This window comes from Gymnoscopelus microlampas (assembly GCF_963454915.1).
Source record: "Gymnoscopelus microlampas genome assembly, chromosome: 21".
NCBI classification, from domain to species: Eukaryota; Metazoa; Chordata; class Actinopteri; order Myctophiformes; family Myctophidae; genus Gymnoscopelus; species Gymnoscopelus microlampas.
The window spans coordinates 37,766,859-37,911,037 of record NC_139958.1 but is presented as its reverse complement, the minus strand read 5'-3'; the positions used below and the strand labels follow the sequence as shown (position 1 = coordinate 37,911,037).

The following is a 144,179-nucleotide window of genomic DNA, read 5'->3' as shown; positions in this document are numbered from 1 at the left end:
AACTTTTGTTTCGGTAAAATAAATTTTACCGAAACGAAAATTACCAATCAACTCTAAATTGTCTGAAACGTACTCCTAACAGGTTTTTGGGGGGACGATTTTGGCCTCCACAATTAGTGATTTTTTCGGATTTAACTTTCGTTTCGGTGGTGGTGGTTTTAACTTGTTTTTCTAGAAGTTAGTCTGCAAAGGGAAGCATCACTAAGGATATCAGTCAATTTATCCGTTGCCCCAAGTTACCGGGGACACTTGACTCGAGTGGGAATCGAACCCACTCAAGTCAAGTCAAGTCATGTTATTGGACAGACGCTCTAGCAGTTGAGCTAAGCTGTTGGCTGAGAGTTACAGGTTTCCTGGTGGTTTTAACTTGTTTTTCTAGAAGTTAGTCTGCAAAGGGAAGCATCACAGTAAAGACACCAGTGGGATTTGAACTCATGGCCTCTGGATCATGAATACTGCGTCTCAACCCATTGAGCTAACTGTTGGCCAAGAAATACAGCCTTCCTGGTGCTTTGACTTGAACAACAAACAAGACAAATACATTTATTTTTTCACCATTGTGTCACTACCGAAACGAAAGTTTGTCACTACCGAAACGAAAGTTAAATCCGAAAAAATCACTAAGTGTGGAGGCCAAAATCTTTAACTTTGATTTCGAAAATTACCAATCAACTCTAAATTGCCTGCAACGTACTCCTAACAGGTTTTTGGGGGGACGATTTTGGCCTCCACACTTAGTGATTTCTTTCGCATTTATTTCGTTTCGGTAAAATGAATTTTACCGAAACGAAAATTACCAATCAACTCTAAATTGCCTGAAACATACTCCTAACAGGTTTTTGGGGGGGACGATTTTGGCCTCCACACTTAGTGATTTTTTCGGATTTAACTTTCGTTTCGGTAGTGACAAACTTTCGTTTCGGTAGTGACACAATGGTGAAAAAAATAATTTACTAAGTCCAGAGCTCGATGAATGTTAGGGACCAAAAAAAGTCACTACAAAGTAGCCTACTACCAATCAACTCTAAATTGCCTGAAACGTACTCCTAACAGGTTTTTGGGGGGACGATTTTGGCCTCCACACTTAGTGATTTTTTCGGATTTAACTTTCGTTTCGGTAAAATAAATTTTACCGAAACGAAAATTACCAATCAACTCTAAATTGCCTGAAACGTACTCCTAACAGGTTTTTGGGGGGACGATTTTGGCCTCCACACTTAGTGATTTTTTCGGATTTAACTTTCGTTTCGGTAAAATAGATTTTACCGAAACGAAAATTACCAATCAACTCTAAATTGCCTGAAACGTACTCCTAACAGGTTTTTGGGGGGACGATTTTGGCCTCCACACTTAGTGATTTTTTTCGGATTTAACTTTCGTTTCGGTAAAATAAATTTACCAATCAACTCTAAATTGCCTGAAACGTACTCCTAACAGGTTTTTGGGGGGACGATTTTGGCCTCCACACTTAGTGATTTTTTCGGATTTAACTTTCTTCTTGAGGTCTTGAGGTGACACAGGTGCGTAGAAATCTCCAGTACTGTGGGGTTTTTCCTGCCTGGATCTTTCCTTCGTCTCACCAGCCGCTGAGGCTGTGCGCTGCACATGTGACCCCTCTTCTCCACACTTGGTCCTGGCTAGATGTATTTTGCCTTTTGTGTTCCTGCAGATCTTCTCGCTTGCACTCGCAGTGACACTTTACTTCCAATTCCTCCCCAGTTGATGTTTAGGTGAGCCGTCTCGCTAGTTGTGGTTAATTACTGGCTATAAACCATTAAGTTTGTATTGTTGAGTCTCTCATACTCCCCCCCTCACGGGAGACTCTGGGGGTATCTGTATTAATGTCTATAGCTTGAGTTGGTGCCCTCTCGCGAGTGCTGTGCATGAGGTTGCTATCCTCATACACCCACGCCAGGCTCTTCCTGGTGGTCATCTGTCTCTCCAGCGTCACCGACCTTCCTCGGTATCCATCCAGACTTTCCTGGACGTCACTGGTTGCCCAGAGTTCTATGATTATAATTACATCTAATGATGCTTCTCCTCCATTCACGTTTGGTGAATGTAGCCTTGGCCAGGAAAATTTGATGTCTTCAGGCGGGGACCATCGATCATCAGGTGTTTCGACCCTTGAACCGCTACACCCTCCTGATGGCAGGGTCGACAGTGGTGGCCAAGTCACTGCCCATCTCCTCCTCCTGGCCAAGGCTAAACTCCTCCCTCTGGCTCCGTAAACTATTGTTTTTTTTAACCAACAAGAGGCTAGAGGTATTGGGTGGGTCCCTCCTGAGGTCTTGAGGTGACACAGGTGCGTAGAAATCTCCAGTACTGTGGGGTTTTCCTGCCTGGATCTTTCCTTCGTCTCACCAGCCGCTGAGGCTGTGCGCTGCACATGTGACCCCTCTTCTCCACACTTGGTCCTGGCTAGATGTATTTTGCCTTTTGTGTTCCTGCAGATCTTCTCGCTTGCACTCGCAAATAACAATGTTATGAGTGAATATGTTTGCTTTATGTTAGAAATATAATGAAAAATGATCAATAAAATATAGTAATTCATTATTGAAGCAATAACAATAGGTCTCATCTTCCATATACATTTATTTGGAAGGACAAACAATATTTGCAATTAATATTGAAATTAAATATTTTGTAACTGAAACACTTGACTAAAACATTTACAAGTCACTTGAGCATGCATCAATATTTTCACAGATTTGGCTTTTCGAACAATGCTTTAGACACTACTGGGCTTCTTTGGACATGCCTCTGAGTGACTTTCTCAGGTGGATGGATTAAGATGATGACCGTGTCCATGGTGCACAGTACCATATATTGTCCTCCATTCGCAGCTGTAAAAGAAGCGTGGATGGATTGTGGATAGTACAAATAAGTTGATGAATGCTCAGTGTACCTTTGTTAGTGGGCAGCTCTTTTAGAAGGATTGCGCTTATTCTGCATATCTGTTCCTCTTCGTAGATGAGCTTGACTTTAAGAGGTAGGAGTGTGTTATAAAGGGCTTTAGCTGTGGGCTTGTCGGACTCGTACCCCTAGCTACTTGTGATTCTGCAGTTAGCTTCATGGTGGCATAAGCAGGCCCTTTTCTGTGACCAGCTTCCAGGTACCTAACTCCAATTTACAGCAATGAATCCCATCTGGAAGGTTCTTTCCTTGATATTGAATGGTCGGCCCATCACTGATGAAGACGTTTTTGGGTGTTTGGATTGTTGTCCATCAGGAACTAAATAATTGGTTGAAGTTGAACACAAATGGCAGGATGGTCATTGTGAGTGTACCATATGTCGTGTACACAGACACACATATGTGGTGTACACAGACAACACTTCTAGCCCACATCTTTGTATCACAGCTTTTGTGACACTGATCTCCTCTACTTCTCATAGTAGAGAAGATCGAATGCTCATGCATTCCTTTTTCATAGTCCTCAGTCTTCATGAGCCACAGGTACCACCATGTGACTCCAGTCCCTGATGTACTTGAGGTGTGTTGGAGTGACTCCCTATACATGAGACGTTAGCCTGTGTGTCACAGCGTAGGTCTTCTGCAACTTTGCTCAAGTTAATAACTACTGTCTGATCACCTTCGGTGCTAGGTCGCGTGGAAGCCCAACAAAACTTCTCCATCTCCTTTGCCTGTCTCCCTCTGCCCCACTTTTTGTCTCCGCCAGGAGACATTGTTTTCACTTTCCACATGTCAAGCTAACATTGGTCAAGCCTCACGTGACACGTGACAATACGGTGAAATAGTGTGATCTGATTGGCTAGTGACGTATAGCGGCCTATAAATACATGTGTCACTTACCTCACTTTGAAAGAGTCTTAGCCTCTTTCAAAGTGAGGTAAGACAGGAATAATCACGAAATGGCTGAGAAATGGCGGATACTGTAACAATTGGATAGGACACTTACACAGACAGGACAGATAGGACACTTACATAGACAGGACGGATAGGACACTTATACAGACACTTATACAGACAGGACGGATAGGACACTTATACAGACAGGACGGATAGGACAGTTATACAGACAGGACGGATAGGACAGTTATACAGACGGATAGGACACTTGTGTCATGTTACTATGACACAGTAACATGTTCTATTTTTTGTAAGAATTAGAACATAAGAAGTAGAACATTCCCAACATTCCCAAGTCTGCTGGCGGAGACTTGTGCTCCGAGGAGCACTTTTTCTAGTTACATTTTGTTTTGGCATTTAGGTGTCTCTCCCTGCAAAACCACATGATGAAATAGAATGTAGCCTACATGTCCTACTAAAAAGTAATTTGGCATTCTAAATACCGTAGTATGTTAGTATGTGATTTTGGATGCAGTGCTAGCGACCTGTCTGAAATCGCATACTAACATACTATTTAGCATGCCAAATTACTTTTTAGTAGGCCCTATAGCCGAAGTGAAACCCTACTGATTAGTATATACTAAATAGTAGGCTGATAATAGCATGTGTACTATGATAGTATGTGGTTTTGGATGCAATACAGCTTGTTTTTGCATGTTTTTTTAGGAGGGCAAGCTAAATCGTCAGGCCCTGTCACACCAAAATATTCCATAAACAAATGAAATAGTTGTAAATTGTTGTCTTCTATATCATATATTATATCAATCACTCATAATACAGTTGTTGGTGGGCATTTTGAACAATGGCTGCCATGGGTACCATATGAAAATTCATGATGCCTTCATATCACATTTAGGGGGGGAATGCCTTTGGCTGTACCAAATTAACCAAATTTCACGCTTTTATCACAAAATGCACAATCGTTTTGGTTATCTGCCCCATCAGAATATAGAGCTTTGACTTTTTCACAAACAAATATGACTTACCCTACCTTTAAAAATGGGTGCGTTAGATTAACGAGTGCCACTGGTCAATGCTTGCATTCACACACCTAAATCTACACCCATTATTATTTGTATTAGCTGCAGCTGCATTGCTTACATAACAGTGTATTAAGGTCAGCCTTATGTTTTTTAAATCTGAACTAGAAAACTGCAAATCAGCCTTTCTCATTCTTTGAAAAATATCACCAATAATGGCACGCGCAAAATATGGACACCAGGTTGAAACTAATGTTTTAATCTAGTTCTGATTAGTCCCATGAAAACACAGTGAACGGAAGAACGTTTTGTGAAGTTTTATTAAGAAAACAAACCATTGTACATGATAAAAACCAAGCACTACTGATGGAATAAATAAGTCAAACCAAACCATAAATCTGTACAAGATCAATCTAAAGTGAAACGACATGGTCCCAAGAAAAAAACAACATACACGTTTTCATATCTCACAGATCGTTTTACACACAATTATGAGCAAACTATAAGCAATCGGCTCGATCAGGTGAGACCCACAACATAAGTGAGATTTATTTTAAACTGAGTGTACATAATAATGCTGTTTGTAACGGTTAATGTCAATACATAGCATTTTAAGTACCAGCGCTGCTGGACTGGGAATGAGGTATATGCTAATCCATCCTCTAAACTGAGACAATTCTTTTTTTATTTCATTTTCTCTCCATCCATGATGACTGCTTATTTGCTAAAAATCAAAAAACCTTTTGATCAAGTAATTCTGTGTCAAAAAATATTCCCATATAGCCCCACTGTATGAAGTCATTGGTTCACAAGAATTTAATTGATTTCATGCCTTAATTACAACTAAATATTCATTTTTGCAACTATATATATTACAGGTTTGAGGTTTTACACTGGATGTCATAGCTCTGAATTCTTCCTCTTAAATTCAAGTAAAATCGCATATTGATGTCAATGAAAAGGCTTTACAAAACCAACAACTTGATGCCACAAGTATGGATTCAGCCAATAAACAGCACCTTGAAGGAGGATTCTAACCAATGCTTGTGGTAAAAGACTGGACCCTCTACAGTGAGCTACAGGAAATGCATGTGTAGTTCAAAGGTATGTAGTGATGCACAGAACATTTTCCAGAAATGACAACCCATCATCCTGGACCAAGCAGGAAACTAGTACCTGCACTAGTCTATCTCAACTTTAGACCTGAACACAACCTATACAAAGAATCCAAGTGTCAACTAAAGCAGAAAAAGATCAGTAACCAAGGTATAGAGTAAACTGCTGAAATTCTCAATTTGACTTCTGGTTGATACTTGGTTGCACAACGTGTCTGGCAACAACGACAAAATTGGCAGATCTACAAGCTCACGGTGCGCTGTGGCCTTGTAGATTAGCTACTTTCTAAATCAGGCTTAAAAATCGTACACATTTAATTTGTCGGAGACAAATGTTACATGTGGGTAGTGTTTGAACTCAAGTCTCTAATTGTTACAGCCAATATTAAACTGATACGGTTATAGCTGGAAATAAATATCGAATAACTTCAATTAGTGACACTTGTAAGGCAAACAAGACATGGCACCAAAAGAAATGTCAATTAGGAACTATTTGACCTAAAAAAACGTATGTTTACCGGTAATCATTGCAACACAAGGCACACCTTCAGGACCTATTGTACCAAATGCTTGTTTTCACTAATTATGGAACAGTTGGAACTTAACCAGTGCCATTGTCTTCTTCCTCTACCTATGAGAACTAACTAATCAAAAACAACCGAATGAAGAACTTTAAAATGGATAGAGAAAAGAAAAAGACACATCCACTACAGCAGCAAATCTATCTGTGATCGATTGTGATTATACCATAACAGTGCATTGACCCTCCTGAGAAAAAAACCCTAAACATTTCCTAAATTAAATGTATAACATTAGTCTAACAGGAGGCAAATTGGGAAGAGTGAAGTGATGTGGTCTATGACGGGTCGAGGTTTCCTATAGTCCAGTGGTTCTCAAACTTTTTTTATTTAATCAAGGACCCCCATAACTCTGAGAGTGTACAAAACTGTTCCGTTTGTACACTCTCAGAGTTAATGACATGTAAGGGGGTCTATTTGGAACCCCTTGAGGGTCCCTGGACCCTCTTTGAGAACCACTGGTAAAAGTCACTGATCTAGGACCAAGTTAGCCTCTTTTGTATCCTGAGCTAATTTAACCATTAGGATAAAAAAAACTTTTCAAACGGGTTCTCAGACCAGAGTCTAGGACCAAACCTCACCCTTTTAAATCGCACCGACGTTGGACGTCGGCGCGAAAAAAAATCCCCAGTGTTAATTCTTTTTCTTTCTTTTTTTTTTTTGTCACAGATGCAGGTCAGTGTATCTCTTCTGGGCTGGAACTGGGCTGGGTTTAGCAGCACTAACTCCTGGTCCTGGAGGCCGATTTTGCAGCCCGGGTTTCAGAGCTTCTCTTGGCATTTAGTGAAAAGTGTTGGGAGAGCTGCGTGAGAGGAGGAGGAGGGGGTCAATGAATAGAGGTAATATCCATTCTCCCTCTGTGGGCCGAGGAGGAGTGTTAGGGAACGGGGTGGGGTAATCGGGGAGGGTTCAGAGGTTAGAAAGGGGGCTAGAGAGACGTCCGTTCTCCCTTTTGGTATTAACCACTTAAACCCTAAGTACTTAGTTGACCGGGGTCCCACAGGGCTCTATACTAGGTCCGCTAGTATTTCCCTCTACACCAAATATCGTTGTTGAAAATAGACGCGTGTACAAGCTCACAACCTCGTCGCGAGCTTGTAAAATCGGCTATTTTTGCCCGAACGTTCGCCCCCAGAATGGGGGACGCTAGGGTTCATGTGGTTAACAGCAGGTATTGGAAACTACGGAGTAAGGAAGAGAGGGGAGGAGAGCCGGCACGGTGTCCATTGTCCCCAAATGATCTAGGGTCAATGGAGGGAGGTACGGGAGGTTGAAGGAGACAAAATGACCCAGCACAGAGCATTTAATTCTCCTCAAAGTCCTGAGATGAGGACTCCAGTTTGCTTTTCTTGCTGGGTGGGGTCTCTTCCTCCAGATCCTGACAGAGAAAACACAAACATAAAGATCACAATCGTCACTTTTGTACAAGAACGCATGTTAACGGCATACATGCAAATGTGAGGCTCAAGCCCATTAGATGTCGTAGCATATCGTCGCAGTCGGGTGGAAACCTTGCATGTCAAAAACCTTTTCAGGAAATGGGAAAAAAAAGGAACCCGATTGTGTTCTAATGGATCCAATGTAGTTATTAGTTAGTCACAAACTCTTGTTAATACTTTATCTGTAAAATATTTAAAAAAAACACAGACACACTTAACCACTTTCAAAATGTTCAAAAGTAGCTAAATTGTAGATCTACAAGCTCACAACATATTACATTGTGACGTGATGTGAGCTTGTAGAGCGGATATTTTTGCTACTTTTGCACAATGCTGTCGTACAATGAAGTAGGGCATTAATTTAAAGAAGAAAAACTAAAACATAAAAAAAATGTAATATGGATACAAGGTTTCTGACAATGCAAGATAAAAAAAAGGTCTAACTGCCTGCAATTATGCAAATTGCATGAAATCCATCATGGCAGGATTTGGTGGTAAATGTGCCCAATTTGTGAGCTTGGGGGTTAGTTAGGCAAGTGACCTACGAATGTGGATACCAAGCAGCGAGTTATGATATTGCACTAAACCTGTACACCCTGTTTTTACCTGAGCATGAAGTGGAAATTCCTGAAAAGTAGTTTCAGGGGTTTTCTGGTGACACATAAGAAGTTTCTTTAAAATAAACACCTCTGCGTGTGCGTGCGTGTGTGGGGATATCCGTGGTGAGCACCTCTACCATGCATAGCACCATGCCCATTTCCAGGGTGCAGCTGTCTGTCTGTCTGTCAGTCAGTCGTATCTAGTATACTATGTATTCATGCGTCAAACCCCTGGTACCACAGAATTAACAAGTGGTCTGATCTCATTATAATGTCATTGTAGAGGAATAAAGACACTTTGTTGAGATCTACAATGCGTTGACATATGATATTTGCACTATTTTTGCATGACACCGTTGTGTATTTTTTGTATAAAATAGGGCTTAAATGGTTAATTGATAATAATAAAAAAGCTAAAGAAATGTTATATATATATATATATATATATATATATATATATATATATATATATATATATATATATATATATATATATATATATATATATATATATATATATATATATATATATATATATATATATATATAAATAAAAGAAAAGTGTTTCTTGGTTAATCGAAAAAGTAATGGATAGTTGCAGCCCTACTGACCAGTGAATGCTTGTCTCACCCTCTGTCCATCTAGGATGGAGGTTTACATAGAACCCAGGGATTTTCTCTTGCGCAAGTTTGACTGGTAAATGCCAATGATGGAATCACCTATGACGTCACAACTTACTCTAAAATGGCGTGCGAGTGTGCATAGACATGTGGCACTTTATGAATGACAGGAAAGTGTCTATTCCACTGAACAAGAATCAGAGCGTAGTAAGGAAGCATGCATGTGTGGCACCGCGCATCAATTCTATGAATTTCGGTGATTTAAAAGGAAATTCTCCACGACCACAGTTTTCACACCTCTCTCTCTCTCGCGCTCTCTCTCTTTCGCTCTCTCAGGGTACAGTATAAGTAGTAGTGACAGACTTCACTAAACTCAATCACACTTCCCTTCAGGAACAATTAAAGGCACACAGTACAGAGACAGACAGACTAACTGAACTTAAAGCAACCACCAGAGCCTGTGGAGTTGAACCTGTGACAGTACAGCGGACCGTTGAAATGGCATCAGTTGTAATGCGTGTGTTGTGTCTCAGTGTGTGTCTGTCGGTCGGTCTGGGCAGTATGAATAACCAGCAAGGCGGGATGAACAATGCTCTGAAAAAACTCTTTCAGCACTATGTAAGTACTATTACTGCATTGTTACTACTTCTGCCACTACAACTATTACTACTACCAGTAGTAATGTAGTACCGTTATTACTACTACTAGTAGTACTGTTATTACAACTATTGTGACTACTACAATAACAAGACTAGGGTTGTAGCAGTATAGGTACTACTACTACTGCTACTGCTGCTGAGACATTGTTGGCCAAAACATAATTGTGTGCTTAAGTCATAGCCTATGGGAATTTAATTCATAAATCAATCTTTCCCCAGTGACCATTTTTGGCTAGACTTTTCCAATCAATCCGCGTTTTAAAATGCAGTAAATCGCAACAAGAACATAACTTTAACAAACAATAACCACCCAATGATATTTAATGTGTTGGATTCTAAAGCAAGTTTCAGTTTAAATAGTCCTTACATACTGTACTAAAAATTAATGGAACCCTAGGGCTTCCTAAGAAATAGAACATGTGTCACTACACGCTTTGGAAAGTGATCAGCAGTAAAGTCAAATATACAGCGAGTCATAGTTAATGGACTAAACCATGCCAGACCACCAGTATGGTCCTTTAATTTTAACCCTAACAACCTAACTCTTAATGACCTTAACCATCACCACTATATGACTGAACTTAAACCTAACCTTAACTAGCTCTGATTTGAACGCTTCAATCCTAGCCTAAAATAACCTCTTGGAAATGAGGCTGTGTAATATGTCCTCACTTAGCGTAATGGTCCTCATCTTACTATCCTTGTGAGGACATTTGATTCTCACAATTAAGATAGCAATACGAGCAGGCGCGCACGCACACAGAGCTACCAAATTAATTGTATGTTTGTTTTTGTTGACTTTGCAGAAAGCTAACAAACAGGGAATTACTGGATCTCCTGTGTTCTCCATTGACTTCCTACGAGACAGCAACATAGAGGTACACACGCGCACGCACACACACACAATCCACAAACATTCTCCAAAGATGGATGGGTGTATCAGGGATAGTGATTAGAAGCTAGGAACGGGCGATATGAAAAAAATAATATTTAGAATTACAATTCTATAACATTCTATTTTTTTAAGTATTAAGTATAAAACTGGCATTAAGGGATTATAAACCAAGAAGAGACAAACACTTATGTCATATCACAATATATCTATTTACTATATATCTTTCTCTCCCACAGAATAGTGAAAAAAAGGTCCTAATGGTCGGTTTTTTGGAGGTATATGAGAAGATGATTGGTCAGATGTTGGACCAGAGTCTTGGAGGCCAGGATCAGACCAGGGACTCGCCTGAAGGCTCTGGCCAGGAAGGAGAGGCTGAGATCAGGCAGAACCTGGTCTATGTGCTGGGAGAAGTCAAAGATCTGCTGAAATATAGATATCAGGACTCCAGTCTGTTAAAGAAACAGATGCTGAATCTACAGAATATAAAGGTACACATATGGCACGCACACACACACACACCACACACCACACACACACACACACACACACACACACACACACACACACACACACACACACACACACACACACACACACACACACACTAACTGTCTCTCTCTCTTTCAGACTAACAGTACATTGGTCCAGAAGAAGGCACTATCTGAGTTTCCCTGGCTGTATCAACAGGCCACCAAACTGAGCAGAGACGCAGAAGACAAGCCTTGAGCTAGAGGAACAAGATTACTAAAACTCTAATTACATTTATTCACAAATACTTCTCATTTACATACAGTATTAATTGAATTATAATATTTCTGTTGGTGTGTACTGTGTAAGGATTTATTTGTGAATTTGAATTTGTACTATTTATTAAATATATTTATTAATTCTCACAAAAACAAAGTATTTTCTTTTGTGCCAGCAGGCCAGAGTGTTTTGGCCTGCTGGCAGCGTGCACATGACATAGAGGCTTAATATCGGTGCAGTTTGTGATATTAGGAGCGGACACACACACACACACACACACACACACACACACACACACACACACACACACACACACACACACACACACACACACACACACACACACACACACACACACACACACACACACACACACACACACACACACACACACACACACACACAGTGAAAACAATAATCTGCAGCCTCGCAGAGATAATCAATCACTCTGTGCTAGTCGATGTGCAGACAGTTTAGTGAAGAATGACATGCAGATATCATCAGCTCCCTTTGGAGACTTGCCAACTCATGTCATCCTTTTCTACCAAGTCAAGACCAGGTCTGGTTTTCTCGAGGTGAAACAATGCCCCGGCTCACATAGGTCACCATGTGACAGGCAGACAGTCTGACAAGGTGGATAATCATGATTTTACCCTTTCTCACGTCACACAGTGTGACATGTAATGAATGTATAAGAGGGCCAAAACTGTGCAGTCTGCAGGCCAGAGACCTTCACTCTACACAGAAAGAATGCTATCACACACTTGCTAGATGCAGCTTCTTGAGCCCACTTTCTACTTATACAGCAACAATAGTTACATAGGCTACAGTTTGTGAATCCAAATGTATTATTATTACATGTACAGGTTATATTAGCAGCTGTTAGCACCCCCATCTGGCCAACAGTGGTAATTTTTCGGGAAGCTAATGCACATGGATATCTATAATTTTGCCAGGTGGCATGATGCCATCTCATGGCAGAAGAAGGAGAATAATAATAAATAATATAATAAATAATAATTATAAACAGTAGGGTTATAGCCATACCAGATTAACAGAAATGTGGTCTGGAGTGCAAAAACTGAACTTGCTGAGGGCTGTGCAGATATTAAAAGGGTTAGGGTCCAAGTATAGTTGTAACTCAGGTCCGTTTGACTAAGAATAGAGGGTTTAACCCATTAAGGCCGGGAACGCACCCGTGTCATTTTTTTTTTTTTGGGCTATTCAAAAATAGCAGATCTACAAGCTCATAGCACGGCACCGAGTGCCGTGCTATGAGCTTATAGATCTGCCATTTTTGAAAAATCGTGAAAATGTGTGCCAATCTTTGAATGTATATTTTTCAAAGCGAACATTTGTAACTGTCAAATGTCTCAACAAATGTCTTCATTTTTCTGAAAAACTATTGTTGCTATATCAGCGGTGCTCAAACTTTTTATTATCAAGGACCCCCAAAATTATACATTTTTGGCCGCCGATACCCATCAAAATATGTTGTTCCGGGGAAACCCAAGAAGCAAAGATTTGAGTTAAAAATGTTGTTTCCCAAAAATATAATGTATTCAACACAAATGTTCAAGATTTTTCAATAATAGCAGATCTACAAGCTCGTAGCGCGGCACTCTGTGCTGCGCTACGAGCTTGTAGATCTGCTATTTTTGAATACCCCAAAGTATAAAATAATGGTTATAGCTAAAAATCTAAAATGACAAAGTATGCGTTCCCAGTCTTAATGGGTGGTTAAAGTAAGAAGCACCAAAAATAAATGTGTGGAGTTTCCCATACCTGAGTGGCTTTGCTCTCTGAAGGAGAGTCCTTCTCCCCTGAGGACTGGCTGTCTCTCTTGGCACTTGGTGCTCTTTCTGAGGTCTCTGAGGCTGCTGGGGTGCTCTTACCTGAGGAAGACAACATATGACACGCACCCACATGAATCAACAGCACCACATGCACACTTACTTGTACATTAGTTTAGAGCTAAATTAACCTAACCTGTAGAAGCAGACCATTTTAAAAAGGTGGCTTTTATCAAAAAATGTGAATTAAAAGAATTGTGTAATTCTTTTTTTTTTAATAAAAAAATGTGATATTCTTTGTGAAAATGTGAAAGTATATACATGACTTGTAGTCAGTGGGCTACATATGCAATAACAATGGTATGGTTCTTTAAATAGTTTATATGTTGACAGTATACAGTATGTTGTGGTGTTTATACTGTAAACATTGAATATGGGACTGCAGATTGACTCATACCGCAAATTGAATTGCAATATTGGTCTGAGAAATTGTTAGGTAGTTTTCCCAAATCATTGCTCAAGTGCTATCCTGACACTATAATAACCAAAGTTACAAAACAGTGTATTTGATACTTTGGGCGGCTCTGTTATAACTGAAAGTCTGAAACACTACCAGGAACAACCATATATCAGAACTAACTCTATGTTAATAAACATTTATAAGAGATCAGTCCTGTCTAACTGAAGTAATACACAGAGCAAATAAGGTATATTATCAGAAATATCTAACGACTGAGACAACAGGATAGAAAGATGAAAGGATGGCAGTTACAGCCCCTAGGGGGCAACAGCATCACAGCTGCAGCCTTGTCTTCCCCTTGTGTGTTTGTAACTGCAAAGAACAAGTCGTCTCTTTCACCCTCAGTGTGTTGTTCATAGGTCGTAAGTAATACAGCAGCATTTTGATAGAATAAGAAAATAAATAATAATTAAGCTCCTCACGTAATTTCCCAGGTACAACAACACCTATAGCTAGGTGTCTTACACCTAGCTATAGGTGTGTGTGTGTGTATGTGTATGTGTATGTGTATGTGTGTGTGTGTGTGTGTGTGTGTGTGTGTGTGTGTGTGTGTGTGTGTGTGTGTCTCTCTGACCCCTCTTGCTGTCAGGACTCTGGTCGTTCTTGGCTTCAGTGTTGTCACGGTGAGAGACGGCGGCGGGCTCGGGGGTGGGGCTGGTGCTACAGCTATTTTCTTGCTTCACCGGGGACGAGTCAGCGATGGAACTCTGATTGCTGCATTCGTCTAGAATGGACACAGGACAGGTGCACCATATTAGTCACTGATCACCAAATAAGAGTGATTCTCAAACATTGTCATGTAAAGGACGAGTACCCCCCTGTACAAGCTGGATTAAGCAATGTGTATATTATGTAGATATCTTTGTTTTGCCTATCCTCGACATGTTTCTGTTTTTTTTTTCCTTTCTCTCCTTGCTTTCCCTGAAGTCCGCCCTCTTCCTTTTATTTTTCTCTTCCTGAAAACAACAAGAACAATGGACCTTGCACAAACATTTATTTCACCCACTTCTTTACACCTGTAAACCTGTGATGTGATGATTCCACATTGTTCAAAAGGTTTAACTATAACTTGATAGTTCAATTCTCAGTTACAGTCCCGTAAAGTTCTATTTGGTTCTTTAATTATTTAGCTGGTGTCACCCTGGAACCCCCTCAAGGACCCACGTTGAGAACCAGCGCTTCTAGATCAAGTTCTAGTGTGATTACACTCACCGTGCATGTCCATCATCCCAGGAGAAGAGCTATTCTCTGGAGTGGTCACCTCAGAGCCATACTTCTCATCCTTACCCTTCTTCTTATTCTTGTTCTTCTAAAAACAAATAAGGAATAATAATAATTAAGTTATGCATGTGTGGATAATGAGTAAGTAAAAATGTAACTTTTGAGCGCAAAAGGTTATGAGGATAAAATTAAATAGCAATGTAAGTAGCAATTACGAGGGCCAAGCACTGAACAGAGATTTGCGGAAATTCAGATATTGAAAGGAAGTTCAATAAACATGAATAGACACTATTCTAAATGGTGTCAACTCAAAAGTGGACACTATAGTTTGTAGTTATTCAACACAATAAAAGACATCTTATGTTCCAAGTCTCAGTTTGTGTAGATGTAGTACATGTGTTCCTCTTAATGTGCACATAAAAAACATTTGAATCATGTGCATCTCGGGATCCACATGGGAACGGAATGGCTCCAATGTGGATCCTGTGATGTCAGTCATCTATGACTTATCTATGACATACGACTCCAAATGTGGGCAAGGTTTCAGCCTGATAAAAGCTGTGTTGACTTCATTATCAAATTTGAATATTCATCTATGACATATGACTCCACATTTGGGCAGGGTTTCATCTCGATCAAATCTTTGTTGAGTTTTACTGTTGACTAAATTATTACATTTTAATATTTTCTTTTACATGAAGTATAAAATAATATCTGGCCTACTGGTAGGGTGCACATGAAATTTGGCACCGAGCGGTCAAGTGGTTTGCAAGGTTAGCTCCACACACACAGACAGACAAGACCATCTTAGACAGCTACTGTAGACTGCTACAGAGCCACACCATAAAAGAGAGAAAGGAACCATAGCAGGTTTGGCAAAAAAAAAAGAAAAAGAAGATATTATCCCTAATAAATGTCAATGTTAAATTGAAATAATTAACTAAATACCCCATGTCCCAAAGTGTATTTCTCCAACATTTAGAATGGCAGAAATTGATAATGGTGAATAATATGGGTTATATTGTTAAAGCCAAAGCACTTCTATTTAGAATGAATGTAACTGTGCCACTTGTGCCATTTAGCATGGAGTGCAGAATGCTTTGGACTATATGAACACCATACCAGACTTGTTGTGGCAATCATGGGATCGCACATCGGGTTGTGTAGGCATTGTTCAACATACAGTATGCATATCACGTCCAGATAACTGATCATTAATTTAGCTGTCTGAAAGCCTTTTCAGTTGCACAGGGAAGCCATACTGTCGTCTTTTAATATTCACATAACTGTGAAGTGATATTATACATTTAGAATTGCTGAAATCTTCAGTTTGGTTAACACCAAAGTTACTGAAGTTGATGCCTATGAGTAAAGATCCTACAGCACTGATTACCCAGTTATTATTCCTTGACCATCTTTAGAGCATTTACAGCAGGTAGGTAGAATATACTTTGGCCAAGGCAGCCTATGGCCAGTTGGCCACCTAATTCTTTGGAAATTAATTGTTTAATTTGTGACAATTACGACAATTTCTCAATGTAAAGCGTCCTCGGGTCTCTTGAAAGGCGCTAATTAAATGTAAGCTATTATTATTATTATTATTATTAACCACTTGAACCCCAGCATGCCTATTCTGGGACATTCACCATAAATAGCTGATCTACAAGCTCAAATCGTGTTGCAACGTGCCGCATTTTCAGATTGTAAAAACTAGAACGAGATTTGGTGTTGACGAAGAAAGAAAACAGTCCAAGACAAGTACGTTTCACTAAGACTAGAGGGTTTAAGTGGATAAAAAGGCCATTGGGTGCTCTGCTTGATGAATGCCCTCCCAGATCCTTACCCTGACCAACACCAAAAACCTATGCCTAAAACTAAACTAAACGAAACCTTATATCTAAACTCAAACCATCATATTGCCCAAACACAACCATATGAACCTTATTATATACCTAATCTTAACCATCTCTAACCTAATGTCTAAAGACAACAACTGTACACGAGCAAATACTGTGTGATTCAAAGAACCTAATCCAGTACGGCAGATTTTTTTTTGTTGCGACCATAAAAACACTAAAGTAATAGCCTAATAATAATTTTAAATAACAATGCTTCAGTGCCACTCTAATGTCAGTGATTCAGGCCTTATGTGCCTTCCAAATGCTTATGACAGCAGTGGGAACTGGGCGAAAATGCTTTTACTTGGTAAAAGAGGAGACATAGTTATAATACAATTATGAATGCAGCCAGAACAAGAGCACATGACACATTCATCTTTTCATATATTCATCAGCACAATGGTTCAGCTAAACTTGAGCCTTGCTTCAGCATGCTCAAACTTCACTTCGCTTTGTCCCTTTTCAGCATGTATAGACGCCATCTCATGTGGAAAATATATGTACATATTGTATATATGCGAAAAAACATGAGTGTTTGTTGTATGGTAAGGAAGGGTTTAACTCACATCATCGGATTTGGGTTCTGTCACTGGGACCCACTTGTAGATCCGAAGAGACGTATCTCCGACTGTCACCCATTTCTTCTCCCTATTTAGCAAAGGACACAAAAGTGACATGAGACTCTGTATAATATAAAGACATTATCGTGGACACGAAACATCTTTAAATGAAGCGGTTATAATTTAATCAAAGCTAAACAAAACCATGTTGCCCTGGCAAGTAGCAGCAGACATCACATAAATATGTTAAATCCTTGCAAGCAATTAAAAAAGAGAAATCAAGTAGCCAAATGCATACACTGCCTTTAACTAACAAACATTATTAGATGCCAGTTAGCTTGTAAGTTAACTTTTTATCTATACCAAGTTATTACAGAAATACAAACCAAAAATATCTTGTAGCAACGTTATTATATTAATTTTGATCTAGGAATACATTACTGTCTGAATTACCAAATTATTATTCATGCTTGCACAATTATCAAATTATTATTCATGCCTTGCACTGCATTTAACTTACAAACATGATTAGATGCCAGTTAGCTTGTTATTACAGAAATACAAGCCAAAATCTAAGTTGTAGAAAAGTTATATTAATTTGGATCTAAGCCCTCTATTAACGAACACAACACATCCAAAAGCAAGTAGATTTTTTGTATTACAAGTCTTATTACAACTCGGGGGAGGGGTCATTTTATGTCAATAGATCTTTATACTGATCCTTATACTGACCTTATACTAGGTGTTTTCACCATGTTACTACCTGTAGCCTACTTCACCATGTTACCATCAGTAGCCTACTTCACCATGTTACCACCAGTAGGCCTACAGAACTGAGATACAATAAATCACTAATCCCATACATGTGCAGACTTAAATTATAATGGATTTTAGATTCGTGTCTTAGGTTATTAGATTTTTAGATAGGCAATTGCATTTTTTTGTTTTATATTGTAATCAGCAAAATAATCCAGTGTTTTAATGGCAAGTGTCTTTTTAAACATCTGTGATCATGCTGAAAGCTGAATAAACATTTTTATTTTGCCTATGGCAAAATAAAAGTAGCCTACTTCACCATGTTCCCATCAGTAGCCTTACTTCCCTTCTCTCCCAACCCCCACCGTGCAGACAGCAGGCAGCATTCATTCTCTCTGGCCGCCCTTCAGTGCGACTCAAAGCGCTTCATTTAAAACTCCACACACACTAAACTAAATAATGGTTCCCAAACTTTTTAGCTCGAGACCCAAAAAGAGAAGTTTTCTGTCTCCCCGGGACCCAAACTAGTGAAAATAGCCGATCTACAAGCGCACAACGTGTCGCGACGAGACACGTTGTGAGCTTGTGGATCTGCTATTTTCACCACTTCTTTAATAAAAGTTGTTTTATTTATAATTTTGAAAAAGATATATAGATTTTTATTTTTTGTATTTAATTTCTGAAAATGTGTGAATTTCTGGTGATTTAAAAAAAATATATTTTGAAATGACAATCAAAAACAAAATGTAGGAAACAAAAAACAAAGGCATGTTTACTCGTGACCCATAAAAATTGGTCCGCGACCCACGAATGGGTCCCGACCCGGTGTTTGGGAAACGGTGCACTAAAACTACTCCTGACTCAAGAAGAGCGGCCGTCGACTCGTCATAATAATATTGTCTCCCGGGGCGACGACATGGACGGTTTTTAGTGTCGTCCCGAGCGTCGCCTCGCCTCCCCCGGTGTCGCAGGGAACACAAACAAGGCGAGGGAGAGAAAGGAATAATGGCTTCATGTGACTGGCTGCAACGACATGGCTTCTTCTTTCTCTGTTGGGTTCAGCCCTCCTCCTCCCTTGTGGTGGAGGGAGGGAGGGAGGGAGGAGGGGGAGAAAGAAATTCGATAAAAAAAAATCCAATCGCTATCGAATAAGTCAATCGAATAAAAGTCGCGCAAGTGCGCCCCGGTCGGTGCACCTGAAGAAGTTGCATCTACCAAAAAAAAAGCGCCGTTGAAAATGTCTTTATGGGTTCTTCTCTCGTTCCCTCTCTCTCCTCCCCCAACAAGCCTTTTCTCGTGTGTTAGGTAACGAACGAAGGCTGTGGGGCTTTTTTTTTTTAAATTTCCTTTCTTTTCCCTTTTCTTACCATTTTCGTACTTTCTCGATGGCGGCCATAACCCGCTTGATGTCATCTTTCGCCCTGCTCCGGGTCTCCGCTCGGACCGACCTGCCCGACATTGCAGCGGGTGCTTGGTGGTGGTGGTTAGAGATATTTTTTTAAAGGCTCAGCGACGCGGCCGGCAGTTTCAGTTCTCACCAGACAGACACAATGCAAACACACGGGGGCCCGCGTTGCCAGATGTCGCGAGAGAAATAAGCAGCCACGTCTAGGAAAACAAGCCCAAAAGCAGCGACTACTATAGCCACATGAGCACCGGATATTTGAAAATAGTAGATTTACGAGCTTGTAGATCTCCTATTTTCAACAACAGCAACAAATATTGAAAAAAGTGAAACATTTTGAATATTCTTTGAACATTTTAACAACACCAATCTGGTACAGGGGGGGGTCACAAAATACTTTTAGATGGGGGTCCGTGGACAAATACATATTAATTTGGGGGGTCCTTCACATGAAAATGTTTGAGAACCACTGGTTTAAATAACATTACACAGCAAGCCCAAAATAAGCAACACTCAACTACCAATATTTACTAATAAGCAACTTTACAGAAAAATAAGCCCAAGGTCGCTTATAATGAGCAGACATGGCAACACTGCACGGTGGCCCCCAACGCGCGTGCGCCGACTTTTGCACTTCGTCCGTACGACGGTAGGCTTCTGTGGGTCGAATTCGCTTTGCGACGAACTTTGCGTATCCGGTCTGCTGCTGGGGGGCGGATACGGAAACGGCGCCTGCCGTGTATGGGGAATTGTACCGGATACAGTAGGCGGGCTCCACTCTAGACCGGCTCGAGCTGGTTAATTCGGAATGGAAACATCCAGGCTTTCCACGGGTGCTACTGAACGCCTGGTGACGAGAGGTTTACGTACGGCGGTGTCGCGCGCCCGGGGAGAAATAAAGCAGATTCACAGGCTCACCACGGGTCGCATCCGCGACGCGTGGTGAGCTTGTAGATCTGCTATTCCTTTCCAACACCGACGTACGAGTGAAGTGTAAAACCCGGAGCTACTAAAAGGGCCCTGCAGCTGTACTAGTGGCAGAGACAGACGTCCTGTTTCTCCCTGCTGTGTGTGTGTGTGATCACAGAACAAAGGCTGCTTGCCTGCAAAGGCCCCTATTATGTGTGTGACCACTAGTGTAGTCATCCACCAAGTCAAACTTTTGATTCTTTGTGGTATTATTCGAGGCTGTTATCGTTGTTGTTATGTATTAATTATTAGCTCTGTGCTTTATAGGCACTGCTACACATATTCTTCGGAGTGTGGGAACAGGTGAAGGCTACTAAAATATCAGATAGGCCACTCAACTAAGTAGGCTACTAACAATGGAGCTCTAGAGAGGGACAAAAGCTTGAGAATAGATAATTCAAAGAATCCCATAATCATGTCAGTAGTTAATATAATGCAAAATTATTGGCATCAGTAAAAATAGGAAAAAGAAACACAAATGAGTGAGAGAGAGAGAGAGAGAGAGAGAGAGAGAGAGAGAGAGAGAGAGAGAGAGAGAGAGATATTTTGGTTTGGTTTACACACACAGACAGGGCTTGAATATGATATGTTTGCAAACAAAATCTTCAGGGTATCCAAGTTGAAATACTAGTGTATACAGTTTCAGGGAAGGGGGATTTGTTTACAAAATACATCATAATAAGAGACCAAGACTTTGAATAGTAGCCAAATATGTTTGTCAATAAAATTCACAGTTTAGTCTCATACATATCTCATTTCCCAAAACCCTTTTCAGATTTAGTAAAGCATTTTGTAGTATTTTGGAAGTTTGGACATGAAGTAACAGGTTTGTCAGAAGAATGATTATAGAACAATATGTATGTCCTTGTACTGCAGGTCAACAGCACAAATGACTGAACTTGAGATTTGATGAACAGAAAAAGAAGCTACCTGACTTGGCCGAGACCTGTGCTCTGAGGAGCACTTTTTCTAGTTTTAGTTCAGTTACTTTGGCAACTGGACTTAATATGAAATGTGGGAGATTTGTCTTGTGCCTTGACCTTGGACTTCAGCAACAGCCCTGGTTGTATGTAATACATCTCTTAATGACTTTTGTTATGTTCAATGCGTCTCCCTTCTTAGAAACTAATTATTGAAAAGTTTCATAATTAAACATTGTACTCAATTAAACAGACAGTATGACAATGCAGTAAAGGTAACATGGACATGTACATTTTACTGTGAAATTATGTTTTTTAGTGGTATGGAAAAAACTGTTCTGGTCTGATTATCATTCAACCTGTGGCTTCACTAGAGTTTGTACTTTTGTATGTAGAGGCTATATATAACGTGTGGCAGCTCAGCAGTGATGGAAGAAGTCTTTTTACTCAGGTAAAAGTAGCAATACCACAGTGAATACTCTGGCACAAGTACCCGTCCTACATTCCAAATTATACTTGAGTAAAATTACAAAAGTATTGGCATCAGAATGTACTTAAAGTACCAAAGTAAAAGTACTCATTATTATTATAATAAATTATAGATCTACAAGCTTGTGATGCGATGCGTTGTGAGCTTGTAGATCGGCTGTTTTCGAATAGCCAAAGTATAAAATAGGTCTTAAGGCACTGAATGACCTAAAACCACCTTTTTCAAAAAAAGGATTTCCCAAAGTATACATCTTTTATACATATACCAATACATGGTTAATAACACTAATTATGCTAATTGCTCAACACTAAACTCTTAGCAACAAAGTTGAATATCATACACTATGCCTATAGATTACATTTCAATAATAAAAGTAAATAAAAAAACAACATTTCTGGGTCCCACACATTTCCTGTAGTCTATCTTTGTAATACAGAGGTATGGTCACATATACCCCCTAAAAAAAAGCTCAACGCTAACAGCTGGTCAGCAGGTGGTTTCATGAATGTATGTATATAGACAATATTTTGGACCAAAACAAAAACAACGAGAACGAAAACAATTGTCTCCTGGCGGAGACAACTAAATACCACATTTCACACCCCACCTCAGCGGCTGCTGAACTGGTGCTGACTATGGTGCTGACTTTGGTGCTGACTAGGGTGCTGACTATGGTGCTGACTAAGGTGCTGACTATGGTGCTGCCTATGGTGCTGACTCTATGGTGCTGACTATGGTAGGCCTACAGACTATGGTGCTGACTATGGTACTGCATATGGTGCTGAACAGGGTACTGACTATGGTGCTGAATATGGTACTGCATATGGTGCTGAACAAGGTAATGACTATGGTACTGACTATGGTGCTGACTAGGGTACTGAATGTGGTGCTGACTATGGTGCGAGGTGTTGTGAACTTATCTGTGGAACCGAGTCAAACTAAATGTAATGCCTAAACTCCTAGAATTCCAAGTGCTTCAAATTTGATTATTTTGGGGGGTCACAGTCTGAAAAGTTTGAGAACCCTTATATGCCAAACCGGGTCCCGAAATGAAAACGTTTGAGAACCAGTATACAACATCGCAGCCCTTGCTGCTGACATAATGGAGGTAAGACTACGTTGTTAGAATTTGTTAAGCAGTGTTCTCTTTAGAAGGAACATTACGAAAAAAATCAACTCAGCCAGAAATGACTTACTGTATATTCGACTCACTGTATATTTGACGTTACTACTACTGATCAGTTTCCAAAGCATGACGTGGTTAGAAAGAAGCGGTTGGGTTCATTTTAGCACAGTATGCAAATCTATTTAAAATCAAACATGCTTGAAATAGGTGTAACACACTAAATATTATTGCATGGTTATTGTCTGTCCATGCTTTGTCTGTTATTGCATAAGCATATGGGATGATTTGAAAAGTCTAGCTAAAAATATAGTCAATGGGGAAAAGATTGATTTATGAATTCAATTCAAATGGAATATGACTTATAAAGGCTTATTAATTGCTCAATTATGTTTTGGCCAACACTGACTCAGCAGCAGTGTAACCTACATCATGAAAATGATACAAGAGAACAAAGTAAAAGAGCAGCATAATAACCATAAGAGATACAACTATAACATAAGATCAGTGAATAATATAACATGATATAGTGTAAAACAAAATACCACAGAAACAGAGATATAAAATAAACACAGATAAACTCAATAAAAACGCTAAGACTGTCAACAAGACTAAGAAAGGGGCTTAACATGGCTTTAAAGGTGATTTAAAGCGGCACTATGTAATATGTTTTAATGCATACAATTTCATTGTGTCCAATCTATACGATAGAGTATGTTAATACAATATAACTTATATAATTGGGGTGGTTGTATGTCTCCCTGCTCTTCTATTGAGACATTTATATCGTGTCAAAGGTCATGAGAGAGAGAGAGAGAGAGTGTGTAGTGTGTGTGTGTGTGTGTGTGTGTGTGTGTGTGTGTGTGTGTGTGTGTGTGTGTGTGTGTGTGTGTGTGTGTGTGTGTGTAAACTGTGGTTGTAAAGTTCTTTAAATTCACCAATTTCACATGAAGTGATATAACACACCCATACCAACCAACCAACCAACCCCACACACACACACACACACACACACACACACACACACACACACACACACACACACACACACACACACACACACACACACACACACACACACACACACACACACACACACACACACACACACGCAGGTGTTTACTTTAAACGTTCTTCCTGTGTGTTAACCAGAGAAACCCTGAAACTACTTCTCACAGCTATTGACACTTTAATGTTCAGATTAAATAAAAGATAACAGGGCATCGTCTGTTTGTAGTCTATGTTGCACAAAATCATACCTTGCTTTCATCCATGTTGTCAGATTAAGACAGGACTAAAGACCTTTCTATTTAGGAAGCTGTTTTCATGTTAAATTGTGTCGCGACTGTCGGCAATATCCTTCTGTGCCTGACACAATTGTTTGTGCCTTTTGTGATTGATTTCATGCTTTTGACTATGTAGCACTCTGAGATTCCTTGTGAATGAAAATTGCAATACAAATAAAATAATAATATTATTATGTAAGTGGGGGTCCAAGGACAAAATGTTGGGAACCACTGGTCTAGCAGTGTCTATCTGTGGCTCCAAATTAGTGCTCTGGTCCCAAATACACACACACACACACACACACACACACACACACACACACACACACACACACACACACACACACACACACACACACACACACACACACACACACACACACACACACACACACACACACACACACACACACACACACACACACACACACACACACACACACACACACACACACACACGGCCATATAAAGATCTCTTGATTCAACTGTCAACAACCAAATTTACAATATGTTTAATAACGTCAATCTAATGTTTTTATTATTTTGTTTTATTATAATATGTTTAGTGATAATATATAGTGTGTTACATTACCTATTTCAAGCATGTGAAATAGATTTGCATACTGTACTAAAATGAATGGAACCCAACCGCTTCTTTCCAACCACCTCATGCTTTGGAAACTGATCAGCAGTAATGTCAAATAGACATAGTCATAGTTAATAAACTAAACGCCAGACCACCAATGTGGCCCTTCAATTTTGACCATAACCACAACATATAACTCTAATTATAACTATATTTAATTCAGTCATACATTTTTAACATTAAGATTGAATTTCCTTTAGGATCTTCAACCATCAACACTATATTTTATTTTACTATAAAAGAAAAGAAAAGATCTTTCTCTGGTCCGTGACACTGTGTGCACATCTATCAGGACATTTCTGATCCATATTTACAAAGACGAGTGTCAATGATAAACATGTGCTTAAGAACAAGAGGATATTCAAATATACATTTACAGGTACAATTATTGAAGGATGAACTCTCTAAGTGATTTGAACAGTACATGTCATCTGCATTGACCCCTATAAAATCACAACAGCTGTTAATGGTTTACATAATGTGTCTTGAATTCTTGATATTGACTCATTAAAGTGAACAGTGCACGTTGCTAGAGGTCTGGGTATGTTGTCTTTACTACTATAGAACACACTAATACTCTAGTCTTTATCTCAGTGAGTTTCTGGAACCTGTAGGACCGTATAGACCTTTGTTAATACCCAGGGGAAAATTCAGTTTCAGCTTCACCCAGCTGATGGTTGCTCAGATGGTCACGATGAGTGCTCGGGGGGAGTTAAGTGTCTTGCTCAGGACACTTCTACACACAGATATGCATGGGAGACGGGAAGCGAACCGGTGACCTAAAGAATGCCAGATGGCCTATACACACACTCAGTTACGGCCGCCCCACAAGCAATGAGGGCGATTTGTACGTTGACGATGGTGCTGCAGTCCGAAAATACAAGCTAAAAAAAGCACAGATTTGCAAGCTTACAGCATGGTGCGATGCATCACGTTGTGAGCTTGTAGATCAACTATTTTCAAATGTGCGATGCCGTCATGCAATGTATTATGAATGAATCATTATGCTACATCTATGAATGCCCATAATTAACCCCACATTACGGAGAATAAATTACATAATTCTACTTAATTACAATTGTGGCATCACAAGAGGACAAGTGGTACACACAAAATGGCTGCCATGGCAACAACTACAACTCCCAGAGGGCCTCAACACACAGGCAGGTGTAGGTGCTTGAGGCAGAGATGGGACACTACATGAGAGATGGAACAAACAATGCAAGGTGGACAGAGGGCTGACGGCTGGACGGAGCTGGACCCAAGGACTGAAAGTGGACAAGACTGACAAGTCTGTTTATGTTACTGACCATGATACTGACCATGATGCTGACCATGATATTGACACATGATACTGACAATGATGGTTAGCTAATTTAGATGGCATTCCAGTCAGCTGTAAATAGCGGTGCTTCTTACCTTTTCAAAATTTCAGAACCCACAGTTTGATATTCATTAGGCCATGGACCTCCATTTGATATGACTCTAAGATAACTCTGAGAACATTTATACACTCTCAGAGTTATAGACCTGCAAGGGTCGTTTTGATTCCTAACTATCAATCATTTGAGCCTGGGGACCCCCTGGGATCCTCTCAAGGACCCCTGGGGGTCCCCAGCCCTATGTTGAGAACCAGTGGTATATACAACATCGCAGCCCTGCTGCCGACATAATATAATGGTGATAAAAAGCGATTTTGGTAATACTTTTTATATGAGTCTCAAAATATAAGTCTGAGTCAAATATGACCCCTAGATTTGTGGCCTGGCTCTTATTAATATCAATTGAGTTTCAGAATTCTGAAACTCATTGAGCAGTCATTCTCAGAGGGCTTGTCCGGCGACGACGTAGAGAGAGAATCAGAGTCTGAATCATCTCGATCAAGATGGCTGGAGGGCTCGTCTGGGGATGGCTCGTCTGGGGATGGCTCGTCTGGGGATGGCTCGTCTGGGGATGGCTCGTCTGGGGATGACATACTGCAGACGCTAATGGAGGGCTCGTCTGGGGATGACGTACTGCAGACTCTGATGGAGGGCTGGTCTGGGGATGTTGAACTGGAGACACTGATGGAGGGCTCGTCTGGGGGTGATGTACTGGAGACACCGATGGAGGGCTCGTCTGGGGGTGATGTACTGGAGACACCGATGGAGGGCTCGTCTGGGGGTGATGTACTGGAGACACCGATGGAGGGCTCGTCTGGGGGTGATGTACTGGAGACACTGATGGAGGGCTCTTCTGGGGGTGATGTACTGGAGACACAATCATCTCGATCTTGAACATCTCGAACCATGAACGTGGCTTGTTGATACAGCCAGGGAAACTCACGTAGAGCCTTTTTCTGGATTAGTGTATCTTTAGTCTGTAAGAGAGAGACACAGTTGGTCTGTCTGTCTGTCTGTCTGTCTGTGAGTCAGTGTGTCAGTCAGTCAGTCAGTCACTGTGTGTGTGTGTGTGTGTGTGTGTGTGTGTGTGTGCGTGCGTGCGTGCGTGCGTGCGTGCGTGCGTGCGTGCGTGCGTGCGTGCGTGCGTGCGTACCTTTATATTCTGTAGATTCAGCATATCTTTCTTTAACATACTGTAGTCCTGGTATCCATATTTCAGCAGATCTCTGACACCTCCCAGCACATAGACCAGGTTCTGCCTGATCTCAGCCTCTCCTTCCTGGGCAGAGCCGTCAGGCGAGTCTCTGGTCTTATCCTGGCCTCCAAGACTCTGGTCCAACATCTGACCAATCATCTTCTCATATACCTTCAGAATGCAGGCCAGTAGGATCTTTTTTTCACAAATCTGACAGAGAAAGATATACAGTATAGTAAATGTGTGTGTGTGTGTGTGTGCGTGCGTGCGTGCGTGCGTGCGTGCGTGCGTGCGTGCGTGCGTGCGTGCGTGCGTGCGTGCGTGTGTCTGGGTTTGTGTGGGTTTGTTATGTGTGTGTACCTCTATTTCGCTGTCACGTAGGACCTGTGTTGAGAACACAGGTACAGACATCATATACAGTTTGTTTGAAACTTTCTGCAAAGTAGACAAACACAAAGATGATACAGTTTGTAGTTGTGTGAGTGAGTGTCGTATATGATCAGTGATAAGGTCGCAGGCCTGCCTTGGAAGAGAGTCTTGAGTCAGAGTTGAAGATACTTTGTAAGTCTTTATTTGCAAGACAGCGATTACAGCAAGGTGTCTGTCCTTGGATCGAATGACACAGAGCACACAAAATCACATCAATCAATACAATTTATACTCTTCAGTCAAGAGATCATCCCTAACTTTCCAACTCCTCCCCTAGTTCTCATTTGACCACTCACATTCAACCAAGCTGGAGGCTGGACAACCCAAACTCAGCACTCCCAGTCAGTGGTTGAACCAATTTGCATTTACAGAAAATAACCTTAACAGGGATAAACATTAAACCATATTTCCACATGAAACTTTGTAAACCATCTTACTCAACTTGTTGTTAGCTTTTGAATGAATCCAAGAACCTGTATACGTTAGTGATTGTAGACTTTGGTTCGATGAACTTCATTGACAGACTGGCAACTTCTCAAGAAAGGAACTAGGATAATTGATATGATAATGAACTCAGAGATAACAATGATCTGATCAGAAGGGTTCTCCCCCCCCCCCCTATTTTTACTGTTCTACTGTAAACACTCAACTTTGAATAACAGGTGAAGAAGGCCCAGGGTGCCCTTCCAAACAATGGATCAAAAGGTTTCTACGGTGGCAAAGAATGAAAGGCCAACAGATCTACAGAAACATATGGGAGCATAGCACTTGAATGTCTTCGCAAAACAAACTTGGTAACTTTATACTAACATCAGTGATCCAAAACACAATACTTGATAGGGGAGATATGGTTCAAATATTCCACATGAGTGAGTGAGTGAGTGAGTGAGTGAGTGAGTGAGTGAGCGAGCGTGCGTGTATGTAGTATGTATGTACTGTATGTGTGCGTGCTTGTATTGCTATCTTTATGAGAATTAAAATAACTAGACCATACCCGGTCGGCGCAGCACATCAGTGGGGGGATATGCGCACATGATCTGGCAACCCGGGAGGCAGTTCGTCCCATAGCTGGGCAGCCCCGTAACCATGGCGACAGTGTTTGACACAAAAACGCTAATAAGAAGCTGAGATTTGATGAAATTGAAAAACGGGCTTCACAGTTGCGTTCAGATGGTAATGGTCAATGGCTGTGTGCAAAATCAGAGCAATTGGTCCAGCCAGTGAGGAGAACCGGGTATCTTCACTCACGTACCACTACAGAGGTTACTAGAATTATAGTAGGATTATAGTAGGATGTCCTCAACTCATTTAACCCTCATTATGCTAGGGTGGGATGGCTCAGGGTAGAGGACAGAGTACAGCAACTTGCAATGGGCCTGGTCTACAAGATACACTACAGCACAAAGACACGCACCTGTCAAACTACTTAAAAAACGTAAAAGACGCTCACAAGCACAACACCAGAGGGAGCTCCACAAATCTCGTTCAACCCAGATTCTGCTCAAATAAGGGGTTAAATTCATTCTATTGCTATGCCACCAAAATGTGGAATGCCCTACCTACCGTTGTAAAACAAAAGTGTTACTCCTTACTCTCCTCCAAAACCGCTCTAAAAGAGCACTTACAGGTGGCTGCAATTCGTAACTGGCCCCTGTAAAATGTCTAAGCTTATCACTAGAAATGCCCCCACCCCAAACTGTTTACTATACATATATTTATTTTTGATTACTACTCGTTTATATTATGGTTTCGCATATTATTGTGTATTATTGTTTGTCTTTAAATGTTTTGATTAATTAATACACAGGACTCCAATGGAAACATGCCATAGTGCTTTCTTGGGTTTATCCTTTTAGAGTCCTTTTGTATGGAACTACCTCTGTGCTTTTTTTTGCAAACTGTTGGTAAAGTATTCAATTAATCAATAGTAAGATGAGGAACATTTCATGAGGAACAAGTATAGGTACTGTAGTACAGTCAATGGTTATGCTAAAAGGACAACACAAAAAGACCCAGGGGGCTTGTTCCCATTGTGGTCCATTGTTCTCAATTCATCAGTAATTCATATAATACATACAATACAATAAAACATATCGGAATAAAACTCAGTAGAGTTTATATGGTCGTATATTTACAGAGAAAGGAGGGATCGGGCGGGGGTAAAGGATTCTACTCAAGGTTTTCAAGAAGTTGAATAAATAAACAGCTTACATTTTGGGAAAGTGAAAAACAGGTGCCTTGGTTGGCCTTGGTTGTGTGCATATGCTGATGGTCAATGCACGTGTGCAAGTTAAGATCAATTGCTCAAGCCACTGAGGTGAACCATGCGGAACAGACAGGTTATGAGTGACTGACTGACTGACAGAGGTTTCATTATTATGTAGTAGGATAGGATAGGATAGGATATCATGCACAATAACTCCTGCTATGTTCATGCACCTTATGCCTAACCCTATGTACATGCTGTACCGGATGGATGTTTGATTATTCGCTATATTTTTTTCTCGGTTACCTCCCCTCTTCTTTATGAAAATAACAAAAGCGATGGAGCTTGCAAAAAAATAATTTCACCTCCTTTTTTTCTTTCTTCTTTTATTTACATCTGTAAAGCTGTGATAATAAAGCTGATTATAATAAATAGGGAGCCCATTTTCAACATCTCGCCTAGTGCCCCACAGACCCATCTGCTCTGCGTAGAAGTAGCAACATTAATAATATTAGTAGTAATAGTTAGTAGTAGCACTGTATCAGTAGTAATAGATTGTATCGTACTGCTACTGTAGTAATAGTACTTACATTCTGAGAAAAAAGGTTTTTCAGAGCTCTGTTCATCTGGTTTGGAGAGTGGCGGATTGTGGCTGCTTGTGAGCCGGCTTGTTGATACAGCCAGGGAAACTCACGTAGCGCCCTGATCTGGATCTGTGTATCATTAGTCTGAAAGAGAGAGAGAGACAGTTAGTCTGTCCGTTTGTCAATGTGTGTCTTCCTGTGACTGTCAGTGTGTCTGTCTGTCTGTCTGTCTATCTGTACATGTGTCTGTCCATTTCTCTGTCTGTCAGTGTGTATGTCAGTCTCTGAGTCTGTCTGTCTGTCTGTCTGTGTGTGTGCGTGCGTGCGTGTGTGCGTGTGTCAGTCTGTCGGTGCCACAGTTTAATCTTTTTCTCCTTTGTACATATAGAGGGTATGCGCATGCCTAAAGTGAATTGCACATCGAGTGGCAAAGCGAGTGGCAAAGCAACATGCAAAGTGAGTTTAACATTGTTTAATGTTGTTTAATGCAATCAGATATGACCTTTCTGTTTGGATGCATGGGCTGTCAAGGCCAGAAAGTATTTTTTTGACACTAAGTAGGCATTCCTGCATAACTTCCGGGTTTGATGATGATGTCACACGCATACCCTCTATACGGAACATTTAGGGAGAAGTCGAGCCCAGAATGACGTAGTTCCGGTCGCCATCTTGTTTGGTCACGTCCAGCCCACAACAACATTGACAGTTACTAGTTACTTTGTAGATTTGAATTATTATAAACAAAACATACATTAACCACTTCAGCCCTATTTAAACTTTGGCTATTTGAAAATAGCCAATCTACAAACTCACAAGTTGCTGTAGATCTGCTATTTTCAAAAGATTTTAAAACATTTTATACATATGATACCTTGTGAAATGGGAAATTCTACATAATGAGTATTTTTACTTTTGGTACTTTAAGTATATTTTGATGCCAATACCTTTGTACTTACTCAAGTAAATTTTGATTACCGGACTTTTACTTGTAACAGTGTGTTTCTACATTGCAGTATTGATACTTTTACTTAAGTAAAACATTTTCCACCACGAACAGTCAAACTCCGGTCTGATCAACACAACAGATTATATATTTTGATTGTGCTGTCATGCTCATTTTAGCGCAGGTAGAGAGCTTATATGTGTTTGGGAATGTTGTTGAAGGTTATGTTATTTTGTCAGCTGACACCCAAGCCATGCAACAATTATTTGATATCTCCGACATCTGATCCCAGTAATTTTGCTTCCAAGTTGGAATTGTGTAAATTTTAACGCCAACGTCTGAACACTTGCATCTGACAACGCAGCACCATCGTACCATCGCTAAATTAGAGCGACAGACAAGTTAGAGATATAAGAGAGATGGAAGATAATGCACACTGTCAAACACTCCACTGGTCACGGGTACCATTGCTGCTTGCTAGACAAGAGGCATAGGACTACAGGCTGATGTTGCAGCGCGTCAATCTAGTCACCCCCCAAGATGGCATCGAAAGTAGGCAGAGTTAACAGCGAATCTTAACTCTGACGTCACTACGCCCGTTCCTTATAGTGTTTTTGTAATTGTTGATGACATGTATTATTGTGTTAATTTGTTATGCTACAGTATGTTGATGAATTGAATACATAGGAGATAGGACCACAAAGACTGTAATGTCTGACTCTACCACATGCTGTTTACATTTCTGACTAATAAAGTATTCAATCAATCAAAAGTGTGTCTGTCTACCTTTATAGTCTGTAGATCCGCTATCTGTTTCTTTAACAGACTGGAGTCATGGTATTTACATTTCAGAAGATCTCTGACTTCTCCCAGCACAAAGACCAGGCCCTCCTTGGTCTCTCCCTTACTCTGGTTCAACATCTGGCCAATCATTTTCTCATATACCTCCAAAATGCTGGCCATTAGGACCTGTTTTACACAAACCTGACAGAGAAAGACATACAGTATAGTAAATACAATATGTGACGTGTGTGTGTGTGTGTGTGTGTGTGTGTGTGTGTGTGTGTGTGTGTGTGTGTGTGTGTGTGTGTGTGTGTGTGTGTGTGTGTGTGTGTGTGTGTGTGTACCTCTATATCTGTCTCTTTGAGGAGGTCAGTTGAGAACACAGTACCTGCAGACATTCTGGCTTTGTTTGAAAGTTTCTGCGAAGTCAACAAACACAAGCATGATACAGTTTGTAACTGTGTGTGTGTGTGTGAATGTGTGTGCGCGCGGCACGTGTGCGTGTGTGTGTGTGTGTGTGTGTGTGTGTGTGTGTGTGTGTGTGTGTGTGTGTGTGTGTGTGTGTGTGTGCAGTGCTATCTTTGTGAGAATCAAATGTCCTCACAAGGATAGAACATTGCATAAATTGAGGACATTTTGGTTAGGATTGAAGGATAAAGGTTAATGTTAGGGTTAAGCTTGGAGATATAGTAAAATAAAATATAGTGCTGATGGTTGAAGATCCTGTAAAAGAAATTCTATGATTTGTTTGTAAACACATTATATTAAAAACTAAATAGCTGAATATACTAGTTATAATTATAGTTAGATTGTGGTTATGGTCAAAATTAAAGGTCCACATTGGTGGTCTGGTGTTTAGTTTATTAACTATGACTAATATATGACTAGTATATTTGACGTTACTACTGATCAGTTAACAAAGCATGACGTGGTTAGAAAGAAGCGGTTGGGTTCCATTCATTTTAGTACAGTATGCAAATCTATTTCAAATCAAAGATGCTTGAAATAGGTAATGTAACTAAATATTATTGCATGGTTATTGTCTATGTTGCATATTGTATAAGCACGGGAGGATTTGAAAGGTCCAGCTGAAAATATAGTCACTGGGGGAAATGATTGATTAGATTTATGAATTAAATTCAAATGGAATATGACTTATGAAGGCTTATTAACTGCACAATTGTGTTTCCAACATAGCAGCAGTATAGCCTACATCATGACAATGATAATTAATATATTTTTAGAAAAATATATTAATTATAAAACATAATATAAAACTAAATACCACAGAAACAGATAAACTCAATGAAAACGCTAAAACTGGCAAGAAGACTAAGAAAAGGACTTAACATGGATTTAAAGGTGATTTAAACTTTTTTTTAAATACAATTTAATTGTGTCCAATCTATATGGTAGAGTATGTTAATACAATATTACTTGTACAATTGGGGTGTTTGTATATTGTCTCCCTGCTCTTTTATTAAGGCATTTAGATTGTGTCAAAGCCAAGGTCATGTCTCACCTAGACACAAGATCTGACACAAAGTTTGACCTGATGGGTCAAGATTTAATTTATCCCCCGAGCAAGCAGGCATGCTCTATTAGCTCAATGGTAAAAATCTCAGCGCTAGCGCAGGGAACCGCTTTCAAATCCGGGGTAGAAGAGAAAGGTTACATAGTGCAGCTTTAAAAGATAACACTGATTTGGCAAGCCTTAGATCCTCAGCGTTCTAAAACCTAGAAGCCCAGACTGCAAAGGCCCGGTCAACCCGAGTAATAGTACTTACATACTGCGAAAAGAGGCTTTTCAGAGTTTTGCTCAACTTGGGTGCATCTTGCATACTGCCCAGTCTGATTGACAGACACACACTGAGACACAACACACACATTACAGCTGATGCCATTCCAACACTCCACTGTACTGTCACAGGTTCAACTCCACAGGTTCTGGTGGTTGCTTTAAGTCCAGTTAGTCTGTCTGTCTTGTATATCTTTAAATGTTCTTAAAGGGACGTTTGTTTAAGCTTAGTGAAGTCTGATACTACTTATACTGTACCCTGAGAGAGAGAGAGAGAGAGAGAGAGAGAGAGAGAGAGAGAGAGAGAGAGAGAGAGAGAGAGAGAGAGAGAGAGAGAGAGTGTTTGTGTGTGCGTGAGTGAGAAAACTGTGGTTGTGAAGTTCTTTAAATTCACAGAACGGATTTAACACACCGATACCCACCGGCCACTAACCTGTACGTGCAGAAGTGTTTATTTTAAAGGTTCTTCCTGTGTGTTAACCAGAGAAACCCTGAAACTACTTCTCAGGAAATAACAGATTAAATAAAAGATAACAGAGAGGACGTGCACTGCATAGCTCCACAGGCGCGACGCCTCGTCTGTTTGGAAGTATTTAGTTCCAGGGACCCCAAGAAGCAAAGATTTGAGTTAAAAATGTAAAAAAAAATATATTCAAACATTTGCACACATTTTCTAGATTTTTCAAAAATAGCAGATCTACAAGCTCATAGCGCGGCATGAAGTGATAGCCCACTGATAGCCCAGCATTAACGGGTTAATGCTGTGGTCGCACACACGCACAGTCTCACACACACACACACACACACACACACACACGATTTAACTGTCAGCAACACAATTTACAATATGTTTAATAACGGCAATCTAATATTTCATTTTATTATAATATGTTTTGTGATAATATCTAACAACTGCAACATTATTTAATAACTACATATTTGAACAATCAGCGTTTAGTTTGCTCCAGTGACTGGTGTAGGTCTTGCAAATGGAACCAAATGGACCCGTGAGGAGGTACACTGTCACAAGGGTCCATTTGGTTCATAACCATCAATCATTTAGCTGGGGACCCCTTGGAACCCACTCAAGGGCCCCTGGTCCAATACCACTTTGATAAATAGTGGTATATACAGCATCACAGCCGTTGCTGCTGACAAAATGGAGGTAAGACTCCATTGTTTGAATTAGTTAAACCGTGTTCTCTTGTATATTAGAAGGAACATATGATAAAAAAACAGACATCAATTATGTAAGTGTTTCATAGCATTTGTATTGAACTATTAGGAGTATAACAAACAGTACATAGAAAACGGACATTATACAATACTTCAACATCTGTAAAGGGTTTGCAACACTTACTGTTAAAATGTTAAACCATTCATAGTTAGTGCCTGAAAGCGTAAAGATAGAAAACAACTGTGCTAATTATAGACACATCAAAGTAGAAATTACACAATGTGTAATATCTATACATGTGTGTTTGTCCATGGAGTGGATTATTATACATTGTAAATAGGGCAGAAAATAAAATACCATATACAGAAAAGATCTTTCTCTGGTCCATGACACCGTGTGCACATCTATCAGGACATTTCTGATCCATATTTACAAAGACGAGTGCCAACGATACGTTTTTATACGTTGTTAAATTGTAAGATTCAATGTGATCTAAACATGTGCTTAAGAACAAGAGGATGATTCAAATACACATCGCTATACAGGTACACTTATTGAAGGATGAACTCTATAAGTGATTTGAACAGTACATGTCATCTGCATTGACCCTTATAAAATCACAACAGCTGTTAATGGTTTATATAATTTATGTGTCTTGAATTCTTGATATTGACTCTTTAAAGTGAACAGTGCACGTTGCTAGAGGTCTGGGTATGTTCTATAGTCTTTACTACTACAGAAAACACTAATACTCTATAGTCTTTATCTCAGTGAGTTTCTGGAACCTTTGTTAATCCCCAGGGGCAAATTCCGTTTCAGCTTCACCCAGCTGTGGGCTGCTCAGATGGTCACGATGAGTGCTCGGGGGGAGCTGTTAGGGGTGAAGTGTCTTGCTCAGGGACACTTCGGCACATAGGCATTGGGCGGGAGCCTTAATTCATTTGAACCCTGGATTTTGTTCTCACACTAGCCTGCTCTAGATGCCTCTCATGAAATAACACAATCTAAATCAAATCCTCTGTAACAATTGGATTTGTAGTGTATGTGTAATCAGTAGGAAGAGTGCTATGATTACACAAGAATACAGCATTATGACTTAATGAGGATTGTTCTGCAGCTGTTGACTGTGTAGTGATTGAGACACTTGTCTCTGAAGCACACACGCTCTCGTTGACCTAAATTATTTGCACCCTGCTAGATGGAACCTCTCTCCTCTGCCTGTTATTTTTAGCGGCTGTAGCCGAGTGGGTAGAGAAGCCAATCTGGTAATCAGAAGGTCACTGGTTCGACCCTCGACTCGCCAATGAAGCGCCCCGAGCAAAGACACTTAACCCCTACGACAGCTCCCTGCTGAGCCATCTGAGCATCCATCTGCTAGGCTACATGCAGAAAAGTAATGTCCCCACCCCCCGGAGACGACACTCCCTTCCCTTCCTTTCAAAAGTCCATCTCAGTAAAAACGTAAGTAGAAAAAAACGAAACATGCTTCCTAATGCATAACGTACTGACGCCGCAATGTCAGCGCCAAATGTTCAAATGGAATTGTTTGTGCTTACATTGAGTCACTGGACCACTGTAATTACATCAAGTAATAGATTATTCATTAAGGACTATAGAATACTACTACATACTTAAAACTGCAATCTGTCACTTTTATGTGAGATATCCAACGTCTTTCAAGTTTCTACCTCTCATCCAAGAGGCAATCCCCACTTGGCCACGGGGAGATATTGTGCATGTGAGCTTCAGGCAGTACTATTTGTCAACCAGTAGGTGGCCTACCACACACCAGGGCAGTGATGGAAGTACTACTCACATTTTGTACTTAAGTAAAAGTAACAATACCCTATTGTATAAATAGTCTGTTACAAGTACAAGTTTGGAATTAAAAATGTACTTGAGTAAAAGTACAAATGTATTGGCATCAAAATGTACTTAAAGTACCAAAAGTAAAAGTACTCATCATTATGTAAAAGGTTCTATTTCACAAGTTTTCAAATGTATAAAAATCCTTTGAAAATAGCCAAAGTATATATAGGGCTGAAGAGGTTAATGTATGTTTTGTAATAATAATTCAAATCTACAAAGTAACTAGAGTTTTCAAATAATTGTAGTGGAGCAACAAGTACAATATTTGCCTCTGAGATGTAGTGGCGTAGAGGCAAAATTATTGAAAATTGTAAATACTTTAGTAAAGTATACCTCAAAATTGTACTTAGAGTACAGTATTTGAGTACAGTAAATGTACTATCCACCACTGCTCCAGGGTCTAAATGCCGTAGGGAGACCACCTCCAACCACTGGGTGGAAACCTTATATATGTCCAAAACCGTTGCTTGTTTGTCATTTTAAAAACGTTTTAAAAACAGTGGAAATATATTTTCACTACTTTTGTGCGACACTCTTAAATGTTAAAGTAGGGCATTATATTACGAAACAATACATATAAAGTTTAAATTATGGAGATAAAAGGTTTCTGAACGACAGCAATGATGTATAAGACGCAATCCATAACTTTCATGTCCTACCCGAGCGCCAAAATGTCTACTGCTTAGCTATAAGACAGAAAGCCTGTTTGGGAGGGCAAGATATTACATTTTGAGTTTCATGCAATACCTCCTGTCAACCAGTAGTGGCCCTACTGGACCACAGGATCTAAGTGTCTCAATAAAAGTTTGTCATATTGTATTAACATGCTCTACAATACAATTGCGTTCCACACACACAAAGTTATGGATTGCAGCTTTAACATATGCTTCCATACAGGTTGGTTAAAATGTCATTTAGCATTAAAATAAGTTCCAAATTGCGGCTTTAAAATAGCTTTCCATGGGTTAATAGCTAAGTTAATACACTGAAAAAGGCCACCGTTGTTGCCCGATTACATTTGAAAATGGCAGTCATATTCTAGGATTAGATTTTAGCCTCAAAGACAATGGAATGTGAGAAGGATGACAGGAAGCTAGTAGCAAGGCAGAGGCAGTCTATCGCTACAACGTTCCTTTCATTTGTTCCTGTGCATCCTCGACTTATTTCCCTGTTTTTTTTCTTCTAATATCAACACATAAAACACAATAGGAACTGAGGTCAAACGTCAGCCCACTGCGGCATTTTAAAAACACGATACAATGCAAAAAGATCACACGTTAAAAAACGAAAGCCCGAATTATACTTTGTTGCGCGCTAGAGCCGCGCGCCCAAAATAGCCCCAGATCAGCTCGTAGATCGGCTATTTTTTGACACCGCCGCACGACATTATAAATTAAGCATAAAACGGCAAGTGCAGAGGATGTGTCGCTTATTTCTTCCACACATTAATATTGCACTACAGCAGCATATTTGGATAAGCATTATGCATTGTACTCGGATCATTTTAGCTTATGTTAAAAGTTTAAGTCTTTTTGTGGAGTGAAGAATTCAAAACACCTCGCAACAGTTATATACTATATATATATATATATATAAATACAAGATAAAAAAATATATATGGAAAAATCTGTTGTTTGGCTCTGCAGGACCTAATGTCAGAATTATAATTAGGAGGAGAAGAAAAAAGGAATGGGTTAAAAGAGGAAAAGAGATGTTATTAACCACTTGAACCCCAGCACTCCTATTCTGGGCGGAACATTTGCCAAAAATAGCCGATCCGCAAGTTCAAAACACGTCGCTTTGCGACGCGTTAAAGCGACGTGTTTTGAACTTGCGGATCGGCTATTTTTGGCAAAGAGATTTGGTGTGGACGGAAAAAATTGAACAGTTGTAACTGAAGTCTGTTTTTCTAAGACTAGAGGGTTTAAGTGGTTAAGGGTTAGAGATAGTTAAATCACTGTTTAAGGGTAGGTAGGGGATAGTGGGTTAAATCGCTATTTAAGGGTAAGGGATAGTGGGTTAAATCAGTATTTAAGGGTAGGGGATAGCAGGTTAAAAGCTCTAGAAGGTTTGATCATCGTTGCACGTCTCCGTGGCGTGTCCGAAGGCCTCGCAGATGTCGCAGTAGGGCCTCTCGTCCGCCGCGTTGCCGTGGTGAGTGGAGTGCGGGACGGAGTCGGGGCTCTGGGCCTGGGTGGGACAGTCCTCGGTGTCGTGGAGGTCGAAGCAGTCACAGATGTCACAGAACAGACGCGGCGGAGCCTTCTTCTCTCGCTTCGACGCTCCTTCCTCCAGACTAGAGGAGAGGAGAGGAGAGAGATGGGTTTAGTGGGAATGAAAGAGCACAGCTTCAAAGCATACCTAGTAGGCTGTATGCACAGCAGCCATATTGGAAAGAAATTGTTCCATTTAGCGTAGCACAGTGGTTCTCAAACCTTTTAATTTCAAGGACCCACATAACTCTGAGAGTGTTCAAATGGAACCAAATTGACCCTTATGAGTCCATTTGGTTCCATTTATACACTCTTAGAGTTACACACCTGTAAGGGGCCATTTGGAACCCCTCAAGGAACCTTGAGGGTACCTGGAACACACTTTGGCAAATTACAAATTATTTTTAAAATATATATATTTTTTAAAACAGCCTTTCTACATGCTAATTAAGCCTCCATTTGGACCTTTCGGTGGTCCTCGAACCTGACGTTGAGAAACAATGTAATAAGGGACTACAAGGGGACTTAGGGGAGGGGCGTGGCTCAGGGGTAGAGTGGCTGGATGGGAAATCGCGAGGTTCCCAGTTCGATCCCGGGCTCCCCCAGAGTTAGTGTCGAAGTGTCCTTGAGCAAGACGCTGAACCCCTAGTTGCTCCTGATGAGCAGGTTGGTGCCTTGCATGGTTTCCTCCTCCATCGGTGTGTGAATGTGTGTGTGAATGGGTGAATGTAAATGCACAATCTATGTAAAGCGCTTTGGATAAAAGCGCTATATAAATGCACCATTTACTTAGGAATTTGCCCTTCACTAAGTCCCGCCCCTGTTAGTAACAGTTGCTACGCCTGTCAATCTTTCGCCCACCATGACAGACACTGGCATGTCAGTCACTTTCAACCATTTCAGTGAGAGAGATTTCAGAGGAACATCTGCGAGTCACGGACGTCACTGAGTGTGTGTGTGTGTGTGTGTGTGTGTGTGTGTGTGTGTGTGTGTGTGTGTGTGTGTGTGTGCGCGCGCGTGCGTGTGTGTGCGTGTGTGTGTGTGCTGCTTGCATGCTTGTCTCTCCACAGTCATGGTTTTCAGTGGCAATGTGACAGGAACAAAGTGAGGTAGGCGGAGATTGTTGTTTGGTTTTAACATGTACACACTGCAGTGTGTGTTCTGTTGTGTTGTGTTTGTGTGCCAAGCCTTGTGGGACTGCGCTCCTCTTTTGGATGATTTGGTTATTGATTGTTCTCTGACTGGAGCCAGCCAGCAGCATCCCTCTCCTTTTGTGTTTTTGGGCATCGGAAAAAAAACAAAAAATATAGGACACCCTCCTCTAAACTTTGAGGGGATCTGTTGTCAGACTTCCCTATGCCACATACGCACCGGCGCATTGTGAGATTGTAGAAGAAGAAATATATGAAATTATTCGCCAATTATTTGCCAGGTTGAAAGTGGTTTAAACGTGTGTATGTGTGTGCACATCTTACCCATCTGTGCCGTCATTGCCGTTGAACTCAGCGAGAGCCATCTTCTTCAGCTTGACCTTGAGTTCCTCGTTCTTCCGCTGGAGGTCCACGATCACACTGTTCAGGAAGTTGATCTGAGACAACCACACAGACACAATCAGACCCTGTTATGGAGGTTTAAATGACACAGCTGAGGATGCAGTGGCTTAAATTATAGAGAGGAACACAGAATATATTCAAGTGCGACATTGAGCAACGTACTGTATTTATGGAACACATTTTTATTGTCTATTCACAGCTTGACCATACAGTATTTCGTTGCTGTCGGGCAGAAACCTATTATCTCCATATTTTAACTTTTTGTGTGTTTTCGTAAATTAGTGCTTTTCTTGATCTACAGTGTCACACAAGTATCAAAAGTAGCAGATCCACAAGCTCAAAACTTGTAGATCTGCTACTTGTACTATTTTTTTATTTGAATCCTGAAAAGTAACAGTTTTGGACATATTAGGTTTCCATATCGACAGAGACGATATTGTACATAAACATAGACATCAACAAAGCTTTTTACGTCGTGGCTCTGGAGTCTGCAGAGTCTGTGTATCCGTGTGTATGTCTGTCTGTTACTGCATCCTGAGCTAATCTCGCAAACCACTGGACTCATCAGTGCCAAATTTCTTGTGCGCACTGCCACAATGGAAGCTCTGACCAGGCTGAAATCCTGCCTTAATTTGGAGGCAAACATCATGATCATCTGTCACAGTCGCCTGACATCACAGGCTGGCCATATGAAGTCCAATATCGACAAGCTGCTCCCATGTGGTTCCCAACATGATTAAAAAATGTTTTGATAATTTTCTTTATTCAGAGGACAACAAGGCAGAAAAAGGCAGCCAGGACACATGACACAGAACACAATAAAAGTATCAAACGATCAGTGAACCTCAGAAGTCGTGAATTTGAAGGAGACTTGTGTCATATTCATACCTGTCCCTCAGCAAACTCCTTTTCTTCTCTCAGCTGATCCAGAGCTGCATCACCTGGATAGAAACACACACTGACACTCAGTGCCTTTACATGCACTTCAGTAAACCTCCTTATTCTGCACATTTGTAGTGCTACTCCGATGTTAAGTCCAGTAGTGTTAAAAGCCTCTGGCCTTTCCTATTACTACAGTTCAATTTAATGATGTATTATTTACATGAAATATATCATCAGGTATTCTCTATGTTTTTGGATTATCCATTCACCGTCAAGACTTCACAGGGGAGTAATTGAAAGAAAAAGTCATTTTGTGGGTGATTTAGTCAAGAAGCTGTTTTCCCCATGTATGTCTATGGAAGCAGGATGACTCACTCGCTGAAATCACAACCAATTTCCACACGGTTTGATTTGTTATAAATGTCAGACATATATTTATGTTATGATATAAGACACTCTTATATCATAACATAAATGGTATTTGGGCTTTCATACAAAAACACCTTATTTTCCATATATAGTGTACATATAATGGTTAAATAAAACAGAAAAAAAGTGTAAATATGCATGCATAGAATAATTAATATGCAGAATAGTACAGATACAGAATAGAAGAATAGACAATTCATCAATGTGGATGGCCACATCGGTATCTTTATAGTTAACATTGTTGGTGTGCAAAGCCATTTATTCCTGAAATAGTGAATGAAGCGCCAGGATAAGCAAACTTGCATTTATGAATGGAATCCTGACCTGCCGGTGTTTTTGGCATGGTCTCAGGATTCAAGCAGTGTTTGTGTGGCCACATATGGAGGAGGGCTATGTATACATCAACGTGTACACGTGATGCAGAAGTCTTCCGCGAGGAGACATGAAACTCTGTGGAGCCTACACTTTATGTACACTCGGTGAAAGCCGCTCCAAGTGGCTTGGAGAGCCCACTTGGCTCCGCCACTCGGCTCCTCCAAAAAGCAAATGACAAATTGGGACAAAACTATTTCCGGGTTAAGCTGGAGGACAGGAGTGTGAGTGAGCGAGTGAGCAGAGATTTGGGGTATTGTAATTTGGCTTAAGGGGAGGTGTGAGGAAGGACGGTAGCTCACCTGAGGACGGAACTCCACTGTCTCCTCCTTCTGAGGCCTGTCTACCCATAAGCCTTTGCTCCAGACTGTGGACACGGATCTGCAGCTGGGCCTTGTCGCGCTCCAGGGTTTCCACGGCCGTCTGCAGGGTCTTGGCCATGGCGTTCTCACCCCGCAGCACTGCGATCTGCGCGAAACGGTTAGCCTTCTCAGCATGAATCATGAAACAAGACTGTTTGACTTGTTGCTCCTGAGAGATCGCATGACTGAATTAACCGCATTAACCCTGGCTATTTTGGGAACATTTCCAAAAGGTTACAAAAGATATAGTTTCCTCAAATGTTTAACGAATATTGTTTTAAATAGCAAAAATTGTCCATGTACAAGCACACAAAACGTCGCATTGCGAAGCTTGCGAAGTAGATCGGCTATTATTGCCATTTGTCATACGAAGAAGAATATACAGTAAGGCGGGTAACTTCTACAATGCACAATGCAAGCATTTAGTACAGCTGTGTGTGTGTGTGTGTGTGTGTGTGTGTGTGTGTGTGTGTGTGTGTGTGTGTGTGTGTGTGTGTGTGTGTGTGTGTGTGTGTGTGTGTGTGTGTGTGTGTGTGTGTGTACCTCATTCCTGAGAGTATCCAGTTCCTGGTCCTTCTCTGATATTAAGGCTCCAGTGGATTCTGTTTTCTGGTTAGAAATGGTTTCCCTGTAAAAATGTGTTAGAGACATAATCGTCAATATAAGCAGTGTGCTGTGAGTGTGTGTCTACTGTATGTGAGGATGAGACACTGAAATTGACAGAGAGAGAGGAGAGAGGAGAGAGGAGAGAGGAGAGAGGAGAGAGGAGAGAGAGAGAGAGAGAGAGAGAGAGAGAGAGAGAGAGAGAGAGAGAGAGAGAGAGAGAGAGAGAGAGAACTAGCAACAGTTTGAAAGCATTCTGTAAAGCAGTGGTTCTCAAAGTGGGTTCCGGGGCCACCCAGGGGTCCTTGAAGGGGTTCCAGGGGGTCCCCCAGCTAGATTAGTTAATACAGCATCACAATCAGTTTAGCCACTTAAACCCCTATTTTATTTACTTCGACAGATCTACAAGCTCACAGATCTACAAGCTCACAACGCGTTGCGATGCGACACGTTGTGAGCTTGTCGATCTGCTATTTTTGAAAAATATTGAACAAATGTGAATTTTCTTTAACACAAATCTTCTCTTCTGGGGGTCCCTGGCACCAAATGTTTTCAGATGGGGGTCTTCAACACTGAGATCCACTGCTGTAGCCTAAAGCCCAATGCATACAACACCAGAACAGGCAAAGTTTGTTCAGTTTGGCAGGCTACACACTCTTACCTGTCTATCATGTCTAGCTGTTGACTCTTGCGCTCTCCGTGGTTCTAAGACACACAAACATAGAGGCAGTTACAGCTGTCTGTCTCACACTCAAGTTCAGTCAAAGTACCAAGCCTACTGTAATCCTTATAATAAACATCCATTTATTTATATCTACATAGCTGTTTCTATCATGCTGATTGGTTATGACAAAACCTTTGTCACTTCTTTCAGCAGCATTACATTATATAGCAGAATGTGACAGTTGTTTGTGTTGTCCTGGTTTCTGCTGAATAAATGAATAATTATTATTATTTATCCATTTATAAGTACAAAAGTACCCAAGGGTCCATTTATACACTCTCAGAGTTAAATAAATGTTTCTGTGTACTGCCTTGTATCACAATTTCATTAATGATATGTTTAATGATAAGTCGTGGATTATCTGAAAAGAACATTTGTGCAATTCTACCTGAAGTGTCGGTGTTACCATGTCAAAAGGGTGATGTGTTTAAATGCTTTACACTGTAATATATAAATCTGTACTTGACAGCTGCACAGAGTGGTAACATTATGTGAAGCTCACCATTGAGTGACAATATTTTTTTTCATCATAACCAATCGGCATGATGGAAACAACATCAAATAATTGATTCTTGGCCAACAAACCAAGATCTAGAAGAGGCTAGGAGGATTTTAAGCTCAATGTAATATTTGTGTGTGAACTTATTCTGTACCTCCTCGAGGTGCTGAAACTTCTGGGAAGCCAGTTTTAGCTCCTCACTGGGAAAAGAGAGTGAGAGGATTAGTGGCATTAACACTGCAGTACGTTCAATGTTCACACATCATGATGAAATGTTTTTGCGCCTATCCGTCTGTCCATCCGTGTGTCTGTAAACAACTAATCTCTGGTACCAAGGAAGAACCTCTCTGCCCCAAACCTTTCAAATCGGTTTCATGGTCGCGCTATAACAGGCTGCTTCACGTTTTGGCCTATAACTCTTGAACCGTAGGTCGTTACAATTCAAGTATTCCTTGGATCATGACACAACTTCCCATATAGGCACATTTGTTTTTGAAAATGGCAGATGGCAGTTTTATTTAGTTGTATTTATATCAGCTCAGTGGTTTTGTGGTTAGAGTGTCCACCCTGAGACTGGGAAGTCTGGGTTCAGTCCCTGCATCCAGAGAGACTATTTGGAATGTACTGTATATGTTAGGGTTAGGCCCTTTGAAAGAACACCACTCAGGTGCTATTGTGTTAACAGTATTGACATGTGTTGCTTCTGTATGTAGAGGAAGGCGGGCTGTTAAGAACCCATAAATGTTTACATTGTGGTGGAAAACATAAGGCAGAATCGGTACAGTATCCAGGGTCAGAGACTTAAGGAGGGGAAGTTGAACAGGATTAGATGAAAAAAAAAAGGAGGTGCCCTGTGCTGAAGCAGTAAAGAGATTGGAGGGGAACAATGAAAGTGTGGCAGTACAGCAGGAACCACAAGAGGAAAAAGATAATATAGCTGAAATATCTGCATGGACAAAAAAAACTATTTCTAGCATTCATTGCAAGGGGCATTAATTGTGCTCTTGAAATACAAGGGATGTCTGAAAGAATCACGATGGTGCTGGATGCAGCCAGAAGGTTATTGAAGGTTGTTGTTGAAACAAAATGCAGTTCACAACTATGTGGCTCAGCTTATAATTGTTCATTGATGCTGCATGCCAAGAGAGTACAGTGGTACTTTCTCAATGTAACTCTTTTACTGCTGCAGGATGCTGGCTGTACAGTATGCATCTGATGAACGTGAACGCGCTCACACACACACACACACACACACACACACACACACACACACACACACACACACACTTCTAAACTCTTTTCCTAATTGTAAATCTATATATTCTGAGGGCCACGAAAATAATCCCCAGTGATGACAAAATTGCGGTTAAAAAAAGGGGAAAAAAACCCCAAGGAAAATAACTACTGTAGCACGTGCAGTACACCTCCTTTGTTTCTGCACAGAATGTAATCTATGAAATAAAGAGACAATAAACGTGTTTTAATCTATTCAAGTTATTTAGACATTTAAGACAAGTTGTTGCTGAGATATTTCTGGTTTCGGGAGGAAATCATTCCAGTTGCGTTTCGTTACGGGCAAGATTATGATGGCTGTGGAGGTCAAACTGCGTGGAGCTCTGAAGCTATGTGACAAATGGTCTTGTCAGAGCCCCATCTGGCTGGATGCAGTGGCCTCCAGTATAATCACATTCACCATGCTTCTGGCACAGCATTCTCACCAGCAGTTTGCAAAATAAGGAAAGTCAAGAGGCTGGTTAACCCCTTTCAAACTGGTGTCCCTACTTTGGGCATGTAGGTATTTACTAAACCATTTTCCAAAAATGTCAAATTCTTCCCTAATTTTCAGAAATGAGTGCAAATAGCAGATCGGCAAGCTCGCAATGAGCTTGTAGAACGGCTATTTTCGCAATTTGTCAGACAACGAAGTGTAGGGTTTCATTATCAAGAACACATGAACCCTAGCATCCCTATTCGGGGCATGTCATAATAGGCAAACTATTCGGCGAAAACAGCAGATCTACAAGATAGCAGGTATTTTTGGCGAAGAGATTTGGTGTAGAGGGGGGTAAAAAGGAGGGGAACCAAAAATAGACCCCTGGGGTACGCCGGCCAAAAATGTATATATATTTTAATATCTTAAGTAGTATCTTATGTTCTGCTTTATACTGAAAACTATTGTCCTTTATTTGAAAACAAGAGCATAGTAGAAACGTTGAAGAAGATGACAGTGAAAACACAGTGATTTGGGGCGTTAAGCATGCTGGATTATAAATCTTGGTAAATGGATTAAAAGAAAATGCACAAAATGGCTAATCCCATATCTAATGAGGATGGAAGCACAGAGAGCTAACAGCACAGCAGTGTTTACAGCTGTTCTCTCAGATGTAGAAAGCCTACACTCAGCACATGGCGCGCGCACACACGCGCACACACACACACACACACACGTTTGTATGACTATACTTGTGAGGACATTAAGAGTGGTTTTATGAATGCCATTTTTACAATTTTGTGCAATTTTTGCAATGTTTTACGGTATGCCTAAAGCCAAAGAATAGCCAATCTACAAGATCACAACGTGTAACTGAGGCATATCTCTAACTCTAACCTCTAAACCTAACCTCTAAATGCCTAATGCTAACCTGAATCTTTTTCTAATTGTGAACCTACCTCCCCTAACTCCCAAAATGATCCTCACAATGTCTATTTCTCAAATTCTACTATACTTGTGGGGACGTTTGTTCCTCGCAAGTATGGTAACACACACACACACACGCACACACACGCACACACTCACGCATGCGCGCACACACACGCAGTGAGGTCACAATGAGAGGAGTGGCAGTGTCGGAGCCAGGCGGTTCTATGAAAAGCTGAGGCATTACATAAGCTTCCCGGGAGGCTGAGGAAAGACGCGCCTCAGAAAAGAAGAAGAACACATTGTCAGACAGAAGGAGGAAAAATAGAACCAAGCTGTGACTCTACAGCCCCGTTAACCTCTTTCAACCCGGTGTCCCTATTTATAGGCATAGTCCAAAAAAATGTACAAAAAAAAACAGTGAAAATAACTGATCTTCAAGGTGACACGTTGTGAGTTTGTAGATTAGCTATTTTCAGTGTGCGACACCAGCTCACAACAAAGTATACACATAGGCCAGTGGTTCTCAAAGTGGGGTCTGGGGACCCCCAGGAGTCCTTGAGGGGGTTCCATGGGGTCGGCGCTTCTTCTTTTCTTTTTCTTGGCTTGTATTGCTGTACACGACCCTACTTTCTTTCCTTACTCTTTACCTGTAACTCTTAATTGCTGTGCTGGGTGACTGATCAATAAAAGGTATCTATCTATCTATCTGTCCCATAGGACCACAATGGAAACAAGTCCCCCGGACTTTGTTTTTATCCTTTTAGCCTTAATGTCTTAATGTGTTTTTCAAAGAGAGGTATGAAATGTTTACTACTAAAATCGTTGCTGTTGGAATCGTTGCTGTAAAATCTTATGTGCCAAACTTTTCGGAATTCAAATAAATCGCATTGTAGTTCAGCTATTTCTGCTACTTTCGTGTGACACTGTAGTTTGACGATGTAGGTCATTCATTTCCCAAAAATCATAAAAAGTGAAAATGCTGCCCGGCAGCAACAATATGTTGATGTTCTGTCTGTGTATCGTAAACACCAGCTTACATGATGGCACGTCAGGTCAAACCGAGTTTGACCTTACGAAGAGCTTTGGCTCGAAACGTCGTTGAATGAATTACACTGGAGCATATGAGTGTGCAGGTTTTCTTCTTTTTCTTCCACCATAATAAGGCACCTGGGTAGTTTCTGCCAGCCATCTGACAGATCAAACATTAATGAGCAAGACGTAGCTCGTGAAGAATGAATCCGTTGCTATGATAAATGTTATGGCAACCAGTGAGCTAATAAGCAATGAATGTTTATTGCTTTTTTTGGTTTTGCTCTTAATTACGTATACAACGTAATAATATCACATCCTCACAGGTATTTAGTTTTTTTGTACTATATTAAACATATGGTCGCTGTCGGGCAGAAACCAGTTATCTCCAGTTTTCTGCTTTTTTTTAATTTTTTTATAAATCAGTGCGAACACACGTCTGTGAGTGGGTTTTACAAATATTGAATGATGAGTATGAAGCGCTTCTGACTAAACCTCCTAACTCCATTGGATCCTCTGACTGTCGGTCAAACCACCTAACTCCAACTTTGGAGATATTTGTTTTTTCCATCATTGATTAGAATGACGTGATCTCCACATTAATGGTCAAAAACCTCCTAAGACATGTTCCCTGGTGTGGCTATTCTCATGGCAGACCCCTGAATAGTGTTTGTGCCAAGTTTGGTGCGGATCGGAGCAACGGTGCGCCTCACAAGTCCAGATGTTACGTTTGTGGCGTCCACCGCCAGTTCACCGTCGGTCCGCCCGCCCACCCTCAAGGCAATTTTAATACAGGAATAACTTTGTAAACAATTGAACACACTATTGAAGAAAGCAATATTACCAACCAGTCTGTTTTCACAGAATTAAAGCCAGAAAAGATCATTTGTCCAACACTCACATCCCTCACATTATGTCTCACTAATTCAAAACACAAAAACAAGAACAAAACCAACACTTTTTGTCATTATAACTTAAATATTGGTGACTGTAACTTACATTTCCTTGCAGAGAATTCCAATGCGCTGGTTTTCTGAACGGTTGTGTTCTTGAGAGAGACTGAGCTCCTCCTGGTATTTGGAGTTCTGTTGCTTCAGAACGTCAAGCTGCAGAAGTACACAGATGAAAGATACATCACAAAATGTTACAAACAAATAAAAACAAAACAAGAGAATTTCCTGGAGGATAAACATATCTCTTCACACGGCATTAACCTGAACCATCACTGTATTTGGACTCATGTAGATGGATTGATATCCCTTACATTAACACACTGTAGTTTATAATCTATTTGTTTACCGCCCTAATATGCTGTTACAAAATATCTCATTTTTAATAATAATGATTTTGTCCTTTAATCACCACAAATAATCAATATCATATTGCCATCTTAAGCACTTGAACCCTAGCATCTCATTTCTGGGGGGAACATTTGCTAAAAATAGCTAATATCTACAAGCTCACAACGCATTGTTTCGGCATAAGAACAACAACAATAATAACATAAGAATACTGTCAACTATGGGTTTAACCACTTAAATCTCAGCATCTGAATTCTGGGGAAAACATTTTAGATTTGAGCTAAAAAGCATTATTTTACACTTTGGGCTATTCAAAAATAGCAGATATACAAGCTCATAGAGCTTGTAGATCTGCAATTGAATTGAAAAATTGTGAAAATGTGTGCAAATCTTTGAATATATATATATTTTAAAGCGAACATTTTTAACTCAAATCTTTGCTTCTGGTGGGGGGGTCCCTGGAACAAAATATTTTGATGGGGGTCCGCGGACAAATACATATAATTTCGGTGGTCCATGACATGAAAAAGATTGAGCACCACTGATATAGAAACGTATGTTTTTCAGAATACTGTTGAGATTTAGGAGACATGTAGAATCGGCCTCAGGTCTTAATGGGTTAATGACATTTAATGTAGAGCGAAAACGGAAAAGAGAGCCCTGAGGGACTCCGGTCAACCATATAGGGTTTAATTAACAATTTTCCAAACAGATTCTGGAACAGCAGTGCAGAAAATTCATCGTGAGATGTGTATTCAATCTACCTCTCCACTTTTACACTCTGAGAGTTAAAGCTAGGGTAAGTGATTTTCCTTGTGTTAGGTTATGTTTGTTCAGTAACTGGAGTCACCCTGTCTCTCCAACTCTTTAGTAAACAGAAATTTGATTTCCAGGTCGGGATACCAATCTTATATTTAGATACAGGATAAACAAGTGAATTTGGAAGTGATGACACAAAGAAATTAGCAGACAAAATTGGAACTGGAAGTTACACTATAAAATTGAAGCTGATAAATGGGTACTCTCTCCTGATCAGATGACATCCCATGTATTTAGCCCAGTGTACAGAGGAATAACGTGGTTAATATTGCAAGCAGCTGAGTCATAAAAGTCTTCACGTGTCATGGCGCTCTCTTCTCAAACGCAAACGACGGATACCACCGTTTTATGGCTGTTAGAATTCTTGTTGTCATATCTTCTGACTGTTCTAACTGCCGACTGTTTCATAGACACATGAAGATCTATGATCTCACCAGCTCTAACATAGAGCCAACCAGGAACAATAATTAATTTCAAATCATCGCCTTCTTTGTAGCTGGTAAGGGGTTAAAAAAAAATCCACATGCACCACAATCCAAATTAGAGTTGAATTTGCATTGTTCATTAACTAACACAGCATTAAGGGAGTTATGCATTGTTTCTAGGAGTCCTTCTCCGTGTTCAGTTGCATTGTCAGACTGGTCTGGGTAAATCTCCAACTAACATCTATACATAGGGGTTTATATGTTTCACTCATGCAAACCTAGTTAACTTTACATTCCACTGTCAGCAACAATAAGCTTTGTATTCATAGTGGGTCCTTAACATGTAAATTGAATCAACTTACACAGCATCCTATGTGTGGAAAGGACAGTCATCTATGTCACATGAACATACTAAACATCAAGTTGACCTACATACATGATCATTAAACTAGAGTTTGCAATAAAACATTAACATACATGCACAATGATGGATGGAGTGTTTCTGCTGTTTTTGTATGGCTATTTTTGGTCAAGGTTACAGTCTATAACACCTCAGCCAAAAGTAGTCTATGCAGCCCCACACACATTTTATTGGGAAAATCATTACATGATAAAAATATCCCAATCTACAGTGACATGTTGTGAGCTTGTAGATCGTCTATTTCCTTTTACGGCGAGCGACACAGTTGTAAATAAGGATGCCACCAGTGACATTCGGTGACATTGTTTGTGTTTAGGACACCGGGATGAGCCCCGTGTGGATGACAGACACATGCTACAGAGCTTAATCCCTGGCTAATAGCAACATCCACAGAAACAAATGGATTAACATATCAGCCATCATTTCACAAATCAACAATACAACCAGATTAGATTCTAAAATACAACCAGAATAGATTCTAATAAAAAGAAAGCCCAACACTAACTACCTCTCTGTATTTACATATTTGTCTCCAAAGAATCAGAATGACTTTATTTGTCAATTTCCCTATGTACCCCCACATACATAAAGAGTATGAAATACCATTCCCCCTCAGCCACTTGCAGTGCAACATAGAACAACAAACCATCTAAAAAAAAGACAAAATCTAAATCACAACATAGACAAACATTTAAGAAACCCAATATGTATGACGTGCAATTCACCTGAGAGTTACTAGCACAGTACATATACGTGTACATAAAGTGCCATGGTGCATTCCTCTGTGAAGAAAGTTACATCCATGTCTGTCATAAACCTCTTTTAATTTGATTATAATTAAATGGGTTTCCCGACAAGCTGAAGCCAGTATAGAAACAACATTTAATTGTACCTGGTGCTGAGGTGAGAATCCCTGACGTCCATCCTATCCTACAGACTCTGCTCCCCAACCTCAACAAACTGTTCTCCACGTTTTTTTTTTGTCATCAATCACTGCACCGAAAAACACTCAGTGTGCTGTTGTTCCTACCCCCCCTTACCACTGTTCCTCTATCTTTAATAACGCACACGCAAAGTGACTAACGCAAGCATGGCATCAATAAACCATCAGCCCTCATCATCCCCAGTCATGCACGGCGCCCGAGAGAGAGAGACGGAGGGAGCGAGAGAGAGAGAGACCATGTTTGCCTGTGAGCGCTCTCTCCCCCATTGCATTAAAGAGGCAACGCTCTTTTATTATGTAAGTCCCCCACCCCCGATAAGCTCCTCCTACACTCCCCCCCCCACCTCCTGCAGCTGTGTGTGTGACATATGCACACACTCGCACGTGCCCCCACACAAACGTGCATCGCCGTTCATTCACTATCGCTCACCACCATAACAGAGACACAAATTGAACCTGCCATGTGCCATCTCTATCCCAAACAAACACTAGATTTAACCACTTGATATCTATTTTTTTTAATGCTAAAATAGCAGATCTACAAGCTCAGAACTCCACACTGTGACACACTTGTAGATATGCCATTTTTTAAAATATATTTCACAGTTTTGAAAAATGACTCATGATTTTCACTTATAATGGCATGCCCCAAAAGAAGGACGCTAGTTTGAAAGCGGTTTCAAGACATTATTTAACTGGCTGTCATTCATATCATCATCTCTGTACTACAACATTGACTGCGTTTACATGGACTGGAATATTCCATTAATATTCAGAATTATAGTTCAATCAGAATATGAATGCCTCATGTAAATACATTAGTTGGACGAGAATATTCCCATCAGGTCTGATAGGAAGGAATTCTCATTCTGGTTGAGAGGGTTGGTTTAAACCTTTTGATATTCAGATCAACAGGAAAATATCAGCATGTAAACAATAGTTTCTCAAATGTTGGTTGGTCTCTGATTGGAAAATTTACAGAAAAAAAAAAAAAACAGTCTGAACCACTTTGTGCAAGTCAAAAGTTATATTCCAATTAAATACTGGAGGTATGTAAATGACGATTACTTATTTAGTGTCCATCCATGTCCATCCACGTAAACAGTTAAGTTGGAATCTCTGATCAATGAATGAATACACATTTCCCATGTAAGGCATTGCTTATTGTGTGGTATTTATAATAAATAGACAATGCCACAAAATAGCCCAGGAGAGTTGAATGTCCACACTCAAAGCAATGTTCTGCCCAGCCAGGCATCTCTCTCTCTCACACACACACACACACACACACACACACACGCACAAGCACACACACTCTACAGTTCACTCTTGTCATGTACATGATTACATCACAGCCTACGGCTAAATGGATACAGAAAGGGCACAGACATAAGAGCATCGCTGCACATACAGCATGTGCTACTACATATCCTTGCTGTCGGGTGGAAACCTTGTATGTCCAAACCGTTCCTTTTTTATTTATACACAAATAGTGAAAAAAAGAAGATGGGAAGCGTTGTGAGCTTGTAAATCGCCTATATTCACTACTGTTGTATGACACTAATGTATAATGAAGGAGGGCAAATGTATGGGGAAAAGAAAAAGAAAAAAAAGTTGAAATATGGAGATACAAGGTTTCTGCCTGACAGCAACGTCATCCTTGTGAGGGAAGACATTTAGCCCTGCTAGCCGCGGGGCTCTAAGGAGGGCAGTGTTGATCCGTTGGACACTTTGGTCGCAAACAAGATATCGTCTCTGTCGGGTGGAAACCATGTCCAAACCCGTTATTTTCAGTAAATGGAAAAAGGAACCTGTGTTTCAATGTAGTTATTATGTAGCCACAAGCTCTTGTTAATACTTTTCATTGGTTAAATATTTATAAAACCCACACTTTAACTTAAAACAAAAATAGCGGATCTACAAGCTTCATGCACACCCAGAGGATGACCCCTACTGATGTTTGATAACCCCATGGCCTTTCCTCTAACGTCACCCTGTAGGATCTTAGCGATACCGTATGTCATCATTACATCAATTCCATTACAGCTGTCATCAAACCGTGTTTGAGTTCAGCCTTAACGTTTACGTTAAGGCTGCTTATGTAATAAGCAAGTCATCTGCAGTATTAACTGGATCAGCTCCCCTTCTAAAAGAAGCTCATAATGTTAATTAACATTTAATATTCTTTCTCCACATGAACTAACTTGACATGAGCAGGCTGATTCGTCTTAAGTTTAAGTTGACAAGCTAATGCATCTGAAGGGTTCAGTGCTAGCATGCAAAACTATATTTCTCACCCATATTGAGCTACCACACTTATACTGTAGAAGCTGAATGTTAGTTGAATTATTTGAAAGGAATTATGAGTTAGTTAGTTTAATTGAATGGCCACTAATTGAGCTCCAGCCATATTCAGAGGAACTTCTCTTTTCTTTCTGGCAGTAGGTTCATGTTTTGAATACAAATCAAACTGTCTGACAGAAGGAAACTGTCATGACAGGAGTACACTGTGCAAATAAATAAGCCATGTGAGACTGTCAAACCACGATGATGGAATGGAATAATGAAAAAGTAATACCAAACACATGTATTAACAAACAGCCTGAAACGCATAGTGCGTGTCCCACCCAGTTTTTCGCTCTGTGTGTGTGTGTGTGTGTGTGTGTGTGTGTGTGTGTGTGTGTGTGTCCATAATACATAGTATGTACTGTAAAAGTCTTGTCTGTATGTGTGTCTCCATCCAATCTCTCATCAATTTGCATGGCTGTCATGAGACTGACCATCTGGATCACACACAGCCACCGTGGGGAGGGGGCGCACGTGTGTGTGTGTGTGTGTGTGGGGGGGGGTTAGGGTCCTGAGAGGATTTGGAGGACAGAGAGAGATGCAAATAGATGGCATTCCGCCGATGCACACCATACAGAGATGGCTCATCAGATAGCAGTCACGATCCACAAGTTCACAACGCGATGATGCGACGCAGCAGCGGTTCTCAACCTTTTCTGGATCAGGGCCCACCCACCTGGCCACTCAACACGGCAGCCGAACGGCTGCCGTGTTGAGTGGTCAGGTGGGTGAGCGAGCCCTGACCGCGTGCATTTTCAGAGCATCTTATGATCAATCAATCGGTTGTGTTCCCGGCTTGGATCAATGGGACTAACGTAGTGGACTTTACCCAGTGAGCCATAGTCGGCTATTAGACCTCTGTCTAAAATAGGGTTATAATATATAGACGTCTATATTATAGACGTCATTTCAACGGCTATAATATAGACGGTCTATAAATAGACACTTACAAAACAGCTAATCAACGTCTAGGCTAAGCCTAGACGTCTAAAAAACGTTCACTGTTACCAATTATAACCCTATTTTAGCCTAGCCCTTAGACGTATTTTAGTCTAATAGCCCGAAAAATGCTCAGTGGGTAAGTTCGTATTTAGCAGCATCCATAATGAAAACATTTCAAGCTTTTATAGCAAAAATACCATGACTTTTTTTTTTACATTATTTCCTTTCAATATTAATGTTATATTATTATTAAAATCTTAGTGTTTTGTCAATTATTTGGGGGCCCACTTGCAAGATCCTCACGGCCCGCCAGTGGGCCCCGGCCCACAGGTTGAAAACCACTGATGCAACGCAATGTGAGCTTGTATAGCTCTTCCAAAATATATAAACCAGGCTTAACCCATTTAGACCTGAGGCCGATTCTACAAAAGTCTTCTAAAACAGTTTTCTAAAAAAACATATATTGTTTTATCAGTGGTGCTCAAAACTTTTTTCATGTCAAGGACCCCCAAAATGATATGTATTTGGCCACGGACCCCCGGCAAAGATTTGAGTTGAAAATGTATATAATAAATATATTTTCAAAGATGTGCACAAATAATAAAAAATGTCTGAAATAGTCAGAAATAGCCGATCTACAAGCTCATAGCGTGGCACGAAGTGACGTGCTATGAGCTTGTATATCTGCTATTTTTGAATAGCCAAAGTATAATATAACGGTTAAAGTTGTTAAAAATCTAAAATGGGTTTTAATGGGTTTGTTCCGTCTGAAAAAACGGAACACATTTGGGGGTAGAGCTTGGAAAAAGGTGAAGTTAAGAGTAAAAGTGAAACATAAGATAAGAAGAAATGAAAGCGGGAAGAAGAAGAGAATGAGAAAGGACAACAGCCCACAGCCATTCACGCCAGACTGACTCAGTATGACATACTCAGTCAGCGTGATAAAATAAAACACATAGTAGCCTGGGAGGTTAACCTTATGCATAGGCATACAAATGTGCAGGCACATAAATGCAACCATGCGCATAATAAACTGTACTGTACAGCCATAATATTTACATAACTCTCACAGGGCTGAAATATTCAAAGCAATAAACCGTAAACCAACATGGCCATAAAAAATGGGAAAGAACCAGAGAGTTAAACCATTTGTTACCACCGCGCTCTGACTCCTCTGGTGCGATATCCTAGACCAATATCATATTACAAAAGAGATGGGTCGTACCCAGAATGGCAAGGGTGAGTTAACTTTTGTATTGTTATTTCTAGTTTGTCCTTTGTAGCCTAAAGACATGGAGAAGAAATAACAATAGAGAAGTTTACTCACTTTTTCTATAGGCTCTATTCACAGCAGCCATATTATGAAGACATTCACAGGTGTTACCAATGATATTAATGAAGGCTCTGTTCCATTCTGGTCAATCAGAGTCAGGGTGCTGATATTGTGTGCATGTTGGCTCACTGGAAACACTCTGCTACACCAGTGGGTCTAAAGTTGGGGTCCAGGGACCCTCATGGGCTTCCAAATGGCCCCTTATGGGTGTGACTCTCAGAGTTATGGGGGTCGTGGAAACCATTGTTCTAGACTAAATGGAACAGAGCCTTCATTAGTATCATTGGTAACACCTGTGAAGGAAGTGATAATATGGCTGCTGTGCATAGAGCCTATTCCAACGAACCAGAGAGACCTTATGAAGTGTAACATTCATGCCTAGGTATATTCCTGGAAATAAGCACATTACATGAAGAGGAATTCAGCTCAACATCAATCCTCTTCCTTACCTGACTCTCCAGTGTGTTCTTGTCATCGGTCAGTCTCTGTGACGTCTCAGTAGCCTGAGGAACCATGAAAACATCTCAAAGTGAACATTGCACATTCAGAACTCTTTGACCAATCTCAACCAAATATTTCAACAGTTATTTTCACAGAACATCCTGTGGGTCATTAAGAGGGCCCTTGATTTGTTTGTCATTTCAAGACCGAATTGATGTGGTCGTGGAAAGTTATACAATGACTTTTGTTTCGTTTTTAGTGTTAACATGAACAACAATGAAGAAATGAAGAGTGTGTGGCTTTTGTATGTTTGGATGTCTAATAACAGTGCAATCTAGTGATCTGTGTTATATCTGTGTTGTACCTACATCCTGTTTTGTTAAATACATTGTTGTCTCCAGAGTTCAAAACATTTAATAGCTATCTAAGTGGAACAGATTTGGATTTTAGGTATTTGATTGGGATCACGTTGATATATCAGATCAGCAAATCAAATCTTCAAAATTACCAGAGCAAAATGTACTATACAATTCAAACACATGTTTCAATATAAATAAAATGGTATAGTTTGTAAAATGAAATAAGACATCATTCGTAGCCTTTATTATACGATTTATTTTTGTCACATTTGCAGTGGTATCTTGCCTGCCTCTCAGAACAGAATTCAACTAAATAATGAGTTTGTGATCATAAAATCATCTCAACAAACATTCTGTCAATAAAAAATATAATGTTGATTAATAAAATAATATCTTTAACAAAATAAGCACAAGTCCTTCATCTGTGATCAACCTTCAAAGGGAATTATGGACATAGTATCTTGCATTTCAGGACCACTCAAATGTTATGCAAATGCAGCGGAGCCTATTAGATTAATTATATTTTATCATAATTCTATTATGATTTACCAAGTGTTACATTATGTACTTGAAAAATAAAATTAAGGATTATTATTTGAGTACAATCCAAACAAGTAGGCCTATTCAATTAATCAATCAATCCATCCATCAATTATATCCTTACAAAATGCCTCTAAATTGTCTGTGTTCCTTACTGTATGTTGTTCTTCATATCCACTAGGTGGAGATAGCTAGTATTAAAGCACTGATATTCAACATCTGGTAATGGGGTGATCCTATTCTGAATCGTTTTGAAATACCGGGACGACATTTAGATTGTCTGATCCTGGATGACAAAATATTGGATTTTAAAATCTGATCGGATTAGACAGATGAAAAGTTTGGAACTCTTGGGCCCTGATGGGACTTCTAAATCATTGTTGTCGGGCAGAAACCTTGTATCTCCATATTTCAACTTTTTATGTTTTTGGGGTAAATGAATGTCCTATTTCATCATACAAGAGTGTTGCACAAAAGTAAATAGACAGGTAAAACCTACTTGTTTTAATTGGTCTTGGATCTCTTTCTCTCTACACTGGCTCTCTGTGCTCTGCGTTTGGTCGTCTTTAATCGCCTGCTCCATCCTCTTCTCCAGCTCTGACAGAACGTAAAATGGGATGAATCCATGAATGAATAAATTCATATTGCACTCAGTGGCATAGAAAAAACATCTAATCATCTAATCCACTGTTTCCCAAACACTGGGTCGGGACCCATGTTTGGGTTGCGGACCAATTGTTATGGGTCGCAGGTTTCCTTTCCTACATACATTTTTATTACTATTTCAAAAGATTAAAAAAAAAGTTTAAACTAGAAAAAGTCACAACTTTTCATCAATTAAAAACAATTTCAACAAGTTTCAAAAGTATTTCATAAATACAATTAAAAAAATCTAATAATTTCCATAAATAAATAAATTAAAAAAGGGTAAGAAGTAATTAAATTGTAGATCCACAAAGGTGTAGTAGATCTGCAATTTTCACTAGTTTGGGTCCCGGGCAAATCATTTCTCTAAATGGGTCTTGAGCTAAAACGTTTGGGAACCACTGATCTAATCAATGTCTATAAGTTATCACCAGACGACCACATTACCCAGGCATGCAAACAGCCCCGAGGTGAAAAAGGTGACAACATGTTGTTTTCTTTCGGGTCAGGTGTCGCACAATTCCCTATTTGGGTTCAAAAAGGTGACTGTAGCTGAAAAGTGACACTTTTGCATGCCTGATTACCTGCCGTGACCGTCGCTGATCTTCGGTTCTCCTCCTCGGCCGTGTCAAGCTTCTGTCTCTGAAAGCATGAAACAGCTGCTTGAACACCAGCTACACACGTCCTACATAGTAAGTAACCTTCTGTCTCCTTCACTTAGCCGGGAAAGCAAGAACTACATCTACAGCGCTGTACAGCCATAGATAATAAACAAGTGAAAATCACTGCCTCTCTCAACTGGGTCAGTGTCAAGAATTCAAGACTAGACATTTTCATATAATATGAAAAAGGGAATTGCCGAGAAGGTCTAAATGATCCAACTTTTAAGCACATAAGCCCTATTTTATTGGCCTGGAATCCAGACTGACTCGCTACGTTCAGAGTTGTTTCTTTTTTTTTCACTTTGTTTCTCAGTCTGGGAGCCTGATTTCCGAATGTCAACTGTTATGTAGGCATATCATTGCTGATTGGTTAGTGCACAACGAATCCCAGTAGGGAAGTGACTTGAATTTTACATTGGATTGCTCTGGTTCCGCCCCGCCCACAGACCAATCAGAATCCTCAGCGTCTGGGTGTCTGAAACCGCTCCTTTCACATAATAGGAAGACGGAGAAAAAAAAATCCACTGTCTGGAATCCAGGATTTTATACTGCAGTCATAGCTGATCTGCAGGCTTGTAGATCTGCTATTTACACTGTTTTTGACAGTGAAAATAGCCCCAAAAGGCCCAAAATAGGGTTGTTGTCAGGTTGAATGTGGTTAAGCACTGCAGTAGTGCCCCTATACTGTAGATAAGACAGCTCATCAGATCAAACACTTTATACAACTGCAAATCAATAACTTATGGTGTCTTGTGATAGTTGCAAATCGATTACTCACTCCTGTGTGTGTGTGTGTGTGTGTGTGTGTGTGTGTGTGTGTGTGTGTGTGTGTGTGTGTGTGTGTGTGTGTGTGTGTGCGCACGCACGCGCGTGTGTGTTTAAATTACTATACTTGTGAGGTCCAAAAGTCCCGAAATAGACAGTGTGAGGAAACGTTTCCATGTCTTCACAAGAAAATTGGTTGTTTAATGGTTAATAAAGATATTTGAGTTAGGCTCACAATTAGGAAAAGATTCAGGTTGATTTAATTGGTTAAATGTAGAGGTTAGGTTTGGATTCTGCCTGATTTATACCTACAGTAGTTGTGTGCCGCTATGTCGTGCACCGAAAATTGCAGATCTACAAGCTTGTAGATCACTAAAAATGGCATATATAAAATCCTTGTGTGTGTGTGTGTGTGTCTCACCAGATCAGTTAGTTGCAGTTCCAGAGAACTCTTGTGTTGTAGTAGACTGCAGCTCTTTCCGTTTGCTCTGTGTGTGTGTGCGTGTGCGTGTGCGTGTGCGTGTGCGTGTGTCTGACTGTGTGTGTGTGTGTGTGTGTGTGTGTGTGTGTGTGTGTGTGTGTGTGTGTGTGTGTGTGTGTGTGTGTGTGTGTGTGTGTGTGTGTGTGTGTGTGTGTGTGTGTGTGTGTGTGTGTGTGTGTGTGTGTGTGTGTGTGTGTGTGTGTGTGTGTGTGTGTGTGTGTGTGTGTGTGCGTGCGCGCGTGCGTGCGTGTGCATGCATGCGCAGTGGCAGACTTAGTGATGGAGGCCCTAGGCCTAGTATTAGGTCCCTGGCTGTGGCTTATCCAGGGCATAAGGGAGGGGGGGTAGATTTTGTTATTTAAGTCAGTGGTTCTTAAAGTGGGGTCCGGGGACACCCAGGGGACCTGAAGGGGGTTCCAGGGGTCCCCAGCTAAATTAGTTAATATATAATCAAAATCAGTTAAACCACTTTAACCCATATACTGTACATCAGCTATGTGAAAATAGCTGATCTACAAGATCACGACGCATTGTGAGCTTGTAGATCAGCTATTTTTCCCAAAATCTTGGAATCTTTTTTGAAACATTTTAACAAAACTAATCTTGTATGGGGGTCCCTGGCACAAAATATTTTCAGATGGGGGGCCACAGCCAAATACATTGATATAAAAAAAAGGTCTGGGAACCACTGACTTAAGTCAATGAATAAAGAGTAGATTGTGGCGGTGGCACTGCCAGCATGGATGCTTGGTTCTGTGACAGGAAATGCTGATGCTGATCACCACCATTGGTGTCGTCGTGGTCATCATCAACAAAAACTACTAGTAGTAATAACACTAATACAAGCATCTGCGCTAGTTGGCGCTACTAGGTTAATGGGTTAATGTTAGCGCCACTACTACTACAAGCACTAACGTCTGTAGAAGGCAGCACAACGCTGGTTGTTGTTGTTGTTGCTGTAACAAACCATAACATCAGGTGCGGCAGCGTAATTGAAAGGAAACTTAGTTAGTTTGGAAGTTTATTTATGAGCAAATTATTTGTACTCCTAGTGCACCACTTTCAAAGTGTCTTTTCTACAGTGCGCTCCCTCTTTAGTTCCTGGAATGTGACGTTGTGGTGCTCTTGGTGCATTTGAACGCGTGATTTTTGAGGGGAATTTGGAATGAACAACTCTTTATTTATATTCTAAAAATTATAATTTGGGGAAATCTCATGAGCCTAACCTTGCCTAGTGGTAAGTCCTCCCCTGTGCGTGTGTGCATGTTGTGTTGTGTTGTGTTGTGTTGTGTCTCACCAGATCAGTTAGTTGTGCTTCCAGAGAACTCTTGTCTTGTTGTACAGACTGCAGCTCTTTCTGTTTGCTCTCCAGATCCACACTCAGCTCGCTAATCTGCAGGAAGGTACAAACACATTCAGGGTTGAAACTAGCAATTATTTTATTAGCCAATATTATAGCCATTACTTTTATCAAATCGAAAAGCGAAAGTTTCTTTTTTTAATATCAATGAATCGATTAAACACTATTTTATACTTAAAAATTATGAAAATGGCAGATCTGCGAGCTGCAGATCACCAATTTAATATTTTTTATTATTTCTGGATATTTTTGGAAACTTTTCACATATAATGACATGCCCAAAATTGGGATCGATTATTTTAGCGATTATTTGATCAAATTATCGATCATGTTTTTACAATCGATTAAACTGATTAGTTTGTTTAACTGTTGCAATCCTAAAACACATTCACACATCACTTTCTTAACCAGTTCTTCACGTGGTCTAATTATAATAATATCTGGAATTTATATAGTACTCAAAGACGCTTAACATGCGTGTGGGGGCCAGGGGAGAGGACCAAAAAAAAGAGAAGAACTTTATCAGGTAAAACTCAGATAAGCAAAAGATAAGAAGTTTAGCCTGACAAAAGTGTCTGACTCAACTACAGTATGAGAAAATTAAAAGGTACAAAAGTTTATAGAGAAGCGGACTGAGAACTTTGTATATTTGAGACTTCTATTTGCTTGACAACATTTTCCTGTGGGAACCTACTCTGCTTCCTTTTCTGGGGACACTCGGAATAAGTGTCGCGTAACATAATTGAGTGTTGAAGACATTCGAGTTGTATTGTATTATAATGTACTGTACCATCCAAGCTGACCTGTATGTTCATGTGAACAAGAATTATAAAAAATATAGCATAAAATAAAATAAGGTACAAAATGTCTGCCATCACCAACCCTTTTCTCCTGAGACGTGGCCTGGCTCTTGAGGCTGCTGAGCTGCTGCTGGGACAGAGACATGGCGTCCTCCGTCCGCTGGGACGCCCGGAGCCTCAGCTGCATGTCGGCCGCCTCCCTCTCCAGCTCCATGATCCTGGAGCGCTCCGACACCGTGGCCACCTGCGGCGGGACGGGGGCAAGACCACCATGAACGGCAAGGTGGAGGAGGGACATCCCATGAGGGGAGGCACAGAGAGCAACGTACTGTACTGTACGACAGAGCTGGGTCAAAATAACCACTTTATCACCGCAAAACTATTCTAAATTATACACAACATGTGTTTAACACGTTGTGAGCTTGCATATATAGGCTAGTTTTTATTTATCTTTTATTTTCTCCTATAATGACAACATGCCCAACATTGGGATGCCAGGGTTAAAGAGGTTAATAGCCGTGCTTTATCCTAAAAAATAGCAGATCTACAATCGTCGCATTGCGACACATTGTGAGCTTGTAGATCGCCTATTTTCGGCATGCGACACTGTGATAAATCAGCCTTTAAGGACCTTGCATGGTGTAAATTATATATTTTGTTAAAATAAGTGTTAAATAACTGTATATTCTGATGGTAATCGTTGCTATAGTATAGAGTGTTTGTTCAGTAACAGGGGTCTCCTGTTACTGAACAACACTACTGTATATATTATGGCAATGCTTATTGATTACTATCAGAATGTAGAGATTTAACTTTTTAACAAAAGAAATGTACATCTTTCTTTGGTGGCCTCGTTCAAGCAGTCCTCTCCAATGGATGAAGCAAAATTGCGTTACTAAAAATGTGGCTTGCTATATAGTATGTGAATCTCTCTTCCCAATAGATGGATTGATTTACTCCCACACTGGAATAAAGCTCCTTGTTCAAATTGTTTATCGGATCAATTTGGCCGATATCCAATTACCGATTATTTGCATGGTCGAATCAACCGGTTTGCAGAAGGGATTACCATACACCTATAATACAGTAACTGTATGCAGATATATACTTTAATAAAACAGTGCATTCTTATTACCTAATTAGTAAGGCCTACTGATGCACAAATTAGTTTAAACAAATTTGTTAATGATTTTGAAAGCTTGTAGAAAACACGGATTGAATCTGCAGCCTTCATCATCACATACGGCCTTTTCAGCTTCACATTCAAACATGAATATTATAAAATACAATATCATCGATATATTATTTTGAAAATGATTTGATACCAATATTGCATTTTTAACCTTCTGGTGTCTGGCATTTTGTTTTAAATTACTATCCTTTTTCGTCAGGGCTGGTATGGCCGACTTTAAGGGATTAAAGTCGGCCAAAAATCAGTGCATCCCTATCAACAACATTTCGATCCTTACAGAACTTTACCATTACCTAGTACTAAGAAGATCTGTAAGGATCGAAACCTTGTTGTTCCAATACGCAGTTTGAACGAGGAGCTTTATTCCAGTATACATGGACTCTATTCATTTCCTCACGTTCTACTTTATTTGTCCTGCACACTTTGTTTCTTATAAAAACTGAATAAAATGGAGGAGCAGGGTGCAAATCGCACTCTCTGTCTCAAACTTGCACACACTGTCCAAATATAGCGAAGCGGAAACCCCCTTAAGTATTGTACACGTGATGGCCTAAATGTAAAAATACCCCCCCGCCCCAGGGGTCCTTGAGAGGGTCCACGGGGGTCCCCAGCTAAATGATTACTACAGTAGTACTCAGACCCTCTAGACTTAAGTAAGCTGGACTTGACCAAATCTACACCAAATCTCGTTGCCCATAAATAGCTGATCTACAAGCTTACAACGTGTCACAGCATGACGCGTTGTGAGCTTGTAGATCTACTATTATTTGGCTCATGTTAATATGGACGCTGGGATTCAAGTGGTTCTAAGCCTACAGTGTTATCATCATCCTGACAGACAGTGCTTCTGTGGCTCTGGGGAAGGCGGGGTTCAGATATTCAGTATTACCCTAGTGTCCTCTAAGTCCCTCTGGAGTTTGTCTGCTTTGGTCTTTTCAAAGAGCAGGCTCTGCTCAAGCTCCTTTATTGTGCCATGCTCCAGTTTGATCTGCGTCTGTTAGTAAAAGAGAGCAAGAAATAGAGAACAGCAGAAGAACACACATACACACACACACACACCGAGGCCACAGTGACATGCTAGCTTTGTGCCACACTCAGAAAGAGGACAACAAAACATCATTGACCGTTAATCCACGTGACGCACATTTTTGTGTTACGTCATGAGTCCGATTTGTACAGAAATAGCCGATCTACAAGCTACGAGCAACTCAGAGTATAACTTGAAAGGTGTATTTCACTTTCAAACATGTTTGGGGTCATTTTATCATCTACTCTGGCTTTTGTGTGCACCCCAGACAGTTTTTAAATTGCTTTATTCAGTATTTATATTTGATATTAATTTTATCAGACACGCCCCTTCCTATACAACCCATTGTAATTTGTGATACAATGGTTGTTAGACTCATTGAAAACACACAGCCTTGGTTCTGGTAACTGATATTGTCCTTCTTTTTTCAATTAAGTTTTTCATTTATTTTATTTTGAAGGGGGCGTGTCTGAAATTGATATCAAATATCTAAATACTGAATCAAGCAACTTAAAAACTGTCTGGAGTGCACACAAAAGACAGAGTAGACGTTAAAATGACCCCAAACATGTTTGGACATGAAATATCCCTTTAAGCAACACGTAAGAGCAAAATGCCCGCCATGTGAATATGGTCAATGAAAGGGAGAAGATGAGGAAGTAAGGAAACAGACAAATGCATGTATATACAGTATGTATGTAATGCACTGTATGTTTGTATGTATATCAGTGTCACTGTTATCCGGGAAGAATGGAATAGGGATGAGTATTAAACCCAAGATCAAGCCCAATCCAAACCAAACTCATTCTAAAGTTATTCACCTTAGTCTTTTAATGCAGATGTTGTTGCTGCTGTTGTTTTTTCCCGTTTCAGCTTCACCCAGCTGATGGCTGCTCAAATGGTTATGATGGAGCCCTTGGGAGGGCCCCAAAAATATACTGTATGTTGGTAACTTGTTCAAATGTTATGTTATTTAGATGCATGTTGTTTAGACAGATGCTATAGGGTCTGATGTTTACCTGGTATTCTAGTTTCTTTGAAGCACTAAATAGTTTTCTTTGCGCTCTACTTACGGGACTATTTACTATTTTGTTGACTGACTAGGGTTCATGTCATTTACTCAGATATCACACTCTGGATAAGAGCGTCTGCTAAATCCCTAAATTGTTAAACTGTCAATTATCTTCTACTCCAATGTCAGAAGGGATAACCAGAGATGGATGATACAACATCAGTATTTCCAAAGGGTGACAAGGACACAGACAACACACACAGGAGGATGAGATAAAAAAGCATCAAAACACTCGAGGCGGTGTAGTGGTTCTAATGAGGAAATGCGAGGGGACAACCAGATGGCCTGAGAATGAATGACAGTGCCGTTGAGAGTTGCCTAATTTATACCCCATCGTGAGACGCTGCCCCATGCCGAAAATAGACGATCTACAAGCTCGCAAGTGGACTAATAGATCGGCTATTTTCGGCGCACGACACAGTTGTACAACAAAGTATAAATCGGGCTTGAGGACAGCTTCATAAACACCATACATACAGCAATCGCAGGGGATAGTAAAAGCTTGACCAGCATACAGTATTTCGATAAAGCCTTAGGTCTTGGAAATGAGTTAAGTTAAAACACAAAAGGTCATCATTATCATTATTTATGATAAGATATAATCAGTGTTCCACGATTATGGACAGCAGCAGGAGCCAGTTAACTTAATCCATTCAGACCGGGAACGCATCTGTGGGTCATTTTTAGATTTCTTTGGCTATTCAAAAATAACAGATCTACAAGCTCATAAGCTTGTAGATCTGCTATTTTTGAAAAATCTAACATTTTTAACTCATGTTACAACTTCTGGGGGGTCCCTTGAAAAGAAATATTTTGAGTACCTTGAAAAAGAATATTTTGAGATGGGGGTCCACGGCCAAATACATATTATTGGGGGGTCCTTGACATGAAAAGGTTTGAGAGCCACTGATAACAGCAACATAGGTTTTTTTCAAAAAACTGTTAGAAGAAGATTTGTAGAATCCCCAGAAGCAAAGATTTGAGTTAGAAATGTTCACTTTGAATATATATTTAAAGATTTTCACACAATTTCCACGATCCCCCCCCCCCCAAAATAGCAGATCTACAAGCTCATAGCGCGGCACTCGGTGCCGCGCTATGAGCTTGTATATCTGCTATTTTTGAATAGCCAAAGAAATCTTAAAATGCCACAGATTCTTTCCCGGTCTAAATGGGTTAACATTTCAAAGCAGCCTGCAGAAGGAGAGAGAGAGACGGTTAGCAGGGAGCCGACGTGACGTCAAGTCACTACTCTTTTAGACGAAGAGAGAAACCAGCGGGAGAGAGAGAGAGAGATGAGAGAGATTACAGGCGGGAGAGAGACTAAAAATATAACATTGGTTACCTCAAGGTCACCTCTGGTGATGCATGCCTCTTCCACACGGAACTGCAGGTCCTCCACTTTCCTGTTAAAAAAAGGACATAATTAAAGGTGCAGTGAGCGATGCCTTTTGTTTAAAAAAAGTGCTAAATAGCTCTATATTCTGATAGCAAGCATTGCTATCGAGCGTTTGTCCAGTAACAGGGGTCTTCCAGTCTCTCCAGCTCTTTAGTAAAGTGGGTTTTCTCTCCAGAGGGAATGGAGACTTGTTACTGAACAATCATTCTATAGCAATTGTTACAATCAGAATGTAGGAGTTTTCACATTTTAACAAAAGACTTTTAGATTTAACAAAAAAAATGATCACTTACAGTACCTATAAATCTGTTTAATTGTCATCTCTGTGACAATGACGTATTATATTTTTATTACTAATGGGCTTTTCCCCCTTTGTTGTTGTACCAATTCCCAAGTTGCCCCACACGCCTGTACCCCCCCGTCACTGCTGACCCCTACAGTTTGTCATGAAGGAGGGTGTAGGTGAGCATGTGTCTCCGCCGATACACATGAAGTCACCAGCAGCTTCTTTCACCTGACAGGGAGGAGATTCACCGGGAGGACGTATAACAAGCGTACGAACATGCTCAGTTCAGTGGTTCTCAAACCTTTTCGTGCCAAGGACGCCCACATTTAAATGTATTTGGCCATGGACCCCCATCTTCAAATTTCAGCCAGGGACCCCCATAAGAGAACATGATGTGTTGTTAAAATGGTTAAAATTAGTGTTTCAAAAATGTTCACGACTTGTTAAAATGTTTCAAAAATAGCTGATCTACAAGCTCACAACATCGGTTTAAGGACGATGTACCACAGAGGATTCAAACCCCTAATCTCTGCGGTGGTGCATAAGTCACCCGGACGCGACTTATTACATTTTTGATGACAAAGCACAGACAACTGCAGACCACATAATCATGTTAGCTGTTGTGTCTAATCACATATTGAACCTCTGTGCTCTAAAAGACAGAACAGAGTAATTCAGGGCTTCGAAGGAATAGCCATGCTCACAACAGCCGAAAATAACGCGTCGCAGTGAGATGCTTTGCGAGCTTGTAGATCGGGTATTTTTTATGCGCAACACCCGCACACGACTACTGTAAGTATAAATCATAATTAGGCAGTTCCTCCAGAAAAACGCAGGCAAAAATCCTTCATTTTGCAATGGAATATGCTGGGTTTTTATGTGATTTTAAGCTGTGAAATTGGGGGAATTTGTTAAAATTGCCATCTTGACTACACTACACCTAATTTTGGTGTAGACAAGATGGTGGCTAAAAGGATCGTTCTGTGAGAAGATGAAAACTAAAGTATGTGCACACTGGTAATTCTAGCTCTTTGGTACTGTAGCTAGTAAAGAGAGCTTGAACTCCAGTGTGTGCAAATGGTTTCATTTGTTCAGGTTAAAATAATACAAATCCGCACAACAGCAGAGATGAAGGCCTCACCTGATGAAGGCCATAATGTTTGGTCGAAACGTTGTACCGACACTGTCTTTGTGTAAGTAAAACACTTTTTGGAGCAATGCTGTTGTGAGGATTTTTATTATTGTTAACTGTTAATCTTTGTCCAGCTCTAGCGACCAACTGGATGTGCACAACCTTCACTATTTAACTTCATTTGTTCAGGTCCCATCATGTGCAGACCAACACCACCCACCTCTTCTCCTCCTCCAGCTGGTTGAGTAGCTCCACCTTGTCTCTGTCTGCCGTCTCCACCAGAACACGCAGCTGATCCAGCTTGGCCTCACTATCTATGGCATACTGACACACACACACACACACACACACACACACACACACACACACACACACACACACACACACACACACACACACACACACACACACACACACACACACACACACACACACACACACACACACACACACACACACACACACACACACACACACACACACACACACACACACACACACAGTATAAAGTATATATATATTTGTTGGTAATACTCAAGTAAAGCAAAAGTACCTCAACATTTTCCTTGAGCACAGCACTTAAACGTACTTAGTACTGCATTTACTCAATTCCTTGGATTGGATTGGGGGTAAGTCCCTGCGACAGAGCAGCATACTAGCGTCATGTCCGGGGGACGTACCTGTACATCAAGCCGCCTCACGCTACAGAAACAGGAGATAGGCTCCTGCTGTATGGGCCAAATGGCTCGATAAGGCCAAAGATGGTTAATTTAGGAAGATAGCTCAAGCGTCGCTTCGCCACTAGAGGAGAAATGGTACGTACACAAATGGTCTCCTAATTGGACGCCGCCTGGCGCAGATCTCACGTACATCCTATGTCATGGTGCTAGATCAATTGCGAGTGTGTTGCTGTGACAGCAAAAACTCTCTAAAAAATGCCATTTTAGTATCAAAATGTTGGGAAGATTGTGTGGCTTGTGACAATTGGGTCCAATATTTAGTTCAGTGAACATCGGGCTAAAGAATCATTCAGAAGCTGTGTTCACGTTCACTCTCCCATTGGAATTAATAGACTCCAACCTGTTTCCGGTCTCCTAAAGATAAATATTGTGAAAATAGCAGATCGGCTATTTTCAAATGTTTTGCCTCTTTCTTATATTATTTGACAATTTTTTAGGTATTGAAAAGGTCTTAAAAGTCCTTAAATTGACACTTTACGGTCATCTGGGGACCCCCCCAAAATCATGCGGGGACCCCCCCCCCCCCCCTGTGGGTCCCGACCCACAGGTTAAGAACTAACTGCATGCATTCTCACCTGGTCCTGTCCGGTCCTCAGCAGGGCCATCTCCTGCTGCACCTCCCCCACGTGGCTGGTGGCCTTGGCCACCTCGTGGCGCTCCAGGTCCCTCTCGGCCAGGAGCTGCTCGATGTGCTGCTGCTTCTCCTTCAGGGCCTCCTGCAGGGCCGTGGTGCCCGAGATCTTGCGGGCGTACCGCGCCGACGTCTCTGTCAGCTGGACACACACACATGACACTAATATCTCTGACCTCCTTCAATTTCCACACTTTCTGATATCAACAATAAGGCCATCACACGCTTAGCACTTACAATAACAAATGACACTGACCATCCCCTGTATCGCTATTTCTAACTCAAAGGTTCGTTTTAGCAGGAGTTTTGTCCCCTCGGCCATTGCGGCATTAAACAAACTGGCCCCGTTGATAGGATGGTTTTCTGTGTGTAGTGGGGACCTCGTGTATTGTCTTGGTGTCGTGTGATATGTTGTTTGTTTTGTGCTATATGGTTAGGTGTTGTTGTTTGTTTTTGTACAGACTGTGAAGACAAATATCCCTAAAGATTATTATTATTACTATTATTCAATTATATGTCCCCTCAAGGACACTGAGATCAACATGCAGGCCACTTAAAGCCCAGCATCTGTATTCTGGGGGAAACCTTAAATAGCAGATCTACAAGCTCACCACGCATCGCAACAAATCGGCTATTTTCAGCGGAGATATTTAGTGTAGAGCGAAAACAGAAAAGTCACTATTATAGAGCCCTGAGGGACTCCAGTACATCAAGTATAGGGTTTAAGTGATTAAACTTTAGGGGGATCGAGCCTTCTCTGTCGCTGCCCTCAAGCTCTGGAATGAGCTCCTCTTCTCCCCAAGTTAAAGGTGTAGTGAAATGATAAATATGTTTTTCACACTTTTAGAGCATATCCGTGGTCATCATATGGGCATACCTAACAATAGATGCCAAAAAAAATGAAAAAAAAAACATTTTTGTGTATTTTTACATCTAAAGTCCCTAAAAAGACAATCTTAATTACTTCCTGTAAACGAAAACGTGCTGCGTGATGACATAACTCGACCTTCGTGAATATAAATGAATCTTGATTACATGCACCTGTTTGATTCCCATAGCTGCACGTTCTTCAAACACGGCTGATTTTAATTACAGAGATACTCCGTTTTGAATCTCATTGAAGATGAGTGTATTACTCATTTTAAACTTCATCTGCACACTAAAATATGTATCTGAAAACATTATAGGTTAGAAATAAGCCAGGTAGTAGCAAACGCGCTTCACTGGCCGTCTCTCTCTCACTTGTAAACAAACACTAGCCGTGTTGCCCACGGCTGAAGTGATTGAGATCCAACGTCCCATAGCCTGAAGGGATGGGACCTTCCGATTGGTTTAGAGTCGTTGAGCCGACGTTTCAGGCTGAACCTTCAAAATAAAATGCCCGAAAATGTCACTTCAGTGCGTCTTTAAGCTGTCCCCCCCCCCCCACTGTGTTTAAAAAAATCATCTTACAACCAATTTTTACTCTCTAGCTTTTAACTCAGTTAGAGTTGCACTCTGTTTGGTTTTATGCGTTTATTTGTGTTTTATGATTGATGATGATGATTGTGTGTGCTTTTCTCTGTTTTTTTCTCTGTTTTTATGTTCTTATATGGTGTCTTTTTACTTTTCACTGTAAAGCACTTTGGTCAACTGTGTTGTTTTTAAATGTGCTCTATAAATAAAGCTGGATTTGACTGGACACACGCTGCATCACACTGAGATACCTACTGTGATATTATTTCACACTGGGTCACGGCAATCAATGCAGTTACCAGACAGTTACGGAAGAAGAGACGTAATTTATACACAGCAAACTCTTTTCAGTGTTCATTTAACACTTTAAGTGTACACTTAAAGTAAAGAGAGTTAAATGAAGACGGAGGATTTTACTGTGTACTTTGAGACCTGTTGATGCAACTCTATATTCTGATAGTAATCTATAGAAGAGTGTTTATTTAGTAACAGGGGACAGAAAATGCATTTTCTGGTCAGGATACCAGTTTTATTCATTTTTCAGTTTCATCACTTAAAATGAAACTTGTTTAGCATGCATCCAGTATGAGTTCTCTCTCCTGATTGGATGAAATTGGTATCCCGACCTGATCATGTGTTCTATTTACTAAAGACCGGGAGAGACCCCTGTTACTGAACTCTATAGATGTCCGCTGCTACCAAAAAGGTGTCTTTTGGTAGCAGCGGACATCTTTGAGGGGTATAAACCAGGTTGACTTAACATTGCCCAAAACAAACATGTCTGCGCTACTATGCCGCACCCCCCCCGTGGTGACGACGCGTTGGCACGCTCTATAGCTCTATAGAGTCTCATTACTCTAAGTAATGACTGCTATCGGAATATAGAGCTATTTAACACAATTGTTTACATATATCCCCTTTACAATATGTCATTGTTGTCAGGCAAAGGGGCCATGTCAGCATCAGAATCAAGAAGGTTTTATTTGTCACTAACTCATACAAGTAGCAACATGTTGTTGGGACCGCGAAAGATTGTGCAACATCCTAACTCAGCCATAACAGTATGCGTGTCTCACCAGGCCAGATCGGCTGGGTTTTCCGCCGACAGACGAGGTGACGGAGCTGATGGAGCTCATGGAGGAGGCGCTGGGGCTCCTCTTCAGCGTGGACCTCCGTCGGGAGCTCTTGGTCTTGGTAGGGGTGGTGCAGGGGAAGCCGATGCGCGTCACCTTGTGCACCGGAGCAAACAGTCCATACCGAGGTAGACACTGGAAGTACCTGAGGAGCAAACCAAAAGTGGACACTTCAGATCAATCTAACCAGTAATAGCTGCTAGTTTAGAAGCTTTGTCCTTGACACCAGTTCCAGAACTGAGTGGATGCCATTTGTAAATTCCTTTGTGTTATTTTAACTCTGAAAGAGTGTACAAATCTAACCAAATGGACCCTTACGGCGGTCCATTTGGGCCCTTACTGGTCCATTTGGTTCCATTTGTACACTCTTCAGGGTTACAGTAAAACTGCAATCCGGAACTTTGTTTTAATAAACGTTATTTCTACCAATGTGTATGACTAGCACAACTGCAGTGGTTGGAGGTGGTCTCCTTACTCTTCCACTGACTGATTCATTTAGAGCCTGTGTTTGGGTAGGAACACTAGTAACCACTAGTGTTCCTACCCAAACACAGGCTCTAAATGAATAGTCAAACAAACTATAGTAGTATAGACAAAAAGTATTGCCTGAAGCTCAAAGGGAAATATCTCCCCTGGACAAACGGGAGTTCCGTCTTAGCCCACTGGAAGAAATGTTGGTTATCAACCTGGCCTTGTATCTACGAAAGGACATGAATCTTGCGGATTGCAGATTTAACACTGGGATTTTACCGTGTATACCTCAGATCGGTAGCTGAGGTTCATGTCTTACCTGGTCCCTGCTACAGCTCCGTCATTCTTGCCAAGCGGTTCATCTAGCTCCACTCCACACCACTCTCCCTTAGCAAAGTCTGTCTCCCCCAGAAACCGTACCACACCTGCCTTGGTGCCGCCCACCTACACAGAGAGAGAGATAGTAACTATATGTCAAGTAAAAATGACTGCAGCACTATTAACCAGAAGGAATGATTATACTTGCCGCATCCACATAGGTACAAGGGTCTGTGGACAGTGGACGCAACGTGGTTGTGAATGTGATTATAGTACAGTTTGTGTCTGCAGACGCACACACGCTCAAGAGCAACAGCAACTCAGGATGCACTCAATACAAGGTATAATCTAATGTCCTTCTTCCGCACAATTGAAGGACTTGTACCATGGTAAGAAAGAGGCCATTGTGACAAGATGTCTACCGTCCTAGTTTTACTCTATTTTGCATCATTTATTTCTATGCATTCCTGTTTTCCTGCTTGTATTCTGCTTCTATTCCATTTAACCACTTTAACCCTATCTACTTCGTTGACTGGAGTCCCCCCCCCCCCAACACCAAAAAATAGCAGATCTACAAGCTTGTACATCTGCTATTTTTGCCGAATGTTCACCCCCAGCATAGGGACGCTAGGGTTCAAGTGGTTAACAAACCTGCCAACAAACATCACTTCTAGTTCAAGTCTTGGTAGTGACATATCTCAACCTCACCTCAAACTAAGTATCTAATTGCATTTTCTAGTGCATGTGAAGTCAGTGTATAAAGTATGATCAGTCATGAAATCTGGATGCACACAGATATCCCTGTGGACATGAGCTGCTGACAGATCATATGACACGAAAACGCGGATGCAGCAAGTATAGTAAGTATAGTGATGCTCCAAATTCAGCTGCTTCATGTGATTAACCCTTTCAGACCTGAGGCCGATTCTATAAAATGTCTTTCTGAAATAAAAAACGTATATTACTATATTAGCGGTTCTCAAACTTTTTCATGTCAAGGACCCCCATCTCAAAATACGTTGTTCCAGGGACACCCAGAAGCAAAGATTTCAGTTTAGTTCACTTAAAAAAATTATATATATATATTCAAAGATGTACACACATTTTCACGATTTTTGAATATCCAAAGTATAAAATAATGGTTAAAGTGGTTACAAAGATGCGTTGCCGGTTTGAATGAGTTAATAACAGGTGTAAATAATGACACTTTAGCAGAACCTTAGCAACAACCCTTACCAGAACACGGTCTCCGAGCTTCAACTCTCGTCGGTTCTTCTTGGCTGAGTCTGTCTCTGAAAGGTTGGACACTGACTCACTGGCTGTGAGTGTGAGGGTTCTGGTAAGTGTGCCACTTGTCTTGATGCCACTGCTGCCCTGAGCTGAAGCAAGAATACAACCTTAATATAGACATACCTGCACATAATACAGTACTGTTTAGTTTGTGCTGTACAGTAGTTAAATCATGCAGATAAGAACTGAGTATATCCGCATCCTCGTGAAATTGCGTCATTTAAGGGGTGGTATGTGATATGTTTAAATAGCTCTACATTCTGATAGTAATCATTGCTAGAGTTCAGTAACAGGGGCCCCCCCCCGATTCTGCAGCTCTTTACTAAAGAGAAAATACACTTTCAGGTTGACATACCAATTTCATACAATCCAATTCAAGGAGAAAGAACCCCACTATAGATCATTTATCAGCTTCAATTTGATAGTGCTCCAGATCAAATTTTGTCTGCTCATGTCTTTGTTTCATCACTTCTAATTTCACTCAACCTATTTATCATCTCTCCAGATTGAGTAAAATGTATATTCTGTTCACTGGACCTATTATCTGATCCATTAGTAAAGTGTCTTACTCTTGAGACAAATTCAGCACTATACTAAAACTGAATTGAAGTCAATTGAGAGATGGAAAGACGCCTGTCACTGAACAAACTCAATGATTACTACTCTATTTAACACTTATTTTAACCACTTAAACTCTATATACGTCATTGTGCGTCACGTAGCAAAAAACGCAGGTCTACAAGCTCACAATGTGCCGCAAAGTGACACATTATGAGCTTGTAGCTCTTGTATTTTCATTGAAGGTTCTTCTATTTGCTGAATGTTCTATCTTTGCCAAATTATGAAATTCCCAGGTTTCATGTGATTAACATCAACACACCACTTTAATCTTATTTTTTTCGGTTAACGTGCAATACAAGTTCAGAATTTACCAGTGGAGGCTGGGCAAGCAGGTGTAGCAGGTGTAGACTCAGGAGGTGGTGCTGTGTCTCCTTTGGCTGGACTTGCCTGTCCCCCATTTGCCTCCTTCTCTGGAAGCTCGGTCCTAGTTAGTTTGGAGGGTCTTGTGAATATACCCCTCCCATCCTCACACTGGAAATACCGGACCCCCGCCACTGAGCCGTCATTCTTCCCAATGGCTTCATCCAGCACGATGCCTGCCCACTGCCCGGGGGCAAACTGTGTGCCCCCGACAAACTGAACGTACCCAGGCTTGTTCCCATTGACCCACACCCTTTCTCCTACTTGAAAGTCCCCCGTTCCATCCTGGGTGGGAGAGGACGCCCCCTCCGAGGGCTTGTCAGGAGGGACTGGCTTTGGAGTACCTGGAAAAACAAATGTAAGCATAAATGTTAAGTGATATTTTTTGGGAAATAAAATAAATAAATAAATAATAATAATAACAACAACAATAATGATCAAATTAAATCAAATTAAAAGAAGAAAGAAAACAAGGTCTAAGCTCTATATTCCCATAGCAATCATTGCTATAGAGTGTTTGTTCAGCAACAGGGGTCTCTCAGTCTCTCCTGAATGGATACAATTGGTATCCTAATTCCTGACCTGAACATTTATTTTATGTTTACTAAAGGCTTGACAGAAGAGGAGACACATGATACTGAACAAACACTATAGCAATGATTACTATCTGAATACAGAGCTATTCATTGTATTTAACACTTATTTTAACAAGTGAATATCACTTACACCTCCCTCAATAATGCATTATTTTAAGTGTCAAGTAACACCAGGATACAATGACCAACATGGCCCTTTTCCTCTTCCTTAAAGCTGCAATCCATCAATCCCTGACCTCCCACGTGGGAGACCAAACATCTATTGCTCATCCAAGAGGCAATCCCCGCATGCCCAGTGCAGATATTGTGCTTTAGAGCTTCAGACATTATTACTTGTCAACCAGGCATCTTGCCTGCTAGCCTAAATTTCTAAATGGAAGAGTAGGGAGACCAGTTCCAACCATTGCAGATGTACAAGTTATATTGTATTTAACCTACTCTACCATACAGATTGGTTAAAATAACGTTTTATTCATTAAAATAAGTTCCAGATTGCACCTTTAAAGTTGCATGTTCATGTGCCTATTCAGTTTAAAAGCTACATCTTGCCCCCTCAAACACACATGTAAAGCGACTTAGAAACACGCTATATAAATTCCAGGTATCATTATTATTACATCAAATATGTTTTCAACATTATAAAAACATAACCATTCATTTATTTCAATCAAGGCATAACAGCAGAAACAGCATAGTGAACAGACACTGGAACTGCCTCAGTACCTTGCAAGTACACAAATCTGAGGTCACTTTAATTCAAATGAATACATACACAGTAAAATAATGTATACATAATTTTCCCAAATGGTTACATTTGGTTACATTTACACCCTGTCAGATTTAAATCAAAACTCAGGACGTCACAGCATGTAAGCAAGACCATACAAATAAAGAAGCGGTTATTTATTGGAATAACTTGTGCTACTTACCAGAGGAGGGGGATGTTTTTGCCGGCCCCCCAGCTGGACGTCCTATCTTGCTGGGGGGTTTGAGTCCACTGGGCTTGGCTACACTCATGGTGTGTCGTCCTGTGCAGGGGTGGGGCACTCCGGGGGGTCCGACCTCATCAATGTGGGGGACTTAAAGTCTTCCCCACCGCCCAACAGTGCCCCAGCTTGATGAAAGGTAGCTGAGGAAAAAATAATTAAATGAGTGAATCAAATTGAATTATAACAAATAGACTAAAATAAATGATCGAAAACAAAAAAAAGATCTAATATATTATTATTCTGTACACAACAGCTGTGAGATCTCCAAATTACAGTGGATCAAGAAGAAAACAAATTATATTCATACAATATGAATCCATCAGTACAACGAATGATACCGAGTCTGAGCAAACTCGTTTTCTTTCTTTAATGTCAACCCAGCTGTACAAACGCTATAGACTAAATAATACAAACAAAATGTATAATGTATTTGCATGTGTGCACTCTGTTTGAGATTAGTGTTACCAGCCAAGATACATTTTGACAGCACCAAATACCATATTTTTTTGCAAACAGCAAACAAATAAACTGTTTTACTTTGATCTCAACCAATCTACCATATAAATGTATGAATGTATTGTGTATTAACCCATTGATACCACTTCACATTTCATTGGCTATTCAAAAATAGCAGATATACTAAATAATACAAGCGGCACCGAGTGCCGCGCTATGAGCTTGTAGATCTGCTATTTTTGAAAAATCGTGAAAAAATATTTTAGGATTTAGAAAACATTTTAAAGAATTGGACTCAGGCCTTAATGGGTTAAAAGACAGTTCACCTCATCTGGGAGACATACATTAGATAGAAAATAGAAATGTGGAGCTCTCTGCCTTGACTTCATGCTTGCGTCACATGCTTGTGTCATGCTTTATGTCAGTTTCCGTAAATTCCTGTGCCAGGTAAGTGGCCTCATGGTCAGGAGCCTATATCCTGTTTCCTGTTTTCGTTGCGTGAGGCAGCTTGGTGTACAAGTACACCCCATGGACATGATGCAACGGCACAGGAACTTAACCCCAATTCAACCCTTGACCCAATTGTGGCTGAAACGTAGATTTAATTGTTAATTCAAAATCTAAATCTGTGGATGGATTCCTCTACTTTAAATCCACAACACTGTCAGTGAACCTACTCTGTCCTATTTGTAGTGGTTACCACCACGGTATCTATTATTATCAAAGCAATACTTGTAATCTTACACTATTCAGAACAACTGACAGAAAATCAAGCTGTAAATCTATAGAAAATATATAGTTTACTACTACTAATGTAGCCTGCTGTGTGTTACAGTCTTGGCCTTTTACAGCAGTGTGTGTCAACATTGTGTTACATATTTAAGGTGTATTTAAGGTGTAACGTACATACTGGGTATGCAATATGTTTCCACTCAACACCACTGACAGAATTGCCAGTACCAGGCAGTACATTTGCAGAACTTGACAAAGAAGAATCTGGATATGAATTTCTGTTTCATAAATGAAAAAAACCTAACCTCTATATCCTGTGATTCTGAACAGGATATAGACACTACAGTGACTGGTGAGATGTTTATCTGTTTATTATATTATTTCACTGGATGTACTGGATGTGTTTCAATGCTGTGCTTCAAGATATAGCATGATATAGTATGTCTATATATATTGCATTAGAGTAGACATTCTGTTAGATAGCTAAGCCTCCACAGTAAAATCCTGTGTTAATCTCACTCAGAGAGTCCATTTGGTTACATGTGTACACTTAACTCTCAAGAGTGAGATTAGAATGAGAATCCACTTTATTGTCACGCGACATGATTACAGGTGTGAAAGAGTGGGTGAAATGATTTTTGGTGCAAGCTCTAAACATTGTCATTGTAGTTACATGAATAGTTAGAATGTGGGAGAAAGAATAGAGAGGAAGGGAACACAGACCAGGTCAAATAACAGGAAGGCACAGTTAAATCAAATATCGTTGCTGTTGGGTGGAAACTCTATGTCCAAAACCGTTCCTTTTTGTCTCCGCCAGGCCGAAGGCGTGGCAGAGACGTTTTGCACCCTGTCCGTCTGTGTGTCAGTATGTGTCCGTCTGTGAACAGCTAATTTCCGATCGACGTGAAACTGTGCACACACACTCCCTGGATGCTAGAGCAGAATCTCTGGCCCAACTTTTTCACATGAGCCTGTTATAGCACCACCAGGAGGCCTAACATTTTTTTTTATATTACTCCTACAGATTTTGTCCAAACATCACACAAATCGGTACACAGTATAGTCAGATTTTTCATATTCCATCCTGATTGGCTAAAATTGGCTTCCAAAGTTTGCAGGAGTGCTCAGTTTTGAACAAAATGCCTCAAATCCTGAACACAGCGTGCGATTGCCGTGAAACTTTGCACGCACATTGCCACTAGGCCAAGGAAGAAATGCCACCCTACATTTGTCAAAATCAGCCTTATGGTTTGGCTATAACAGGCCGATTCGCTTTTTTACCTATAACTGGACAGATCAGCGTGAAACTTTGCACACACTCTTGCTAGAGGCCAAGGAAAAACCTCAGGCTTACATTTTTCACATCATCCTTTTATAGCGCCACCAGGAGGCAGATTTTTGCAAAACACATTTCTTTATATTACTCCTACAGATATTGTCCAAACATCACGCAAATCGGTACAGATTATCTCTATAGTCATGTGATCAACAGGGATCTGTCAGATTTTTCATATTTCATCCTGATTGGCTAAGATTGGCATCTAAAGTTTGCAGGAGTGGGGAACAAAATGCCTCAAATCATGAACACCACGTCCGATTGTCGTGAAACTTTGCACGCATATTCCCACTAGGCCGAGGAAAAAATGCCACCCTTTTCTCATTGTCCTGTTATATCGTCACCAGGAGGCGGCTTTTTGCAAAACACATTTTTTTATATTACTTCTACAGATTTTGTCCAAACTTTACGCTAATCGGTATACATTATCTGACTATAGTCATGTGATCAAGACGGATCTGTCCGATTTTTCATATTCCACCCTGATTGCCGAATTCCGAACATTGCTGGCCCACAATAACCTACCTGACCTGGCGGAGACCTGTGCTCCGAGGAGCACTTTCTTTGGTTTATTATTATTTTATTGTTCTTATTGTTATTTACATTTTAAAATAGTGAAAATAGACGATCGATTTGTGTGACACACTTGTATGATGAAGTAGGGCAGTCATTTACGAAAGAACATCACATTTGAAATATGGAGATACAGGTTTCTACCTGACAGCAACGATATACAAATACCAATATACATAACATAAGGTCCCTGATTTAAAAGATTGCAATGGATAGGTGGCACTACAGAAGGCAGAAATACTTCTTGAGCTGATGGAAAATAGCCAATATCCAGCACATCAAAATAGCAGCAGACAATTACATTTTCACAGATTAACACTATGGATTTTATAGGTCAGTTTGATCCATGAAGGTAAGATGAGATGTTTTGTCAGCTGAGTGTACTTCCACCTCCCCTCTCCACCCAGGCACACCAAAACAAAACAAACACCCTGACTCCCTGAGCTGTGAAAATGCAGGCTATACATGATGTTTGTATGTTAAAATAACACATACCACCACATAACACATCACTGACTGTGAGAAATAAAGCTTTGTGCTGTTTTATAACAGTGTTACTTTGGCTGAAATAACAGATGAGCTTGCTCTTTCTCAGCTCTGTCTGGGCGCTTAGCTATTGACTGCAATAATGAATCTCTAAATGAGTGTATCACACATCATGGGATGTTACAGTCATCATATTTGAATTAGACTTTAAATGGATTTCTAGCTGTCCAAAAGCCTAAATGTTTGGTCACAAAGTCCCTGCTTATATGAGAGACAGCTAGCTAGAGATTAGCAGAGATAGCATAGCTGATGTTAGCCCTGGTCCATAGGGTTAGTGAGTTCTCTCGAATTCTCTGGCAGGTGCTCTGGTCTGCTCATAAACCGAAAATTACACTGCCGCGCGAGGTCTCAGTCTTTAGTAAACATAAACACAACTATTTAGCTACTCACCGAAACAAAGGCAGTTTTGTATTGTTGAAAGTCTATTCTCCAGGGTGGGAAGCATCTCAGCACGCCACCTTCTCTGTATAATAAAAGTTTTGGGCAGAAAATATAATATGTTCACCAAACGGAAATACTTTTATTTACTCCACTGCGCCCTCTACAGATCTGGTCAACATAAATTACCTTTGACCATATCTGTAGAGGGCGCAGTGGAGTAAATACAATCATTTCCCTCTGGCGAACACATTTTATTTTCTGCCCAAAGGGTGTATTATACAGAGAAGGTGGGGTCCTGAGAGGCTTCCCACCCTAGAGAATAGACTTTCAACAACACAAAACTGCTTTTGTTTCGGTAAGTAGCGAAATGGTTCTGTTTATTTTTTACTAAAGACGGAGACCTCGCACGGCAGTGGAATTTTCGGTCTACTAGCATTGCAGCGCGCCTGGCAGAGCGTGGTTAGAGAGAACTCACTAACGCTCTGGACCAGAGCTAAGCTGATGTTAAAGAATGCACAGTGTGGGAGCAACACGAAACCACACGAACACGTTGAATGAAACTCACTGATCTCTTGCTTGGTTTAGGGTAGATATCGGATTTTTTTCGGTTATCGAAGCAGTGGATGACGTGACGGTGAGCTTTGCATCTTCTCCCAGACAGATGATATCACTGTATAGCCTCCTCCAGTCCTCGCGCTGCCCTGCCCTGCTAGACTGTCTGACAGAACCATGACGTCATGGTGTCCGTGACGTAGGCCATGTCGTGTTATTCTGGTCAGGCTCTGGTCTGAACTGTTTTGGCAGAGCTCCTCTTCAGTCTCCACACGTGCATTATAGTGACAAATGATTTACTTACTTTCTATTCAAACACACAAGCAGTCAAGAGTCGTTCTCTGACTCTGTTGTCTTTAAATAAATTAGTTTCATGGAAATTGACCAATAATAACACTGGCTTTTGTTGTATGACTGTATGACACAGTAACTTAAATGAATAGGTCAAGACTGTAAATTGGATTGCTATAGTTTTAGTGGCCATTGTAAAAATGTCTTAAAAGACATTAAATAATCATATTTAAAATATATATATATTCAACAACATGGAAAGCAGTTCCACGTCATGTGTGCCCACACAACTAGGCCTACTGCAGTCCCACTTCTCACCTGGGCACAGTTAACTTGAGGATCCATACATCAATGCATGATATAGTGCTAGAGAATAAACGGGTTATAAATATAAAAGCCAAACCAAACAGCTGGCTTGACCTTTTCCCCTCTGTCCATAGCGTTATTTGTAAGCTGCCACGTAATGCAGATTGTGCAGAAGACAATAACAGTGGGAATGAAGAACTGATGACACAGCAGTCAGATGTGCCAGGTGAAGAGGATACTGAAGCCCATGATGCAGATTTTCAAACTCACACGGTACACACCTGTTAGAGAATTGCTTATCAACGAGCAAATATCAACTAGCAACAACAGTCATAAATATCTTGTTTAAGGATTGTGCCTTCATTATAGAAAATCGTTGCTGTTCAGAAACCTCAAAACAACACATTTTGAGCTTGTAGATCTGCTATTTTTGATACTTTTGTGTGACACTATAGTAACAGGTTAATTTACAAGGGGAAAAACATGAAGTTTAACTATAAGAGGTTTCTATCTGATAGCAACGATATTGTGTAAGGGATACATTTATTCCTGGGTATAGAGTGGGTTGCAAGTGTCCCTGAAAAAACAATTAACTTGGGGTCACATAAGTGACTCGGACGAGATAAGTGAAATAATACTTAGTGCTGAAGAAATATCTGTAGCAACTGCTCAGAAAATCCCTCAGTGAAAATTAGACACGTGCAATAAAAAATAAAAACTAGGAAAGAGGGATTTGCATGAACTGGTGAAGGAGAATTAAATTTATTAGGCTACAGTCAGCTTGAGTGAACAGCGTTTGAGAGGAATTCACATCGTACCACACCTTTGGCAAATGAGAGAGAAAGCAGCTATCAATAACTAAAATGCCAAGTATGTGGCCACATCCACAGTTTTATATACAGTAAATAAAATAGATATAAAACAACTTTTAACATTGATGTGTGTGCATTTGGCCAAGTTGTTGCTGTTACATGTCAAATCATTTTTCAGTAAAAGTGCATAGTGTCTTCACTTCTTGACTTCTCCCAAATCATCAATGCTGTCATCATCCACCTAAGAGAAAGAAATGTTGGTATTATTCTGTTATGTTCCTGTGTATATCAGTTAAAACCATTAGTTGGATTCCCAATGGTGTGATAAAATAAGGTATTTTACAGTAAATACCTAGATTTCCCATAGTTTAACATGATACAATACATGATTTGTTTAGCCACATTATGTGCCTATATAAATGTACTTGTGACACATTGCGAATATGAAACCTACAGTATTACTGGTCTTTCACATAGGCGGCAATGGAGAGTTGCAGTGCATATACTGCCTGCCACTGCACTCAAAGTTCAACTGAATTAAACTCTGACCCCTCCAGTCACTGACTTTTCAAAGCACAGCAAATAGCTAGCCAGAGAGTGCAGGGCTAAATGGACCAACTTTGTGAACGCAAGACGGAGGAAATACGTATGTGTGTGTGTGACCACAGAACACTGGACTACTGTGATAACAAAAACACAAAAAAACTAGAAAATGTGCTCCTCGGAGCACAGGTCTCCGCCAGTACTGTTCCTAATTAATCCTGTCTTACCTATTTATATTACATATTGTCACGTGTCACTTGACCAATGTTAGCTTGGCTGATGTTAGCTTGGCACTTCAAAAAATATAAATGATTTTTTGAAGCGACACCTATTTATAGTTTTTTTTTTCGTCATGCGTCTCGCTAGCCAATCAAAGCATTGGTAACAACATATTGTCACGTGTCACGTGAAGCTTGACCAATGTTAGCTTGGCTGAGACGGACGGACACACGGAAGGACGGGGACGAAAACATCCTCTCCACCTCTGGCGGAGACAAAAAACATTTGCATTGTATTACATTTATGATATCTACCATATTATTACTGCTAGCTCGCTACATTACCTATTGATAAGATACTATAAAAAAAGATGGCTGGTATACAGTTGATTAAATACCCGCTGATATTTATTGTTTTTTCCGCTTGACTCTTGGTTTGCACATAGTGGTAAGCTGAATGCAAGATGCAGCTCATGTGCATCCTATGTGAAAGGCCAGTTTTCATTGAAAACTTGCATGTTCCATAATGCACTGCATGCATGGACAAAAATAATGGTAAGCTAATCGATAAAATAGAACAGTGGTTCTCAACCTTTTCAGGCTGCGACCCCCCAAAATAATCATATTTGAACTGGGGACGCCTCACCCTGACAAGCACTTGAAATGGTAGAAGTTGAGGCATTACATTTTGTAAAGGTAAACATGTGCCCCCCCCCGGGGATCCTGACCCACAAGGTTGAGAACCACTGCAATAGAAGGCAGTTAAACGTTTAACCAACTTTGAACATTATGTCACAAATAACGTACCTCCGGCCACTTCTCTTGAATGACATCAATAATGTCATCTGTAAAGTCTCCCTGAATAATGATTTCATCCTCCGCTGTGACTGAGGCACCACATGAGAACTTCTGGGCAAAGAATCTCTGCGCCTCTTTAAGGTCAATATCTGACGGGCAAAAAGAAAACGCACAAAATAAATATTTACATTAAAAATACAACTTTATTCAATTTCTGTCTACTCGTCTTCAGTAGAAGTACACTTAGTTCACACTTACCAAATGTATTCAAACCACACACCCGTGTGACATATTTCTTCTTGGCTCTTGGGATTTTCGCTATTGAAACTTTTTGAGGCACGGTCTTCTTTTTCTGTTTAATCTGGCCTCTGCCTCCTGAAAGATAGAAAAAAAATCGACTGTTAGGCTGCTAGATATTACTACGTTAATTATAATAGCGGCAAAGGCAGCTTCATACAAAACACATTTTATTATTCCTTTGAGAATACATTTAGGACAAATATTGACCATGTAAGCCCTATTTTACGACCGTTTCGCACAAAAATAGTCAATCTACAAGCTCACAACACATTGTGGACTTGACACATTGTGAGCTTGCCATTTCATATAGTGGCATGTCCACGAAGCTTGCTAGTGGTTAAGGGGTACATTTTAACACCTTGTTATAAAACCTAAACAAATCTAAAATCGGAAAACAGATTTAAGACAACAAACCTCTTTTCTGTTTCTTCTTCTCTTCCTCCTCGCCGGCAGGGGGAACATCTCCACTGGCAGTTTCCTGCTTGGGTGCGTTTCCTTCAGGGCCAGTAGGACAAAATACAACAAGCAACGAGGGGTCACTACAGCGCCATCTACTGCATTATTGCTGCAGCCAGACAATAAGTACTTATGATCAGAGATTCTCAAAGTGGTGTCCGGAGACCCCCAGGGGTCCTTTAACCGTATTTTATACTTTGACTATTCAAAAAATAGCCAATCTACAAGTTTGATTGGCTATTTTTTTTTATATCTGAAAAATTCTGATTGTTTTAATTTTGATTCATTTAAACCCACAAAATCTTCTGGGGGTCCCTTGGGACAACATATTTTGAAATGGGGTCCGTGGCCAAATACATATCAATTTGGGGGTCCTTGGCGTGAAAAGGTTTGAGAACCACTGCTAGATTTTACATTGTAGGCATTCAGTCGACTTGCAAAAACAGCTTTAAAAGGTTTATTTACTTGTTTATGAAAATGGGAGTGCACAAGGAAATGTCACAAGAAGAGTGTGCACACACAAACAAATAAAAACATTTTAAAGGGCATGAAAGTCTAGGGCCTAGGCTGATTTTGTAGTTTGTTTATACATTAGGGTAAAAACATGGCAGGCTAGTAAGCCAAGCAGCTGGAGCTAATAATATTAATAATCAATGTGTTAAGATTTAAATGTGCCCGGTGCCCGTCTGCAAGCATACTTGGACAGTGCTGGCACACATATTATTAATTTGTATCAGTTACCTGCATTGCTTACAACATAAGTGTGCTACAACGTCAGCCTTATGCAAACTGCCATGTTTTACCCATCTGTAGCTTTTAACATGAAGCAGAAAACAAACTAGAAAACCATCCCTTAAGCCCATTAATACCAGAAAAGCATTCGTGTCATTTTAGATTTTTGCGCTGGCCAGTCCAAAAATATCAGCTCTACAAGCTCACAGCGTGTCACTTCGTTCCGTGCTGCGAGCTTGTAGATCTGCTATTTTTTAACATTATTTTTGAAAAATCTTGAAAGTGTTAGTTACTGATTAAGAAGGCATTTGTAGAATCTGCCTTAGGTCTTAATGGGTTAAATTAAATATGTGGATAAAATATCGAACGGAACTCAACTCACCTACACTCATCCTAGCAAATACATCTGGGAAGTTCTTCTCAAGCCACTGCCTACATTTGGCAGGTTCAGGCATGTACTCACAGTACTGAAGACAGAGCAGACAGGGTAAACGTTACATACAGTCCGGTAGTCCATCACCAGATTATTGGAGATTTCCACCTACCGATACATCTGGTGACATCTAAATTCAATGTAGAGGGCTAGAACTGTGTAGAAACTTGGAAATGAAAAATATATATATAAAATAACAGCATTGCAGAACCACTGCAAAAGACTTTAAGGTGGTCCTTCATATAGGACGGTACCAGCATTGGTTTGTTAACAGAGGTCCCTGCCGCTGTTCTAGCCACTACATTGAAGTCAGATTTCCCCATGATCAGCTGACTAGGCGAGACAAATATACAGGTTACATAATTACACACACATTAAACATGCAATTTGAAGCTACAGCATATTGAGTGAATATGTAGTATAACATGACAATTAAGGTTTCAAGTTGGAAACGTACCTCCGTAGGCAAGGAGCACACTACACAAGGGGGGAAGATAATCAAGATATTATGATTACACATATGACTGTATAGGGATCCAGTGAAAACGTTCTTAAGAAGGCAGAAACGTGCAATAATTTGGCCAGAGGCAGGATTGTGTTGAACTGGAAACGTTATTACCTCCACAGTACAGAACTTTCAATGGATACTTGGAATTAGAGTCAGCAGTCCCATGGTGGTGGTCCCCTTTGTTTTCTGGAGAACTCGACTCCATCTCAGTAGCAGCCATGATAACTGTCCTGGACACACACACAGTTCTGGATGGTAAAATACTCCTCAGATACAATTTCCATACATACATACTTCGCATCTTATTCAGCAGTTGTTTAGTACAGTGGTTCTCAATCAGTGGTCCTTGAGGGGGTTCCAGGTGGTCCCCAGCTAAATGATGGAGAGTTGGTAACCAAATGGACCCGTATAGATCTTTAACCCTTGAGAGCGTAAAATGAAATGTTTCATGTTATGCTCTCAAGAGTTAAATTATTGTTGAACATCTGCATTACTTAATGTAGGCCTACAAGAAGTCTAAACAATTAGAATGTAGAAGAATTGTTACCATGATCAACGTTTGCCTTTTATCATCTCTCCTATGGCACCACATCAATATAGCATGGAATTGTGTAAAGTTTTGGGTCTGAGACGCTAAATCTCATCAAATGGTGGTCCGTGGCTCAAATGCCGGATAAATAATGGACCTTGATATGAAAACGGTTGAAAACCACTGCTATAGTAGCATCTATTTTTCTTTAGATGGCCCAAACCAAAAGGCCCATAATCATGACGTTGCCTTCCATCTATTGACAATCTGACATTTAGACATCACCTCCTTTCTTAGTCATTGTGACTCTGACTCTATGAGTGAACAGAAAGACCCCCTTTACGGTTAGATCTGTGCACACAGAGATAAAAGAACACTTGGGATCTTACTGTGTGAACCATAAGCCACACAAAGCCGTGTGAAATAATATGCCATATGCTCCTGATCACTGCAGGGAACACTATTTTAGGCGTCATGTATAGCATCATACAGCTAACACATGCGGTCATAGCTGCGCTGTTTCAAGGGATTGCCATGCAAAGTTATAATATTTATATTAATAACACCATACTGTGTTGACGAGTTGGTCCGACTGTAATATAATGGCTTCATTCATTCATAAGTGAGCTGACAGTAAAACGTTACGTTAGCAACACATACACACACAGGAGCATTATGCTAGCTAGCTAGCGCACAACATGGTCATTTATATTCATCAAAAGAAACCTAACAATTGCCTAGGTACCCACCTCTCGAAAAACACCGTGTTTATAGGGAATACGCGTGCGTTTCACCACATGAATAGAACTTTTCTTTTCGGATAAGCGTTGTTATTAAATGAACAGTAGTTCTGATAGTTTGAGCACGCCTCTGACTACAAGTCGTACTACTTCTTCTTCTTCTCCTCCTCTCTTGAGGGCGATTAAGGTGAATTACACTGCCACCTACGGCTTTGGTGGCGGTAGTTTGGGCTTTAGAGGTGCAAGACTGCCACCTACCGTTTTAGATGCGCAAATCCATCCACAGAATAATTGCTTAGGCAGGAGCCCTGAATCATTATGGTCAGGCTACTACTGTACTTAAGTACAGTTTTGAGGTATTTATTTTACTTTATTTGAGTATTTCCAATTTTCAGTACTTTTACTTCTACTCCACTACAGCTCAGAGGCAAATATTGTACTTTAATACGCCACTACAATTATTTGAAAATTTGAGTTACTAGTTACTTTGTAGATTTTGATTATTATTACAAAACACACACTAACCATTTCAGCCCTATATATATTTTGGCCATTTGGAAATAGCCGATCTACAAGATCACAATGCGTCGCGATGCGACGCATTGTGAGCTTGTAGATCAGCTATTTTCAAAAGATTGCTTTTTGAAAACTTGTTAAATTGGACATTCTGCATAATGAGTACTTTTACTTTTGGTACTTTAAGTAAATGTTTTATGCCAATACGTTTGAACTTTTACTCGAGTACATTTTGAATTCAGGACTTTTACTTGTAATGGAGTATTTCTACATTGCAGTATTGATACCTTTACTTGAGTACAAGATTTGAGTACTTTTTCTACCACTGGTCAGGCTCCTGCTGATATTTATGTGATCTTTTAACTCTGGCTGCTGCTTGAGATCCTCCAGCAGGGTCCTGCTTGGTCCAAAGCAATAGTTCTCCACAGCCTGCCAGGGGTCCTTTGAAGGGGTTCCAGGGGGTCAGCAGCAAAATTAGTTAATGTAGCAGCACAATCAGTTTACAAATGTAACCCTATTTATAATACAGCTATTCAAAAATATATGATCTAGCTCACGACACATCACAATGCGGAACCAACCGTGAGCTTGTAGATATGCTATTTTTGAAAAAATATGTGAACATAATTTTGACCCTTTTTAATGCAAATCTTCTTCCCCTGGCACAAAATATTGGTAGATGGAAGTCCGCAGCCTAATACATGTAAGACATACAGACATGAAAATGTTTGTGAACCACTAGTCCAAAGTCTGGGCTTGTCACTATGGTTGACCAGGCTATTGCAGTGCGAACCCCCTGTGGAACTGACTGCCAGGGAATTATATTTTATTGTAAGCAAAGCTGTATTTTAAATTCATTTATAACTGACTCTTGACTATTAGATGAAGAACTTATTAGTTGTTTTCATGTTAATAGTTTTGCTGTGGTATAGTGGGTACCCACCTCTGTTAACAGAATACAATCGGTCTCAGATATATTGGGATGACACAGTGGTCACTTGACCCCTGGCCCTGGCAGGTAGTTCACAATAACCATTTTGCTGCTGGACATATTCATACTGCAAATACACTGGAACTAAATACACACTGTAAGATCCATGTTGTCTCCATGACCTGATGTTCCAATGTGGGTGTTTCAATTAAGGATTGGGCTCACATGAAGGGGTTCCACGTACATTATCAACCATTTTGATGGCAGATGATAAGTCATTGTGATCCATGTACTTTAACCTGTAGTGGTATTTCTACCCAGCAGAATAACTGTTTCATACAGAATATTTATATTCTACCATGACTGCCTGCCTTCACAAGCTCAGTTCATTAATCTATGCAGGATTTAGGCCTACATTTGCCTCACATTTGATGTAAAATGTTGATGTAAAACATTTGATAAAATGTTGACAGTTGAAGGTATTTCATGATGTTTGTTTACCCTTGCTTACATTATATTTTAATCCATTATTTCTTTATAGAGAACCACATGTACCTGAAGTTATGTTAACCCCCCCTTTTTTACCCCCTTGCCAATTTAGTTTTCATGCCAATTTCCCTTCACATATGCCTTTGTCATCATCATTATCATCATGTTGATCTCCTAGGCTGCGGCAGGCTGTAGTTGAGGATTGAAGGCCTTGGTGTCGACATAGCACTGTGGCACAGCAGAGCAGCAGGTCCTTGGGGGTCTTTCCACCCTTTGTCAGGATCTCCCTCAGCCTCTACAGTCTACACATCAGCACCATGACCAGTTGACCACTTAAACTCCATGTACTTTGTCTTATGGCAAATTGTGAAAATGACCAATCTATAAGCTTACGCCGTGTTGCATCTTGACGCGTTGTGAGCTTGTAGATCTATTTTTTTGGCTATTTTTGAAAATGTTTGGGCCTATGACATTCCCAAAATAGGGACACAAGGGTTAATGTCGTTAAAACAGGGTTATCTTCAAGCTTGCTCTACCACTGTACATTCCATAAACAAAGAGTGTGTTCTCTATCTCATTATATCATATTTCATTAACTGATTGTTGTTATCCTTATCAAACAATCATCAATTAATTGATAACATAAAAAGCTACAGTATAGCTTATGATCCACAGAATACAAAATGCATGTTATTCCTTAATAAGATACATAATCCTTTTTGAAATGAGAATTGCGACAGCAAAACTAATAGTCCTAGCCAGAACAGTCATCTTTAAACATAGGCTATCATGTGACTGGAGGGATTAAATCATGATTATGTATCATCATTTTAATAATAACAACTCAACCACAGACTGGGACAGCATGGTCTAAACCCTGGGAACCTTTGTGATCTAACCTTTAGACTCTAAAGGTTAGATCACAAAGGTTTCCAGGGCTATCCTGGTCCAGTGGCAGGAAAACATCCGGGCGGGGAAGTGAATGACCTCTCACCCCTACCTCAATATACTGTTGAATTGCCGTTGAGCAAGGCAACCCCAAACAAAGTTGTTGAAAATAAACACGGTCGATAACAGTTTGACTTTATGTATTCGAGTGGGTCTCTTCAAAACAAAAATGAAATAAGTACTGGTTGCATGAGGACAAAAATAAACAAAGATTCAGAAATTATCTGAATCTATCCAAGCAGTCATCCTATTGTCATTTGAGTACCACGAGGAAGAGCAGATGAGCAGGTGGCTTCTTTTTCTTCACCATCTGGAGATGAAGGTCAGAGAGACAGTGCCGTCTGTTTGGCAGACAGCTCTATATTCCTTCTGCAACTTCATTGCTGCATTGCGTTGACCGATTCGCTTCAAGATCTCCACCATGACAGTCACAGCCCCGTCATCAGTGTAGTATGCCACCATCAAATCCACGGTTTCTTCCCGACTTTTATTCTCAAGAAGGCCCCTAGGAATGGCTTCAAACCCTATCATCGTTGGCTGATAGAGCTTCCGCTGGAATAATTTTAAATGTTCGTGGTTTATGTCATTCAAGGTTTTCACAAGTAGTAGGCGTAATCGTTTTAGATCCATCCGAACATCAATATTTCGCTTCCCCAACACCAGTGTCTTTGCTGCATTGTGTTGACTCATCAGCTTCAGGATCTCCGCTGCAACATTCAGAGCCCCATCTTCAGTGTGAGCACCCACCATCAAATCCACTGTTTGCTCCCGAGTTTTATTCTCAAGAAGGCCCCTAGGAATGGCTTCAGAAACGATCACCAATTTCTGAGAGAGCTGCTGCCGGAAACGTTTAAAATCTTCACCTCCCAACTCCTCCAGGGTGCACAGGAGGAGGTCTGTGGTGGTAGAGGTACACTGGGTGCCATCTTCGATTTTGGCAGATGTATATTTCTCCCTCAACGTTTTTGCTGCATCATGTAGACTCAACTGCTTCAGGATCTCCACTGCAACTTTCACAGCCCTGTCTTCAGTGTGAAAAGCCACCATCTCATCCACTGTTTCATCCCGAGTTTTATTCTCCAGGTGGCTCTTAGGAATGGCTTCAAACTCTGACATCACTTTCTCAGAGAGATGCCACTGGAAACGTTCTAATTCTTCATTTTTAAAATCTTCCAGGGTAGACAGGATTTCTTTCTGTGTAGGGCTAAGGCTAACCCCCAGAATTTCTGGCCTAAGCCTCTTCCTGGCTGCAAATCTTGAAGCCATCTGCTTGGTCCAGCTAAATCAAAGAAAATCATGGAATGTGTTACTTGATCGATTGCACAGGATTGTTATTTTACTGGTTAAATATACTCAGTCACAAGGTGCAGTTAAAGGACAACTTTGTTTTTTTACAACCAAGGTTTATGTTTTAGATTGTAATTAAAGTAAATAAAAGATGAGTGTTAAAATATTTAAATTTACTGCTTTCTATAGTTTTAGCAATTTTCGTGATCTTTTTACAGTGGGCGGGGGCATTCTGTCCGGTGGCTAAATATATGTCTTTTTTTACACAATAACCCGGCGTTTTCTTTATTATTATTTACAGTAGCTCTTCTAGCCCCCAATAACTCACATCTGGCCATCAAAGACACATATTTAGCCACCGGACAGAATGCCCACTGTAAAAAATATCGCGAAAATTGCTAAAACTATAGAAAGCAGTAAATGAAAAAAAAATAACACTCATTTTTTATTTACTTTAATTACAAGCTAAAATATAAACCTTGGTTGTAAAAAAACAAAGTTGTCCTTTAAGAGAAATACCAAGTTTGAACAAATGTATTTTCTATGTTGAACCCCTAAGCAGTGTTGTAAAGTAACTAAGTAGATTCAAGTACTGTACTTAAGTACAATTTTGAGGGATTTTTTACTTTACTGGAGTATTTCTAATTTTCTGTACTTTTACTTTTACTCCACTACATCTCAGAGGAAAATATTGTACTTTTACTCCACTACAATTATTTAAAAACTTTAGTTACTAGTTACTTTGTATTATTACAAAACATACATTAACCACTTCAGCCCTATATACATTTCGATCATATGAATAGCCGACCTACAAGCTCACATTCCATACTTTTACTTCTAACAGAGTATTTCTACATTGCAGTATTGATACTTTTACTTAACTAAGAAATGTGAGTACTTTTTCCACCAATGCCCTAGGGCCTAAGCCATTAGTGGAAAATCAACCTGTTAACCACTTTCAACTTGGTGTTCCTATTTTGGGCATGTCATCATTAGGTGAAAAGATAGATAAAATAAGATAACATTTCCAAAATTGGCTCTACAAGCTCAAAATATGTCACAGTCACAATGTGTTGTGAGCTTGTAGATCAACCATTTTTTTGGTTTGTTTTAAATAGGGTTGGCAGATTTCTGAACTGCCAGTGTCCATAGTCCACCTGGACCCATTATGAACATACGGTTGAAAATGGGTGAAGTGCTCCCAAAACCCTATTTGAACTTTTTCAAAAATGGCCAATCTACAAGATGATGTAGATGCTCATATACTTCATCAGTAGGCAGGTTTGGGCATTTCAAACAAGCATTCAGAGAGGAGCTAGGCCGTAGGCCTACAAGGTATCAATGTTACTCTCATGAAAAGCACTGTTTACTATTCAAAAATCTAATAAACTTGAATTACACCAGCATTGACTGGAATCTCAGTATGATTGATCTATGTTACCTTTTCAAGCTTCACGGCTCTGAAAAGTAGTTTGGAGTCCTCCTCTGGTAGCTTTACTAGCTAACGTGGTGAGCTTATCTTGGCTCTGGTGGTAACAACCTTTCATAAAGAGTCCTGAAAAAACATGCGGTGAAGAACGAGCACTTTATTGTCATAGCCCTACGACAACAGATATACTACACAGCCTATCTATGATATGTTTTAACCAACACGGTGGGAACCAGTTGTAACCGGTTTACTAGTTACTGTGTCTGTGAGCTTCTACAAGTTTCACTTCCTTAACTACACGACCGCCCCTCCAGCACATCACACTCACTCTCTCGCTGTTACTGTGTGATCATGAGGTTCATGTAGCAAGTGTAGCAGAATGGTCTCTGCCTGAAGACCAAAAGCCAATCTCCTGCGTTCAAATGAGGGATTGCCTCTTAGGGTAGTGTTAAAGATCTGTGGTTTTAGTGTCCCTTCCCACGCGGGAGAACGGGGATCAGATTCTGATTCTTGACCTGTGTGTGTGTGTGTGTGTGTGTGTGTGTGCTACAGTGCTTCATGCACCCATTTACCACAGTAACCCTGGCATCCCTACTTTCGGCCAGTCATTATAGGCCCAAAAAACAGCGGATCTACAAATAGCAGTTGTGATCTTTTAGATTGGCTATGTTCATAATAGCAGATTTACAAGCTCACAGCGAGTTACGATGCAGTGATTTGTTAGCTTGTAGATCGGTAGAACTATTGGTCACCCATGAAGCGTTACTTCTGCAGTCTTTTTGTTCTTGTTGTTATCTCGGAACATACTAAAACAAATTCCAAATTAACTGTAAGTTGGTTGTTTGAATATTATATGAATATTCTGTTTACAACGGAAGTCTATGGGAGTGTCGTAACTCTCTCTTTCATGGCTCTGGGTTGAACAACGTCACCACGTCACTACATGCATAACTTCAGCTTTTTGAGTTTCATGACGGCATCCATTACCACCACTGTTTTAGCCTGGTAAACCCTCCCTCCGGAAATCTCATTTCCATTTGATTTCAGAAAGGAGTCTGGTCTGAAACGCCTTTCTGCAATAATCGCTGTGGGCTGGAGTTGGGCGGGAGTAATACCGTTGACTGACAACCCCTTCAACCAATGATCGTTTTTCCCCTTCAGCCAATGAGCAGTTCATATTGACGAGCTCCAGACTATGTGACGCAACGGGACTTTTGGGACGGCCATGCCGAAAATAGGTTGCCTTATTGGGATACATGCGTGTCACTCCCCGCCCCTGCCGGTTCTCTAAATTTATATTTTTAAATAGGCTCTGTCATGATTAATTGACCACATATATGAAGTTAAACAACTAAATTCTATCCAAACGATATCTTATAAGTAAATTCCGTGCCTCAAAAAAGAAGTTTGAAAGCGTTATAAAACTGAAAGTAAGAAGTGAAGGCACTCGCACAAACAACAATGGCTGCCGTTCGTCTTTTGTCGGCGGCTCTCAGGCTGCACTCGGGTTCATTCGGGCTCACTCGAACTCGCCACCTGATTGGCCAACTGTCGCTGTCAATCATAGAACAATGAGCGACGACGCTGATAGGCTCGTCGGCTCGGCGAGCAGAGCGATTATTGGAGAAAGGCGTTTCAGACCAGACTCCTTACAGAAATAGAATGGAAATGAGATTTCCGGAGAGAGGGTTTACCAGGCTACCACTGTTTAGCTTGGAGCCATTACTTAAACAATATCCCAAAATCATACTTCTCCCTGTGATGTCCGCTGCTGTCTTAATTCTCTTTTCACCATGTTATACATTGCTATTTGAAACTAGCCAATCTACAAGCTCACAATGTATTGAGAGCTTATAGATTGCCAATTTTTGAAGAAACTTTGGTAACACTTTTTTAATTCATACATGTAATTAAGGATGAATTAATGATGAATTCATGTTGAACTCATTAGGCCTAATTCATCATGAATTTATCATACCTCATCATTAGTTCCTGGTTCTCACCCTTAACTAATGGTGAAGTCACTATGACTTAACCTAGCGTAATATATCATTCGTTAAGGAATAAGGACGTTATTCCACAGTTCCACTTCTATGCCCAGAGTGCTCATGGCGGGTGGGAGTATTGAGGAGGGTCGGTCTCTGCTGGTCGTTCAGAAACCAACCCTCTCCCCACTACCTCAGTGGATGTTGAGAGACACCATGTTGCTTACAGCAGTGATTCTCAAACTTTAATTTCAAGAACCCCTAGTTTGATATGCATTAGGCCAAGGGTTCCCAAACCTTTCAGGCCATGACCCCCCAAAGTAATCATATTTTAACTGGGGACCCCCCACCCTGACAAGCACTTGGAATTGTAGGCATTACATTTAGTTTGACTCTGTTCCACAAACAAATATTGTGAGCTTGTAGATCGGCTATGTTCATAATGTTTGCCTCTTTATTAGGTAATATTTGACAATTTGGTATTTAAAAGGTCTTGAAAGTCATTCAATTGTAACTTAAGAAATGTGAAATATGAAACAATGTTGCACATTAATCTAGTCATCTGGAGACCACCAAAAATAATTTGGGGACCCCCAGTTTGGGAACACTACATTAAGCCATGGAACCCCATTTCATAGGTTTTTACTTAGTATAGTATTTTTTATCTCTGGGAACTCACTCAAAATCCTCAGTGTTCATTCTGCGAGTGTACAGATGGAATCAAATGGACATTACGAGGTCCAAATTGATTTGGTTCCATTTGTACAATACATCAATCAATCAAGGTTCATGTGTCCTAGCTGGTTTCTCATTAATGTTTGATGTGTTCACTATATGCATCATTAAGTTCAGTGGCAGATAAAAATTGTAATACATTATGTTATTTGACTTTAGACTGATATTCAAATTGGTCATAAGACAGTTTAGAATGATTGGTTATTGGGGGTAAAAAAGTGACATTTGAATGTTTGACTAATGGATCTTGTAACCTACTTTGTGGTAGTATTAGGTTCATTAAACTTGTTTAGGGTTGCTATATTTTGGCGCCGCCCTATTAGATGTCCCTACATCTAGGCTTGTGACCAAGGGTGATCGGGCCTTTGCTGTCAGGGCCCCTACACTCTGGAACAGCCTCCCTCTGGACATTAGGATTGCAAATTCCATTGGCATTTTTAAAACCAAATTAAAGACCCATTTTTATAGAAAGGCCTTTTTAACCTCTTAAACAGCAGAATTTCGGTGCTTATCATTTTACTCACTGATACTGTTGTGTGTTGTTTTTGTTATTGCATAATTGTATTTCATTGTTCATTGTCTGAATTGTTAAGCACTTTGTAACATTGTTTAAAAAGGTGCTATATAAATAAAGTGTATTATTATCATTATTATATTATCTCAAAACACATTGAATATAGTATTGAATAACATTAAATGTCTAACATTTTCCTCTTAAATCACCACAGAAAACTATCTGTAGATTCTGTTTGGTACTAGTCGATTGATTATGCTGCTGCTGTTGTATTGCTATGTACACATACGTATCAATCTGACTCTCCATTATACACAATCAGATTTCTGGCTATCTCTGCCATGTGCCTGGCATATTACCCTTAAAAAAAGGTTTTACTTATTTGCAGACAGGACTATTTTGTCAATAATATGTATGCAATCATGACTTTAGGGCAATATTGATTAATGATTTTCTTTAAACTCTGTAAATAATAAAGTAACCAAAATATTTACAGATATTAACTCATTGGTTCATGAACTATTGACTGTTTACAAGGGATAGTTTAAGTGTTCTTGAACACAATTCATACTACAAATATAAACACAAGATGTATCAGAGACACGGTGGCCAGTTTAGGAAAAAGATGAGGATAAATATGGAAAATTAAGATGTCAAGATCAGGGTGCCATTACAAGTAACGTCTACTGCGTTTTCTCTCTTACCACATCTCTTTCAGTATACACATTGGTTATCATCAACAAATTCACATACAGATCAGCATTTAAATACTGGGTCTGGGTGGTACCACAAACCAGTGTTAACGGTTTAGGCTATGGGGCAGACATCACAAATAGAGAATGAGAGTCACATAGCTGCCCCATCCAGCTACATGTCAAAGTCATGAAACTTTCCTAGTGCTTTCATGCTCCTATGAGTATGACCTTTCCTCTAGCACCACCTTCAGGACAAAATGTTAATGTTGTCTTTTATATTTCACTTTAAACTATAAGCTTTTGCTGTTTACTAGGGTTGTCCGATATTGGCTTTTTTACCGATAACCGATATACCGATATTGTCCAACTCTTAATTACCGATACCGATATCAACCGATACCGATATATGCGGGGATTATTGTGATTAGGGTAAGCTGAAATTTCATATCACACACACCATATACAGTAAGAACTCCTGTAACTTATTTATAAAGCAAAAAAAAAAAAAAAATGTATGCTAATATCGGCCGATAATATCGGGAGGCCGATAAAATCGGACATCCCTACTGTTTACAGTACTGGCCTCCTCCTCCTCCTCTTCCTCCTCCTTCCTCTTATATTCTTCTTCTTCTCATTATTATTATTATTATCATCATCATCATCATCATCATCATTTATTCATTAGTGAGGTAATTATAGTGTAGGAATGTGTAGCAAAGCAACACATTTATTCTGCTTCTCCTATTCCAGCTTTAATGGTGGAACTGAGAGAGGTGACAAACAGACTGACACTCAGTGAGAGCCAGGTGGAAGACTTGGTTGACTTTACTATGTCCAATAAAGAATTGCAGATCTCTTGAAAATAATATTTAAAGACTAAGATTAAAATACTATTTTCAAAATGCTGTTTATCAATTTCAGATATAAAGTATGACTTTTTGTGTGAAGAGTTGGGAGCTTTTACAAAAAAAAAAAAAATCACCACCTATAAACTTGTGATATGGCAATAAAGTTGAAGTTGTAACCTGAAGCTCATTATTTATCATTTTGAAAAACGTTTTTAAACTTCACAGGAGAACAAACTTTAAAATTAGTCCAGGTCTATTAGGTTTCATGTCCCTTTAAATGACAGCAAGTAGGTGGTTTAGGTTTATTAAAATGATGCATCATGCCCCACCATCTGAACATTAACATTGAGGTAGTCGCATGGCCCTGATAAGTCAGGAGTACAGTCTGTTATATTTGCCTGTTTGCCTGAGAAGCTTGCAGCTTACAATGGGTAAGCAAAAATACACAGGACAAGACATCCTCACACATTTTAACCACAGGGTGGTCTAACATTGAGGTCCTAATGAAAACAGACAAAGTACCACAATCATAGCACTAGCTCTTCAACGTATAATAATATAAAGCACAATTGATAAAGTCAATGCAGACAAATAACTAAACACACTCCCCACGTCCTCCATCAAGATTGTTATTCAAGTTGCATTCAATTGTACAAATTTCAGTGGCCCTGGAATGCAACCCCCCATTTAACCTGTGTCCACTGACATAAGAATCAGACTTGAATTATACCATCAGCAGTGTGAAGGACAAACACATAACTGACCCATTGGTGGCAACAGAACTAGCTGCAGAGTTTCCTACCTTATCAAATGGTTTCTGTGTCTGTGCTATAGGAAAATATGAGTGTGTGTGTGTGTGTGTGTGTGTGTGTGTGTGTGTGTGTGTGTGTGTGTGTGTGTGTGTGTGTGTGTGTGTGTGCGTGTGCGTGTGTGTGTGTGTGTGTGTATGCGCGTGCGTGTGCGTGTGCGTGCATGTGTGGGCCTCGGCCCAGCTGGTGTTGAACATGCAGAGGGAGTTTTTAATTCCTATTGATAAAAAGGTCAAATTCAAAGGTAGGATCTTGTAACCTATTTTGTGGTCGTATTAGGTCTATTAAACATGTCTAGGGTTGCTATTTCCCCCCAAAAACATTAATACATTGATCATAGCAGTAGTTTGCAAGGTGGGGTTCAGGGACCTTGAGGGCGGTCCAAATGGACCATTATTTAAAGGTCTGCAACTCAGAGAGCATACCAATGGAATCAAATGGACCCGTAGTTATGGGGGTCCTTGAAATTAAAAAAAGTTTTAGAAACACTGATTGTATAAGGATATTGAACTGTCACCTTAGAAGCTATTTTTTCCCCTGATGATTCAGGAGAAACATTACTTACAGTTGTATAATTATTTATTCCATAGAAAACCAGATAACAGAAAAGCGTCTGTAGATTCTGGAGGCTAGTCGATTATTATGCTTTGCTATACACATACAGACTGTGTATCCACCTGACTTTTGCCTGTGCTCATCCACGATCAGTTATCTGGCTACGTGCCTGCCATGTGCCATGCTTATTACAATTGAAAAAGGTTCACTTATTTAATAGTAGATACTTTGTCGATAGTTGATACATTAATTAATAATGACTGTACACACCATTGATCAATAATTTTGTAAATAATTAGTAACCAATTGATTACACATAGAGAAACTCATGGTTGGTTCATTGATATATTAACTATCTACAACAAGAGATAGTTAAGTGTCCCCCTATTCCTTCAATCATTGTGAATAAAACTGACAAAATGTTACTAGTAGTGTAGCCAATGACAGCATCATCATGTCACTGTCTGGACTGGGATGATGCTTCACACACAGGAGGACAGGACAGATATAGGGCTATTGCTCTGCCCAAAAATAGCAGATCTACAAGCTCACAACGCGTCGCGGAGCGACGCGTTGTGAGCTTGTAGATCTGCTACTTTCGGCCCGCGACACCGTCGTACGACGAAGTAAACGCCAAGAGACCGTAACAGCAGCATAAAGGGCGAGTCTCCGACGCAGGCGCACTGAGTACACCCAGCCACCCTCTCTCTCTCTCGCTCACTCTCTCCCTCTAACTGACCTATACCACTTATTTTTTCCCTTTCTGCGGCTGCAACTTGGAACAATTGAGGGGAAAAATATAATCACACACCCCCACCCAGCAGAGATTTACATTCTTTTCTTTTTTTCTCCTCTTTTGTATTGCCCGTATTTAAACGCGAGACCATGGCCGCTGCTATTTTTGGGAAAATCCTAACCGGCATATACGTGGAGATCAAACGTAGCGATGGTGGGTATTATAGTACCGTTAGCTTCTCTCATCATCACCACCATCATCCGATCCTGCGGTGACTCGAGACGTTGAGAGGCAAAAGCTCATTGAAACCACTGCTGACTGTCTGTCGCTATAGCTTAGCAAGGCTATACCCCACCATCACCATCATTATACCATCATCATCCTCATCTTTGTTGCTTGGTCAGGACTACTAGGAGGATGATCCGTTGAATGAAACCAGTGTGTGAATTCAATTTCTGCATTGTTTGCTTGCTACATGCTGGCATCTTTCAGTCAAAGTCGGCATGGCGTGTCACAAATGCATTGCATTTAAACCACTAGACCGAGCTGTCAGCCTGACCTAGCCTAGATCTCGGTTAATTGGCAGAAAATTGATTGATGCATTTCATTAATTAGCCTACAGATTTGTGGGTTCCGATCGAGCGAATTGAGAAGCCCAGATATCTGTTCTGTTCTGACAGCATTTTGTGATGATACGTCTTTATTGAAACCTATATGCAAACATTATAGGCAACGTTTCGCTCGCTGATGTAGGCCTATGTGATTTTAAATGTCATTGGGATTATACCAGCGTCCAATAAACAGGCGAGGTGCTGAAGTTATGCGACATAATTGATGGGTAGTCAGTCATTAGGCTACCTTACTGTAGCCTATAGTACCACGCCCATTGTGCATCGCAGATACCCCAAACACATGAAACCTGTATCAAATTACTGCCATTTAATTTGGCAAGGTTGGATCATCTCTATTTATTTTAAAGGTGTGTAGGCTACTACACATATAGCCTAGGCCTACTGCAAGTGTTAAAAGGATTTATGGTCAGAGATTTGGCAGTTGATGATGTGTGAGATATAGGTGGTTCATGATTTCAAGAATCAAGATAGAAGTAGCTATGTGTTCTATAGGCTAGTGGTTCTCAAGTTACGGCCCGGGGACCCTCAGGGGTCCTTGAGGGGGCTCCAGGGGGTCCCCAGCAAAATGACTTAATACAGCATCATAATCAGTTTAAGCACTTTGACCCTACTTTGGCTATTTGAAAATAGCTGATCTACAAGCTCACAACTCAATGTGATGCGATGGGTTTTGAGCTTGTAGATCTGTTATTTTGTGAAACATTTTGGACATGAATAATAATGTAGAATGTTTTGTAACAACACAAATCTTCTCTTATGGGGTTCCCTCTGGCACAAAATAATTTCAGAACGGGGTCCACGGCCAAGCACATTAACAATTTGGGGGTCCTTGACATGATCATGTTTGAGAACCACTTCCATATAGGCCTTGATTGACTCATACATCGTAACACCGAAAGCAGCTGACGTGATGTATTTACGTCATTTCTCTCTCGCTCAACAGGACGAATACATCAAGCAATGGTCACGTCCTTGAACCCAGACAACGACAGTGTGACCGTGGAGTGGATCGAGAACGGAGACACCAAAGGGAAAGAAGTATGCCTGCCCACACACAGCTCACCATGTCACTGTTTTAGAGCATTGGATCTCAACCTTTTCAGGCTGTGATCCCCCCAAATCATCATATTTGAACTGGGAACCCCCCCAACATAACCATTTGAACTGGGGATCCCCCACCCTGATAAGCACTTGGAGTTGTAGGAGTTTAGGCATTACATTTAGTTTGACTCGATTGGTTCCACAGATAAATATTGTGAAAATAGCAGATCTACAAGCTCACAATGCCTGGCGCTGCGAGCTTGTAGATCGGCTATTTTCACAATTTTTGCCTCTTATATTATTTGACAATTTGGCCAATGTTTGACCAGTTTGTTGATTACTTTTGATGCAGTAATGGTCTTTTTTCTTTAGTATATTTTTTGAGGTATTAAAAAGGTCCTAAAAGTCCTTACATTTTCACTTCACTTTCATTTGAGGACCCCCACAAAATCACGTGGGGTCACGACCAACAGGTTGAGAACCACTGTCTTAGAGCACTGGATCTCACCGTGGGGTCTGGGGACCCCCAGGGGTCCTCGAGGGGGTTCCAGAGGTTCCCCAGCTAAATTAATGATAGTTGGGAACCAAATGGTCGACCCTTATGCGTCTGTGGATTTTACTGAGGATAGTACAGTGTAGATTGGGGTCCCATAGAAAATGATGGACTCTTATGGCCGGGTCTGTAACTCAGAGAGTGTACAAAGGAACCAAATGGACCCTTGCGGGTCTGTAACTCCAGGGAGTGTACGAAACATTCGTACGTTCTCAGAGTTAAATTAACACTGAGGATTTTCTAGTGTAGACAGGGGTCAAATGGAACATATTCTATCAAACTGGGGTCCTTGAAATGAAAAATCCCTGTCTCCTGCTTAATTATGACCGTCGTCTGACTTTTTGAATCTGTCTTTAACGACTTTTTTAAAAAGTCACATTTTAGCAGATGGTTACTGAGATGCAATGAGATAATTAATTAATCAATCTGTCCCTTCAGACAGGATTGAGCTCTTCCAATGAGTGCAGCATTAAAGTGCTTACGGGTGTAAAGTCACTGGTTAATTTGAATGAAGAGGGTTTCTTAGTTGTAATTACATCTCTCCAGGTACCACAAAATGATTGAAGGTGCATTTGTAGCAGTTAATCTGTTCCCTGTTACAGTATATTGCTCCTGTCTGGCAGAAACCATATTTCTCCATATTTCAACATGTTTTCTTTAATTAACAGGAATTAAAACTAATTAATTTAGTCACACAAGCGTGTCGTGAAAATGTAGCGAAAATAGCCGATACAAGCTCACAAACTTGTCGCGATGCGACGCGTTGGGAGCTTATAGACCGGCTATATTCGCAATGTTTGAAAGATTTTGATAGTGAAAGTGGTTACGTGTTTCTGTGTTTTTTATAAATGTTAAACTAATGAAAAGTATTAACAAGAGCTTGAGACTAAATAATTACTACATTGGATCCATTGGAACAGAGGTTCTTTTTTCCCCATTTCCTGAAAAGTAACACTTTTGAACATGCAACCGACAGTGACGATAACATGTTTCTTTCCCGTGGCTGACCCAGATCGACCTGGAGAGTGTGTTCGCTTTGAACCCAGATGTGGCTCCTGAAGAGGAGATAGCCTTGAGTCCTGAGACCCCCCCTCCGCCCTCCACTGCTGCCAAGGTCAACAAGACCCCCAAGGTCTGCCTCTAACCACTTGTCACGTTCCTCTCGGTTAACCCTTCCTGTCATTGTTGCCAAAAACATTTTCAAGAATTTCCTCTCCTTTTAACAATATTGTTGGATTTCACTTGATTCAGTTGACTCTGTTGCCTGTTGTATGTCAAATATTGCAGCATGTTGTGAACTTGAATGGCTATGTTTGCCAAATGAGTGTTCACCTACTATGACATACCTAGCAGAATAGGGATGCTAGGGTTCATGTGGTTAAAGACTATTAGAAGCAAAGAACTGTTAAAAAGATTTAGAGGTTGCATGCAAAATGAGATATAAGCCTTGTTGTGGACTAAGCAACTTGAAATATCCTAAGTAACATTTAACAATATTTGTTACAGGGACTAATCTTCTTTATTAATTCCTTTCAGACTCGAAGAACAATCGTCCCACCTAAGACTGAGAACCCTGTACGAGAGAATAGAGGTATGCATATTGCATCATTCAAATACCTAGACATCCTATTGACCCACTCCCTCCCATTAGGTGCGAAAGGACACCCATATGATTATTAAGTTGATCATTTCAAGATATCACAGATGTCTTTTGGACATAAACAGAATATCTCTGCTGTCGGGCAGAAACCAGTTAATGCTAAAATGTTCATTTTTCAGGAAATGAAAAAAACAAAACAAAAAGTGGAGTTAGGAGGTTTTGTTCATCATTGATAAGAACAGCTGAATGGACCTCCAAGCTCACAATGAAGTTGTAGTAGTCTAGGACCTGGCTAAGATATGTATGCACTTCATTTAGGAGAGAATATCTCAACTGTTCTTGACTAATATGACCCCAAGGAACAACTTAGGAACGTTGACTAATTCTCTATCCGGGACGAAATACCCGAAAATGACCATGCCCTTTTAAAAGTGACAACACTCTGTGTGCGACCTCCAACATAGCTGTATTTTCTAAACCGTTTGAGCGACAGATTTCCTGAGGTGCTCAAAATGTTCAGAAAACCCATGTCTAGATGGACATAGAAAGGTGTAAAATTTCTAATTTGATATTTTATGAGAAAACGGCCAAAAATAGCTAAAAAAAGTCCACTTATTACATAAAACTATCTATACAACAACTGTCATACGTGAGCATTTGATTAATGTACATGTTATCATAAACAATTGAATGTTTGTTAACTTGAAATGCAAAATATAAAGCAAAAGTTGTTACTTTAGTTGACAGAAGTATCGAGGCAGCTTACATAATTGATTTCCAAATGGAAGATAAATTGCACAACAGGCAAAAATACACCACCACATTAATAGTGTTTATGTCACATCTCTTTATTTATAGGGTTTTTACAATTATCACCTCCTTTGCATTTGCAGTACATGCTACAAGGCATCTCAGCTACCCGACATGGACACCCATTCTTACGTGCACACTTGCCACATGTGCAGGGATCTGGCAGGTCTTCGGGTTTTGAGGTCTCTATATCAGGGACTAATACACTCGCCCTTCTCACAAACCCGTAAGACTCTGCATTAAGAATGCTGGTGGCATCTCTAAATGGGGCTTGGACCCACAGCTGTTGCTGGTAAAATGCCCGCTTGATGTGTTTCTTTGCATTATTTGAGGTGCAAGGGGTTCTCTCAAAGTCAATCTTGAGGGCACTGCTAGAAAATGTGTCAAAGCGCAAGTCATCAAATGTCTCCAAGTCAGTTCTTTTGAGACACTTGACCAAAAAACGTTCTGCCATCCCTATAGGGAGGTTTCCTGTTAGTAAACATGAGAGGAATATGACCGCGCAGCTGCGGGGGGAAGCCTATGGGTGCGTTTGGAAATTACGCACCGGAGCACACTCGCCTATTAGTTTGTATTGGCCAGTGCGCTCACTGCCGCTCAGGGCTGTATTTTCGAACGCGCCTTACCTTACCTTACCCCCAGGCATGCGCAGATTGCGCATTCTGCTCTGTGATGACGTCGCTCGGAAACCCGTCTATTGAACTTTCTGCTAATTGTGGGCAGTCAAAGTTTTCGATCAAAGTTGCATAGTCTGCTTTGCGGACAGTGTTGAGGGCTGCGAGTTTGGTAGAAATCTTGCTCGTGGTATCACACCCGGTCAGCGCATGGAGTGCTGGGAGACATTTTGTGAGCTTATCTCCCAGGGCTTTGCATACATCATGCAGTGGCAATATTGACCTTTTCACCCCTGAGTTGCGGATCAGCCAGAGCTCTTGGAGGCCAAGATTTCTCCAGTTCACTGTGAAGTGGTACAACAGGCAAACAAAGACATCTGTGTCACCTGATGACAGCGTCAGTGATGTAGGTCCTGTCCGGTGACTAACAATGTCCTGCACATGGAACATCATCCTGTCATCAGCTTCCTCATGTGTGCAGTTGAGCCGAGGGAAGGGAGAAGCACACCCCTCTGACACAATCCATGCCTGTGGTGATATACCAAGGTATAGAGGTTTGGTGTCTTGATATTTGGTGGTCAGCCACTCAACATAGAATGCCTGGAAAGCAATTTTGCTGATGGAAGACGACCAAAAGTTCTCCAATACCACTGGCACATTTTGGTTTGGTGAAATCACATCAAGGACAATCATGTCTTTTGACTTTCCTCTTCTCTCCCTCTCTCCATTCTTGATGCTATCCTCTCTGTAATTGTCAAAGACAATGTGGATCTCATCACAGTTGTGGCCAGCTTTGGTGACCATTGATGTCAAGGCAAGAGCAAAGTCATGGAAAGTCTTGACGGGTGGATCAAGCTTCTTTAAGGGGACCTTTCTCACTAAGGCCATGAAGTCGATGATCATTGCATGGGTTTGTGGGGAGGTTGCTGGCCCTTTTCGATCAATTAGTGGGCACAACTTCAGTAACTCAGTCCCAAGTTGTGATTTGGCACTCTTCCTCAAGTAACCGTCTTTGTCAACCAAGAAAAATGCTGAGTTGGTGATCTCATGCTGGAGTAGCTCCTCAACAGTGAACCCCCGGTGACAGCCATACTCAATAAACCGGACAGCTTTGATTGTCTCATCTTTGATGTCTGATTTGGAAGGCAAATTCAAGGTGGACTTAGGGGGCGTAAGCTTGATTTTGCTTATAGTTGAGTGTATCGATGTAGATTTTTTTCTCAGTCGATCATCAATAAATTTAGCACAAGCAGCACTGCCCTCCTTCAAACAGCACAACAACTTGTCTACGTTGGTCACTATTTCTCCAGTGAGAACGTTCTTCAGTGCTACCTGGTCTTGTAGAGGACTGCATACCTTGAGGAGATACTCTCCGATATCTTGCACCATCCTAACTATCTTAGTTGCAGTACTCGGGTTGAAGTCATGGTGAAGTGAGAGTTCTCCTTCAACATCATCCTTCATCTTCAGGAGGTCAACATACTGGTCTTTTTTATGCTTGATAATTCCCCACAGAGCTACTGCTTCCTTCTTCCTGGTGACCCCAATTATGCCCCCACTCACTTTGGCAGGCCGGTTGTAGCACTGCTCTAGTGCCTGGTCAAAGGGCACTCCACTTCCTTTCTTGGTTGTGTTCATAACAAACCCACCATTCATATAGGAGTCGTAGAGGAGTGGGAACTTCTCCTTAAGTTGATAGCAGTCCTGCAGGAATAATGGTGTCCATCGACTGTAGTTTGTTCTCCCAAAAAAGAAGAACAATGAAGTTGCCCTCTCTATAGCACTGAGGTACAGATTCCAGTCTCCAGAGCGCAGGGAATTAGTCAGATCCCTGAGTATTGGGAACAGGTCGGAAACATATGTGTTCCAGTAATCAAAGGACTGGGACTGCCATGCCCTTTCCTTAAGGTAGATTTGAAAGGCTGCTTGGATGGTGTCAGCATGGTCCTTTGTGGTGTTCCATTCTTCGCCCATGAACTCTTTAGACTGACAGTTGAACTGCAGTGCCTCTAGTTCTGTTTGTCTTTCAGGGTATTTGGAGAGGAATGCTTCCAACATCATAGATGTGAGGACCTCATGTATCATTGAATGGGCAGTGCGGGCCCTGGAATAGTGGGAACCGGAGATTACGGTCTTGATGACATCAGTACCATAGCACTCTGTCTCAACTAGGACATCAAAGATTCCAGAGGGTTCCAGGTATGCACCAAGACAGGCCAACACAATCTTTTCCATATGAAAGCCACCTAGACCAAGGAATATATTGTTAAATTGGTCTGGTTTCATGAGCTGGATTTCCTTGGCAATATGGTAAACACCTTCGTCGGCCCACAACCCACCGTAGGGATCACCCTTCTGTTTCAGTGCATCCTGAAAGTTAATCATCGTGGTGAGGATTGAATCGTATGTTGTAGCTGGATAAGGAAGGATGGGGGTAAGAATTTTGGTGGTAGGATAAAAGTTGCAATTCACTGTTGCACTTCTCACAGCTGTAAACCCTGGGACATTGTCACTCTCAGGTGTGACTCTTTTGGAGAAGCGATTGACTATCCACAGAAAGTAGTCCAGATGTATTGACTTGGTGGACTCAGGGGAGTCTGTTGTTGTGGTGGCGCTGTCGGTTGTTGTGGGAGAGGGGTCTGTTGACATAATCAAGACTTCTGCTGCTGAAGTAGTAGAGCTTGTTGTGTTAGGGGTGGGCTCTGCTGCCACTGCAATGTGGCCTGTTGTCATGGGTGACATGGAGGTGTGTGTCACATCAGATAATGCTGTGTCAGACACTATTGCTGAGGTAAAGGGTTCAGCTACTGTAGAATTAGTGATGGTCTCTGACACCTTGTAGTTGGTGGGAATCTCCCCACGGTCCTTTACTGCCCCCATTCTGATGAGCTGTTGGCAACTAACTTGAGACCTAAGCTTTACTCTGGTCCGGCTCTGAGTGTCAAGGGGCCTTACAGAGATCTCACTCTCCTCTGATAGTTTCTCTAGATGAATTGGAACATTTTGGAAGAGGACAAGGATGGTATCATGTGTTGAGCCTGTTCCTGCCAGGGTGCTTTCGTTGCGGTCAAAGTTGTCCATTGCCCCATTTAGTGGGCTTGTTGCTTCTAGGACAGCAGGAAGAGGTACTCTGTTGTTACCTGTTGTAGTGATGATTTGTTCAGCGAGATCCACATCAATCCTCTTGACTGTGTTGTAGCTAACACAAATTCCGTGATGGTTAAGAGCAGTCACAAGCTCTTTTGATCGAGTCAGACTGTGGACTCCTTGTGCCACCATGACATGGAAAGGTGTTGGTTCCTTGCCATCAGTCAGGATGTAGTGCAGAATTTGAAAAACTACATCAACCTTCAGCTGAGAGGTTGCTTTACCCGTGAACATATGCAAGCAAAACTCCTCCCATTTTGGTGGTCGGTTCTTAATGAATATGTCATTGGACAGTTGGAGGTCTTGGGGCTCACAGAAGCTATTCTGCAGACCGAATCTGTATTCTTTCAGCTCCTGTGCCAGCTCTGTTGCAACCTGTTGGACAGGTGACACTCTCAGAGACTCGACCAAGACCACTGGAGAACTATTTGCACAAAGTACCATCTGGGATATTCGTTTATTACTTGGGTATGTAAAGCAGACAGTGTCTCCATACAGCTTGATGATTAGCTGCTTTACTGCTCGGTTTGACACTATTCCAGCTGAACCGTCATTGAGCTTGTCTCTGATGGAAGTCAGACTGTGTGCTGACTTACTCAAATCCAGCCCAAGGGCTAAAAATTTAGCCTTCAAGGATTTGTCTTCGGCTGTTAGGTCATTCTCCACTTCAATGTTTTTCAGTATTTCTTCAACTTTCGCATGATATTTATTGAAATAGCCTTTGCAACAATGATCATGATATCGGATATCAGCCGCAAAAAACATCCTCTACCGCACAGATTGTTGATGTTTCAGTATACACATGGTCCTTGAACAACATGGCGGCATTTAGTAGTTTTTGGGCCATCGGTTTTTCACAGATTGTGAACAATACGTGTATTTTCTTCTGTTTAACTGTAGTGGTAGCCGCACCACAAATGATACAGACATCTGTAGTTACATTGGACTTCTTTTTCCTCTTGCTGCGTCGCTCAGTTGTAGCATGAATAGGCACCTGCTGCTGAGATGGTTCTGCCTGTTCTAATGGTTGGGTTATGCTGTCAGTCTTTTTCATATCCTTTTGAAATATTCTGTAGCAAGATGAGCCGTGGTATTTCATGATACCCTGCTCTTGTTCTGTGAGTTGAAGAACCCTAGCAGCTCGAGTGTCTTCATGCTCTGCTTGTTTAGCAAGTGAAAGTATAACATGTCTGCCAATGTCACCACTACTGAGGTAATCAGATGTTTTCTTCTTCTGGCATAGGATGCACTCGCTGAGATTGATTGGTTTAGGAGTAGCACAAGGAGCATTGAGAGGTACCTCATCCTGAAAAGACAGAATTATTCAACTATTAGACTGCTGGACAGATACTGTTTGCTCTACATGTCTACCATCAAAAAGCTCACAAGTAGCAAGCAAGAATAGTAGCTAGTTACATTGAAGCTATTAAGTACCTCAAGATATGTCATGACATTGAAGATACAGTAGATGGTATAAAAAGAAAGAAAGAAAGACAGAAAGCTTGTCTTACCATGTCTCTTGCTGGACTTCAGTAAGAAGGTGTGCCTACTGTGCCACTCAATTGTTTGTTCTCTCACTCCCTCCAGGTATTACCTGGTGCTCTCAATCAAATTGATTGGTACTCACTCACATAATGTAGCAGGACTCTAGATGAATAAGGCTGTAAACGTTAAGTTAATACTTATGGCAGTTGCTGTATGTAGATAGTTTCATGTAATAAGTGTGTTTTTAGCTATTTTTGGCCATTTTCTCATACAATATCAAATTATACATTGTACGCCTTTCTATGTCCCTCTAGACATGGATAGTCTGAACATTTTGAGCACCTCAGGTAATCTGTAGCTCAAACGGTTTAGAAAATACAGCTATGTTGGAGGTAGCAAACAGAGTGTGGTCATTTTTAAAAGGGCGTGGTCATTTTCGGGTATTTCGTCCCGGATAGAGAATTAGTCAACGTTCCTAAGTTGTTCCTTGGGGTCATATTAGCCAAGAACAGTTGAGATATTCTCTCCTAAATGAAGTGCATACATATCTTAGCCAGGTCCTCTACTATAGGTCAAAAGGCGGTGGAGCCTGGAGTCAACAAAACGAGCTAACTCCACCCCCCTTTGGTGGAGTTAGCTGGTTTAGCAAAACGTTTGAGGGTCCGATGGAGTTAGCTGGTTTTGTCAGAAGCGCTTTTTAATACTTTTCATTGGTTCAATATTTGTTTTACCAACACACAGACGTAAAGGGTGTTCAATAGCACTGATTTATGGAAAAAAATGCAAAAGCGTCAAATGTTAGCTGGTTTCTGCCCGACAGTAACAATAATGTTGTCCACCTCCCATTTCCACTTGATATTTTCGGTGAGCAGAGAGCTTTTGTTTTCCCCGTCTCCTGACATTATTATATGGCTTTTGGCTTTGTGTGGCTGTTCTGGCCAAACGAGGAAACACTTCCTCTACCTCCTCCCACGCTAACTTCTGCACCACTTTGGAGGATTCCTGCTGCTGCATAGATGGTCGCGCACTTTCACGTTGCACACAAGCAGATCCGTTTCCTCAGCAGAAAACTGTTCGCATCTCTCTCCATCTTGCCAAATCCATCATTTTAATAGCAATGCCTCCCACTGAGGCAATCAAGTATCAAGCGGCCAAATACATATTCATTTGGGAAGTTAGGTTGAGAACCACTATGCTATAGAGTACAAATAAAGATTATTATTCATCATTCTTCATCATCATTTTGAATTGAGTTGATTTCTTAGAACGTATTAACCATAAAAACCATAACATTATTATAATTGCTATTATATTGTGTCATATCCAGCTGCATCAGTGGGAACGACTCGGGCCCGACCCAGCCAGCAGAGCCAAGCTACAGAACCGCCCCCGCCAGCCATAGCACCAGCAGCACAGCCTACCCAGCAACAGACCCTGCTGCAACAGCAAAATGGTAAACACACATACGCGCGCACACACACACACACACACACACACACACACACACACACACACACACACACACACACACACACACACACACACACACACACACACACACACACACACACACACACACACGGTTGTATTGGAAACAATGCTGCTAGTCATTTTGTCTAAAGTAAGAGTGGATAGATTGGTCATTACTGGTGCTTTTTGATTTGCTATTTGACGGGCAGCATGTCAAATGCACACTTCCTATGGAAACCATTTTGTGATGTAACTGACTTTACTTTGGGGAAATTCACACGGATTACCTGCATTGGAGCAATATTGCACGTTATATGTGTTTTTATTGTATTGTTTTAATAAGTAAAGAAAGTATATTTGTGCACTCAAAAAAAAGTTCTTTTTGACCCTCATTTTGACCAAAGCTGAGGTCTTCATCAGTCAAACCAATGTTTTTAAAGTACATTAACAAAGGCATTTCACACATACCATTGGTAGGTATTACTGGTAGACAGTAAACAACATAATGATTATCAGCAAATTCTGTTTAGAAAGCAGAAATCACTCAGTGCATAATGTCTAAAAGTGAACATTTAAGCCAGTTATTATTACTCGGCCCATGTTGCTGTGCACAATTCTGTGACCCTCGGGGTGGGTTCATTCATCACTGTATCTTGCATCTTGCACTGTTGTGATGCTATCATGTTGACAGAAGCAGCTGTCCACAGACATGTAAACACCACACACACACACACACACACACACACACACACACACACAGACACACACACACACACACACACACACACACACACACACACACACACACACACACACACACACACACACACACACACACACACACACACACACACACACACACACACACACACACACACACACACACACACACACACACACTGCAGACAGTACCAGGCGGCTCGTAACAATGCTACTACTACTGTGAGACTGGAACAAAGGCAGAGGCACATCGCATCACCAGTCATTCTCACAGATTGGTAAAGTTATGCCATCTTCACAACATCTGTTCTCTTAGCTATGGTATTTCTCAATGGGGCAGTACTTCAAGTTTATTGTCACGTGGCAAGTTTTACATTGGTATAAGAGTGGGTATTGTTTTCCACACAAGCTTCCGCAAATTCCACACCTCAGTGGGTGTTCAGAGAACATTGAGGGTCTAGAAGCAAATCCTTTTTTCCTCTTTCCACCAATTTAGTCATATTATGCCAATTCCAAATTCCCTGTCGCTGCTGACCCCTACAATTAGTCATGTGTGTCTCCTCCGATACATATGAAGTCACCTGGGCAGACACTTCTTTTCACATGACAGTCAGGAGTTTCACCGGGAGAGCTTGTAAAGTCTTGCTTTACAGCGCTTCCGTTGTACAGCCTGTGTGGCGGAAGCATTTGTATCTTGTGTGAGCCAACAGTCTGTCTTGAGAGACTACTAGTGGTGACAGAGACTGTCCTCCCTGCCCGGTTCCCTCCCGCAAACACCACCAATAGGCTCATGCACAGCAGCCATATTGGAAAGAAATTGGGCCTCTTTCTTACTTCATTCATAGGCGTTACCAATAATACTGAAGGCTCTGTTCCATTCTGGTCTAACAGAAGTCAGCGTGCTGATATTGTGCATGTTGGCTCACTGGAAACACTCTGCTACACCAGTGGGTCTCAAAGTGTGGTCCAGGGACCCTCATGGTTCCTTGAGGGGGTTCCAAATGGCCCCTTACGGGGGCCTTCATACAGAGCCTTCATTAGAATCATTGATAAGACCTGTGAAGGAAGCACGAAAAAGGCCCAATTTATTTCCAATATGGCTGCTGTGTAGGGATGTGCCAATACACTAATTTCACGATACAATACACGATATTGGGCTCACGATATCGATACGATATATGGCACTTTTTTATTATGAAAATATATTGGGGGGGAAAAAGCATATGAAAATATATGGGGGTGAAAAAAAGCAAACGCAAACAAATACTTCTGTTTTTGCATTATTATTATTGCAAAAAGAAAGTAAATAAATAAATATATATATATATTATTATTATTATTATTTTCAAAAACGGCAAAAGGAACTTTACCCCTCCACCACGCGACTGCCCCTGAAGTCACACATTTTAGCAATTGAAATACATACATAACTGTAACATAACACTTTATTTACAAAAATCCATTATTAAAATAAAAAAAGTAAAAGTAAAAAATACATATTGTATTAAGCACTCTTAAGCACTGTATAGCTGTGTAAAGAACAGTAGATTTAAGGAGATTTGTCCTAGCTGGTAAGAGATGTTCCAAACAGGCCTGTCTGGTCATATAGTTATTATGTTCTACTACTATTACTACTACTACTACTACTTGGTCAGGAAGATACTGTGGTTTCTTGACATTTAAGACATTCCCGAAGAAGATCAAAAGTCTGGCCTGTAATCTTTGGATTCAAGAGGATTTATTTGCCACATAAGAGTACAAGCTGTGAAATGCTAGAGTGGGCATGCTCCACAGACTGCGCTAGCAGTAACAATAGCGTTATGTAATAACAAGATAAAACTGAATATAAAAATAAATGAAAAAAAAAACATAGAGGTTTATTATAAAGATAGCAAGTGTAAAACCTTTTAGCAGCAAGGGGTGTTTGGGGTTTGGCTGTGAGGAAAAGCAAAGTTGATCTGTGGTTCTATTCCCCCCTGTGTAAAGAAGACATGTGGCTGAGTGCAGTGATGTCACTCTCCACCACAGCTGTGTGTGTGTGTGTGTGTGTGTGTGTGTGTGTGTGTGTGTGTGTGTGTGTGTGTGTGTGTGTGTGTGTGTGTGTGTGTGTGTGTGTGTGTGTGTGTGTGTGTGAGCTGTGAGTCCTGAAAGGCTCTTTCACAGTCGCTCCCTGGCTTGGCGCTCAAACGTCGATTCATAGTAGAGTGCTTGTCCCCAGTATTCTAATAAAGATGCCGGGATTAGTATGGACGGTTTTGTTTGATTTTTAATCCTCAGACTCCAGACACACCATTCGAAATGTCCCCAATCTTCTAAATCAGCGGTTAATTCATAACCTTTTTTTTGGGGATCAGGGCCCAACTTGAAAACCTCGAAAGCATTTGTTTGCGGCCCACCCATCTGACCACTTAACACGGCAGCCGAACGGCTGCCGTGTTAAGTGGTCAGATGGGTGGGCCGTGTGTATTATTTCAGAGCAAGTTTATTTTAATGATCAATCAATTGATTGTGTTCCGGCTTGGATCAATGGAACAAACACAATTACTTTAAATTACTTTAAGTTCCTATTTATCGGCATCACAATGAAAACAACAATTTCAAGGTTTCAAAAAACACAATATAATGTAATTTTTATTATTATTATTATTATTATTATCTAAATATTATATGCTATATTATCATACAAATCTTAGAGAGTGCCAATTATTTGGGGCCCCACTTGCAATATCCTGCTCTAAAAGAAAATGGTGATGCTTGTTTTGATCACTGAGCTCAAAGTGATGTCATCTCTTAACCCATTAAAACCGGGATCGCATCTGTGTCATTCTAGATTTCTTTGGCTATTCAAAAATATCTTCGTGCCGCGCTATGAGCTTGTAGATCTGCTATTTTTGAAAAAATCTTGAAAAATTGTGCAAATCTTTGAATATATATATATTTTTAAAGCAAACTCAAATCTTTGCTTCTGAGGGTCCCTGGAACAAAATATTTTGAGATGGGGGCCAGCCGCCAGATACATATAATTTGGGAGGTCCTTAACATGAAAAAGTTTGAGCACCACTTATATAGCAACATACATTTTTAAGAAAACTGTTGCGATTTTAGAATGGGCCACAGGTCTTACTGGGTTAATGGTTGTGTGTTTTTGTGTGCCCCTCCCTCCCTCTCTCTCTCTCCAGCACGGAGGAAATCCAACTGTGTAAAGGAGGTGGAGAAGCTGCAGGAGAAACGAGAGAAGAGACGACTTCAGCAGCAGGAGCTCAGAGAGAAGAAGGCATCGGTGAGTGTGCGTGCGTGCGTTCGTGCGTGCACGGGTACTACACACAAACACTCTCAGAGTCAGACATCTACTGTACATAGAAGTGTTCAAGTGTAACAGGAGTGGGCAGCCATTTTCATTATGTTTTTAAGACGAACGAAAATAAAAGCCTGGTACCGAGGCTACAGACTAGAATAGGTTAGACAAAAATATTGTGATGCTGCGCTTGCCAATGTTTCTTTAAGGAAAACTTTGCATCATTTCACTTATCAGCATTTTGCAGAAATACACAGAAGACACGCTATTGATCTCCTGACATCATAACTATAGGATTTAGGATGAAAATCAATGGCGTTTCCAGTTAAGGCATAAATCTATATGAACATTAACTATTAGAACACAAGTATGTTTGGCTCTTAGGCGGGCGCCGAAAAAATTGCGGATTGGGCAGATTTTGTTAGTTTCTTTTCGTTTTTTGGTTACTTTATTTCGGTTTTAGGGTTAGGGTTAGGGTTAGGTTAGGGTTATGTTATTTAATTCTTATTTTTGCCTGATTTTACTGATTTATTATAAAAAAAAATACTAAATAATGCTGCGCACATATATTATATATAATTTGCACAATTCCCAGAATTTCCCAGCATAACATTTGGGAAGGCTTAGCCTACCCTAGCCTTCATTACCCGCCGCCTATGGTGTGAGCCATATGTTAAGAATAGCTTTTAAATGCATTGTGGAAGTTTCTTTAATTAAGAATATGAAGTGTTTCTTAAGCTTTTAGGAAATGTGACTGAAAGCTTCAAGGAATACATACATAATAATAAAATAGAGTTCATGAGTTCATGATATTTATTATTACTACTTATTATTACTCTATTATTATTATTATTATTATTATTATTATTATTATTAGCTGACTGAGGAAGCTATTCCACTCGACTCTTATTACCCGAAAACGTGGCTATGGGTGTTTCCTTTTTTTCTTCTGTCTTAGTTTTTTTGTAAATCTAGACTACATGCATGATAGACTGAACCATTGTTTTTTTCTGTCATTCAAGGAAGTGGACGTCACTGTACCAAACTATGAAATCATGTGCATGATCAGAGACTTCAGAGCCAGCCTGGACTACAGACCCCTCACTACTGCTGATATGGTAGTATGTCTGCTTCAGTACTCATCAAGCCGGATGTATACTTTGCGGACCCGTGTCACGTTCTGAAAATAGCCAACAGCTATTTAGCTAGTGCCATGTACTGTAACCTACTACAAAGGTCTCTGCAACAGATTTGACATAAATTAGTGCATATTTCGCAAAAGGACACAAGAGAATTATTGAGGAACTAAACATATGTGATCTCAATAGAAATGGCAGAGACGTCCGGATTAGAATGAGACAGGAGGTGTTATGAGATCACTCTAATTCTAGAAAGAGAAAAAGCAACAGAACATCCGTTTCAAATGTGCAGACGGGTATTTTCTGTCTGTTTGAGGTGCCATAGATTTGTCGTTGATGACTCTGCGCTTCCCACACAAGGACATCAGTTTGTTCTTTGGAGAAATTTGATTTCAGAGGTTTTTTCTTCCATTCGGTTCCACAGTGAATATTAGCAGTATGCTATATTGTTGTCCAATAGGAGGCTTGGAGAAGAGGAGCGCTGGTTTTTGTTACCTCAACGACCTTAAATCACTTGACGAGAAGGCGGGAGTGACCCACGAGCCTCAAGGCCACGCTATCGGGTGATGTACCGTGGCCTTGATGCTCATGAGGTGCACCCGAGCGCATGGGTTTGTACCAGATGCCTCATAAATGTATGAATCATTTTAACCCATTTTTACAACACATGTGGGAGGAATACAAAGGCACTAGAAAGCATTTTTGAAGCATTTTTCAGTTCTGCAAATTAAGAAATGCCCTTTGATGTTTCAGATAGAGGAACATAGGATATGTGTATGTGTACGAGCACGGCCTCTCAATAAAAAAGGTAAGTGTTGCTGTATTAACCATTATCTGTCTTTTTGTTGCTGACATTGTAGATTACCGGTAGTTGTTGCTTAATTAAAATTAGAACTGCCTACATTAATATGTAGGCATTTTTACAGTAGCAGACACTATCCAGATCTAAATTGAGCAATTTACAAAAGTGTCAAGTGTGTGCATGAACATTTTTCAAACAATAGGGAGAGGGACCATGCATGGAATAAGTTTACTGTGAGAAAAAAAGATAAGAGTATTATCCTATAAGAGTATTAGACTATGACAGTGTGACTGGCCGCATCACTGCCTGGCACAGAAGATGCTCAACGCACAATGTCACTTTAGGTGATGCTGCTTCTGCATTGTAAGTGCATGTGAAATGTAAAATCCTTGAAGCGGTACGATCAAGTAAACTATAATCCTAGCATCTGAACCGCAATCAAAAGCAAGTGTATAGCAATACTATTTAAATGCTGTATAGGCTAAAAGTAACACAGACAGACAGACAGACAGACAGACAGACAGACACTCTCCTAGTTGGCTTGCCTCTGAGGAGACACGCCTTCAAAATTACCTTACTCTATGTCTTTTGTGTAATTCTCTGTGAAATGTTGACATTACAAAACAACAAAACAATGACGTCAAACGCATCGTTTCTCTGACATTACACAGAAGACAGAGGGTATTTCCCCACATCAGAACAAATGGATTTAGGTTCAAAATCGTCAAAGTTACCACACAAATGTTTTAATATTGGTCTTTGTGTTTATGACATTGACAGAGTTGACCATGAAGGACCTGGATGTGATCACCATTCCCAGTAAGGATGTGGTAATGGTCCATGAGCCAAAGCAGAAAGTTGACCTGACCCGATACCTAGAGAACCAAACCTTTCGCTTCGACTACACCTTTGACGACAGTGCTAACAATGAAATGGTCTACAGGTATGATTAGTCATTTTAGATTTTAGCGTTGGCTATTCAAAAATAGCAGATATACAAGCTCATAGCGCGTCACTCTGTGCCGCGCTGCGAGCTTGTACATCTGCTATTTTTGAACATTTTTGAAAAATCTTGAAAGTGGAATAATTAATTTGGAATAATTGAATTACGAAAAAGTTTGAGAACTACTGATTTAGAAGGTATATTGTAGAAAGGGCCCCTGGCCTTTGTAGGCTAAAGCAAAATGACACTTTGGTTAGGTGAGGTTTGCAGTTCCTTGCCGTGATTTAACTCCAAATATACATTTCCTGTTGATCTTGCTAGGATCATCGTAATTAAAATTGTTAAGTTGCAACAAAAAATGCAAAAAAGAAAAGAAAAACAAAGCTTGAATTTGAAAGCTCTTTCACCGTGAAATATCAATTCCTAATCAACGGAGAAACTACTGAAGTTATCTCACCAATATTTGGAATTGTTTCATGGCAAGGTAACTACTCCACCCTAACCTCCATCAAAGCGTCATTGCGCTTCATTGTGGTTAAATATTCAGAGATTAGATATTGTCATTGTTTGACTTCCCAGAGAGATTGGAAGTACAGTAACAATGAATCAATAGCATACATAAATGCATGCCATTTCTTTTTTCTTAAAAGTTATTTCTTTAGTGAAAAGAGTGCATGGAATTTTCACGCATAACTTTACAGATACAGTCTGTGTATTAATTGGAAAATAAACACATAATGCAATAGTTAAGTTATTGTGTTAACTTTATTTCAGATTCACTGCCAGGCCACTAGTTGAAACCATTTTTGAGAGGGGGATGGCAACATGCTTTGCCTATGGACAAACTGGAAGTGGAAAAACCCATGTGAGTTTTGTTAATTATAACATCCTGTTACACTAATTGACAAGCACACCCATGGAGTGTATGTGCCCAGTCTCACAGCACACACAACTAACTCCACACTTTCCACAAAAAATCCTCAATATTCTGCCTAGGGCAACAGCTGCTTCCCATAGCGTTATTGTACTTGCACAATGTACAATTAATATGAAACGCATTATGACCCAATACTTATGATAATCACTTTAATAAGACATGAGAACATCAGTACGTGGAAGTACAAATTCACAATACAAGGTCTACTAAACTGGAAGACACATTAAGCACTGAGCTTGTTTAAGATGAGATCCCCATGCACACAAATCATGATGCTATTGATGTTTACCTGGCATCCTAGTTTCTTTGAGGCACTAACATTGTTCTCTTGTTGACTAGGGTTCATGCTTACTCTGCTTAGTAAGTTCACACTTGTAAGTTGCTCTGGATAGCAGCGTCTGCTAAATGCCTAAATTGTAAATTATGAATCTCATTTCAGACAATGGGAGGAGACTTTTCAGGAAAGAACCAGGACTGCGCTAAAGGGATTTATGCACTGGTTGGTTAGTAGCTCTTTTACCATAAACACCATACACTCAATAAAATAGTGAAGTTATTTACCTTTTTAATCTATCAAACTGTATTTTATTTCATTTATTTTTTATTTAACTATATCTTATTTATCTATGTTCAGCCAGGGACGTCTTTCTCATGTTAAAGAAGCCAAACTACAAGAAGTTAGACCTCCAGGTCTTTGCCACATTTTTTGAAATCTACAGCGGGAAGGCAAGTTATCAATTTTGTCCAAATAGATCATTACGGGTGTGTTCCTCAATTAAAGTTTATTCCCATCTCTGTTCATAGCAGAAAAGGAGATTATTGCACACTAAAATCCTCCTAAATTAACTCTGAGACTTATTTTAATGACCAGAACTTTAATGGAATCAATCTGCATGGTAAACAATATAACTAGTATATCGTCTCTACACAAAAAGTTAAAATATGAAGGTTTCTGCCCGACAGCGACGATATAAAAGTCAGGGATCACAGCTTTAAATGAACACTGAGGGCGGTAGTTGTTAAAGTGAAGTACTGAGTGTGTCAGGGTTTTTGTATTGCAGGTGTTTGACCTGCTGAACCGTAAGACCAAGCTGCGGGTCCTGGAGGACGGCAAGCAGCAAGTCCAGGTGGTCGGCCTGCAGGAGAAGGACGTCAAATGCACAGAGGATGTCCTCAAACTCATTGAAGTGGGAAATAGCTGCAGGTAATTTTTTTAAATATATATTATTGGTCTACCTTTTTTTGTTTGTGTTTTTTCGTAAATGAATGCCCTACTTGATCATACTACAACTACAGTGTCACACAAAGCATCAAAAGTAGATCCCGTTTTGAGCTTGTAGATCTGCTACTTTTGCTGTTTTTGAATTTGAATGGACATATCATATGTGGTTTCCACCCGACAGAGACGATATGCTATACTGTATGGGCATATCGGTTGGTTCGCGGTTCTGGACAACCGCCGATCCGACCGACTGAACACCGGGCACTGAACTCCCTCGAGTCCTCGGCGACGTGCACAAGAGTTTGAAGTCGATCTGTCGGGCGGTTCTCCAGATATACGTGAACTGCAGATGAGACAGAGATTTCTCGCATTTATAGTAGGATGGGGTGGCGGATGGGTAGAGAGGCCATCTGGGAATCGGAAGATCTATGTGTTGAAGTGTCCCTTAGCGAGACAATTAACCCCTAACAGTTTCTCTTGTGTGCTCATCTGAGCCAGATGTATAAATCAGGCATTACAGATAAACGTCAGAATACTGCTTCAGTTTCAGTCCCAGACTTGGAATGGCTTTTCTGTTTACCAAGATGGGTCCAGCTGGTCAGAGAGGTGGGACTTACATTTAGATGCAAAATACATAAATACAGCAGATTAATGAATCGCTCACACCTGAATATTAACATACAACAAGGAATTGTTAATGGGGACAAACATAGCATATCAACAAGCTCACAGTGCGTTGCATGCCTATAATGACATACTCTAAATAGGGACGCCAGGTTGGAAGTGGTTTGTTGCTTGGTTTGTGGTTTGTCTTGGGTGTACCAGCTCACCACCACGGACTGTGGTGCATCCGGCTTGCAGAGTGTCTAAAAAGTAACACAATTGGCTGTGTTCGGGGTAAGGGAAGGCGAGGGGAGTCCTTTATTTCCCTTCTTTGTCACAGCACGTACTCCTACTGTACAGGCTGGGGCAGCACCTGTCAAGGTTGTTGATGCTGGCAGTTAAGCCAGTAGGGTAGAACAGCAGTGGCAAGCAAATTGAGAGTAAAAAGGGCTAAAAAAAAAAAGTGGTTTGTTGCCGTTAATTTAAATTAATAAATCAATTTAATATGTACTTGTTTTTCACTGTACTGCTTTCAAGGAGAGTATGGCTGAAGAATGACCATCGCTCAACCAGTTTATTTTGTGTTTGCCCTCTCTCTCCCTCCCCCTTTTTCCCCCCCAGGACATCGGGTCAGACGTCGGCCAACGCCCACTCCTCACGCAGCCACGCCGTGTTTCAGATCATCCTGCGGCGGCGGGGGAAAATGCACGGCAAGTTCTCACTCATCGACCTGGCTGGTAATGAGAGAGGGGCGGACACGTCCAGCGCTGACCGTCAGACTCGCCTGGAAGGAGCCGAGATCAACAAGAGCTTACTGGCCCTCAAGGTCGGTCTGCGCCTGGCATGCGTCCACTTTTCATTTAGTAGGTTTTTTTAAGTCGTTTTTGTAATCACCTATACTTAGTTTTGACTGGCGTCACGTCTCAGAGGATGGCAGGTGTCGATAAGGTGAACTTCTCCAACATGCTGTTGCTAGTAAACGGTTTTTATTTGAGAATAAAAGGAGATGTACAAGTAGCAATCATAGATTGGATCAAAGACTGAATTGTGGGTACATCATTATAAATAAAAGCATAAAAGGGCAAACAAACAACAAACATGCGGTCAAGTTAGTTATTTAAAAGTCTGATCATGTAGGGGATGGCACTTTTTTTGTACCGCTCTGTTGTGCAGAAGGCCAGGTCAAGGTCATTTAAGGAGCGGGTTTGGCGTTGGCTTATTTCGCCTCGCTCAGGTGGAAGCCAGCTCCTAAAGTGGTCGGACTGTCGGAGGGAGGTCGCAAACGCCCTGGTCAAGTCCTCGCGCCGCGAGCTGAGGGAGGAGAGTCCTAGGCGGCTACAGGCATTCCTGTAAGATGTAAAATCCCTGCCCAAGATAATCCGCACCGCCCTGCGTTGGACCCTCTCGATGGCCTTTGATTGAACGCCAGTAAGGCCTGAGTGCCAGACTGGAGCGGCATACTCCATACTTGCTGCTTCCCTTATGATCTCGTCATCCGTTGTTGGTTGGTGCAAATATAAAAAGATATATGGGCATACAATACAGAGAGTATTTGACATACAAATGTCATAAGGCTAATAAACACAAAAAAGCCAGAAGACTTATTTCCGCTGTGGTCCTTTTCGGTAATGCCATATTAGATGTAGGCCTTCTAAGGCACTTTTTTAATACATTTTTCTTTGTTTAAATGCCGTTTGTTTAAATTCCGTTTATCCCTTTAGCCCTTTGTCACGCCTTTGAGACGGAGCTCCTCTCGCACTCTGGACAAGTACTCCGGGTCTGGATATCCATAGCGCTGTGGACCACCGACTATGTTGGTCTTGTGGTGAATGTCGTTCCAGATGATAGAGTTGTTGCGGCCCGTAGTGGCAGATTGTCCAACGGTGAAGACGAGACGCCTATCAAAGGCTTTCCTCAGCAGCTTCAGGACCTGCTCTCCCTCCTTGCTAGCTGGCAGATAGGCCGTACGCGATGTGCTGCCGTACCTTACTCCGGGGTTAGGGTGCTCAGGCCCTTGTATTCCCGGGGGGAAGTGATATTGAATAGCGATGGTTCCGCATTTGTCAAAGCCAGGTAAAGGCTCCTTGGCACGTGTCACTCTCATCGTCCCTTCCGGTTGTGTTCCGATGTAGATTCCATGGAAAGTCTTGCATACGGGACAAGCGGGCATGTATTTAAAGCTTGCGTCAATACATTCAGTGCAAAAGGAATGACGGCACCCTAAAGTCTTCCTATCTTGAATGGTGTAAAGGCATATGGCGCAGGCCTCATCGCACTGTTTATTCTCCGTTTCCGTTGAGCTCTTATTTGTATTTCCCATTTCCCCGGTGTCTGTTGGGTTGGGTATCAGTGGTCTTGACAGACCAACCGTTTGGTGAGTCAACTTCCTGCGTTTTCGAAGCATGGTTGACGAAGGTCCGTGGATAGTGTGAATGCAGCTGCTTATACCCATCTGACAGTGTTGTCATCAAGATGAGGTCATGTTGAGTCAGTCATGTCCAAATATGGGGACTGGCGGGGACAGACAGACGTGGACGAAGTACTCGACCCCCGTACTTGAGTAAGAGTACAGATACTCCTGGTCAAATTTACTCCACTACAAGTAAAAGTACCTCAGTCAAAATGTTACTCAAGTAAGAGTAAAAAAGTACTTGTTTTTAAATATACTTAAGTATTTAAAAGTACATGCTTTGATAAATACTTAAAGTACAAGTAAAAGTAGAAGTACATTTCTTAATTTTTATGTCAATTAATTGCTGTAATGTTTTCACAATTCATTTATAGGACCTTGTAACTCTTGTTTCAGAGAAGTACTGTAACTCTCTGTAACCACCTGCACTGCATGCACTGATGTGCTTGCTTGTAGAACCACTACGTTATACAAAGCTTAAAAACCTATAAAAACTTAGAAATTACTGAGGAACCAGAACTAAATCATTTTATGCCTATACACCCATACAAGATGTAACAAAGAGGAGAGCGGAGGGGGAAGCCAGAAACATGGCTAGTGTGAGAGCAGAAGTTAGGCCAATTGCATTTTAGGGAAGGAAACAAAAAACAGCCAACCTAAAGGCCAAACCGCACCATGCAACTAGTCGCAACTCCTTGCAACAAAACTGTTTTAAGGTCAACCAAACAATGCAACTCCTTGCAACTGGGGATAATGTTTGCAAGTAGTTGCAAGTAGTTGCATGTTGCAAGGAGTTGCAAGTAGTTGCACGGCGAAACATTGGTGTGGAGTGGGCTTAAAAGTACTTTACAGCCATCCTAAAAATGTACTCGAGTAAAAGTAAAATATTTGTCTTGGAGATGTACTCAAGTAAGAGTAACAAGTATTAAAAAATCACACCCAGTGTGAAGTGGGCGGTGTGTGGTCATCACAACATGACTCACTTTAAAAAAAGGATAAATGACTTTTTTTAAAGTCCATACTGCTATTCATAGGGCTGCACATGTGTCATGTGTTTCGCTAACCAATCACAGTCCTGAATTTGCAAAGTCAGCCAATCACATTACAGTTAGTGGTGATGACACTAGCTGTAATGTGATTGGCTGACTTTGCAAAAGTATCGATTTGCATTAACAATGGAAGGGTTAGGGGGTATACAAATCTTTTGGTCGGTGTCCAAAACTCACTTATAGGGGGCGCCTACACCGCCCCAAAAATCACACCCAGTGTGAAGAGAGTGGTGCCTTTGAAAGTGTAACTGGTTGCATCCTTGTGTTGCAATCAGCAACAATATGTTGTCACGTGACACGTGACAACATATTGTCACGTGTCACGTGAAGCTTGAAGAATGCCGAGCTGTAGTTAATGAATTGCATTGAACAGCATTCTAAAATGTGTTCCTCAGTGACACGTGACAACATATTGTCACGTGTCACGTGAAGCTTGACCAATCATACGGACGGACATACGGACGGACGGACATACGGACACACGGACAAAGTCAAATGTTGGAGTGGTTGGCACCACTCAAAAAATCTAATACTCAAGTAAAGTACAGATCCTCAGAATCTGTACTTGAGTACAGTACTCAAGTACATTTACTCCGTTACTGTCCACCACTGGGGACAGATATCTGTATCTGTCAGTCCTTTTCCCTTTTATGCCCATATATGGAGATCCCTGATGTCATCATCAGTATATTTATATATTGGAATGGGCATATTGGTTGGATCGGCGGTTCTGGGCAACTGGATTATCCGCTACTCGATGGCGGGCACCGCACTCCCTCGAGTCCTTGCCACTGTGCGCGCCGCAGAGTTTGAAGTCGGTCGGTCCCATATATGCACATGACCATATATGGGCATAGCGGTCGGATCTGTGGCTCTGGACAACCGGATCTCTGTATCTGTGGCGTGAGCATGATGACGTGGCCCGCCGGCCCGCCGGCCCGTCCTCATTTGCCAATTGTAATATATATGCAACTTGACTGTTTGTTCTCCATTTTAAACTCATCTATATCGTTTCATACTGTGTACAAACATAGATTATGATGAAATGTGTTTTTTATTCCAAATAAGACAAATATATAAGAGATTTGTTGAGAGTTCACAGACGTTCATTTCTGTTAAGTGAGTTGACAGTCCATCCCCCCTTTCGTTTTAGTTTTTTATTAGACGCAGGAGGAAAGCTGAAAGGGAAGCAATGTAGGAGATACTCAGGGAGAGATCTCGTCATCTATAGCAGTGGTTCCCAAACGTTTACATCGGCTATTTTCAGTTCTTCTTAAAAGTTACATTTGTGGAATTTCTTTTAATTTGTTTTACTTTATTAAAGGGATTGTAGGGAACATTAAGCCTAAATTTATAAAATATTTATATATATATATTTTGCATTTCATCCCCTCTATCAGCCACTATATAATGATGCTGGGGTGTTTTCCTGCATTGAAACACAGTTCTCTTTCTGAAATCCGTATTTTCCCTACTGTTTATGTTTATGTTACGTTTGTCCGGGTCGTAAATTAACGCACGCATGTGCGCGTCCGTGCGCGTCCGTGTGAACTTTTTACTTTCGGTTTTAAAACGCTCTCAAACTTCTTTTTTGAGGCACAGAATTTACTTTTAAAAAATCGTTTGGATAGAATTTAGTTGTTTAACTTCATATATGTGGTCAATTTATCATGAAAGAGCCTAAAATTCAGAGAACCGTAGGGGCGGGCAGTTCCGCGAATTGTATCCGCATAAGGCAACCTATTTTGGGCATGGCCCATTTAAAAAGTCCCCCTTGCGTCACCCCCTGGTGGTCGGGGAAAAGAACTGCTGGAGGGGCGGTGTTTGACAACAGTTTTTTTCTTTGATTATGTCTGAACTCGCCTACAATCCCTTTAATGAAAGAATGCATGAAAAACTGTGAATCTTGTTATTTTATTTTTTGGAAAATCGTTGTGAAATAACAATAATCATTTAAAAAAGAGAGATATTTACTCACAACCCACAGAAATCGGTCCGCGACTCACTATTTGGGAAACAGTGATCTATAGCCATGATGAGTGACATCTATGGCATCTGCAATATAGTTATGAGTGCCTTTCTCATCACTGAGTGAATTATCATAACAACATTCTGCTCCCTTTTCCAAACTCCTGTTTCCAGTCAGTCAGTATCTGTTAAAAAATAATGACTATGTCCTGTAGGAGTGCATTCGGGCGTTAGGGCGAAACAAACCCCACACTCCCTTCAGAGCCAGCAAACTGACCCAGGTGCTGAGGGATTCCTTCATAGGAGAGAACTCCAGAACATGCATGGTAATGCCACTCTAACGCACTAACATTTTACTATATAATCCTCTAATTTCCCATTGTGACCATGATAAAGAGAACCAATATTCTAAAATATCTAAACTGAGGTGGATCTTTATAGAAAGGGAAGTAACTATGACATTATCCCCATAGATTGCTACTATCTCTCCTGGGATGACGTCTTGTGAAAACACATTAAATACACTGAGATATGCCAACAGGTAAGTCATTCGTGGGGCAGTTGAGAATGGGAAGAATCATGACCATTTGCCATTTAAAAAAACCTAAAGAGTTTCTATATCTAAGCCACATTGTAGTACAGAGCTTGCTATTTTATTTTGGGGTTTCTGCTCACAACATGTACTTTCTCTAGCTAATCTGAATGATCTCTTTTCTTGTTTTTTCCCTTCCCTGAATTACTGTATTATTACAGAACCTTTGCCACACAATGTGTTATATTATTTAATTTGATCACATACTACATCAGTACAAAACTGAAAATAATAATGTACTTATTTATTTAATGACGTTCCCCAAATATTACATTTCTCTTATGTAGTATGTAAGATTTTATAGAATAAAACGTTATTTTAATCAATCTGTATGATAGAATATGTTGATACAATAGAACTATACATCTGCAGTCGGTCTAAATGTCTTCCATTGAGTCATGTAGACCCTGGTGTCGTCAGGGTAGGATACCTGCTGGTTGACAAGTAGTGCTGCCTGAAGCTCATAGCGATCAGAACCTCAACTTCTCATGCTTTTTGTGTGTGTGTGTGTGTGTGTGTGTGTGTGTGTGTGTGTCCGTGTGTCCGTCCTTAGGGTGAAGGAGTTTGGGATAAGTCCCTCAGACATACCTTTCACCCAGAGTGGTGAAGGGGTTCGCTCGGACCTCTCTCCTACCTATGAGTACGATGACTTTAGCACCTCTCCCACCAGGTCTCTCCCACCCACAACATGCTCCCTTTCTTATTCTTTTATCTTACCTTTTTTAACCACTTGAACCCTATAGTATATACTTCTATACTTTTTCCTCTATGCGCCAAATGTCTTTGGCAAAAATAGATTGCGAAAGCAGCGAAACCCAATGTTTTGCCACAATGTAATAGGAATGCTAGGGTTTGAGTGGTTAAGAGCCTGGCTTTTCTGCCTACATAATTTCGTTTGTGATTGATGGCCGTCTTTAAATTGAGTTCATCACTGCTTGGAGCTTTTTTGTTTATTTCAGTTGTTTATGCTGATGCTCATGTTTTATGGGTTACTTCTCTTGGCATGCATATTAGCCGTCTAAGGTCACTGTATTTTGCATGGTGTTAATTCCTTCACCGCTTAAGTTGCATGCTTCGTCATACGACAGTGTCGCGCAGCGGAAATGGCAGATCTGCTATTTTTTTGCCACACTACACACTGGAGTACGATGGAGTACACATTATGAATCACATTAAACCTTGCATCCATATTTTGCAAGTCATTATAGGCTAAGATTGTTTACATTTTTTTCCAAATGTGTCCAAAGGTAGGTAGCATGCCCAAAATAGCAGGGTGTTTATCAGTTTCCCCAGCAATAGGCTCTGTGCATAACTGTAGTGCCATGTTTCCTGCTCCGGTTCAGTGTCTTGGAATTTCGCTATAGTTTTGTTTGATCGGCTCGGCAGCAGATTTGAACAGCAAACACAGATGATACCTTTATGTGTTTCCCGTTCAAATCGGCTGCCGAGCCAATCAAACGAAGAAGCTATGGGACACTGACCCGGAACGCGTTGCTGTCGGGCAGAAACCTTTTATCTCCATATTCTAACTTTTTGTGTTTTTTTCGTAAATTAACGCCCCACTTGATCATACTACAGTATCACACAAAAGTATTATAAAAAAGCAGATCTACAAGCTCGAAACACGGCACGAAGTGACGCGTTTTCAGCTTGTCGATCTGCCACTATTGATACTTTTGAATTTGAATTCAAACTGGATTTGAAACAGTTTTGGACATATGAGGTTTCCACCCGACAGAGACGAACAGCAAACGGGTATGCCAACCATGTGGCCATCTGGAAAACCGTACGTACAGTGGTAGTTATAGTGAGAATACTGTACTTGATGAGGATTTCACTACAGCGCTTGGTTGTGTTTTCAGGGTGATGGAGCATGAAATGGGGCCTCCGCTTATGGAGTCCAGCCACCAGGGGGGGCACAATCTCACCCAGCTGGAGGTGTTGGAAGCACAGTGGGGCGTGGGAAGCTCCCCGCAGAGGGACGATCTCAAACTGCTCTGTGAACAGAATGTAAGGCACAAGCACGCGCGCGCGCGCACACACACACACACACACACACACACACACACACACACACACACACACACACACACACACACACACACACACACACACACACACACACACACACACACACACACACACACACACACACACACACACACACACACACACACACACACACACACACACACACACACATTCATTTGTATGTTGTACTGTTTGTACTGTATATCCTGAATTACACACCTCAATGTGTGTTTGAAGACGCATACATAGGATTTCAAGCGTATGGATGCCGAATGAAACCACAATTCCACAAATTCCACATGCTTGCTCTGGGGAGAAATGGAATTTTGACCTGTTTGTGAAACGGAAATAGGATTGTGTCAAAGGTCGTGCCTAACTAAACCTATATATCTAAATGTCTCAATAGAAGAGCAGGGAGACCAAATAAAACAACCCCAATTGTATAAGTTATATTGTATTAACATACTCTACCATACAGATTGGACAAAATACAAAGATGAACCCAAAAAAAGTTACATAATACCGCTTTAAAGCTTTTCCACTCACCAAGTTATAGAAGCTACTGTTACTTATGATTGTAACTTGAAATGTCCATTGGGTGAATATATATGTACTGTATGTATATTGTATACTATACTGCACAGTATCTATGTAATGTATCTAATTATATAAACGACAAGTTACTTCCGCGCGCCGCTGACGCTATAGCCACAGCTCCGTAATCGAGTAAACACAACGGCACCACAGCACAGCTCGCCAACACAGTAGCCACGTCGGACTTTCACAATTTACGGGTGGCGTAGGGCACCTATCATTGCTCACTCCACAGTTTCCACGTCGCAACATAATTAATTCCACTCACCACATTACGGACAAAACGGAAGGTGAATCACTTTCGTACCGTTTAGCGTGCGCACCACCGACACCGAACGGTGACGGCTTGAGCCGAACAGAGCCGAAACAACACGAGCGGCCGCCATTGAACTCTGCCCATCTCCTCCACAACAACACACACGCAGCTCCTTCGCTTCAACCCCCCCCCTTCGTACCTCCTTTGTTCCACCCAGGCCGTTACTTTCACTTCACTCATGTCTCCATCACAATATGTCCGTCCTTCACGTGCCATGCACACCCCAAACACACAAACACACGGCGACGGCCACAGTACAGCACCATAGCACGCTGGCAAATCTGGTAAACAAACCAGCCTAGGTTCATGACACCAAAGGACTCGACAGTGATGTCATCATTATGCAACCCGGAAGTACAAAAAGTTTAAAATAAATATTAACATTTTTTCCTTTTGGACAGTTTTACTCCGGCGATTTCGGTACCCCAATATACACGCGCCCACGCTGGGCCCCGTGCGCGGCTGGGGTTTCGGGGGGCGTAGCCCCCCGAAACTCTAGTATTATATATACACACACACTGTGTGTATGCATACCTGTACTGTATGCATGTAGCATGACATACAGTACGTAAATAGAGTTAACTAGAAAATGTGCTCCTCGGAGCACAGGTCTCTGCCAGTACTGTTCCTGATTAATCCTGTCTTACCTATTTATATTACATATTGTCACGTGTCACTTGACCAATATTAGCTTGGCTGATGGAAGCTCACTTCAAAAAATATAAATGATTTTTTGAAGTGACACCTATTTATAGGATTTTATTTCGTCATGCGTCTCGCTAGCCAATCAAAAGCATTGGTGACAACATATTGTCACGTGTCACGTGAAGCTTGACCAATGTTAGCTTGGCTGAGACGGACGGACACACGGAAGGACAAGAACGAAAACATACTCTCCACCTCTGGCGGAGACAATGAAAGCAAAATCTACAAGATCTACTGATGAAACAAAGCATGTACACATTGACTCTTTCCACAGGAGGAGGAGGTTTCTCCACAGCTGTTTAGCTTCCATGAAGCGGTCTCTCAGCTGGTAGAAATGGAAGAGCAGGTTCTGGAGGACCACAGGGCTGTGTTCCAGGTACCAGGAAATACTAACACTAGTGAAAATACTCAAATAAAAAAGTAGGAGCACATTTTGTTGATTTTGTGGCTGGGTGTTGTTCTAGCCAGCCAATGAATTCACTCTCTCAGACAGTGTCTCGGTTAAAGGAATAGTTCACCCACATAATTAATTATATATTCTATCAATTACACACCCCATGAAGCATTGAATTCATGGAGATTTGTTAGTTTTTGAACCATTCCTGAGCCAACAATTCAATGTCTCTTTTCATGAATCTATCAAAAAAATATACAAGACAGCTAAAAAACAAGTATAATCACACCCGGACCAGTACAGAACATGGTTCTGATTGTAAAAATCATACTGGAAAGCTATTTTAGAGAGAAATGGTAAATTGAGATATCGTACAATAAAAGTATTAACATGTCCCAAACACCTTTACACGTGTTTGAATTAATGACTAATAAGGTTTCCTTTCCAGGAGTCGATTCGCTGGTTGGAGGATGAGAAGGTGCTTTTGGAAATGACAGAGGAAGTGGACTACGATGTTGAGACGTATGCTACTCAGCTGGAGCAAATCCTCGACCAAAAGATAGACATCCTTACAGAGCTTAGAGGTAAGGAGACACACTGTAAAATCCTCAGCGTTAAAGCGTGCTGTAAATTATATTTATGGGTTAAAAAATAAATAAATGTCATCAATATTCTGATAGTAATCATTGCTAGAGTGTTCTTTCAGTAACAGGGGTCACCCTGTCTCTCCAGCTCTTTAGTAAACAGAAAATAGAGCTGGGTTACAAATTTCATCCAATCAGGAGCGAGATCCCCACACATTTGTGTTCCTGTTCCAATTCTGTCTGCTCATTTATTTGTTTCATCACTAGTTTATTCTCTCTCCTGATTGGATAAAAATTGGCAATACGATCTGAAAATGTATTTTCTGTTTATTAAAGAGATGGGGAGACCCCTACCCCTGCTATGCAAACACTCTATAGCAATGATTGCTGTCAGAATATAGATCTATTTACCACTTATTTTAATTACGGGGACAGAGCTCTGCTCTGTACACGTATTGTTATTGGCAGTATTCTGTCACTTCTTCTTCTTCTTCTTCTTCTTCTTCTTCTGCCACTTTTCGCAGTTCTGGCTGAACCGCGCTGTCGCTTTTTACGAAACTCGGCCATATGGTAGATGGTCATGAAAAACGATCAAAAAATAATTCTCACAATCTTTCGTCCAAAGGTGGCGCTATAGCACTCAATTGAAAATGCCAACTTTGAACAGGTACAACTCATGCCCTGTTACACCTACAGCCATGAAACTTGGATACACATATGCGTCTCCTCATGCTGAACAACTTTCACACTCTGACTTTTGACCTCTGACCTTTAGATCTCCCACCATTTTGAATTATATGAAAAACAGTCATTGGCTCCTAACTTCTGCATTTTTTCACTTATGGAAAATCCGTTGGAAATTTTTGTAGGCAGTGGTCCAAAGTTCAAGTGCTAAACGTTTCGTGCAGATTGCTCAAAAATCCCAGGAGGAGATAGATTTTAACTATTACAGTTTTATGAAAATTATTCATCTGTGCCTAAAACATACATGCAGACTCACATTTCTTTGAAACTTTGCAGAAATGTACAGGGTCATTCCAAATATCACTGAAACCAATCTTACTCCAATTGGCCAAAAGGGGGCGCTATAGCAATTTTTTGAAAAGGCAGACTTTAAACAGGCATAAGTCATGCCTCGTTTGGCCGAAAGTCGTGAAACTTGCTTACACATGTGCCTTGACTCATGAGGAACACACGTATCGATTTGACCATTAAGCTCCGCCCTTGGATTTTCCGCAATTTTGAGCAGTTTGAAAAATACTTGTTTTTGCCAGTTCTGGCTTAACCGTGCATACGCTTTTTACGAAACTCGGCCATATGGTAGACAGTGTTGGGAAAGTTCACTTAAAATATGAACTAGTTCAAAGTTCAGTTCACAAATTTTAAAATGAACTAGTTCAAAGTTCAGTTCATAATTCAAAATTTTGAACTAAAGTTCATGGTTCAAAAAATGAACTAGTTCAGTTCTTTTTCGTTCTTTTTTTTCAATATATATTAGTGCTGTCAGGCGATTACATTTTTTAATCGCGATTAATCGCATGATTTGTGTAGTTAATCGCGCGATTAATCGCTTATTAATCGCATATTTTTATTGTCTCAAACTTGAATGATTAACTGAAAAGCAGTGCATTGTATTGTATTGTATATGGAGCAGGATGCATCCGAATCTATTATTTATTATTATTACTATACTTTTATTTTTTATCCAATACATTATAAAACCAATGTTATTTATTTAATTTTCTTATACATTATATCCTCTCTGGTGTACATACACAAAGCACCCTATATTTATTATTTCCAGTGGTGTAAAGTAACTAAGTACATTTATTCAAGTACTGTACTTAAGTACAATTTTGAGGTACTTTTACTTTAGAGTATTAGCAGTTTTCAGTACTTACTTACTTCTACTCTACATCTCAGAGGCAAATATTGTACTTATTTTTAATTATTTGAAAACTGAAGTTACTAGTTACTATGTAGATTTTGCAAATACATGAATCACTTCAGCCCTATTTAAGTTTTGGCTATTGGAAAACAGCCGATCTACAAGCTCACAACCTATACCTCTATGCTCACAACAGGTCACGGTGCGACACAGTGAGCTTGTAGATCTGCTATTTTCTAAAGATTTTCATTCATCTTGGTGGGAGGCCTACTTTTCTTGGACGCTTTTTTTCTCTCTGCCAAAAATAGCAGATCTACAAGCTCACAACGCGTCGCGCTGCAACACGTTGTGAGCTTGTAGATCGTCTATTTTTGGCTTATGTTCCCCCCATCTGGGGTTCATGTGGTTAATACTAATGTAATGCATAATAATGTAATGGTGTTTTAATTTTTCATTCATCTTGGCGGGGGGCTGGGGGCTTGTCAAAGTGAGTGTATGACACTGTTAACATCAAAAGCCAGGTGCAGAAGTCCACTTTTAATGCCAAAATAAAGTCGGGTCGGACGTCCAGACTACAATACGTTCATTCAGAGGTTCGGGGGCCGGGGCTACCATCCTAAAGTCGGCTGTAGGCTACGGTGCACGACGCATCAGCCACGGTCCGGACATGTTGTTGTAACATCCCAAACTCATCTCGCCGTTCCGCGGTGTTTACTTTATTAATTCAGCCCAGCTTCAAGTTAATTTTGTCGGCAGTGAAGCCAAGGAAACAACACCGATACTTTGGAAGAGACACAAGTCAACTTCCAAATGCTTGTGGCCGGGAAATGAGCTTCGCAGAGCGGATAAGTGTCAGCTCTTCGCCCTGGCCGAGTGGCCGTAACTGCCTGTGCTGTTCACTAGCTGTCGCTGCAATGAGACTGTTCACTCGGAGTCGGTCTCCGCGCTGCGCACATGAATGTGAGACGCCGCCTTGCTTTTCTCTTTTTTTGGCTGATGGTGCGTTCAAGACGCCTCGGAAACACAGAATAGGATGAAATACAACATGACAAACCGATGTAACCATGGAATTTTGGGACACTCTTGAACGAAGTTTGAACGAAGAGAGAACGCCGTTCACAAACGCCAGAATGAACGCGTTCACAATAACGTTCATCTAGCGGATATACAGTACGTTCAGTTCACGTTCGCCCAAAATACGAACGAGTTCATGAACGATCGTTCATTGAACGCGTTCAGGCACAACACTGATGGTAGATGGTCATGAAAAACTACCAAGAAATAATTCTCACACTCATTCGTCAAAGGGTGGCGCTATAGCACTCAATTGAAAGTGCCAACTTTGAACAGGTACAACTCATGCCCTGTTTGACCTACAACCATGAAACTTCGATACACACATGCGTCTCTTCATGCCCGACAACTTTCGTGGTCTGACTTTTGACCTCTGACCTTTAGATCGCCCACCATTTTGAATTATATGAAAAACAGTCATTGGCTCCTAACTTCTGCATTTTTTCACTTATGGAAAATCCGTTGGAAATTTTTGTAGGCAGAGGTCCAAAGTTCAAGTGTTAAACGTTTCGTGCAGATTGCTCAAAAATCCCAGGAGGAGATAGATTTTAACTATTACAGTTTTATGAAAATTATTCATCTGTGCCTAAAACATACATGCAGACTCACATTTCTTTGAAACTTTGCAGAAATGTACAGGGTCATTCCAAATATCACTGAAACCAATCTTACTCCAATTGGCCAAAAGGGGGCGCTATAGCAATTTTTTGAAAAGGCAGACTTTAAACAGGCATAAGTCATGCCTCGTTTGGCCGAAAGTCGTGAAACTTGCTTACACATGTGCCTTGACTCATGAGGAACACACGTATCAGTTTGACCATTAAGCTCCGCCCTTAGATTTTCCGCAATTTTGAGCAGTTTGAAAAACACTTAAACCCAGGATTTTCAGTTATTTGCGTGAAACTGTATCATCTGTGTGATCTCCTTTTTCACAGTTACTTGTCTGTTGGGCCAATGGCGTCTCCCTTAAATGAATGCCTCACAATCTCAAGGTCGCCAGTTCAAGCCTCACTTGATGCAGACTTTATTTAAGTTGAATTGCAAACAACATGACTGTATCAATGAATACATGTGCAAATGGTAAAGATAACCTGAAATGCTTATTTGAGAGTACGTTTTTTCAACGTATGACATACTTCATGCTGAAAATAGCTGATCTACAATCTCACAACTTTTCATGGTTTGTGAGCTTGTAGATCGGCTACTTTCACTAGTTTTGGTTCTGAGGAGATGTACAATTTCTTCATTGGTAAATGGTTTGTGAACGAGTGATCTTGGTGTTAGTGAAACAGGGGCTTGGTTCATGAAAGAAGGCAAGAGTTTATGATCTTCAACAGACAATATCAGCCTGGACAAAGCTATAGCACTATAGGTAGTGTTGCAGCCTATTAGTCTGAAGGTTGAGAGTTCGAATCCTGTTAAAGGAGAATTCCTGTGATTTTAAGTGTTATGTTTGATGTGTGTCAAATCACTTACCAACGTAGGAATGAAAATCGCGTAACTCCACAGAGCCCCCTATCGACCCCCACCGTTGTCATTATAGGAGGATATAGGATAGCCCAAATTCGCCTATTTTAACCAATGCAAAGTCTGTTTTTTTGCTTCTAGTACTCATTGTTGAGTCCCATGATAATGTAACAGGCGCTAAAACTCCCGACAAGCTAACGGCTAATAACAGAACGAGCTAATGCTGGTTGCTGGTTTCTCTCCCGACCTGGCAACCTGGGGCTGCCATGCAGAGAGATAAGCAGCCCCAGCGTTAGCTCGTTTGTTATTAGCCGTTAGCTTGTCGGGAGTTTTAGCGCCTGTTACATTATCGGGACTCAACAATGAGTACTAGAAGCAAAAAAACAGACTTTGCATTGGTTAAAATAGGCGAATTTGGGCTATCCTATATCCTCCTATAATGACAACGGTGGGGGTCGATAGGGGGCTCTGTGGAGTTACGCGATTTTCATTCCTACGTTGGTAAGTGATTTGACACACATCAAACATAACACTTAAAATGACCGGAATTCTCCTTTAATGGCAGTAGGTTGAGATGTCCAATCAAACCATTATGTTTCCATCTCTCTCTCTCTCATCAATCTATTGTTTCCATGTCACTCTCTCTCTCTTCAATCTATTCCGTTTCCATGTCTCTCTCTCTCTCTATTCACTGGCCCTGTATTATCGCTGCTTGCAGCTATTACTAATTGTTTTTCGCTCCCTCTCAATTCAAGGCTAATCTTAGTTCTGGCTTAACCGTGCTGTCGCTTTTTACGAAACTCGGCCATATGGTAGATGGTCATGAAAAACGATCAAGAAATAATTCTCACAATCTTTCGTCCAAAGGTGGCGCTATTGCACTCAATTGAAAATGGCAACTTTGAACAGGTACAACTCATGCCCTGTTTGACCTACAGCCATGAAACTTGGATACACATATGCGTCTCCTCATGCTGAACAACTTTCACCCTCTGACTTTTGACCTCTGACCTTTAGATCTCCCACCATTTTGAATTATATGAAAAACAGTCATTGGCTCCTAACTTCTGCATTTTTTCACTTATGGAAAATCCGTTGGAAATTTTTGTAGGCAGTGGTCCAAAGTTCAAGTGTTAAACGTTTCGTGCAGATTGCTCAAAAATCCCAGGAGGAGATAGATTTTAACTATTACAGTTTTATGAAAATTATTCATCTGTGCCTAAAACATACATGCAGACTCACATTTCTTTGAAACTTTGCAGAAATGTACAGGGTCATTCCAAATATCACTGAAACCAATCTTACTCCAATTGGCCAAAAGGGGGCGCTATAGCAATTTTTTGAAAAGGCAGACTTTAAACAGGCATAAGTCATGCCTCGTTTGGCCGAAAGTCGTGAAACTTGCTTACACATGTGCCTTGACTCATGAGGAACACACGTATCGATTTGACCATTAAGCTCCGCCCTTAGATTTTCCGCAATTTTGAGCAGTTTGAAAAATACTTGTTTTTGCCAGTTCTGGCTTAACCGTGCATACGCTTTTTACGAAACTCGGCCATGTGGTAGATGGTCATGAAAAACTACCAAGAAATAATTCTCACACTCATTCGTCAAAGGGTGGCGCTATAGCACTCAATTGAAAGTGCCAACTTTGAACAGGTACAACTCATGCCCTGTTTGACCTAGAGCCATGAAACTTGGATACACATATGCGTCTCTTCATGCTGAACACCTTTCACCCTCTGACTTTTGACCTCTGACCTTTAGATCTCCCACCATTTTGAATTATATGAAAAACAGTCATTGACTCCTAACTTCTGCATTTTTTCACTTATGGAAAATCCGTTGGAATTTTTTGTAGGCAGAGGTCCAAAGTTCAAGTGTTAAACGTTTCGTGCAGATTGCTCAAAAATCCCAGGAGGAGATAGATTTTAGCTATTACAGTTTCATGAAAATTATTCATCTGCCCCTAACACATACATGCAAGACTCACATTTCTTTGAAACGTTGCAGTAATGTAGAGAGTCATTCCAAATATCACTGAAACCAATCTCACTCCAATTGGCCAAAGGGGGGCACTATAGCAATTTTTTGAAAATGCAAACTTTAAACAGGCAAAAGTCATGCCTCGTTTGGCCGAAAGTCGTGAAACTTGCTTACACTTGTGCCTTGACTCATGAGGAACACATCTATCGCTTTGACCAGTAAGCTCCGCCCTTAGATTGTCCGCAATTTTGAGCAGTTTGAAAAACAATTAAACCCAGGATTTTTCAGCTATTTGCGTGAAACTGTATCATCTGTGTGATCTCCTTTTTCACATTGAGGAGATGTACAATTTCTTCATTGGTAAATGGTTTGTGAACGAGTGATCTTGGTGTTAGTGAAACAGGGGCTTGGTTCATGAAAGAAGGCAAGAGTTTATGATCTTCAACAGACAATATCAGCCTGGACAAAGCTATAGCACTATAGGTAGTGTTGCAGCCTATTAGTCTGAAGGTTGAGAGTTCGAATCCTGTTAATGGCAGTAGGTTGAGATGTCCAATCAAACCATTATGTTTCCATCTCTCTCTCTCATCAATCTATTGTTTCCATGTCACTCTCTCTCTCTTCAATCTATTCCGTTTCCATGTGTCTCTCTCTCTCTCTCTCTCTATTCACTGGCCCCGTATTATCGCTGCTTGCAGCTATATTATTAAGGTTATGTTTGTTCACTTCCAGAATTACAAATGAATGAATGAACACTGAGGTTTTTGTTTATTTGTGTAAGACCTGTATTTATCCAGACCTGTGTCTATAAAAGCATTTAGGATACTGTGCATATTTCATCCTTCATTGGGTGTTGTAATGTGAAGTAATGTGACATTCTCTCATTTAATCTTTCAGATAAAGTGAAGTCCTTCCGTTCTACGCTTCAGGAAGAGGAGCAGGCCAGCAAACAGATTAACCCTAAGAGACCTCGTGCACTTTAGAAACACACACGCACACACACACACACACACACACACACACACACACACACACAAATATCCTTCGAGATACTGTATACTTTGTATAGTATTGCACAAACAAGAGTTTCCCATACAACAATGAAACATGTTAAAATATGAATTGGTGAATGCCTGACCATGATGGGAGTACCGCTTAGGACAGGTGAGCCCATATGTATTCATGCCAAGGACTCCAAAATAGACATAGCCTCTGTTTTTGGCCCCCCTTATTGCAATATGTTGTTGTTTTTTTGCTATAGGATTTTTTTAAACAAAAGTTTTGAAATATGTTGATAATAACGACATGCCCAAACTAGGCACACCAGGTCGGAAGTGGTTAAACTGGAAAAAATAGGGGGGCTCTCCCACTTGGCTCCACCTGTGGCTTAGGACAGTGGTTGCCAAACTTTTTAGCTCAAGACCCAAAAGAGAAATGTAATTTCCGGGACCCAAACTAGTGAAAATAGCAAATCTACAGTACAAGATCACAACAAAACATTTTTTATTTTATTTATGTATTTATTTTTCTTAGATCTTTTGGGGAAATGTTTTGAAATAATACAAAAACAAAAAAAGGAAACCCATAAAAATGGGCCCGCCGCCCAAAAATGGGTCCCGGCCCGCTGTTTAGGAAACACTGGCTTACTGTAGGAAGCAGTTTGTTTATCTTAGCGAGGATCTGTCTCTGTAGTGGTGCCCTCATCGTGTTGTACAGGCAGCCAGTGCTAATTGTTCTCCATCTGGTCCATTTGTAAAGTCAGGGGCTGACTTTCTTAGCTCCTCCACCTTCCTGTAGACTGTATTTACAAGGTTACTGTAACTGTTTGATGTATTTACTCACAAGGGGTTGACGCTCAAAGAAAGAAGTACATACTGTAGGTAAATTGTTTTTTTAAGACATTTTTATAGGGTAAAATACCTACCCTGGCCAATTTTTCAAACAGCCATTACTGTTTTGTGAGAGGTGCGTTGCTCGCGAGGAGAGTTTTACGTTTGTACCCTTCATTTGTACAGTTATACCGTAACATTCAACATGTGAACTACCTTTATTAAGTGACTAATCTTAACCCTGAGATGGAGGCGGTTGAATACTTGATATTGTATTTCTCTCTGGAACATTATATGTAGAACAGTTACTAGGATATGAACTTTTCAAGAAGGTGTCAGTCGAAGCCCCAGCGGATGTTTTTGCATGTACAAAACAACTGTGATTGTATGTATATCCTCCTGAGCTGGCCATCCCCTCCCCCTCATGTCAACTGTTAATAGAACCCCAACCCAACACAGCATTTCACCCCATCAGCTATTTGACAAATGTTAGCTTTCATGATAAACTGTGTTGAGACTGTGAGACTTCTGGAGTTCCGGTGTTGAGAAACGCTAAATATATAAGCACACTTTATCAGGGTTCGATTTGTAAAAAAAAAAAGAAAAAATCAACAACTTTCTTTGAAACATTTGCCTCAAATATTTATGTGGTTAATGTGGTTAAAATACACTTTTAATGAAATTGTGTAATTGTGATATTGTCAGACATAATATCAAACATATCAGACAGTCATTTCCCAAAAGGAAATGCACGTATTTAATTCAGTATGACCAGAAGCAGTGGATAAAACATATCCACAATGAATGGCCAGAGGGGGATATCAAAAGCAGATGCATGGACTCCCCCTCCTCCAGCAAATCGAACCCTGGTTCCTGCAATGAAGGTGGTTCTAGAATCCTTAGTCGCAGACTAGACATTAAAAGTTCATGTTTTTATGCAACCAAGCATGCGAAGCCTTAAGTCTTTGACTTTATAGAAAAGGTACATTTGCTCCTTTTCATGTTTTCTTTTTCCCAAAGAACGTTTTTGTGCCCAGCTAAGTTATTAATCAAAAATAGTAGGTATAATTACATCCCGTCTGCCTCTGCCACCTCGTCCCAGTCTTAAATCTTACTGTATTGTTTACAGCAGTGGTTCTCAACCTTTTCGGGCTGCGATCCCCCAAAACAATCATGTTTGAACTGGGGACCCCCCACCCTAACAACTTAACAAGCACTTGGAATTGTAGGAGTTGAGGCATTTGACTTGGTTCCACAGATAAATATTGTGATAATAGCTGCTCTACAAGCTTGTAGATCAGCTATGTTCAAAGGTTTTTCCTCTTTCTTATATTATTTGACAATTTGGAAAATGTTTTTATAGTATAGTTTGTTGATTATGATTACCATTGATGCGGTAATGGTCTTCTTTCATTTATTTTCTTAATTTTTGTATTAAAAAGGTCTTACAAGTCCTTAAATTGTCACTTTAATGTCATCTGGGGACCCCCCTTAAAAAAAGAAAAATCATGTGGGGACTCCCCTGGGGGTCCCGGCCCACAGGTTAAGAACCACTGGTTTACAGGACCACTTGTAGATAGGGCAACAGATAAGGGACAACTTCAGATATTACTACGACATATCTAGACAACAATATCAGTTGCTTTTTCAATATAATTATGGAAATGAAAAGTAGAATTGAATAATCATGATATCGTGAGTGGCGGAAGTTGCTAGGTGTACATACTGTATTGACAGTACTTATATGGGCCTATACATATACATTGTAAATGTCTAGCATTCAAAACTACCTTTACTTGGGGTGCTCTGGAACCTTTTTTTTTTTTACTGTTAAATATGACATTAAATGTATATTGATGATATAAGTATCATTGTATTTGTTTAAAGGAATTGTTGGTGAGTTGACCAGGGTGGACTTCTTCCACTCCTGACATCACAGCCTTGAATATGGGAAATGTGGAGTTGGGGTCCGTCATAGCCGTTCAAATACAGATTTCCAAAATTGATATAACATATTTATTGTTTATGAGAACATCATTTGAATTTCCGGTGTCTATAAGTATCTGTTGCCTTATCTTTGAGGGTTCTCCTCATTTCCCCATTTTGCATTAAAATGGAAGCTAAATGACAAATGTATAGACAGGTTGAGCTGAGCTGCTGCTGTTCAATTGTTAATGTATGATATCAGTTGTAATGTTGCGTTAAGATTAAAGAACTTTTATTGCACTAAATGATAATAATAATACTACATGTGTCCCGTTTAGTTGTTGTTGGGGTATTGAAGTACAGTATGCACAAACCTGGAATCTGTCCTTTGCTGGGGTTCAGTGTCAGCCACTGACAGTGCTGGAAAAAGTATTCACATTTTTTACTTAAGTACAGGTATCAATAATGCAATGTAGAAATACTCTGTTACAAGTAAAAGTCCAGAATAAAAAGATTACTTGAGTAGTACTGGTATCAAAATGTACTTAAAGTGCCAAAGGTAGAAAGTACT

The 144,179-nt window shown here is 40.6% G+C and overlaps 5 protein-coding genes across 11 annotated transcripts; 1 reads left to right on the top strand and 4 right to left on the bottom strand.

Moving 5' to 3' along the window:
- Positions 1 to 5,155: 5,155 nt before the first annotated feature.
- On the bottom strand, positions 5,156 to 19,784 carry bcl7a (BAF chromatin remodeling complex subunit BCL7A). Its single transcript, XM_084047420.1, has 6 exons — positions 19,621 to 19,784; positions 17,504 to 17,585; positions 15,031 to 15,127; positions 14,393 to 14,542; positions 13,291 to 13,400; positions 5,156 to 7,924 (listed from the first exon to the last, which is right to left on the bottom strand). The coding sequence occupies exons 1-6, from the start codon at positions 19,710 to 19,712 to the stop codon at positions 7,850 to 7,852; spliced, it is 606 nt and encodes a 201-aa protein (XP_083903546.1). The 5' UTR covers positions 19,713 to 19,784; the 3' UTR covers positions 5,156 to 7,849.
- A 15,860-nt stretch (positions 19,785 to 35,644) lies between these two features.
- Positions 35,645 to 82,778, bottom strand: clip1b (CAP-GLY domain containing linker protein 1b). 4 transcript variants are annotated; one of them, XM_084046587.1, is made up of 23 exons: positions 82,661 to 82,778; positions 78,001 to 78,200; positions 76,427 to 76,819; positions 75,441 to 75,583; positions 74,206 to 74,330; positions 73,359 to 73,560; positions 70,772 to 70,969; positions 69,677 to 69,780; positions 67,985 to 68,045; positions 65,430 to 65,534; positions 63,431 to 63,592; positions 62,486 to 62,581; positions 59,865 to 59,922; positions 59,135 to 59,232; positions 57,745 to 57,798; positions 49,765 to 49,871; positions 45,250 to 45,295; positions 44,534 to 44,577; positions 43,813 to 43,897; positions 43,210 to 43,375; positions 42,113 to 42,165; positions 41,147 to 41,259; positions 35,645 to 39,754 (listed from the first exon to the last, which is right to left on the bottom strand). In XM_084046587.1, exons 2-23 carry the CDS (start codon positions 78,086 to 78,088, stop codon positions 39,520 to 39,522), a joined length of 2,736 nt encoding a protein of 911 aa, XP_083902713.1. In that variant the 5' UTR covers positions 78,089 to 78,200; positions 82,661 to 82,778; the 3' UTR covers positions 35,645 to 39,519. The 4 variants fall into 4 exon arrangements, with proteins under 4 accessions (XP_083902713.1, XP_083902712.1, XP_083902714.1 ...); XM_084046586.1 differs by having other exon boundaries at positions 82,650 to 82,766; XM_084046588.1 differs by lacking the exon at positions 82,661 to 82,778 and adding an exon at positions 82,094 to 82,156.
- A 1,201-nt stretch (positions 82,779 to 83,979) lies between these two features.
- Positions 83,980 to 89,461, bottom strand: denr (density-regulated protein). 4 transcript variants are annotated; one of them, XM_084047864.1, is made up of 8 exons: positions 89,308 to 89,461; positions 88,145 to 88,258; positions 87,983 to 88,002; positions 87,476 to 87,559; positions 86,319 to 86,409; positions 85,863 to 85,979; positions 85,614 to 85,753; positions 83,980 to 84,286 (listed from the first exon to the last, which is right to left on the bottom strand). In XM_084047864.1, the coding sequence occupies exons 2-8, from the start codon at positions 88,251 to 88,253 to the stop codon at positions 84,242 to 84,244; spliced, it is 606 nt and encodes a 201-aa protein (XP_083903990.1). In that variant the 5' UTR covers positions 88,254 to 88,258; positions 89,308 to 89,461; the 3' UTR covers positions 83,980 to 84,241. The 4 variants fall into 4 exon arrangements, with proteins under 4 accessions (XP_083903990.1, XP_083903992.1, XP_083903989.1 ...); XM_084047866.1 differs by having other exon boundaries at positions 86,319 to 86,399; positions 87,475 to 87,559; positions 88,145 to 88,263; positions 89,312 to 89,461; XM_084047863.1 differs by having other exon boundaries at positions 88,145 to 88,263; positions 89,312 to 89,461.
- Positions 89,462 to 101,873: 12,412 nt separating this feature from the next.
- Positions 101,874 to 143,786, top strand: LOC311038436 (kinesin-like protein KIF2A). Its single transcript, XM_084047962.1, has 21 exons — positions 101,874 to 101,995; positions 103,358 to 103,452; positions 105,021 to 105,140; positions 105,545 to 105,599; positions 112,992 to 113,117; positions 117,034 to 117,134; positions 118,172 to 118,267; positions 119,042 to 119,096; positions 119,871 to 120,033; positions 120,808 to 120,898; positions 121,410 to 121,473; positions 121,605 to 121,696; positions 122,032 to 122,174; positions 123,417 to 123,621; positions 128,438 to 128,548; positions 128,696 to 128,763; positions 129,368 to 129,484; positions 130,677 to 130,824; positions 132,735 to 132,836; positions 133,303 to 133,438; positions 140,751 to 143,786. The coding sequence occupies exons 1-21, from the start codon at positions 101,932 to 101,934 to the stop codon at positions 140,834 to 140,836; spliced, it is 2,238 nt and encodes a 745-aa protein (XP_083904088.1). The 5' UTR covers positions 101,874 to 101,931; the 3' UTR covers positions 140,837 to 143,786.
- On the bottom strand, positions 124,513 to 125,199 carry LOC311037281 (putative E3 ubiquitin-protein ligase DTX3; the record flags this gene model as incomplete). Its single annotated transcript, XM_084046403.1, has 1 exon — positions 124,513 to 125,199. One exon carries the CDS (start codon positions 125,197 to 125,199, stop codon positions 124,513 to 124,515), a length of 687 nt encoding a protein of 228 aa, XP_083902529.1.
- Positions 143,787 to 144,179: the final 393 nt, after the last annotated feature.

Bases quoted from the DNA above. Each gene is read 5' to 3' on its own strand.
- LOC311038436 (XM_084047962.1), top strand. From the start codon at position 101,932: ATGGCCGCTGCTATTTTTGGGAAAATCCTAACCGGCATATACGTGGAG. The intron at 105,141-105,544 runs GTCTGCCTCTAA...AATTCCTTTCAG, and splicing joins AGGTCAACAAGACCCCCAAG to ACTCGAAGAACAATCGTCCC. The intron at 120,034-120,807 runs GTATGATTAGTC...ACTTTATTTCAG, and splicing joins AACAATGAAATGGTCTACAG to ATTCACTGCCAGGCCACTAG.
- clip1b (XM_084046587.1), bottom strand. From the start codon at position 78,088: ATGAGTGTAGCCAAGCCCAGTGGACTCAAACCCCCCAGCAAGATAGGA. The intron at 57,799-59,134 runs GTAGGTTTTACC...ATGGTTCCTCAG, and splicing joins TCCAAGACCAATTAAAACAA to GCTACTGAGACGTCACAGAG. The intron at 41,260-42,112 runs GTATGAATATGA...TGGTTGTCTCAG, and splicing joins AGGAGTTTGCTGAGGGACAG to ATCAACTTCCTGAACAGTGT.
- denr (XM_084047864.1), bottom strand. From the start codon at position 88,253: ATGGCTGCTACTGAGATGGAGTCGAGTTCTCCAGAAAACAAAGGGGAC. The intron at 87,560-87,982 runs GTACGTTTCCAA...CTCTGTCTTCAG, and splicing joins TGTGCTCCTTGCCTACGGAG to TACTGTGAGTACATGCCTGA. The intron at 85,754-85,862 runs GTAAGTGTGAAC...TTTGCCCGTCAG, and splicing joins GTGTGGTTTGAATACATTTG to ATATTGACCTTAAAGAGGCG.
- bcl7a (XM_084047420.1), bottom strand. From the start codon at position 19,712: ATGTCGGGCAGGTCGGTCCGAGCGGAGACCCGGAGCAGGGCGAAAGAT. The intron at 14,543-15,030 runs GTGAGTGTAATC...TGTCCATTCTAG, and splicing joins TGGGATGATGGACATGCACG to ACGAATGCAGCAATCAGAGT. The intron at 13,401-14,392 runs GTCAGAGAGACA...TGTCTTCCTCAG, and splicing joins GAGTCCTGACAGCAAGAGGG to GTAAGAGCACCCCAGCAGCC.